Source organism: Momordica charantia (genome assembly GCF_013281855.1).
Source record: "Momordica charantia cultivar OHB3-1 chromosome 1 unlocalized genomic scaffold, Mcharantia_2.0 BLBB01000001.1, whole genome shotgun sequence".
Taxonomy (NCBI): Eukaryota; Viridiplantae; Streptophyta; class Magnoliopsida; order Cucurbitales; family Cucurbitaceae; genus Momordica; species Momordica charantia.
This window is the reverse complement of record NW_028275157.1, coordinates 3379504-3517133: the sequence shown is the minus strand read 5'-3', so window position 1 is coordinate 3517133 and position 137630 is coordinate 3379504. Positions and strand designations below refer to the sequence as shown.

Genomic DNA, 137630 nt, shown 5'->3' with positions numbered 1-137630 from the left:
ATAATCACGCCACAGACAGTTGCGCATCTCGGCCCATACCGAGCTCCCCGGTGGGTCGGACCCGAGCCGAGCTCACCTCGACCCTCACACTTGGCATTTGTCGGCGTTGGTGGCGGCCATCTCGGCCTTCCGAGCTGGGCATGATTCATGAGTCATCTTGGAGCACCAATGGGGGTCCTCCACGTGTCTAGGGTATTCCCTTCCCCAAACATTGGCCCCCTCTCTGTCTGGTCCGATCTCGACCTGGCAGAGAAGTTCATTCGACTTGCTTTGGACACGTGGCGGCTTCCTATTCGTGAGAAAATGCAACCGTCGCGGAAGATTTATCGTCGGAATATTCAAATATTCCGACGCTTCAGATCTCAGAGAGGATCCTAGCCGCTCGTTGATTACACGTGTACGGTGGGGAAGTTCCTCCGACGGGCTATAAATGCCTCCAACCCTTCAGATCATACCTTAAGTTCCTTGAATTCTTGGAGTTCGATCTGAAGGCAGCTCGAACCCTTGGTAGGTCGGTCTCTTCCTTCTCTCTTTCGAACATAATTTTCATGTCGTCCTCTATTAGCAGCAACCTAGGGTCCGATCTAGCTCGTAGGTTAGAGTCCGAGCTCGAGGAGATAGAACACTTTAGAATCTCCGATGACGGGGAGGATAGCGATGCCTCCACTTCAGGTCAGTGTTTGGAGTACCCTTCTAGGATACCTGAGCACTACCTCGGATCCCTCCGTAAGGGGTTCGCCATCCCCGAGAACATCCTCCTCAGGCTTCCGGAGGAGGGGGAGAGAGCTGACCATCCTCCAGAGGGATGGGTCACTCTCTATTTCAAAATGTTTGAGTACGGCCTCAGACTTCCCCTTCACCCTTTTGTCCAAGAATTCCTCTTCCGGACTGGGTTAGCTCCGGCTCAAGTGGCCCCCAATGGGTGGGGTGTCATTTTCGCTTTGGCCATCCTCTTTTGGCTTCGGGCTCAGGATAGTGAGGAGGCCGAGCTGTTGGACGTAGACCAGCTCCTCGCGTGCTTCGAGGCGAAAAGGATAGCTAAGAAGCCTGGTCGGTTCTATATGTGCGCAAGGAAAGGCGCAGGCGGTATAGTTAAGGGGCCGACCTCCATCAAGGGATGGGTGAGGAAGTGGTTCTACGCTTCCGGGGAATGGCTCGCAAAGGACGAGTCAGGTCGTTCCTTCTTCGACGTCCCCACTAGGTTTGGGAACCTAGGTACGGAGTAGTTCTTTCTTTTCGTAATTTTCTTCCGTCATTCATGTCTAACTCGGATTTTGTCTTCGCGCAGTTTCAATCAGACCAGTCCCCGAGCTTACGCAGGCCTCCTTCGATACTCTGAAATACTACAAGGAGCGCTTCCCGAGGGGTAGGAAGGTCGGAACCCTAGTGACTGACGAACTGCTGCTTGAGTCCGGGCTACTAGATTACAACCCGACAGTTCGTCCCATCGAATCCTCAAGGCCGAACTCTGAATTTGGTATGCCGAACTTGCCTTCCCCCTTTTTCCTCTAACCTTGTGTTGACCCTTGTTTTTATCGTGTAGCCATGGTTTGCGGATTTGCAAGCGGCGTGAAGCGCAAGTCTAAGGGCCGAGCCCATACTCTTGAGGCTGCCCAGAGTTCGAAACCGCCCACCCCTGCCGAGGTTGGGCCTGCCTCGGAAGATCCAACCCCGGTGATCGAGCTGGAGTCTTCTGGGGGTCCCTCGAGGGAGAAGCGCCCCAGGGATCAGACCGAGGCGGTGGACGCCCAGGCCGAGGCGGCGGACGCCCAGACCGAGGCGGCAGATGCCTCGCCTTTGGGCGAGGAGGCGAGGGGGGAAGCCCCTCTAAAGCGAAGAAGGAAGAAAAAGAAGGCGATCTCTCCCTCGGAGGTCGGAGCTTGCAGGGTCCTGCCTGCAAGTTGGGCTGATCGGGTGGACGATCCTGTGGCCAGGATGGGCGGGACATCCGATGTGACGGCGCGATTCAGAATCGAGCCGTCGAGTGTCGGGGTGAGGGAGCAGGTGACCCGCATCTCAGCTGCGAGTTTGGACCGCTGCCTAAGGAGGGCGTCCAAATTTGTGAGCGCCCCTGGGTCCGTTCTGCAGAGGACCATTGATTACGCCGCCGAGGTAAGACCAGTGCCCCATTTTTTGCTTTATTTCCGCCCAACAGGTTGTTCGATCTAACTTTTTCCTTGTACCATTTCTCAGGCGTTTGTTGCTTCCATTCAATCGGCTCTGGTTATAAAGGCCGAGCTGGATGGGAGGGAGGCTTTGGCAGCGAGGGAGAAAGAGGAGTTCTCCGCTGCCTTGGAGGCTTCTTCCTCCACCTTGAAGGATGAGCTGCTGAAGGCTCACTCTGAGGTGGAGACTTTGAAGGCCGAGCTACTGAAGAAGGAGGAGGACAGGCGCAAGGCCCAACTCCGAGCTGCCCACGCCATCACCAGGGGCTTGGAGAGGGAGAAGTTCCAGCTCCTGAAGGAGAAGGACGACATGCTCCAGGCGCTTGAAGCGAAGGATAAGGAGCTGGAGCATGCGACTGCCGAGTTGGAGACGGCGAAGGAGCGCCTCAGCAATGGAGTCCTGCTGGAGGAAGCGTTTAGGCAACATCCTGACTTCGATGGATTTGCCAAAGACTTTTCTGACGCGGGCTTCAAGTTCCTCATGAAGGGCATTGCTTCCGACATGCCCGACCTTCAGATCGATCTCAGCGGTCTGAAAAGGAGGTATGCCGAGAAGTGGGCGTCTGGGCCTGGCGGCACCCCTGGCCCCCAAGCGTTGGTGGATCAGTATGTCAGGGATCTGGACTCTGATTACTCCGATCCCGAAGAGGACCAGGTCGGCTCCACTCAAGAGGGAGCTCCCCCAGCAGGCTCTTAGGCGACCGCCCTTCACGAGGCTTTTCGCTGTTCTTCCTCCCTTTTCTTTTGTTTTGTAAGTGTCAGGGCAGAGCTGCAAGGTCTATAAGCCTTGGCTCTGCTCTTCATTCAATAAAGAGACTCTCATTCGCTTCTACTTTGTTGTTAGTGACCTCTTTTCTTTGCTTTTCCTTTGAAATGCAACTAGTGTCACCTCGCACCTCTTTACTTTTGAGGTCGCGCCTTTAGTTAAAATAATTTGAAAGTTTGAATTTGAATCTCTTAATGTTCAACACATTGCACCAACTCTGGATTTTTAACATTTCACCCTTAACTTAAAAAGGTAAAAAGGCTAAAATCCGTAGCTATTCTTCATATCGTTCCTCGTATCCTTAGGCTTCGAAGGATTGAATTTGAACCAACTGCTGGAATGCGATCGCGTGGGAGTCCGTGGCCCCCATTTAATTTCTGGTCGAACTCGGAAGCACGAAATTAAATCACCACATTTATTCCGATCATAATGCTTTTGGAACAGTCGTTACAAATTCATTGAAAACTCTTTTGGCATTTCAAGGATAATGACGCTTCAGGTGTTCCGCGTTCCACGGGTGCGCGAGGACATCTCCTTTCAGATCGGCCAACACGTACGTCCCAGGTCGGACTATGCCCTTGATCTCAAATGGGCCCTCCCAGGCCGGATCAAGGGCACCCACATGCGTTTGGACCCTCCTCAAGACCAGATGTCCGACCTGAAAGGCCCGAGGTCGAACGCGGGCATTGTAATGTCTGGCCATCCTGCCCTGATATTCCGCCAGGCGTAGCTGGGCCATTGCTCTTCTTTCTTCCAACAAGTCGAGGTTGAGGAGCAGCTCTTCCTCATTCGTCGAAGGCTCGTAATGCTCTACTCTATCGGATGGCATGCCGATCTCAACCGGGACTACAGCTTCTGAGCCGAAGGCCAAGGAGAACGGGGTCTCACCCGTCGACCTCCGTCGGGTGGTCCGGTACGACCATAGAACTTCTGGTAGCTCCTCGGCCCACCTGCCTTTCTTGGAGTCCAGTCTGAGTTTGATGCCTCGCTTGATGATCTTGTTGACCGCCTCCACCTGCCCATTTGCTTGCGGATGTGCGGGGGATGAGCTGAGATGACTTATGCCAAGTTCGCTGCAAAAGGCTTTGAACTTGGCGTTGTCAAACTGCTTCCCATTGTCTGTCACTATGGCCTGTGGTATACCAAAGCGACATATGATATTCGTCCATACGAAGGACGTGATCCTGGATTCCGTTATGTGGGAGAGCGCTTCGGCCTCGGCCCACTTGGTGAAGTAATCCACAGCAACCACAGCGAACTTGGTCTGGCCCTTGCCCAAAGGGAAAGGACCAATGATATCTACCCCCCACTGCGCGAATGGCCACGGGGCCGAGATGGGGGTGAGCAGCTCGGGAGGTTGGTGGATTATGGTTCCGTAGCGTTGGCAATTGTCGCAAGTTCTAACGAACTTCTTGGCGTCCTGGCTGAGGGTCGGCCAATAGTATCCTTGTCGGATCACTTTGGCTGACAGCGACCGGGCGCCTGAGTGATTGCCGTACACTCCCTTCGTGGATCTCTCTGAGGACGTACTGGCCCTCTTCAGGGGTTAGGCATCTCAACAGAGGCAAGGAAAAGCCACGTCGGTACAATGCCCCATCTCGGACCACGAACCGAGCTGCCCGCCTTGCCATCTTTCTGCGCTCCTTGGGGTCTTGTGGTGAGTTGCCCCAAATGAAGTCCGCGATCGGGTCCATCCATGAGGGTTCTGGAGCGCCGATCTCCATCAGATCTGGCTCTAAGATCGAGGGATTATCTAGGATCTCGACGGGGACCGACCTAGCCAGGTCGGTCTCGTACGCCGATGCTAACTTGGCCATGGCGTCAGCATTAGAATTTTCTGCCCGCGGAATCCGACTTACTTCGTAAGTTCGAAACTGGGTGAGGTACGATCTGATCTTGCCCAAATATTTCTCCATTCGGGTGTCTTTGGCTCGGTATTCATCCTTGATCTGGCTCACAACCAGCTGGGAGTAACTGAAGACCTTAACACAAGAGGCCCCCAATGCTTGAGCGATTCGCAGGCCGGCGATAAATGCGTCATACTCAACCTCGTTGTTAGAAGTCCGGAAGCCGAACCGCAAGGCATACTCAAATCGTTCACCCCCTGGTCCGAGCAAGAGGACCCCGGCTCCGCTCCCGTTCTCATTGAAGGATCCGTCGACATAGACTGTCCAAGGCAGGTCGGACCCGCTCAGCTCGGAAGGTGGTGTGAGCTCGGCTATGAAATCTGCCGCTGCTTGCCCTTTCAACGTAGTTCTGGGTTCGAACTGGATGTCGTACTCACTTAGCTCTATTGCCCACTTCATTAGTCGTCCGGAAGCTTCCGGCTTGTGGAAGATACTTTTAAGGGGCGAGTTAGTGAGCACCACCACCGTATGGGCTTGGAAGTATGGTCTAAGTCGTCGGGCCGAGGTGACCAAAGCGAGAGCCAACTTTTCCATCTGAGGGTATCTAGTCTCGGCTTCGGTCATAGCCTTGCTTGTGTAGTAGACCGGGTTTTGCCGCGCTTCCTCTCGCCTGATTAGGGCCGAGCTGACGGCACTGTCAGACACTGCTAGGTACAATTGGAGCTTGTCCCCCGGCATAGGCTTGGCAAGCAAGGGTGCCGAACAGAGGTAGTTCTTCAATTGCTGAAACGCTTGCTCGCACTCCGCCGTCCATTCAAACGGCCCTTTCTTTCGTAAGACCTTGAAGAAAGGGAGGCACTTGTCCGTGGACCTTGACACAAACCGGTTCAGGGCCGCAATCCTGCCATTGAGGCACTGAAGCTGTTTCAGCGTTTTAGGTGCCTCCATCTCGATCACGGCTTTAATCTTTTCGGGGTTGGCCTCGATTCCCCGGTTGTTTACCATGAAGCCAAGGAATTTTCCCGAGGAGACTCCAAAGGCACACTTAGCAGGGTTGAGCTTCATTTGATATGCTCTCAGAACCTCGAAGGCTTCGGCCAGGTCGGAGAGATGCGACTTAGACTGCTTGCTCTTGACAAGCATGTCGTCCACATACACTTCCATATTCCGGCCGATCTGCTTGGCGAGCATTTTGTTCACCATTCTCTGGTAGGTCGTTCCTGCGTTCTTTAACCCGAAGGGCATGACCTTGTAGCAGTACAGACCTTGGTCCGTTATGAAAGCGGTATGACCTTCATCCGGGACATGCATCTTGATTTGGTTGTACCCAGAGTAGGCGTCCATGAAAGTGAGCAGTTCGTGCCCGGCTGTAGCGTCCACGAGCTGATCGATCCTCGGCAGTGGGAAGCAATCTTTCGGGCATACCTTATTTAAGTTCGTAAAATCTACGCACATTCTCCACTTGCCGTTAGATTTTTTAACTAATACAACATTGGAGAGCCACTCGGGATACGAAATTTCTCTTATGTATTCAGCTTTCAAGAGTTTGTTAACTTCCTCAACAATTACATCACTCCTTTCCTTGTTTACAGGTCTTCTCTTTTGTTTCACAGGTCGGAATAATGGATCTATGTTGAGGCGATGCGTCATAATTCGCGGGTCAATGCCAGGCATGTCCTCATGGGACCACGCAAAGACGTCCGAGTTGGATCTGAGGAAGTGGATTAACTCTTCTCTGTCGGTGGCCCCCAGCTTGGTACCTATGCTTACCTGCGTCTCGGGACTAAGCAGAGGAACAAGCTCGAGCTCCTCAGTGGGCGCGGCAAACTCCTTCCTCGGCAGGTCGGCCTCGAACTGGAGCGCCCCATCCCTGAGAGTTTCGAGGGCGCAGACCGATGTGCCTTTGAGTGCGGCGGCATAACACTCCCTCGAAGCGGTTTGTTCTCCTCGGACCGTGCCCACGCCATTGGGGGTGGGATACTTCAAAACTTGATGAAATGTTGAAGGAATGGCCCGAAATGAGTGGATGATGGGTCTCCCGAAGACGGCGTTATAGGCCGACCTACCGTCGACTACCACGAACTCGGCCATTTGAGTGATCCGGGTTTGGTCCTGCCCCAGCGTGACCGGCAAGTCGATGCAACCCTCTGGGATAACCGATTCTCCAGAGAACCCCACCAGTGGCGTCGGGCTTCTCTTCAATTGCGACCTCGTCCAGCCCAAGGCGAGGTAGGTCGGTAAGGACAGGATGTTAGCAGACGCGCCCCCGTCTACCAGCACTCTCCTAACCACCACATGATCAATCAAGGGAGCAATCACAAGGGCATCATTGTGGTTATCCCTGCGGGGTTGTGAGAGGATTCAGCCTGCTAGTTGGAGCTCCTGTGGGAGCGGGATGGCGACTGCCCTTTTCGGAGAGACGAGCCTTTCTTTCTGTTGAGATGCTCGCGGAGGTCTCCCCTCTGGCGAGTGTACCCCTCACTCTCGTTGTCTTCGGGACGTTCCTCCTCGGCCGGGCCGAGGTGGGAACCCCTTTGCTCGCGTACGTCCATGCGCGTCGCCCGATTTTCAGATCGGGACCCTGCGCCTGCAGCTAGCACCATTTCGTTATACATTGCCTCCATGGAGCGCATTTGTGTGCGCATTGCCTCCATCTCTCTCTGGAGCGCATCAAAATTCTCGCTTGTTGGAGTCGGGGCTGGACCCCGGGCGCCCTTCTTAGAGGTCTCACCTCGGCCACGGGTGGCCTTGGACGTCCTCGGGTGTGCAGGCGGTAGGGGAGGCGCGGTGATTCGTGCCGACCTGCGGAGGGGTTCCGTTGCTGGGCCGTCGTGACCTTGCCCCTCTACCGCCGCTGCTCCGACCTCCCTCTGGTGGGCATCGCTGGCAGCTAGAGTCCTTTGATCCGTCGTATTGGTCGAATGCGCTGGTTGAACCATGTTTGCTCGCGTGTTGGTTTAAAGGAATTGTTGAGTTTTCTGTTCTATGCGTGACTAAGCTTTGAGCTATTTCCTTTGTTTATGTGATAAACTCATTTTCTTTTATGTCTTTTTGATCTTTACAAACTGAAGCTTTTTCTTTGCCCCTATATAGGAAGTCCTTGTCCTTTTTACTGTTAAGCTTTTTTTCATCCGATGCAAAAGTCTTTTCCCAGTGAGGACACTGTCTCTCTTAAGTTTGGGGGGGACAGTCGTTGTTTCAGAAAGATAAGGTGTTATTTATTTAAAAAATCATGCTATTTTCTTTTGAAAAAGAGTCAGTTGGAAAGAAAGAAAATGTTGAAAAAGCACTTAGCTAAAAAAAAAAAGTATTGTTGAGAGAAAATATGAGTGGGGAAAAGACTTGTGTTAGAAAGAAAAGAGTGGTAAAAACAATGAGAGTTAAAGAAAATGTATTTATGATTTCCGAGTCCTACTGTAGACACCCAGTTAGTTTTAGGTGGGGTGTTGACTCTGAAAATAGCAGTAAAGATGGTGATAAGTGACTTCGTGTTTCTCATTGTCGTCGTTTTATGACCTAGCTGTTAGTTTCAAAGTCTTTCTACGAGTAGCTGTGGTTGAAACCGATGTTAGTGTGTGGAAACCTCAGGGGCTAGTAGCCGGTCTTTCAGATGTAAAAGTCTTAGTGTAAGGAGGGAGTGTGCAGATTCCTTAGGGGTATTTGAAAACGTTTTCTGTTTTTGAAAGAGAAAAAAGATTTTGAAAGAAAAAGTTTTTATCATTTCAAACTTGGTTTATAGTGACTAAGTTTACAAAGGCAATAGAATGGTAGGCTTTGACATCTTTTCTCTGAGACAATTTATGATTGAACATCTCGGTTGCTTGTGCTTTTCCTTGTCCATGTGTTAGAAAGCTGATTAAAGTTGCTAAGTTTTGCTTGAGGACAAGCAAAAAGTTAAGTTTGGGGGTGTGATTACGCTTGTTTACATGCGTAAAAAGAAGGTTTTAGATGCTGTTTTTACAATGTTTCAGCTTTGTTTCGGATTTTTCTCGGTCGTTTGAGTTCCAATTCATGCAAAATTCATATATTATGGTTTGTGGTTGGCTTATATTGTATTTATGACATTTTAGGATCATTTGGGAGTGCAAATTAATCAAAAGAAGCAAAAAGACGAAAAAAACTTCATGGGAGGCGCCAGGCGCCTGCGTGCCTGCAGAAAAACAGTTTTTCTTCCAACTTTGCCCTTAATGAAACGCGTCTTCCAATGCGTTTTGGTGGTTCCAACCGATGCATACGTGTAGAAGAAGTGTTCCACTATCAGTTTGAGCACGATTTGGTCAGTCAAAAGAGTTGGAAATGGGTGATTCACCATCGTTTTAGGACCTACCTAACCAATTCTGCACAGCTATAAATTCCAGCAACTTCTTCACCAAATTCATCAAGCCTTGCTTCCTTCTCTTGATCATTTTTAGTGTTTCTTTGTTGCTTTCTAAGTACTTTTGAGTTGCTTTCATTAGTTACTTTTGGTTTTTAAATCCCGAGTACTTTACATTCTTTTATTGAGCTTTGTTTTGTTTCCATTTGTACTTAGTTATTTTCTACTTATTCAAATATATAAAAATCTAGCACTTTGCTTATCTTCCCTTTGCCTTTACTTTATTTTTAGTTAAGAGAGTTATGTTTTTGGAGGAAATAGCACGTGACACTCCCCCTTGCTTGAAAGAGAAGGGCGAAGCTCTCAACCCCGATAAAAACTCTCCGTTAATTAACTTTTGTTTTTCACACATGTATTTCAATTTCAACCACTCTACTTGCTGTATTTTCTTCAATATGTCTTTCTAAATTCCCGTCTCTAGCCCGGTTATGGATAGTTAGCCTTTTATTTCTAATAAGGGTTGCTAAGAAGTAGTGTTTTTGCTTTCCATTCATTGCTCAACATGTTTTCCCAAAAAGTTAGGATTTAGAGAAGGCCACTGTAAGTCTTAACAAGTCAATACTGAAAAGGTTGCTTATTTGCATTGTTGAGTGGTTAAACTGAGGAGAGGAGCGCCTTAGACATAAGGGTTCCGCTTAAGTAGCCTAGACATAGGACCTTAACCCGAGGTTGCGACTATTTCCATCCTAAAACTAAGATATATCTCATAATAGACATATTAGGGAATGTCTTAGGACTTTGAACTTGCTTAGACATAAGTCAAGTGAGAAGCGTAGTCGTTGGTTTCTAAAGTAAAATGCATATTGTCCTTAGCATGTCCTTGATTCTTTGTTGGCTAATTTGAAGTAATTCGGGCTAGGTTTTATTATTATAAGTCCAAATCCCAAATCCAAAACCATTATTTGTGACCACTTCCCATTTTACAAGAATCACTCATTTCAACATTCACTATTCTTTAAAACTTCAGAGTTTGGAAATTATTTAGAAGTCCTTGAGGATCGATACTTGGATACTCCATCCATTTTATATTACTCTGACAGGTTTGCGCTTGCATCTATATAATTGTTACCACGCTTAGTGCGTGCGTTCAGCAAAAATCCCAGTCAAGCACTCCGACGATCAAGTCAGTATAGGTCGGATTCCAAGTCTAGTTCGAGGCCAGAAATCATCGTACCTGATCGGGGAGTGAGGTCCTCCACTTATAGGTGGTGGTCCCGCTAATCTCGTGACTGTTACATTCGGTAATCTCGGGACCGTCGGTTACATCCGGTAATCTCGAGACCGACGGTTACGCCCGATAATCACGCCGCAGACAGTTGCGCATCTCGGCCCATACCGAGCTCCCCGGTGGGTCGGACCCGAGCCGAGCTCACCTCGACCCTCACACTTGGCATTTGTCGGCGTTGGTGGCGGCCATCTCGGCCTTCCGAGCTGGGCATGATTCATGAGTCATCTTGGAGCACCAATGGGGGTCCTCCACGTGTCCAGGGTATTCCCTTCCCCAAACAATCAACATAACCTAATCCTCTTTTATCATTCCAAGATTTACCCCAATGTCAATAATTTTATCTAAAATTTGTGCACCTATTGTCAATTTCTTAATACTTTCTTTAGCACATTCAAGCTCATTTACAAGAGCTTTAACAAGTTCATCTCTATAAAAAATATCATGCTCTAGAAATTTAATTTTATCTAATAAAGCAAGCTTCTCATCACATGAAATTTCAATTACATCATGCTTCATAACATCATTGACTTTATTTTTCATGCATGCATTTTCTTCAACCAAAGAATTATTTTCAATATTTAAAGCATCTATTTCAACTTTTAAAGATTTAATCTCATTAGACATGCTAGAATATTTCTTTTTGAGAGCTATGTATTTTTAGCATACTTTTTCAAATTCAACTCTAATTTCCTCATATGCATCCATAAGCTCATCATACGAGGGGTTTTCAATACTTACCTCATTGTTGTCATCTTCTTCGTTTCCAAATGCCATAAAGCACATATTTGCAATTTCTTCATCTTCTTCGTTACTACTCTCGTCGAAGTCATCCAAATAGCTTTAAATGACTTCCTTTTGGATTTCTTTGAAGAATACTTTAGTTGAGGACAATCATACTTTACGTGTCCCGCTTTCTTACACTCATAGCAAATAATATCTTCATGTTTGTTGCTCTTTTCTCCTCTTGATTCTTGGTGGGAATTTCTTCTTGAGAAATGCTTCTTCTTAAAGTGATTTTTGAATTTCCTCGTGAGATAAGCAAGTTCTTCTTCGTTGAGCTCAAACTTGTCATTGAACTCCTCTCATCCAAGTGCTCCTTCATAGTAATCTCATGAGTCATGAGTGAGCCAATAAGTTCCTCCAAAGAAAGTTTGGTGAGATCATTGACTTCTTGGACTGCCGTCACCTTTGCTTCCCAAGTCTTAGGAAGGGACCTAAGAATTTTCCTAACATTTTCCGATGTTGTATACTCTTTACCAAGACCCTTCAAGGCATCTATAATGTTAATAAATCGAATAAACATATCAGTAATTGACTCACTAGCATTCATCTTAAATAATTCATAATTATGAACAAGCATGCTAATTTTAGACTTTTTAACTTGTTTTGTTCCCTCATGAGTAACTTCAAGAATATTCCAAATTTCTTTAGCCGAAGTACACATAGATATTCTAAAAGCACAATATAAACAATTCATAGCTTTAGCATTAAAAGAACACTTTTTCATTTCATTTTCATCATACTCATCTTCTAATTTAGGAACATCTTTACCATCTATTTTCTTCATGGGAATAAAAGGACCTTTAGAAACATTTAACCATAAATTAAAGTCAATAGATTGTAAATAGATTTTCATTATAGCTTTCCACTATACATAATTTGAGCCATTAAAAAAAGGAGGTCTAGAGGGAGATTGACCTTCAACAATTCCATTTACCAAAAAGTTTGCCATAATGCTCTAACAATTAAGTTTTTCAAACTTTTCAAAAAAAAAATTCAAAGATAATTTCAAAAATTTTACAAATAATTTTATAATTATTTTATGAAATAAAACTTTCAAAGAAGAGTGATCTTGCTACAATATCACTTTTGTTGGAGAGAAAATCAAACAAAAAAAATTTTTAAATATATTTTAGATTGAAAAAAAAAAGAGCAACCCGCTCTGATACCAATTGTTGGATCGGTATGACAACACTAGAGGGGGTTGAATAGTGTTAAAGATAAATTTACTAAACTTTTTCAATTTTAAGCATAAATCAAATAACCAAGTAAACCTTTTTTAAACAAAAACAATTTATGCACAATTTATACTAACTCAAAATATCATGAAATAAATATTCAAGATAAGCACAATATATATTTGCAATAAAAGAAAATATACTTGGTGAGATTAAACAGAGACTTTTATTGAGTATTGAAAAAGATACCCCAAATGAATAGGATAATTCCTATTTATACACTAAACAGCTAGAACAGAAAACTAGCCGTTAGGCTATTTAATAAAAGTAAAGCATACGGCTTTTAACAATCAACAATACAACCTAACTAACAATTAAACAGCAATACAACTTATAAAACTACATCAAAATTCTCCCCCCAAAGAATGAAACTCGTCCCTGAGTTATGTAGCTAAGGAAACCCTTCCGGAGCTTCATAGTGTGTGAGATCAGCCACATTGAAAATAGGGCTGATGTTATACTCTAGAGGTAGCTCAAGCTTAAAGGCATTTGGTCCACACTTTTGTAAGATAGAAAAGGGACTGATCTTCTTTTTATTGAGCTTGTTAAATTTCCCTGGTGGAAATCTTCCTTTTTGTAGAAAAACCATTATGAGATCGCCCTCTTTGAAGTCTTGTTGCCTTCTTTTAGTATCAGCTTTTATAACTTTGATATAGTAGCTTCCATATGTTCTCGAACTTCCTGATGTAGTTGCAAAATTCGTTCAGCCATTTGTTCTACTTCTACATTAACATCAACATATGAAGGAATATTAGTGAGGTCTACTGTTAAACATGCTAACTTAGTATAAACTACCTCAAATGGGGACTTCCCTGTAGTTCTATTCTTCATATGATTGAAGGCGAATTCCACTTGGGCAAGAACAAGGTCCTATTATTACTAGAAAGACACCGAATTAAGTTGCCTAACGTTCGATTTGTCACCTTCGTTTGTCCGTCAGTTTGGGGGTGGCTTGTGGTGCTGTATTTGAGGGAAGTATTAAACTTGCACCATATAGTCCGCCAAAAATAACTAAGGAATTTGACATCCCGATCAGAAACTACTGTTTTAGGAATCCCATGAAGGCGAACAATCTCCATAAAAAATAGGTTAGCAATATAAACAACATCCGAACTTTTTTTACAGGCCAAAAAATGGGGCATTTTACTAAATCTGTCCACCACCACAAAAACTTAATCGAATTCTCGTTGTGTTTTGGGAAGGCCAAGAACAAAGTCCATGGAAAGGTCTTCCCATATAGACTCTGGGATGGATAGAGGGGAATAGAGGCCGGTATTATTTGAGTTTCCTTTATTTGTTTGGAAGAAAAAACATCTTGAGACAAAGTTGAACACATCTCGGCGAAGTTGAGGCCAAAAATACCGAGAGGCGACTAGATTGTATGTTTTGTCTCGGCCAAAATGGCCAGCCAAGCCACCTACATGTAAGTCATTAATGAGTGCTTCCCGGAGGGATGTGTGTAGAATGCACAATTGATCTCCCTTAAAGAGATACCCATCTAATAAATGGAAGTCTTTTGTGTTTCCATGGTTCGTACAATCAAGCCAAATATCTTTAAAATTAGTATCCAACTCATATGTAGTAGATAAGCTGTCAAAAGCCACAATTTCTCCTTGTATGATAGTTAGTAATGTCCCTTTCCTACTTAGGGCATCCGCAGCCTTATTTGTGATTCCTGATTTGTGCTTTATGACAAAATCAAATCTTTGAAGAAAAGAAAGTCAGCTAGCATGCATGCAATTTATATTTTTCTGTGTGTGAAAACTTTAGAGAAAAGTGGTCAGTAAACAATATGAATTCTTTATTTAGAAGATAGTGCTCCCATTGTTTAAGGGTCCTAACTAAGTCATACAATTCTTGTTTGTACGTACTCCAGTTTTGTCGAGATGGGCTTAATTTTTCACTAAAATATTCGATGGGGTGGTTATTTTGGGATAGGACAGCCCTAATGTCTATGCTCGAAGCATCTACACTAACTTCAAATGGTTGTGAAAAATCTGGTAGAGCAAGGACAGGGTGTTCGATTAGCTTATTTTGGAACGTGCCCCAAGCAAATTTTCCTTTCTTTAGGCAATCAGTTAAAGGAGTCACGAAGGTACTGAAATTGCGTATGAACTTTCTATAGAAGGAAGCTAAGCTGAGAAAACATTGTATGTCTTTTACACTAGTTGGGAGAGGCCAATTGGAAATAGCTTGTATTTTCCTAGGGTCCATTTGTACTGTATTATTCCCTATGATAAATCCTAAGAATGAAATTTCATGGGTTAAAAATAGACACTTCTTAAGGTTAATAACTAGGGCATTGTCATGTAATGTGGAAAAAACTAACCAAAGGTGATGCATGTGGTCGTGTTTAGATCTACTATAAATTAAAATGTCATCGAAATAAACAACGATTAATTTATTAAGAAAGGGAAGCAAAACCTGATTCATGAGGCGCATGAAGCTACTTAGTGCGTTAGATAAGCCAAAGGGCATGACGAGCCATTCGAACAACCCTTCATTTGTTTTGAACGTCGTCTTCCACTCGTCATCGGGTTGTATCCTTATTTGATGGTATCCACTCCTTAGGTCAATTTTGGAGCAAATTGATGCTCCTCCCAGTTGATCAAATATATCATTAATGTGTGGGATAGGGAACCAATACTTTATTGTGATCTTGTTAATAGCACGACTATCCACGCACATTCTCCAAGTACCATCTTTTTTAGGTGTAAGTAACGCTAGAACCGCGTAAGGACTTAGACTTGGTTGAATGTGTCCTTTTTCTAATAGTTCTTGGACTTTGTCATGTAGGATTTTATATTCTCCGGGGCTCATTCTATAGTGAGGTAAATTGGGAAGAGTTGCTCCAGGTAAGAGATCAATTCGGTGTTGTACATCCTGAATAGGTGGAAGGTTGGTTGGAAGAGTGGTAAGGGACAGGTATAGGTCTAGGAGGTCTTTGATTTCGGCTAGTATATCCGAAGTAGTATGTTCGTTGCTAGGGTCAAATTGTTTGATTACCAACTCGAGGACTGGACCATCCTTGTTGGACAGAAGATGTTCCCCTTTGTCAAAGTAAAATAATTGACCCTTTTCCTTGGGTTTGGAACCATGGGGATCCATCAAAGGGACTAAAACTACGGGTTTTCCCATCCAACCGAATTCATATGTATTTTCTCGCCCCTTATGGGTAGCCTGGGTGTCAAATTGCCATGGCCGGCCAAGGAGGATGTGACATACATCCATATCGATCACATCACAAATGATTTGATCTTTATAGTTGTTGCCTATGATAGTGGCACTGTGCAGATGTTGGTAATAGGCGCCTCCCCCCCTTTTTTGATCCAACTGATCTTATATGGGGTTGGGTGAGGAGAGGTTATGAGATTTAACGCTGTCACCAATTTGCTAGAGACCACATTTTCTGTGCTACCACTATTAATGATCACATTACATACCTTTCCATTAATCGTGCAATGGGTCCGAAAAAGTGAGTGTCGTTGAGGAAAGGATTTTGTCTTTGGTGTGAGCAAGATTCTTTTGAGATTCTTTTGAGAATGCAAGACAGTTGATCCCCTTCATCAGGTTGTACAAATAGCCTTTCATCACTTTCTTCTTGTTCGAAGTTCTATTCAGTATCCTCGGTTTCATCCATAATATGGATTGCCCTTCGTTGTGGGCAATCATTAGATAGATGTCCCGTTTGCCCACATCGGAAACATTTCCCCAATGTAGGTCGAGTATAAGCATTTCCAGCTTTTTTGTTGGCATAGGCCTCACTGGTTTTTGTATCCTCCATTGGCTTTCACTTAGAGGTAGAAGCAGTGCCTTGATGTAAAAATTTATCAGTGGCGGGAGGTACTTTTTTAGTTATGCCATTGAAGGAGCGCCTTTGGTACTCGTTCTTGAATTTGTTGGCAACGTGTTCCTTGATAGTCACAACCGTAGCAACGACTTCATTGAGGTAGCCACTAGGTTGTATTTGCAGTCGTTCTTTGATATCAGCACGGAGGCCACCAATAAAGCGTGCCACCTGATATTGATCATTTTCACCTAGATTGGTTCGCGCGCCCATACCTATGGAATTCTTCTGTGTATTCAACAATGGATCATGTTCCTTGGTGGCAGTTTTGATATTGATTGTAGAGGACCTACTCATAGTTGATAGGTAAAAACCGAGCCCGCATAAGTTTTTTCATCTTTTCCCAAATCCGAATGGGGTGTTTTCCAAAACGTTAGTAGTTGGTTTCTAGTTGCTCCCACCACGCCGAAGCACCACCTTTCAATTTAAGAGCTACCAGTTTGACTTTCTTATGATCGGGGATGTTCATATACTCAAAGAAGCTCTCTACATTCTTGATCCATTCAAGAAAACCTTCAATATCAAGCTTCCCATCAAAAGTGGGTAGATCAACCTTCATCTTGTAGTCCATGAAGTCCCGTTGGTGTTGGTTATCATATCGATTGCCCCTCCGGCCTAACTCCCAATGAGGAACATCATCGTCACGCTTGACGAATCTACCACCAAGACTCTGTTTCTATTTCGACCATGCTGTCGATTGGTAGGATTATAAAATTTGTGGGATTCTTGGTGACAACCATCGTGAGCGAATGAATCTTGAGGAATATCATACGGATCTTGCGGAAAGGCGTGGGTAGGGTGGCCATAAAAAGCTCTGTGTGGTCGGGGATAAGGAAGCTATTCTTGGATTGGGAAGGGGTCTTGAAATGGGAGGGATTCTTGGCACATTCTTGGCTCTGTTTGCTTAACCTCATCATCAATCTTGATTCCCTTAACACATGCCTCCTTCCTTTTGTTGCTTCTTGGTTGTTCTTGATGAAGGTAAATATTGTCCAGCTTGTCTACAATTGAGAATAAAATCTGACGGATCTCCCCCACATTCATATGGAGTGTTTCAACAGCTCCTTCAACCACCATCAATCAATTGGTTGTGGTTCGTGGCGAGAGGGCGGAAGTTTCTTCCGCTTCTTTTCCGGTCTCCTACATTTGGAGCAGATTTCTTTCCCTCCATCGCAAAGCAGCCCAAAATTCTTGGAGCTCTGATACTAACTTGGTGAGATTAAAGAGAGAAGTTTATTGAGTATTGAAGAAGATACCCCAAATGAATAGGATAACTCCTATTTATACACTAAACGGCTAGAATAGAAAACTAACCATTAGGCTGCATTACAACTTATAAAACTACATCAATACTTAAAAGATAAATTGCAATAAATAAAAAAGTAAGGGATAGAGAAAACGTCACGCAAGAGATTTATAGTGGTTCGACAAACCCTTGACCTACTCCATTCCTTGAGTACCTCTTGAGATTTTCCATTAAGCACGACCTTTTACGGATTCAAGATCGGAAACCCTATTCTTTTGCGGGATCAAGACCAAACCTTACAAACCGTTCTTTTAACAGGATCTAGAACTAAACCCAACCTTTTCGCTGGACAAAGATCGAAACCCACACTCCGTTCCTTTTACCGGACTCAAGAACGAAACCCAAATAAGTGTGGAAATAAGGTTTTTCAACACACTAAAACTCTCAAATAGAGTAGATTTATAAGTTTAAGCTCACAAATACATCAATCCTTACAACAAGAAAATTCCTCACAATAATAAAACTCAAAGTAGAATTGAGAGCTTGGAGAGAGCAACAATGGATTATAGAAGATTTGAAAATAAGAAAATTGATGCATAAAAATGGGAGAGGATATGAGTTTAAATAGGGGAGGAAAGTTGGTAAAAATTGATTTGAATCTAAAATCAATTTGGGTCATTGGATCTTAACGCATTGAAGATGAAGGATGTAAATTGAATTCTAAAAAGTAATGATTACATTATATTATAATTGATGGAACTCTTAGACATGCACAGCGGAAGCTAAGGATCATAATACACTTAATGAAGCAATTTAACCAAAATAAGCATTCTTGGAAAAATGATGGAAAAAGTAAAGAGAAAAAAGATTAACTTAACCTTTGAAGATCTCCATTATAACTTCTTCTCCTAACTCAATGGGACCACCAACGACAAATCCGTGCTATCCTCGAGTTGATGAACACGGTTGTGGGACCAAATTTTGAGTGAAAACAAAGGGAAAACACTAACGCTTAGGAGAAGACGATAGAAATTTAAGTGGAAAAATTCTGCACTTATGCAAGTAAGCATTAGCCTTATCCAAGTGATCTTCATCACCTATATAAAGACCAAATGCATGCAAAGACATGCCTTGCATGCCTTCCACTTCAAACTCCACTAGCATGTAAAAGATAGGTGTCATTGCCTTGAAGAAACACTTCAAAAACCACTAGTTAATAAAGTTGGATTTTTCCACTAACTTGATTTTTTAAATAAAACTTTGATAAAACTAATTTTTATATAAACAAAAACTGAAATATCAATTTTCTATTAAAACAAAAACCAAGCCAAATCAATATCTCATATTAATTGGTCTTTGACACCTAAGCTTGATTAATCACATTAATCAAATTACAACTCTTTTTCATGTTTTGAACTTATTTAAAACTAATTTAAATAAGTCATACTCTCCATAATAATTAAATGTCAATACAATAGTCCCTTAAAAACCGAATTTGAACACTTTAAATTCTTGCTTCACCTAGTTCATCAATTTTATCCTTTATGAGCTAGCATCGAGACCCATTAGACCTACAGATCATGGGCTCCAACGATTCGAAACTAACTGGTCAAACTCTTTAACTTAGTTAATCAATATTCGTTAACTAACAGGATTGTCCACTATAGCCTGTAGATGCACTCCCCTACTGTAGATATATTTGTGTCCATTCGATATAACCGTCATTGGTAAGTTGATCCTTCACAGGCCGTTCGTAACCTCAGCTAGGTCAAAAAAAACGTTTTACCCCTGAGTTACATCTTTTCTCCTTAAGTACCGTTATCCATCTAATGAACAATTGATTTTGGATCAAATCACTAAATCCAATTCCTTTCGGGCCAGTGAGAGGATGGGGCCCTTTGTTCAAGACCCGGGATCAGCCCTTAAGGGAAAAACCTCTCTACTATCCCTAAATCGGGTAGGAGTGAATTCCGTCTTGCTAATTCTATGTCCCCAGCTATCTACCCAGTCTTATCCCTGAAATGGGAGGCATTTTGAGCAGCGCTGATGAGCTTACTCTCACCTATGCAGATCAAGGGAGAATCCTGAATAAATAGGAGTTCATAGATGGCTCAGGATTTAGAACAAGTTATTTAGGTCATCGATAAACGAAATTAATCAGTGTTATCCGTAAACGGTGTTAATAAGTAACAGTGATTATTTCGGGGTCAGTCTTACACAATCTCATTGTGTAGAACACCCCCGCTCACTTGTTTCTACACGAACGAATCAGGATCACTTCGTTTATGACACATTACAACATTTGTAACAATCATAAAGCGGGTCGTATTCAATAGTGTCTCCAGGCAAAAGTACCCAACTTGATCCATGTACTATAGACTGTTTAGGCTATTTACTTGAACTTGATCAAGTTTATGTCTCCACATAAAGTCCAAGTACTCATTATAATAGCCAAGGGTTCATAGTTTATTGGATTTATTAAAAGACAAATTCACTTTCATTTAACAACATTTGTCTGAATAACCTCACATTAATGTTCACTGCTTACAAACTACAAGTTTTAGGACATAGTACCCAACAAACTCCCACTTGGATTAAAACTCCTAGTGGGTTTACAACGTGGTTGAGTTAAGTGCGAGAAATGTAAATACAATAAACTAGGGCATCTCATACCCAATTTCTCCCACTTGCCCTATTTATTCTAATCGTAGTCCTAAACTTTTTAGATGACTCTCAAAAACATTAGCCGGGAGGGCCTACGTAAACGGATCAGCAATGTTGTGCTCAGACGCTATTTGTCTTACACTAACGTCTCCTCTCTGCACAATTTCTTTGATGAGATGGTATTTGCGCTCAATATGCTTTCCACGCTTATGGCTTCTTGGTTCTTTGTAGTTCGCCACTGCCCCACTTTATCACAATACAAAGTGATGGGCAGATGAAAGTCTGGAACAACTTCTAGATCATTTAGGAACTTCCTAAGCCATACTACTTCCTTGGCTGCTTCACATGCAGCAACATATTCTGCTTCCATTGTGGAGTCAGCAATGCAGCTCTACTTTATACTTCTCCACACTACTGCTCCTCCATTAAGAATGAACACCGATCCCGAAGTAGATCTCCTTGAGTCTATATAAGTCTCAAAATCGGAGTCAGTGTATCCAGTAAGGATCAGATCCTTATTTCCATACACGAGCACATAGTTCCTTGTTCTCCTAAGATACTTGAGGATATTCTTAACAGTAGTCCAATGTGCATAACCAGGATTGGACTGATACCTACTGACTATCCCTACTGCAAAGCATATGTCTGGTCGGGTACATAGCATTGCATACATCAAACTCCCGACTGCTGATGCATAGGGAACACGTCTCATATCCTCAATTTCTTGAGGTGTCTTAGGACATTGTTCATTCGACAGATGTATTCCATATCTGAAAGGTAGAAGACCTCTCTTGGAATCATGCATCTTATATTTAGACAACATTTTGTCTATATAAGATGTTTGAGACATAGCTAGCGCTCTGTCTTTCGGTTTCGAACTATTTGGATACCTAGAACATATCGTGCCTCTCCAAGATCTTTCATTTGAAATTGGGTTGCTAGCCAATTTTTTATGTCAGTTAAATATCCTACATTATTCCCAATAAGTAGGATGTCATCTACATACAAAACAAGAAATGCTACCATGGAGTTGATGATCCTTTTGTAAATACAAGCTTCATCAATATTTTGTTCAAAACCGTAAGATTTGACCGCATCGTCGAATCTCATGTTCCAGGATCTGGATGCTTGTTTTAATCCATAAATGGATTTTTTAAGTTTGCAAACTTTTTGCTCCTGACCCTGTTCTACGAACCCTTCTGGTTGGACCATATAGATACTTTCGTCAAGATTACCATTCAGAAAGGCAGTTTTGACATCCATTTGTCAAATTTCATAATCATAAAAGGTGGCAATGGATAAAAGTATCCTAATAGATTTAATCATAGCAACAGGTGAAAAGGTTTCTTCATAGTCTATCCCCTCCACCTGGGTGTAACCTTTTGCTACTAATCGGGCTTTATAGGTTTGTACCTTTTCCCGAATGGTCTCTTTTATGCTTATAGATCCATTTGCAACCGATAGGTCTTACCTCATCTGGTTTGTCTACAAGCTCCCAGACCGAATTGAAGTACATAGATTCCATTTCGAAGTCCATGACTTTGATCCACTGATCTCGATCAACATCATACATTGCCGTTTTATAGGTCAATGGATCCTCTAAGCCATCATCAGGCATGGTGACTTCGGTTTCATGTAAACCCATATAGTGGTCAAGCTGTCTTACAACTCTGCCACTACGTCGAGGCTCTCTCATCTCTTGAGAAGGATGTGACGGACCAGATGTGCTTGGTCTATTATCAACTCTTGTTGATGGACCGGCCTGATCAAAAACTCTTGTTGATTTATCTGTAGCATCTTTTGAAATCTCTTCTAATACTAGTTTGCTGCGGGGTTTATGATCTCGTATGTGGTCTTCCTCTAGAAATGTGACATTTGTCGATTCAACTACCTTTTCATCTTGAGGATCATAAAACAGACCACCTCTCGTTCCTTTAGGGTATCCCACAAAAGACACAATTTTGAACGACGTTCCAATTTCTTAGGATTTTGTACCAACACGTGTGCCGGATGTTACAATCCCAACTGTTATCCTTGGATTGTACCCCACGAGTATGTCATCGAGGACGATGACAGTTTAACTGGGGGAGAATGTCACAACCATACTAGTAGAGAGTAGGTCGTGACGCCCACATAGTGGACAAGTGGTGGCGACATGCATATGTCGCCCGTCGGGCCATGTTGAGGGCCGAGAGAGAAGTGTCGTGATGCGACCAAGGAGGATGGTGCATCACCTATCACATCTCATGGATGTGCTCAAGAATGCCTAGAGAAGGCATATGCAGAATGCAAGGCGAAGGCGATGTCAGTGGTGTCGGTGACAAGCTCAACGGGGGCCAGTTGGGGCCCCGGGCCACGACCCTAGAAGTCGGGGTTCCGTCGAGAGTTTGGACGAGCGGCTTTAGAGTTAGATGCATATTAGTGAGATATGTAAGCACACCAAGTTTCGTGTCAATCGGAGTTCAGACGTGTGCTCTACGTTGGTGAGTGACTCCTCGCCACTTTGAACGTACACGCCTGCCAGACCAAGAATGCCTTAGAATGTACCTTAGGGGGAGGCATGGTGTCAGCTCTCCACCACCCCTGGCCCTGTGGCCTAAGTGAGCTACCCCATGGCACATGCGTGTGTCATGGCGTGGGCGAGCGTTGCAAGACCAAGGTCTTGGGCGTCTTCCTTCGAGAATGGGAATCTCAAGGACAGTGTCGGACGGCACGGGTGTGCCGGCATTGCGCCTCGTCCCATGGGCTGGAGGTTGCACATAGGGGCCGTTATGCGGTACGGTATGCTCGAACGACAAGGCACGGTCGCGGGAGTCGACGTGCCATGATTATGTCCGGATGGATGGATGTCTGAAAGGTCCCGATCATAAATACAAGTCCATGGGTCGGTTCTCGGTATGCGTGCCCAAGAGTTCAGTGAAGTCCGATGACATCCCGATGCTCGGGGTGGCATCCTACAGTACCGGTGGGCACCCAGTAAGTGAGAAAAAGCTAGTCTTGGCCCGGTAAGCGACAAGACTCATCCCGGTGTCCAAGGTTAGTCATTCCTTGTCCGGATCTCAGCAGGATCATCCCGGCAGTACCCGGTAAGGCCGTTTAGCCCGTTATTGACTAGTTTCTCGGCAGGAATGGTCCTAGAGACGTCCGATGGGTCCGATAAGCTAGTTTTGACATAGTTAAGCGGCAGGAATGTCCCGGTTGTACCCGGTTGGCGTTTTAAGCTCGTTCTGACCTCGTTATATGTCAGAACTCATCCCGGTAAGGTCCTGGCTCATCGTAGGAGCGGGACGGTCGAATGGTCGAGCTTAGATCATGGCGCTGCACGGTTGAAAAATGTACGACCGTGACATTTGGTATCAGAGCCATTCTTTGTGCGTAGTCGGACAGTTTGTCAAGCCGAGTGTAGATTGAAGACTCCGAAATTGTGTCAAGAGTGCCAGTTTGGCAGGACAGTTGTGTCGGTCAGTATCAGAGGCAGTAGAGAAGGGTCGAAGCCGGACTTCTTGTGACTCAAAGGTGTCAAGAGTAGATATCTGATTGAGGGAAGTCCATCCCGTCAGGAAGCGAGAACCAAGCTTATTGGCCAAAGGGCTTGGGTGTTCTGTTGAACAAGAGAGGGAACCGAAGGCGAACCAGGTAGGGTGTCTTCGAAAGAGCCATTACCATCAGAGGGATAGTGTCAATGGCTGCAAGCAGACGAACCGGGGGTCAATACGACACACGCCAGTCAAGTGCAAGAAATGCATCAAGTAAGTTCACAGATTGTGGACAGTGTGGCGAATCAGAGAGCCAGTTCGAGAAAGGGAAGTGATCCGAGATAATGGGTTACTTGCCCCAAGTTGTGCTCCAGACGTGAGCTCGTGTGTCCCTTAAGTTGAAACACTCTAGAGTAATACGGGCTTGCAGGTGCGCTCCAAGAGAATGGACCAGGTTTCATGACGGGTTTAGAGTGGACGACTTCACAGAGAAGTTCAGAGGCCAGTGTTTGCTCAAGAAGGAGCGTCAGCTTGGCGCGATTGCGTTCGCAGGAAGCTGCAGGCCAGAGAAGAGTCATGCAGCGTATTTGCCACATGAAGGTGGCGTGTAGACAAGCCATGTGGGGCTGTCTGTTTGCCGCAAGAGGCGGTATGAGAGCTGTTACCATGAAGGGTAACGCGAGAGAAGCCGAGTTGCGGCTAGTTTGCCACGGCGGAGTGGCGTATGTGATCGCCACACGAGGGTGGCGTTGTTGAAGCCTTGTGCAGTTCGTTTACTTGCCACAACAGGTGGCTTGAGAAAAGGCTTGTTGCAGTTCTTTTGCGTGCCACGACAGGTGGCTTGTTGAAGAACTTGGCCGAAGGGGAGGGCCAACAGTTGTGTAGGCTGTGTGAGAAGCTGCTGTACCTTGCTCCGGATGGGTTAATGCCACGATGAGTCAATTTCGTGGTAGGCTTACGAGCCTCACCCCGAGGGGTGAACTGTTATGTGCCGCTCAGAGAGTACGTGTTTGTTGGGGTGGAAGTTCCCCTGAGTTGTTGGGCAGAGTTGTCCGGGGCAGAGAATTGTCCATAGCTGACGCGTGAGGAACGCTCGGCTGTTGGCCGTGACAATGTTGCGAGTCTCGGGGCCAAGTCCTAAAGTTGGGCGCGCGAAGGTCCGTGGGTGGGATAGCTCATTGTTAGTGTGCAAGTTCCGTATTCAATCTGATGCACAATTATTTACAAGCGGGTCAGTAGGCAGCCAGTCCGAAGTTGGAGTTCCGAGTCGTCATCGGGACGATGCCGAGTTTAAGTGGGGGAGAGTGTTACAATCCCAACTGTTATCCTTGGATTGTACCCCACGAGTATGTCATCGAGGACGATGACAGATTAAGTGGGGGAGAATGTCACAACCATACTAGTAGAGAGTGGGTTGTGATGCCCACATAGTGGACAAGTGGTGGCGACATGCATATGTCGCCCGTCGGGCTATGTTGAGGGCCGAGAGAGAAGTGTCGTGATGCGACCAAGGAGGATGGTGCATCACCTATCACACCCCATGGATGTGCTCAAGAATGCCTAAAGAAGGCATATGCAGAATGCAAGGCGAAGGCGATGTCAGTGGTGTCGGTGACAAGCTCAACGGGGGCCAGTTGGGGCCCCGGGCCACGACCCTAGAAGTCGAGGTTCCGTCGAGAGTTTGGACGAGCGGCTTTAGAGTTAGATGCATATTAGTGAGATATGTAAGCACGCCAAGTTTCGTGTCAATCGGAGTTCAAACGTGCGCTCTACATTGGCGAGTGACTCCTCGCCACTTTGCACGTACATGCCTGCCAGACCAAGAATGCCTTAGAATGTACCTTAGGGGGAGGCATGGTGTCAGCTCTTCACCACCCCTGGGCCCTGTGGCCTAAGTGAGCTACACCATGGCACATGCATGTGTCATGGCGTGGGCGAGCGTTGCAAGACCAAGGTCTTGGGCGTCTTCCTTCGAGAATGGGAATCTCAAGGACAGTGTCGGACGGCACGGGTGTGCCGGCATTGCGCCTCGTCCCATGGGCTGGAGGTTGCACATAGGGGCCGTTATGCGGTACGGTATGCTCGAACAACAAGGCACGGTCGCGGGAGTCGACGTGCCATGATTATGTCCGGATGGATGGATGTCTGAAAGGTCCCGATCATAAATACAAGTCCATGGGTCGGTTCTCGGTATGCGTGCCCAAGAGTTCAGCGAAGCCCGATGGCATCCCGATGCTCGGGGTGGCATCCTATAGTACCGGTGGGCACCCGGTAAGTGAGAAAAAGCTAGTCTTGGCCCGGTAAGCGGTAAGACTCATCCCGGTTGCCAAGTTTAGTCATTCTTTGTCCGGATATCGGCAGGAATCATCCCGGCAGTACCCGGTAAGGCCGTTTAGCCCGTTATTGACTAGTTTCTCGGCAGGAATGGTGCTAGAGACGTCTGATGGGTCCGATAAGCTAGTTTTGACATAGTTAAGCGGCAGGAATGTCCCGGTTGTACTCGGTTGGCGTTTTTAGCTCGTTCTGACCTCGTTATATGTCAGAACTCATCCCGGTAAGGTCCTGGCTCATCGTAGGAGCGAGACGGTCGAGTGATCGAGAGCCAAGATGGTTGGAAAAGCGAAATGAAGCTGAGTCAAGGAAGAAAGAACCTCGTCTAAGGTCCGACGAAGCCACAAAGGGCGCGAAAAGTAGATTGGGGCTAGAGTTCCTCATAAGGCTGGCCATGGTCGAGGTTAGATCATGGCACCGCGCGGTTGAAAAATGTACGACCGTGACACTGGACAACCCCAGATTCGAAAATGACGTAAACTAGCTTTGCGCCCGGTCCATAACTCATAAGGTGTTTTTGAAACACTTTTAGAGGGAACGTTATTCAAAATGTAAGCTGCAGTCTCTACTGCAAACCCCCAGAATGAGTTAGACAACTGAGCAAAACTTATCATGGATCGAGCCATGTCTAACAATGTTCTGTTTCTTCGTTCAAATACACCGTTCTACTGAGGCATTCCTGGTGCAGAGAGTTGTGACTGAATTCCATATTCTATCATATAGTCTTGAAATCTCAAGTCCATATACTCCCTACCTCGATCTGATCGAAGTGTCTTAATTGTTTTACCTAATTGGTTCTCAACCTCGGTCTTAAACTCCTTGAACTTTTCAAGGGCTTCAGACTTGTGATGTATCAGGTAAATGTAACCGTACCTAGAATAATCATCAATAAAACTGATGAAATATTCATACCCTCCTCGAGCTCTAACATTCATTGGTCCACAAAGGTCTGAATGTATGAGTTCTAAAAGTTCTTTGGCATGATGACCTTTTCCAGTAAAAGATCTCTTTGTCATTTTCCCTCAAGACATGACTCACATGGCGGTAAAGAATCACCTTCTAACTTGCTTAGAAGTCCGCTCTTAACCAATCTCTCAATCCTATTGAGATTAATGTGTCCAAGTCTTAAGTGCCAAAGATAGGTACTTTGAGAAACACGTTGCCTTTTAATTTGAGTTTCAACTGTTTTAAACATTTCAGTATTATAGACAGCTTCAACTTTGGTTGGTTTTAACTTATATAAGTTGTTTTCTAGGTATGCATAACATATTTGTACGCCTCTTTTCAAAATGAACGCTTCATTAAGATTGAAATTTACGATGTACAAATTTTCTAGCAAACATGAAATAGATATCAAGTTCCTTTTACAGGAAGGTACATAAAGAACATTTTCCAAAAACAGATATCTATTTCCAAAAATTAACTTAATTCCTCCCACTGCTTTTGCTGAGATGAGCTCCCCTGATCCAACCCGAAGAGTGACCTCATCTTCTCCAAACTGTCTCCAGGAACTAGTTTCCTGAAAAGAAGAACAAACATGATTAGTGGCTCCTGAATCTAGTATCCAGGTAGAATCATCAATCTCCACTATACATGTTTCAATGACTAGTAAATCGAATTTACCTTGCTTTTCCTTCTCAGCTCTTTTCTCGACGAGGTATTTGGGGCAATTTCTTTTCCAGTGCCCATTTTCATTGCAATGGAAACATTTTCTTTTTGCAATTTTTTCCTTGCCTTTTACCGCAACCAGAGCCTTCCCCTTCCCTTTGTCCTTCTTTTTCTTTTGAATTCCTTTCTTCTGATAAAAAGGTCCAGATTTACTCCAAGAGGAAGATCCCTTGTGGAATTTCCTCTTTGAGGTAGTAGCAACATTTGCCTCAACCTCAAAACCTTTGTTTTTCAACAAAGATTCATAAAGTTGGAGTTCATTCAGAAGGGTTGTCAGGTTGTATTCAATCTTATTCATCATAGCATTCGTTTTGAATTGAAAATAACTCTTCGGAAGAGATTGCATGATGAATCCAACCTGACTTGTTTCGTTCATGACTGCGTCGTTCACTTCCGCAACATTGAAGTGAACCATCATGTTCAAAACATGCTCCCTTACGGAAGATCCTTCCTTCATTCTACAGTTGTAAACATACTTAATCGCATCATGCATGATAGTTGTTGATGGTTGTCCAAACAAGGCTTGTAGAGAATCCATGATCTCTCTTGCAGTAGCTAATCTCTCGTGCTTTTTAGACAATACATCTGATATACTGGCTAAAATGTAGACACGAGCTTTTTCATTAGCTTTAACCCATCTATCATAGGCATCCCGAATTGTTCGGTTTGCAATAGGGACAGGGGCTGGAGGACACTCCTCCGCTAAAACGAACCTTAGATCGTCAATAACTAGTATTGTGTTTAAATTCGATTTCCATATTCCGTAATTGTCTCCGTTAAGTTTATCGGAAGCTAGCAGTTGTATAGTTGAAGTAGACATTGCTGAAAAGTGAACAAAACTATTAGTGAATTGTATAACTCTTAATTATTTCATCCAATTTTATTATAATGTACCCATTCATTATTACTTTTGCAACGATACTTCAGTGAGTCAGAGTAGCCCCCACCGAAGGGAAGTCGACTACTCCTTCACTGAATCAAGACATTCTTGACTAAATACTAACTCTGGAATAACTCTTATTTCTATGGTACTTACTTATCGTTAATTTGGTCAAGAACTTACTAACACGTAGCAAGTCTTGTAAGTGTAGACCCGCCATTTTCGAATTACAGAGATCATAATCAAACAAGCCCTCGAAGGAGAGACAATTGCTGAAAACGGACCTAAGTAACCCTATCTATTTATGGAGTTCACGATGTTCCGAATCCTATGTTACAACCCTCCGAAGGGATAGGCGCTTATAAACACCAAGCAGGTACAACATAAGAATCTCACGGTGTGACCTAATGGAAGAGACCGTAGGACGTGTTCACACACACCCTTCACCCACTTACTATGAACTACTTCCCTTATTCACCTTGTTATTGACCCATGCAAATACTTTCCGAAGGGAGGTTGCCCAAATAGCAACTCGAAGCCGAGCATGAATCTCACGGTGTGAACTCTTAGGAACGTGAGAGCTATAAATAATGTATCTCATACACTTATTAATCTCCCACTAAAGTGTTCTATTATATAAAAAAAAATGGGTAATTATTAAGCTATATACCGGCTAATTATATACAACCTAAGTCTAAGTGATTTTCCCAGTATAACTCTTATACTGGGATTAACCTACGATGTCTAGGTGATAAACCAATTTTATTACCTCACATCTCTCACGCATGTTCATAAAACTAGGGTTATTGACTCAGACGCCAGTTTGATCTCTAGGTAGGAGGTGTTCCGTAAACCGTCAACTTAAGTACCCCCAACCTTGGACAAGATCTCACCGGGTGAGTAAACAACTTTTGTTTTATAAGTTATCGCGCTATTTTAACTATTAAACGGAACGGATTGCTTTGCACCGTTTAACCCTAGGTGAGCATGCAAGTTTATCTTTGTTATAGATTATAAAAGTCTAAGTGATTTTATAACACTTATAAAATATAGACATAACAATTATATGATTGACATAAATCTAAAACAAGCATCCACTTAGTAAAGTCATAAACTAATAACATTTATATCTAGTTTATGATATTAATTTCATGCATTCACTCATTAAAGTCATAAACTAATATAACATTTATATCTAATTTATGAAATTAATTCCATGCATTCACAGACATTATACTCTTATAACATAAATGCAACCATGCTTATCCTATGGTGGGGTTTTAAATCTATATGACATACTTTATGCATAAAGGATTTAATCTTCAATTAAAACATACATCAAACATGCACAAATAATTGAACAACTACTAAAAATGGTTGATTTTGGCATCCCAAGCACACACAAACTAAGCTATTACATTAATAAGCTTGAAGTAGCCTTGAACCGCACCCAAACCGCCTTCCAAGGTCCTCGAATCGGCCTCCAAAAGGTGAAATTAAGTGCTGGAAATTCAAAAAACAGCAGCAGTAACGGAAAAGACAGCATGCTTTTGAGCTTGAACCGGCTTCGTTTACAACCACTGATTAACTCTAAATGACTCAAGTAAATTACAGACTCGATCAAGCACAACAAGGCCCAAAACGAGGGCTTAATTACAATAATTAAATGACCAAAAGCAAGCTAAAAGAATGGATGCCAAAACAGAAACTGTTTTAGTACATGCAACAATTCATCTTATGAATTAAACCCCACCAAGCTAAATAAGTGTAAAAAGCATGCTCTGATACCACTTGATGGAACTCTTAGACATGCACAGCGGAAGCTAAGGATCATAATACACTTAATGAAGCAATTTAACCAAAATAAGCATGCTTGGAAAAATGATGGAAAAGGTAAAGAGAAAAACGATTAACTTTATACCTTTGAAGACCTCCATTATAACTTCTTCTCCTAACTCAATGGGACCACCAACGACAAATCCGTGCTATCCTCAGGTTGATGAACACGGTTGTGGGACCGAATTTTGAGTGAAAACACTAATGGTTAGGAGAAGACAATAGAAATTTAAGTGGAAAAATTCTGCACTTATGCAAGTAAGCATTAGCCTTATCCAAATGATATTCATCACCTATATAAAGACTAAATGCATGCAAAGACAAGCCTTGCATGCCTTCCACTTCAAACTCCACTAGCATGTAAAAGATAGGTGTCATTGCCTTGAAGAAACACTTCAAAAACCACTAGTTAGTAAAGTTGGATTTTTCCACTAACTTGATTTTTTAAATAAAACTTTGATAAAACTAATTTTTATAAAAACAAAAATTGAAATATCAATTTTCTATTAAAACAAAAACCAAGCCAAATCAATATCTCATATTAATTGGTCTTTGACACCTAAGCTTGATTAATCACATTAATCAAATTACAACTCTTTTTCATGTTCTGAACTTATTTAAAACTAATTTAAATAAGTCATACTCCCCATAATAATTAAATGTCAATACAATATTCCCTTAAAAACCGAATTTGAACACTTCAAATTCTTGCTTCACCTAGTTCATCAATTTTATCCTTTATGAGCTAGCATGGAGACCTATTGGACCTACAGATCATGGGCTCCAACGATTCGAAACTAACTGGTCAAACTCTTTAACTTAGTTAATCAACATTCGTTAACTAACAGGACTGTCCACTATAGCCTGTAGATGCACTCCCCTTACTGTAGATATATTTGTGTCCATTCGATATAACCGTCATCGGTAAGTTGATCCTTCACAGGCCGTTCGTAACCTCAGCTAGGTAAAAAAAAAAACGTTTTACCCTTGAGTTACATATTTTCTCCTTAAGTACCACTATCCCTCTAATGAACAATTGATTTTGGATCAAATCACTAAATCCAATTCCTCTCGAGCCAGTGAGAGGATAGGGCCCATTGTTTAAGACCCGGGATCAGCCCTTAAGGGAACAACCTCTCTACTATCCCTAAATCGGGTAGGAGTGAATTTTGTCTTGCGAATTCTATGTCCCCAGCTATCTACCCAGTCTTATCCCTGAAATGGGAGGCATATTGAGCAGCGCTGATGAGCTTACTCTCACCTATGCAGATCAAGAGAGAATCCTGAATAAATAGGAGTTCATAGATGGCTCAGGATTTCAAAAGTTATTTAGGTCATCGATAAACGAAATTAATCAGTGTTATCCGTAAACGGTGTTAATAAGTAACAGTGATTATTTCAGGGTCAGTCTTACACAATCTCATTGTGTAGAACACCCTCGCTCACTTGTTTCTACACGAACGAATCAGGATCACTTCGTTTATGACACATTATAACATTTGTAACAATCATAAAGCGGGCCATATTCAATAGTGTCTTCAGGAAAAAGTACCCAACTTGATTCATGTACTATAGACTGTTTAGGCTATTTACTTGAACTTGATCCAGTTTATGTCTCCACATAAAGTCCAAGTACTCATTATAATAGCCAAGGGTTCATAGTTTATTGGATGTATTAAAAAACAAATTCACTTTCATTTAACAACATTTGTCTGAATAACCTCATATTAATGTTCACTGTTTACAAACTACGAGTTTTAGGACATAGTACCAAACAATAATATAATATATAATAATAATATAATATAATATAATATATATGTGTGTGTATGGGTGATCATCGGTCGGTCGGGGTCGATTTTTGATTTTTAGTTTATGAAAATAATGTATATAAATAGAGAACGGATACGCCCATTACATTAGAAACTCATTGCTCAAAAGACCTTTTCGACATAAAAAAAATGACTGTAATGTAATGAGAGTGTGGATTCCAAATTGTAACCAAGGTTATTTGGTAATCAATTCAATTTTCTGTTTTTTGTTTTGCAAAAATCATTTTGAAATTCTATGTAAATTTCACAAACAAAAAAAGTAGTTTTCAAAAACAGGTTTTTGTTTTTCAAAATTTCATTTTTTCTTCCACTACTCAACTTTTATTTTTCTTTCTCATATTTATCTCTAAAAATTTATTTTTCACTCTAATTTTTTTATTTTTAAATTTCTCTCTACAAACTTTATTTTTCTCTCTTTAAAATTTTTATATTTTGAATATTTATTGTTATTTGTCTCTCCCCAAAATTTTCTCTATTTTTGTTTTTTTTAACAAACCAGTTTCATTTCTCTCTTTGAAAATTTAATATTTTTCGTAACTTTTTTCTCTCTAAAATTTAATATTTTATAACTTTTCTTTTTTCTTCGTAATGTATTTTTTCCTCTAAAAATTATATTTTATTTTGTCCTTCAATTTTCTTTTATTGTAACTTTTATTTATCTTTGTTTTTATTTATTTTCTATAAAAATTATATTTTGCATCTTGTTTTTATCTCTAAATTTGTTTCTACTATAATTTTCTCTTTTTTTATAATTTCTTTTTCTTTTTTTCTTTTAACATTTATTTTCCCATCAACTTTATTTTTTTCTTCAAAATTTTTCTCTTTCTGTCCTTAACTTTTCTTTTAGTATTTTTTTTTCTAAATATTTTTATTTATCTTTCTAAATTTACCTTCCAAAAGTTTATTTACATCTCTATTTTTATGTCTAGACAAAATTTTCTACAGGATCGGGTCCCAAAAATAGAAAATGCATGTCCCGACTCCGACCCCGTCTCCGTCCCCGATTCCATTTTTTTAAATAATTAATATATATTTATTACACTTTTTTATACTTGAATTTTAAGAATATTTAAAAACAATTAAAAAACCGAAATTTTTCTCGAGAACATCTGTCGGATCCAAGAACGAGGTGGGGACGGAGACTAAAAATTTTCAGAAGCGGGGAGAGCATCCTCACTCACACTGACATCTCTACTCTACATAAAAATTTCTCTCAATTTTCTAATTTTTTAAAATAAAAAAATAAAAATAGTTACCAAACATGTTGTGGTTTTTTATTTTTTAAAAACAAAAAATGGTTATCAAATATACATAGTTTTTGTTTCTTAAAATCAAAAAACAAAAAACAAAAACCAAAAAACTAAAAATCAAAAACTAAAATGGTAGAAGTGTTTATTTGTTAATTTAAATATTTTTTACCATTTTTAATTCCGGTAACTTTTACGAAAATATCGAACTGATATTTGCATCGACGTCAGCATTAACCTTGGAGTTAACTGAACTTTTTCCAAGAGAAGAAAGTAGAAAAATTTTTCTTCAAAACCGTTTTGAAAGTTTTGATTATACAGACAACTGCGGAAGGAAATCAGCGGGAGCGTATTCGGCGGAAAGATTCGAAGCAGAACGGTAAGGTGTAAAGCTTTGGAAAGATCATAAGAAAGGAGAAATCCTTGTTTTTTTGTCGAATTCATTTCCCTGTTCAATTTGATTGGCCTTTTCAACAAGCAATCTCATCGTATAAGCACTTCACGATTTGGGAATTGGAGATCCCTTTTCCGCCGAACGAAGATGGATGATGAGGTGGTTCAGCGTGTTCTTCAAGAAGGCAGAGACTATTTTCAAAAACAGCCCTCCACTTCCACCTCTTCCTCCTCTATTCTTCAATCACTCCCCCTACATGTGGTATGTTTAATTACTCGCCCGACTTATCGTTTCCGTTTATTTTCTATGCTTTTTTTTTTTGGTTACTTTATCCGAGCGGATTGGGTAGATTTTTGAATTGATTGTATTTTTGTGTTGGGTATTCTTGGCGATCGAGAATTTCGATATTCAATCCACTATTTTTTTTTTGTGGGTTTGTGTTTGCTGGTTTAGTGCTACATTGGATTCTTGAATCGATGCTGGTAATTCTTCTAAATTTTCATCATGTACAGCACATTGTATTTGGTTTCTAGCAGATTGGTAGCTTCCATTTTCCCATTCACTAATCTGCTAATTCTTAGGAGCTCAGCTCACTATTATGGTTCTAGTGATGCACTCTGAGATCTTGTGAATAAGGCTAATCATTTCGGAATTGACATTTGCAGTCTTTTGATCATGGATATTATCTATTAGTAAAATCCATTCAAGAACTTCGAGAGAAAAAAGATGGACTCGTTACAGTTGGTATTGGTGGTCCAAGCGGTTCTGGTAAAACAAGGTATAGTACTTTTTTTGTTTTTCTCCCCCTGATAAGGAAGCATTGCTTAGAGTTTACGTGCATTCTTTGAATTGCTCTGATATGTTATGCATTGTGGTTTTGTTGAAGCTTAGCAGAGAAAGTGGCATCTGTAATTGGCTGTAATGTTATATCGATGGAAAACTACCGTGATGGAGTTGATGAGGGGAATGATTTGGATTCGATTGACGTTGATCTTCTAGCTCAGAATCTTGAGGTTTTTATGTCTGCTTCACTTGGCTCTTTAGAGGACTTTACTTTTTCTAAAATTTAAATTCTGGTCAAGCACCAGGATTTGGGACTGACTGGGGCTCAAATTTGTAAAAGCTTGCGAAAAAGCACATGCATTGATATGGTTGAGTTAATTTTTAATAGTAGTTCCCAATGCAAGTTAATGTTTTCAATTGTCCACTTCTCCATTCATTATTTACAAATGGGCTGTAATTTGTTCACAGGATTTGACAAATGGAATAGACACCATGATCCCAGTTTTTGACTTTCACCTAAAGAAACGAGTTAGTTCAAAAGTGATAAAGAGCGCTTCATCTGGGGTGGTAAGTAGTTGTAACTACAGGTTCCATCCATGATGAACTGTGGATTTTTGGAATGATTTCTTTGCATTCTTCTTGTAGGTAATCATCGATGGAACCTACGCATTACATGCAAAATTACGTTCTTTGCTAGATATTCGGGTTGCAGTGGTAACTTGTTATTCTATTATTCATTCTTAAGTATGAAGTGAATATGAATCTTTGTATATATTTTTATGTATTTTTAAAAATTAAGTTATGATATCTTATAAAACGAAAGATAAACTTATGATATAAAATTTACAAATTGTATTCTAGGGATAAATGTAGCCTTTTTGATGTTTCTTTTGTTAGTAAAATGCTAAAACAATGATTTAATTATTTATTTTTGGCTAATTAGGTTGGTGGGGTTCATTTTAGCCTTCTCTCTAAAGTTCGGCATGATATTGGAGATTCCTGTTCATTGGATTACCTTATTGACAGCATCTTCCCCTTGTTTAGAAAGCATATAGAGCCATACCTTCATCATGCCCAGGTTGGTTTACTGCCTTATCTCTATTTTCGTACCTGAAATTTAGCTTTACCTTTATATATGTGTGTGGTTTGATGTTGCAGATAAGAATTAACAACAGCTTTGTCTCATCATTTAGGGAGGCAATATACAAGGTGAAATGTAGAAGTGAGGTCTGTACAACTCCTTTTAGTTATGCGAATTACGTTCTGTATAGCAGAAATGAGGTCGGTCACTTTGTACTTCTATGAATGGATGTTCATCGTACCTACTAATCTTATGATAAGGATTTTGTTTTATGTTTAGTTTTTCCCTGTAGTATAAATGTTTGCCGAAAAATGAATGTTCTGATTTTGTTGCTATGCAAGATCAGCTTGATGTTTTGTGAAACCTTGTTTTTCAAATACATGTTTTTGCCCTTGTTTTTATCTTGATGAATAAAGTAGTGATGTTTCACCGATTGAAAATGGGCGCTACTTTGGTAGAGTTATTGCTAGATTTGTCAACTGGTTATCTGACCCTATTTTCTAAAATTTTGTGTAGGAACCATATCCTTTAGTTGAGTGAATAGTTTAGGGGAACTTTGAGGCCAAGTCTATGTTGTTAAACCTGGATAGTTGTAAATGACCTTCGGAAGTTTCCAACCTATTTGTTCACATGGATCAATTGAATTTTGGACACTGGAGGGAGCCACATGGCAGTATTTACCGTCATCTCTTCACACACATTTGGTTAGCAAAGGAATAACAGAATGCTTTTGACTATACAACATCGTTTGGAGGAACAAGTACCCAAGAAAATAAAGTTTTTACTTTGGAAGATTAGTTACAAAAGCACAAGTACCCACTATAGGATCCAAAAACCTTACGATGTTCTTTCTCCAGGCTGGTGTTCTCTTTTTGAGATAATAGCAACAATTCAAGGATCAAGATCATCTTTTTTGCAATTGTTACTTTGCTGGTGATTATTGGAACCTCATTCTCTACAATTTTATTGGTATGTACCCTACCCATGGATGGAATTCCATTCTTTCTTCGATATTTGTGTGGCATCCTTTAAGAAAAGATAAGAAGTTCCTCTGGCTTCACTTTGCCAGGGTTTTCTTTTGGATGCTTTCGGCTTAAGTGGAACAATAGAGTATACGACAATGACGAGAAAACCCTTGACCAGTTCTTAGACACGCTATATTTTGTAGCTCTCTCTTGATGAAAACTTTCAGTTCTTTTTAACTGTTATTATTATTATAGTATAAATACTATTTTTACAAATTGAACGAGTCTTTGAAAATCTTTTCAGGGCTTGACTTTCCTCCAAAAGTGTTATCATTTTCTCTCTCCATACTTGTATTCCCTTTGTGAGGAAGGCAACAACTCAAGATCACCTCTTTTTGCTGGTGTTATCTTTTGATTGGAGCTTCATCAGCATGTGACCCTCCTCATGGATATGAATTCCCCTTTTCTTCAATACTTGTGGGGCACCCTATTAGAAAAGATAAGAAGGTCCTCCAGCTTCATTTTGCTTGGGCTTTCTTTTGGACACTTTGACGGGAGAGGAATGATAGATAAGGAGAAACCCCTCAATCAGTTCAGTTCTGAATATATCTTTTGTGGCTCTTTCTTGGTGCAAATGTTTTTGACAATTGTAGAATAATTACTCTTTTGACAAATTTCAAGAGTTCTTTTGGTTCAATCAACCATAATTTTACTCCATTGAAATGGATAGCAAGCTCTCTGCATCTTGAACGTCTTCTAACACGGATGAAAACGATCAAAATTATCTCCCATCGATCGTCAATTTGAACCTGATGAAATCAGGTGAGACGAAAAAGGTGCGAACCTCTCAACTAAACGAAATAAGGCCATGGATTCGGCGATAATCCATTGCTGAAAATTGCGAAGGTAAATTCGAAAGAAGCTGCTGGTATAGGGCATGAGTCCGTAGGAGGTTGCCGACGAGAATAAACTTGAGTAATGGTGGGAAGAGAAGGATCAGACACATAGGAAGATGTATTGCTAGGAAGCTCTTCAGTAGAAGGAGAGACAATGTAATAGACAAGAAAATTATCATCTTCTTGTGAACTCTCCCCCTGACTGGTACTCAAAGATGATGAAAAAGGAGTATCTTCAAAGAATGCAACGTCAGGAGAGACAAGATATCTATTGAGATCAAGACAATAACATCGATACCTTTTTTGAACACGAGAATAACCAAGGAAAATGCATTTCAAGGACTTGGGGTCCAATTTGGTGAGTTGAGGGCGAACATCACAAACAAAACAGGTGCAACCAAATATTTTAGGTTTAACAGGAAATAAAGTTTGCATAGGACATAGAGTATCATAAGATATCTCACCCTTAAGAACTGATGAAGGCATGCGATTAATCAGGAAGCAAGCCGTCGAAATAGCATCGGCCCAAAAGCATTTTGAAACATGCATTTGAAACATTAAGGCCCTTGCTGTTTCGAGAAGATGTCTATTTTTTCTTTCTGCAACTCCATTTTGAGACGTAGTATCGATACAAGAGGATTGATAAAGAATACCATATTCACTCAAATAAGAGCCAAGAGCTCCGGAAAAATATTCTTTAGCATTATCAATTTGTAGAATTTTAAGCGAGCCACCAAATTGAGTTCGAATTTCAGCATGAAAGTTACGAAAATGAGAAAGTAACTCAGAACGATGTTTCATTAAATATAACGAAGTTACACCGGAAAAATCATCGACAAAGATAACAAAGTACCGGAACTCGCTTTTGGACTCAATAGGACAAGGACCGCAAACATCAGAATGAACTAATTAAAAAATGGTAGTAGCTCGTTTATTGACTATAGGATACAAACTAAGATGATGAAACTTAGCAAATTGACATGACTCAATCTAAAGAATCAAACTATGAAATTGAGGACGAAGACTCTTTAACACGGAGAGAGATAGATGACCCAAACGACAATGTTCTTCGAAAGGAGAGGGTACTCGAGTGCAAATGGTAGCTGTAGGTATTTGTGTATCAAACATGTAGAGGTCATTGGATTCACGCCCTTTACCAATAGTCTTCTTCGTCGTAAGATCCTGAAATAGGCAATAACCAGGGAAGAATAAGACACAACAATTGAGATCACGAGTGAGTTTACTAACAAAAATCAAATTAAAAGAAAATTGTGGTAAATTTAAGATAGATGTTAGTGAATGATGAACTGTGCTAGAGCCAAGAATAGGAGAAGTGGTGTCATTTGCTATGGTAACATCAAGCAAAGATGCAGATGAGGAGAAATTAGCAAATAAGTTAGGGTTACCTGACATATGATTTGTCGCACCATGCGGAGGAAATAAGACATTTACTGGTGTTACCTGACTCAGCGATGACAGTAATTGGATTAGAGGACGATGCCGTCAATGACTCTTGATATTGTTGGAACTTAGCAAATTCTTCCGCAGGAATTGTAACTAACTTGCCAGCATTATCAGGAGTAGATGCAACATGGGCAGACTGTGTTTTCTGACCTTTATTCAATAGCTTTCTACATTCTCGTTTTGTATGACCAAGCTTATGGCAATAATTGCAAAAAATAATATCTCCTGAATTTGATTTTGGAGCACTAGAATTCCAACGTTGAGCATTTTCGAAGTCGTGGAATTCCCTTGGTAGGTATCACCTCTGTTTGCATTTGTACTATGTCCAACCAAAGCACTATTAGACTGAGATGACAAGACGGGTTGTGACTTCTCAACTCGAAATACTCGAGTGTATGCCTCCTCTAAAGCTGGAATTTCCGAACTAGAGAATAATTGGTATTTGGCCACATCAAATCTAGGTGGAAGACCAAGAAGAAAACTAATAACTGCTAGTTGTTCGCGTTGAGCAAGCCGAACTTTTGCATGATTACTACCTGGGAGTAATGCATTAAACTCTGCATAAATTCGTTTGTGTTCCATAAAGTAATTTGTAAGAGATTGGTCACCAAACTCAGGTTGGTAGAAGTGCTTGCAGATTTCAAATATTCGATTAACATTTCCTTTTCCAGAATAAAGGAATTCTAAATATTTAAGCAACTCTTTAACATACTCACATTCATTGACCAAGCCAGTAATGTCACTCTTGATTGAATTCTTGATCTGCAGAACCAGTCGAGTATCATCTCGCAACCAAGCTTTCTTGCTCTCATCCTTAGGCGGATCCTCAATTATGTGATCGTCCATATCAATACTTCACAAAAAAAGACGAACATTGATTTTCCATGAAGAATAGTTTAATCCATTCAACTTGTGTTCTGTGATTTTTGATATCATTGGGATCACCTCAGAAGTTACGATTGATTTCTTCTCAACCATAACAAACAGACGAACTTATTTGAACAAAACGACAGAACCAGACCAAACCACCCGAACCAAACAAAACAGATGAATCAAACTGCTGGAACCAAACCGGATTAGGTGTTTTCTGAAACCAGAAACCCTAAGTGCTACCTCACGACAACGTTGAGCGGGCGGCGGCAGCAGCGGCAATGGTCGGCGGCAGCGGCAGTAGTAGTGAGTTGAGTTGGATAGCAATGAATAAAACCCTAAGAGACAAAACCCTAATGGGAACAAAACCCTAATGGGCATCAAAACCCTAACGGGCACAAAAATTTTAGAAGAAACCTAGAACTTTGATACCATGTAGAGACTAAGGTTGGAGAGAATCCAATGCTATTTATTCTCATTATTAAAGTCTATATATATAGACAAATATACAAGGTTGACCTAATCCTATAAGGAGAAGGTAAATGACAAATTAATATTAATACAAGAATACAAAATATACTAATATCTATACTCTAACAAATCCTAACCCCTTAGCTTAAGCTTTGGGATTTTTTGGTAATTTAACATGTTTAAGAATTATGTTAGATATCTTATAAATGATTAAATTTACCCTAACCCATAAGCTTAAGCTTTTGGGTTTATTGATAATTTAACATGTTTAAAATGGTACCAGAATAGAAGGTCATGTGCTCGAACTCCTGTGTTGTCATTTCCTCCTTATTTAATATTGATTTCCACTTGTCGGATCTTCAGTAAATTTTCAAGCCCACAAGTGAAGGGAGTGTAGATATTTTATAAATGATTGAATTTACCCTAACCTAGGCCATAACCCATAAGCTTCAGCTTTTGAGTTTATTGGTGATTTAAAATGTTTTAGAGTTTAAAATCAAAACTTTCATCAAATTTGGAAAGTAATAAAGTACTGAAAATATGTCAAGAATACTTTGACGATGGCCATTTGAATTCTTGCATCAAAAAAATTGTATTTGTTTGATTCTGAGGAAAAAAAAAAGGGTTAGAGCGGTTGAAGATATCTTAGAAATTGTATTTGTTCGATTCTCAAAGAGGTGCTTCCTTATGCTCATGCTCTTTAAATCTGAATGCTTTGATTAGAAGTAGACGGATCATTGATCTAGTATTGATATCCAATGCAATGGAAGAATATAGAGTAAGAAGAACACACAGTGGATATTTAAATTAGATATTGAGAAGGGGAGTTTTTAATTGAAATTTTGAAGAAAAAAAGGCTTTGAGGAAAGGTGGATAATGGATGATTCCTTAAATCAAAGAATGATCTATAACAAGGGTGATCCTTGGTACTAAATTTTCATTTTCCTTAATGGACAGGTGCGTAGTAAGTATTATCGTTTCAAGGAGTCTGTGACTGTGAGACAAGATGATTCATTGTCTCCTTTTCTATTCTTAATTGTGGTGATATGCTAAGCAGATTTTTTGAAAGGAACTTTCAAATGGTGATTTTGAAGGATTTTATGTTGGAAACGATGCTGCTCCAGTTTATCACTTACAATTTGTTGATGATATAGTTATTTTCTGCAAGGATATTGATGTGATAATTGAAAATCTGCAGCATTTACTCAGATTTTTTGCATTTTCTTCAGGTTTAAAGGGTTAATCTTCCAAATTTCAGGTTAGAAGTGGGTCAAAGACTGGAATGTAGGGCTGAAAGTTTACATTATTTGGTATCTTGTCCTGCCATTAGGTGGAAATCTGAAGAATTTACAGTTTTGGGGAACCTATAAGGGAGAAAATATTGAGCAAAATTATTATATGGAAGACCCTTTTGTAACCAAGAGGTGGCAAACATACTTTCCATTGTGTGGTCTTGAACAATTTTCCTACTTACTATATGTCCTTGTTTTCAATGCCATCAAAGAGAACAGTAGATATTGAAAGATGTGTAAGGAATTTCTTTTGGGAAGGAAGGAATAAGAAGAAAATCTCTTATTTGGTGGGTTGGAATAAGGAAGAGGATGAGTCTCCATAAATTCTAAAATTGAAAGAGAAATTATGGATTTTACCACCCTTTTTCAAAGCCTCCATCCATATAGTCTTTCTTCCCGCACGGACGATGGATTGTTAATTGTTGGTTGTACTGGTTTTGATTGCCAGATTACACCAAGCCATTTGAAGTACACACGGATGCGTCAGACTATGCCATAGGCGGTGTGCTAGTACAAAAGGTAACCCAGTAGCATATGAGAGCCGAAAGCTCAATGAGATCGAAAGGCGTGGTCGAAGAGAAGGAGATGATCCTCGTAGTAGGCTGGACCAACATCCAGCCGAGAGAGGGCAGCCTTTAGAAGCAAGAGGTTGGGAAACCAAGAGAATGCTTCGCGTTTTCTTTACGAGCACCTCTCATTCACAAGAAAAGAATGCTCATGCTTCCTTGTAAGTAATCTCCATTGGAGGCCCATCTTTGGTTAACAAAGTCTTTTGTTGGAATCTGTGTTCGGTGACAAAGGTACTGAGTGTTTGTGTTTCCTAGGTTGGTGTATCCTGTGCAAGAAGAGGAAGAATCCCAAGGTCACATTTTTCTCATATGCTCTTTTGCAAGTAGGTTCTAGTCCTTTCTCTCCTTCAACTAGCATCTCTTCCATAGTCAAAGTGAGCATAACTCAGTCGTAATTGACATATATCTGATATCTCTAACCTAGAGATTGTGAGTTTGAACCCCCACCCCCATATGTACTAAAAAAAACTATCATCTCTTCCATATAGGTTAGGGGCTTCCTCATTATGTCGTGGCAGCCACCCATTTGTCTGGAAAGATCCTTTGGCTTCAATTCCTTGGAGTATTGTTTTTTGGGACCCATGTCTCAAGACGATCATTAGAATTTTAATATCATGAATTTTTTTGTTTCCTAAAGAAAGATATATAAATTCTTTGAATTCTTTTCCTCATCTCCCCTGTTGCAATCATTTGATGGTACTCTAAAATCTGCACTTCCGCAGTTGTGAGATAGCCTAGCCTACAATCTGAGCATAATATTTCTTTCTATAACCCTGTAGAAAAGAATATTTATGAGTTTTTTCTTATTACTGACTAGAACACAAGTCTGCATTGATGATGAACAAACCGTCATGAGTCATATCAAACTCTCTTCTCATGATTTTGAGTTTATCAATGTTGGTAACATCTGTCGCATGCATGCTTCCACTAAAAATTTCATGTTTTCTGACAGTTCCCAGATGTGCATTCTGCCCCTTCTTTTCAAGGAAATAAAACACATACAGACAAGTAGGTCTATTAGTATAGAGTTATTTCAAGCCACTACTTGTGTGGTTTTAAGTTTGGGTTGGTCTCAACGCTTAATTTTGTTCAAATTTCAGTTTTATTGAGATGTATCTCAGGCCTCCATCTGCAAATGAAGAAGCACGTATAAATGACTGGATTAAAGTGCGACAATCTGGCATTAAATATTACCTATCACTTGGCGACCAGAGGATAGTTGACAAAAATTTTATTATCAGACCTAAAGCTGAATTTGAGGTAATATATCTAATTTCTATTTTGATGAAGCACTAGATTTTTTTTCCTTTCTTTTTTGTAATTTTTTTCCCTTATATTCGTGAGTGTTCAAGCCAACTTGTGCTTTTGTAGTAATCTATTATTTGTCATTGAAATATATAAAATATCAATATTGGCTTACTATCTGGGATAGTTTTAACAATCATCTATTTGCTTACTCACTGGGGATCATATATTATCTTTCCCTCAAAGACAAGCAATAGAGTTTGCTGTAACATGCCAATGCCACTACATTTTTTGTGTGTGCTTGTAATTATCTCAAAATACCTCTCATTAATAAGTAGCTTAGCCAGTCTTGACAATCTCCTAGAACATTGCTTAGTCCCTACTCCCTACAAAATGGCTCAAAGAATTGATAGAAGATGGCAAATTACTGGTAGTTTCTGCACAAATTTGTGAGGTATCTCCTCACTTTACTTGATTAAATGCAAAAGCAGAGCCCATAGGCAATACAAAAGAAGCCCTAAGGCAATACAAAAGCTACCCACCAATTCGAGAGGGTGGGGAATCTCTCCCAAAATGCTAACACAGTAGCCAAAACACAGAAATCTAGAATGATCCCCTAACGACATTTCTTCCCCCTTAAAAGGACTACACGCTCCCTCTGCACCTAGCTACACTTTCTCTCTCTTGGCCGTTTTGGCCTACATCTGCTCAATTACCTCCTTGCCCTTCCTACTATATGTTTTTACAATGGGGGGTCTAACAAAATTATTAATACTGTTGAGAATTGTTAAAGCTCTGCCATTGTTGTTTTAGCTACTATGTAATTCCACTGTATCAACTATTTACGTAATTTTGGTAAAATAAAAGGAATAATTTTAAGGTTTATGTCGCTCTCCCTGTATTGCTTCAGTGTCCTGCTTCTTCCTTCTCGAGCACTTGGCTATCGTTCTTTCTATACCACTGATATTTTGAAGTTTTGTTTCTTTGGTCTCTTAAATGGTTAAAAGTTGGGTTTTTTGTTGGTTTCTTCGAAGGCTGTTCTCTGCTTGATTCTTTTTGGAGTATCTGTTTTAAGGATTTTATTCCTCAAGCTTCCTTCAGTCAAGCCTTTAACATGTGTTTGTGGAATCTTCTTTTGATCTTCTTTCAGTTCTCCATGCTTATTCGCATGCCATTTGCAGAATTCCTTCAGCATTGTCCCTTGGTTTTAAATGTTATTTATCTTTGTTGTGATTGTATTGCTCATGTTGAGCTTGATTTCTGTTATTTCTTTTCTTCTTTCACCCCTTTGGAGTCTGTATCTTGAACATTTTTTCTTTTCATATATCAATGAAAAGTTGTTTCTTGTTAAAAAAAAAGGAATAATTTTAAGGTGACCTCCCGGTGGGGTTCAAAATACTTGAGACACTCTATTCAAGGAGTTGGAGGTTTAACCTGAAGGAGAGTATGGTTTTTAAGATACTCGTGGTGTTGATGAAAAATATTGAACCTTGGAGCCTCAAAAATGCAAATCATTCTTATATGTTATTGTCATATAGTGTTTCCTGTTTAGCATTTATTTATTTGAAAGTTATGTTAGTAGAATTTTTTTTAGTAGTTAGCTTCTTTGAATGTATTATTTTTCTGTTGTCTCAATGCCTTCGAAATTCAGTTGATTTTTCTTTGTTTTCTATCTTAACTTGGAGCAGGTTGGACGGATGACTTTAGGTGGTTTGCTGGACTTGGGGTATACAGTAGTGGTTGGTTATAAAAGGGCATCTATATCGGTCAATAATGGAAATGTTTGTGTGTCACTTGAAACAATTGATTCTCTTGGTGAGACATTCATGGTGCTCAGAAGCTCTAATAGAAAAGTAGGCACTAATCTATCTTTACAAGTTCTATCTATTTTTACTTGAAGGCTATTAGTTTTTGGTTCTGCTTGATGAAATCATTTTTCACTCTAGTCTTCATGTGTTTGCTGGGGGTTGCATTATTTATTTATTTATTTATTTTTTTGAAAGGGAATGAGAATTTTCATTGATGTAATGAAATTAGAAAAGAATAAAAGTACAAGAAACTTAGAGGATATAAAAGAAAGAAAACAAAAACTTAGGTTAAGCTATTTAGGGAGTGTTAGAATATTTCTCCATCAGAATTTAGAATATGAATAATTAAATTGATTGCAACTCATTAGCTTAAGTTTTGGAGTTTCATGACACGGTGAGGTCCAAACCTCTATAATATCATTTTCTTCTCATTTAATATTGATAACTACTTGTTGAGCCTTGTGCAAGAGAGAGTATTAGAATATGAATTAATAATAAATTTAACGTAATCTATAAGGTTAAGCTTTTGGGTTTAGTTATGATTTAACATCTATTGTAGAATGTTAAACATATTTCTTGCTATATTCATTGACTTGTTTTGGGTGGACTGGTCTACGGAGGATTTAGAAGTTGCAAGTTTTTCTTGTTTAATGATGGTCAACATGTTTGTCATTTCATGGCTGCTCGGTTTTCTTTTCCTTTCCTTTTTAGACAGTTGGAGAAGAAGTGTTAAGGATGGGTATTAACGCACCTTGGATTACAAAGTCTTATCTGGAGATGATTCTTGAAAGAAAAGGTTTGACGACAACCTTGCCACTTTGGACCTTAGTATTCCTTACTTTGACCCTTATTTTTTCTTTCCATTTTCTTGTCTTTATTTTCAGATTTATCTTCTTTCTCTGAATTGTTTTTGGGCTGGGGGGTTATTTTCTATAGGGTCTATACTTCTGCATCTCTATAACAACTATTGTTCGTAGTTCTCTTCAATTTTCTTCATATTTAGTTAATTTGTACTTATTTAGCAATCACACCTATAGGTGTTCCACGTTTAAATACACCTCCACTTTTACCAAATACATCTCTGCCTAGTAACCAAGAAAGGGTTGTCATTGCTCCGAGGCCTATCCGAATTAATTCAAATCCTGTTTCTCGACTTGAGGATCTTTCTCAGCCATGGACTCGATCGCCAACAAAATCTAAAATGGAACCAGTAGTTGCAACATGGAAGTTTATTAATCCTCCTCAATCTGATAGCTCAGTGACTGGTATATTTCCTAAGTTTTAGGATTTTATCATCAATTTTATATGTGTGCTCTATTAGAACGTTATATGTTTAGACTACTCTCATGAAGCAACCACAGATCCTGCCTGTTTCAGGGACTCTTTAAGGCTTGCTCCGATGCCTGATTCATGTGACCTGGATAGAGGTTTGCTTTTAGCCGTTCAAGCTATTCAGGTAGTAATGCTATGCTATGTGAGTTGATAGAGAGCAGTGAAGGACTCTTTATAACAGTTCTCCATAATAACCTCAACTTTGCTATTGTTTCAGGCACTATTGGAGAATAAAGGTCTTCCTGTTATTGTTGGAATTGGTATGGCATGTTTACCATCTTAGTAGTTCTTTCCTCATCCCTTTAAATTTTTTGGGGTTTGCAAAGGCAATTCTGTCTCTTTCGTGGTTGTGTTTATGCTTTTATGCAGTAAGGAGTTAACATGCTATAAAATCTAATGGATTTTTGACACTAACGTGGAACTCCCTTAAAAGACTCGAACTCAATTAACACCTCGTTTGACCAAAACTGAAGAGTATAAAGGAGTGACTGCCTCGCCATAGAAACTTGATGTTTTTTAATCTAAAAAAATATACGGGGTTGATAGCTTTTTGAGGACTTTCGTCCTCTCATATTCTAAAGCTAGATATTCCCTCTTTACTGTCGGCTTTATTTATAATTTCTGTCCACTAATTCCCTCCATTTTTAGTAAATACTATCCCATGTAACTAACTAATTCCCTCTAACAAATTTTAGTAAATACGATCCCACATAACTATCTAATCAATCCTTATATTATATACTAACTAAATTTCTTTGCCCGACACTATTTGCCGCCCAAAAATGATATCTTGTCCTCAAGGTGATGGTCATAAGGTGACATCTTTATTGGAACCTTCACAACTTTGTTGACCCTAATACTAAAAGCTAACTGGCCTTCGTCAAATTATTTCTCTCACTTGCCTCACTTTCACGAGCATTGCTCTTGGACTTGCATTTATAGAAGTATCCAAGAGTATAAGAAGTTCTCTACTTTTATCTTGGGAACTATCATGAGCCTAATTAACAACACACCACAACCTAAGTGATAAGAGAGTTTTGCATATTGACAAGACAGAGTTTGGAAAATTGATATGATTAAGAGTTCGAAAAAGTTATAGTAGTTACTTTTCAGTTAAGTCTCTCTTATCTAATCTCAAGGGAGGGTAATACGTTATTTTGCATTAATTTTCATGGTTCTCTAGAAGTTGGAAATTTTCCAAAAATTACAAGGTGTTACTTTGGTCTTTAGCCCTTGGTATCCTCAATACAAACGATCAGATGCAGAGATGAAATCCTTCTGTTGCGCTCAATCCTAATTGGCTTTCGCTATGTATAAGAAATCTAGTGGATTCCACTTATCTTTTATGTTTTTTCCTAAAAATGGTTTCTCATCGGTCTAAGCTTTTGAAAGCCTACCATCTATCTTTGGTACATGAGAAGTTTGTTTCTTGTTCAAAAAAATTAAGCCAAAAAGATAATTCAGTCGGTCTTTTGTTGGAGCGTACTTCTGGAGTTCCTTTCCTTCCATATGATCCAAATGAAAGGCCTGTTTATGTTCCTCCAGAGAGTAGCCTTTTCTTTCTTGAAAGGGTGCAACAAAAAAATTGTTTCAAGCCAAACTGGAATGTTGTTAGATAGGCACAAACTCAAGTCAGAAACTGAGAGGAATAGGTCCAAATGGGAGCTGAGAGCGAACAGCTTAGTAAAATGTTATCTTGAGATTCGAAGTTGTCTTACAAAAACAGCCCCATGATGGAGAAAGGGACCAACTTTTGAGGCTCTAGAGAGTTATTACAAATGTTTTTTCTTTTTAATTCATCTTAATGTTTTATTTTTTTCATATCCGTGTGTCCGGGCCAGCTAAGGAAACTCGTAGGATTATAAATCCTATGTAGGTGGTGACCACCATGGTTTGAACCCATTCCCTCGAAGCCTTTTGCTATTTACATTGGCGCTTATTGACCACTAGGCCATCCCATGATGGTTAATTCATCTTAATGTTTTAGACGGCTAAAAATACGGTATTGAGGCATCTTCTCTTGAAGAGACCAGCCAAATAGAGACATAAGCCTTAATTTAAATAAAAACGAATGGATTACATTTATAAAATTATAAATAAGTATTCTTAATCATAATTATTTATCAAAGTACCAAAAAGAAAAAAGAAAGGTTATGTTTTTCAATCGTCACTTTTTGTAGATATTTAAGAAATCATTGCCATTATTACTGACAAGATGACTTTTTTTTTATTTTTATTTTTTTATTTATTGTATTTTAAGCTTTGGTGGTAAAATTAGTAATTACTAATGGGCTAAGTTACCAACTGGGGGAGGCAATGAGCATTATCTATAGAGCAGGATTCATAGTTCAATAATGAAGGAATTAGAACTAATGACATTAAATTCATAAGCGAACGTTTATATTGTTAATAATAAGAAAAGAAAATAATTCTTCCTTAATTACTCCAAATGATTGATACAAGGCTATATAAATAGCAGTCACAAAGAAGAAACTAAAAAGAAATTCTTGCCTATTAGGATAAGGAAATACTTACCTATTACAACAATAAAACCCTAACCTAAATAAAATAGGAAACCTTTAAAATAAAATAAACTATAATTTAACACTCCCCCTCAAGCTGGTGAATGAATATTTTCCATTCCCAGCTTGTTAACCAAATGCTCAAAGTTGTTGTTGTTCAATCATTTTGTAAGAATATCTGCTATTTGATTGTTTGTTGGTACAAATGGATTACATATGAGGCCGCTATCTAACTTCTATTTTATTAAGTGTCTATCAACTTCAACATGCTTGGTTCTGTCATGTTGAACTGGATTATGTGCAATACTGATGGCAGACTTGTTATCACAATAAAGTTTTATAGGCCCTTCCCATTGAATCTTCAAATCTTCTAAAATAATTTTTATCCACAGTAATTCGCAGATGCCCAATGCCATTGCTCTAAATTCCGCTTCTGAACTTGATCTTGCAACTACATTTTGTTTTTTACTTCTCCATGTCAATAAGTTCCCACCAAAGAAAGTACAATAGCCAGAAGTGGATTTTCTATCGTCTATCGATCCTGCATAATCTGCATCTGTACAAACTTCTAGATTGAGTTTCTCGCCTTTCTTAAACAGCAATCCTCTCCCAATGGAGTTCTTTAAATAGTGGAGTATTCGGTACACAGCTTGAAGATGAATTTCTTTTAGACTATGCATAAATTGGCTTACCACTCCTACAGCATACGCAATATCTGGTATCGTATGAGAAAGATATATTAATTTTCCAACTAACCTCTGGTAAGTTTCCTTATTTACTGGAGGACTCTCTTCAGATGCACATAATCTATGGTTTTGATCAATCGGCGTTCCTATTGGTCTGCTGCCAAGCTTTCCTGTTTCAGAAAGTAAGTCAATCACATATTTCTGTTGTGATAAGAATATGCCTTGTTTAGAATAGGCTACTTCTATCCCAAGAAAATATTTCAGTCTTCCCAATTCTTTAACTTCAAACTCTTGGATTAAACAATTTCTCAGTTTCTCTTGCTCATTATTATCATTGCCAGTGACGATGATATCGTCCACATAAACAATCAATGTTGTTACTCCCCCTGTAGCAGAATGTTTTATAAACAATGTATGATCTCCTTGACTTTGTTTATAGTCCATCTTCCTCATGACTTGAGAAAATCTACCAAACCATGCCCTAGGAGATTGCTTTAATCCATATAACGCCTTTTTTAATTTACAAACTTTATTTCCTACTTGCTGATATCCAGGTGGAATGTCCATATAAATTTCTTCTTCAAGATCACCATCTAAAAGAATTTTTTACATCATATTGTAACACGTCCATCCATGATTTACAGCAAGAGATAGAAGTATTCGTACTGTGTTCATCTTGGCAATAGGTGCAAAGGTTTCAAGGTAATCAACTCCATATGTTTGAGTATATCACTTAGCAACCAACCGTGCTTTGTACCTCTCGAGTGTTCCATCTACTTTATACTTTACAGTATATATCCATCGACATCCTACAGCTTTCTTATCTTTAGGCATAGTAACCAACTCCCATGTTTTATTTTTTTCTAAAGCTTGCATTTCAAGATTCATTGCTTGCCTCCATTCTTCATGTTGTATTGCCTCCATATATGTTTTTGGAATATTTATCTGAGTAAGGTTAACCATAAAACTTCTGTACTGACTTGAGAGTTTGTCATATGATACAAAGTGAGACAATGGATATTGAGTACAAGTCCGTTTTCCCTTTCTTAAAGCAATCGGCAAATCCAGGTCTGACTCATCATTAGCAGATATTGTAATGTCTAGACTCATCCTTAGTAGATACTATAATGTCTGATTCATCATTGATTATTTTCTCGTCAATTTCAGTTACAGGGATATGTTCAGACTCTTGGACGTGCTTATCTTTTTCAGTGTTCCTTCTTGAATAAACCTGTAATGGTGTAGTAGTTGAAGGGTTAGATGGTCCTGGTAAGGTGTCTAAGGGTGGTGGTAAAGGATTTGATAGAGGAAATGTGAGGTTGGGAATGGGCAAATCCTTATCTTCCAATAATAGTTCCTCCCCCTGAAGATAAGGTGAGGTAAAGAAGCTGGTGTCTTCATAAAAGGTAACATCAGCAGAGATGAAGAACCTTTTTGAAGGAGGATGATAGTATTTATATCCCTTTTGAGTGTTCGAGTATCCGACAAAAATACACTTGAGTGCTCGTGGATCAAGTTTACCTCGCTGATGACTATGAACATGAACAAAGGCTACACAACCAAATACTCGAGGAGTCAAGTTATTTGTTGTTCGAAAATCAGGATAATATTTTGATAGGACATTCATAGGAGTTCTATGGTCTAGAGTAGCAAATAGTAACCGATTGATTAAATAAGTGGATGTTAACACAGCTTCCCCCCAGAAGGATTTAGGAACATTTCTTTGAAAAAGAATGGCACGTGTCACAGAAACGATGTGACCAATTTTTCTTTCGGCCACTCCATTCTGTTGAGGAGTGTCCACACAAGACGACTCATGGATGACTCCATGTTTTTGAAAGAAGGATGTTAAGTTTTGTTTGAAGTAATCTCGAGCATTGTCAGAACGGAATCGTTTGGGTTTGATTCCGAATTGGTTTTCTATCATATGAAAGAATGTTTGAATGGTAGAACCAACATCAGATTTTTGTTTTAAAAGATAAACCCATGAGACTCGAGTACAGTCATCAATGAATACAATAAACCAACGAAATTTGGAAACATTTGGAACATTGGAGGGACCCCACACATCAGTATGAATAAGAGAGAAGGGAACTGATATTCGTTTATTATTACTACGGAAGGGTACACACTTGTGTTTAGCGAATTCACAAACTTCACAGTGAATTGACTAAGGATTAAGATTTTGGAATAAATCGGGAAACAATATTTTAAGAGTTCGAAATGAAGGATGTCCTAGTCTATAATGATTCAACAAAAGCTTACTTGAAAGATGATGAGTTTGTGAGGTGAAGGAGACTGGAACACTAGTCTGACCGACAAGTTCATTAAGATAATAAAGTCCATCTTTTTCATTAGCAAGTCCAATAATCTTCCTATTGCCCTGGTCTTGTAAAATACAAGAAGAATCAGAAAAACTGTAAAATACAAGAAGAATCAGAAAAAGTTAATCTGCAACCTAAATCTTTGATCAAATTCTTTACTGATATCAAATTAACAGTTAAACGTGGTATATGAAGCACATTCTTTAAAGTAATGTTTGAATTTATCTTGATGTCTCCTTGACCAGCTACTGTTACCAAGGTACCATATGCTGTAGAAATTTTCTTATTGCTCGGACAAATACTGTAAGGGATAAAATGACAGCTACTATTCGTCATATGGTTTGTTGCACCAGAATCAATAATCCAGGTACAAAGTTTAGGCTTGGAAGTTGTACTCGTCAAAGTTACCGAACCTGTACCTTGACTAGGAGCATTATCCAAAGTTTTTAAGAAGCTCCTTAATTGTTTGATGTCATTTATGTCCAAGTTTTTTTGTAATTTTGGACGACTGTGACATTGATACCAAGAATAAACTGCAACTAAAAAATGGAGATCCAAAACTGAAAAATCAGTACTGTACGGAACCGAAAGAGGGCTGAACCGAATCAAAAATAGTTGAATTGAACCAAATATGACTGAAACGAACTGAAACCTGTCGAAACGATCCGACAATGAACTGAACCGAACTGAAAAACGCTGAACCAGTCCAACAATGATTTGAACCGAGCCTAAAGGAGCCGAACTGGCTGGACTGAACCAAGTGAACCGAACCAGTTGAACCAGATTATCTGAACCGAACTAGACGAACCGGGTTGACTGGACCGGATGTAACAGCAAAGGACGACAGCGGCAACGGTGGCGGTGATGAATAACAGCGGTGACGGTGACGAAGGACGGCGAGATGAAACCCATGAACAGCACTCGAAAAACAGCAGCGTTGGCGAATCAGCAAACGGCGCCGGCGGTGGTGGTCGGCGACGGTGGGCGGTGGCCAGCGGTGGCCGGCGGCGGTCGACGGTGGCCGTGAGTTGAGCGGTGGCAGTCATAAACAAAATCTTAATGGACAAAAACCCTAATGGGCATCAAAACCCTAACGGGCACAAAACCCTAACGGGCACAAAAACTAAGTTAAAATTTTTTTTTGAAGAAACCTAGAGCTCTGATACCATGTTAATAATAAGAAAAAAAAATAATTCTTCCTTAATTACTCCAAATGATTGATACAAGGCTATATAAATAGTAGTCACAAAGAAGAAACTAAAAAGAAATTCTTGCCTATTAGGATAAGAAAATACTTACCTATTAGAACAATAAAACTCTAACCTAAATAAAATAGGAAACCTTTAAAATAAAATAAACTATATTTTAACATATATTTTTGAAGAATATGGAAAGGTGATATAATTCTTTAAGTCATTTCACACGGACTTTTAAACTCTCAACGCGATCTGACATAACCCTCATATGGTCCAAAGGGCATAAGACTTGAGGCTAAAAATGTGAACTCTCCTCGAGACTTGAGACTTTTGTCAAAATTCTTATGAGATGCGCATCTGTTTGCCTTGAATGGATGGGATGATATTCTACCATACGAAAGATCAATTTAATAATGAGTTAGGTATGACTAGAGATTTTCTGGTGTTCGGTAGTTATTGATTCATTAAAAACGATGAGACCGCTTTCTTCATTAAGAAGGGAAATAGAAAAGTTTGCCGTTGGAATAAGCTTTAATGACCCCTTCGTCTCCTCGTTCCTTAATAGTACATGCAGAAAGAATGATTAATGGCTAGATCATGTGGACCAATTTCCAACCCTCCAATGAAGGACTCATCAATTTCTCGCCAAGACTTGAAAACTGAATTTAAGAAGCCCACAAAGAAATCTTCAAAACCGAAACATAATCTATCATTTAATGATTAACAATTATGAATAGCCCAAATTAAAAGAGCACTCCTCCATAATTGCAACACAATCCATCAACTAAGAAGATGGAAAGCCACTTTACAACATTGGTTACCAAGGGGAATTAAAAGACCCCTGCTTTCTTTTCCTACTCTACTTGATGTCTTTTCACTATCCCCAATAATTTCCAGCCGAATAACCAATTAAATGCTCATGCAAGAGAACATTTGATAAAACCTTATCCTCCTTTTGACAATAAATGCATCAGAAACCAGAGCTTCTAAGCCACCCTTATTCAAAGCTTCATTTATAGACACAAAACCATTCCCAACCAATGGCAACTCATTAAAAACTTACTCATCCCCTGACAAAGATCCTTCAATATGAAATGAGATCTCTAATTCCTCCCTTAATTAACTGTCACTTCTGATTTAATCTCATATTCTTGAAAACTACGTTTATGAATGAATTCTAAAAATTTCCCCTTTGAAGTAATCTCTTTGAAAGAGATATATTTATTTAAACCTTTTTTTTCTTCTGAGAAGTAATCCAGGTTTTAAGTTGCATTCTTTTCGTAGAACATGAGTTATACTTTAATTTTGTACTTCCATAAATTATACAACCACTCTTAATTCTTGATGCTGCTGCTGCAGGTGGTCCGAGTGGGTCGGGGAAGACTAGTTTGGCTCACAAAATGGCTAATATTGTTGGGTGTGACGTAATTTCCCTTGAGAGTTATTACAAATCTGAACAAGTGAAGGATTTCAAGTATGATGATTTCAGCACACTTGATCTGTCACTGCTATCCAAGGTTGAATATGCATCCATTTTGAGCTTTTGTCCAAAATGCTCATTTTATTGCTATTTACACCCTGTAAAGAGTTACAGGTTTCTGGCTTCTTTGAGAAGCTCACCTTTATCTTTTCTCTAATGCATCTTTCCAAGGAGGGAATGAATAACAAGTGGCTTGAAAAGGAAAACCTCACTGAGATTTCTCAAGGAGGAGCAATATATGAGTTAGGCAAAACTAGATTTACATATGAAAGAGAATAGGGCCACAAATCATTTTTGTAGTTGCCTTACACTTGTTATTTCTATTATGCATTTACAGAATATTGATGACATGAGAAATGGTCGAAGAACAAAAGTACCAGTATTTGACTTGGAGACAGGTGCTCGTAGTGGATTTAAGGAGCTTGAGGTTTCTGAAGATTGTGGAGTGGTCGGTTACTGTTATCATTTGTTTGTTTTACCTTTCTCTGACTTCGAACTAATTTGAAGGTCTAGAAAAAGTGACGTCATGCGTATAGGGTGGGTGCCCGAGTAAGGCTTCTATTAATCATGTATATAGTGATGTGAAAGAAGAAAAATAATAGAAAACTACAAGCAACGGGCAAATGATTTTCTCAAAATTTTTTTCTTAAACTTAGCTTACATTAATTATTTGTCCGTTTTTCTACCAATTTAAGGCAACTAAGCACATTTATGATTTTCTATGTAGAAATGAGGAGTCGCAATGAGAAGAAAATATAGGACTACTCCTTGATCCAATTTGTATGAAGTTGAAATGTTTATAATTTAAATTCTAATTAATAACTGAAATTTCCTATTGAGCCTTCCCTGTAAAACATGGTTTACAATGAACTTTACTGACCTGTATTGATCTTATAGCCTATGTATAATTCTTACCCTTGGTTTCTGATAAAGGAAAAATAATTTGGACACCTTTTACATTATAAAACATCAAAAATTAGGAAAAGGAATGAACGTGGTTGTATATCAGTTGCATCAATTATCAATGATGTAAGATGGAAATGATAGAATTGACAACCATCAACTCCTGGTTCTTTATGGTTGATAGGATTTATTTTTATTTTTGACCAGATCATTTTTGAAGGAGTATATGCTTTACATCCGGACATCAGGAAATCACTTGACCTATGGATTGCTGTGGTAAGAATGGAGAACTACTTTTTTATGGTTTAGTACCAGTTGATTGTTTAATTTATTTTCCAATGTGCATCTCTGCATTCTTGAAAATACTTCTTTGGGTACACATTCATGAATTTCTATCATGTTTATTTGTGCGGAACAGGTTGGAGGTGTTCATTCACATCTGATTTCTCGAGTCCAAAGGGATAAATGTAAAGCAGGGAGTTTCATGTCACAAAATGACATAATGATGACAGTTTTCCCTATGTTCCAGCAGCACATTGAACCACATCTTGTTCATGCACATGTTAGTAGACATGAAATCACCTAATTTCTTATGTTGAGGATTATTTTGATGCCTCTTGCCTATTATGCTTTCAGGTTTCTCCAACTTTAACCAAATTGCTTGTTTTTGAGAACTGAGTTGTCCTAGAACAATTTCCATTGTAACTTGTATCCTTTCATGAAACTCAAAGAATAGTTTTTGGATAATGAAAAGCAACAAATAGCTATAAGAACTTGTAATTAGTTGTCTCGAAGATACTTTTCGGATAATAACAAACACGAAATAGGCAATTTGACTTGTAACTAATTATGGGCTCTACTATGTTCCTGATATTACCATATTGGGAGCCATTGGCTTCTTTTCCTAGGATTGGACCTCTTATGTCCTATCAAAATTTTGTACCAGTTACTTTTTATGTAAAATTTTCCATTGGTATTGAATATTGTGTTGATCATGCAACTATTGTTTCCCTTTTTGAATATACATCTCGTGGAATAATCATATCATTATGTGACATTTAAAAGAATATTTTTGGCTTGGTAGTGGTACGTTATACTATTATATATAATGATGCCACGCTGTTTCCTTGAGATACAGCTCAAAATACGGAATGACTTTGATCCTGTGCTTTCACCTGAGAGCTCATTATTTGTGCTGAAGAGTAACAAGCAGGTGCTAGCTTTTCCAAACATGAATTTTGAATTTGCAAAAAATTTGAGCTTGATAAATCCTTTTCCTATTTGAATACAGGTGGCTTATCAAGATATACTAAAAATTCTTGAACCATCAAAGGTTTGCAGTTCTATACAAAATTTCATTGATATATATTTGAGGCTCCCAGGAATTCCTACAAATGGGCAGTTGACAGAGAGTGATTGTATACGAGTTAGAATATGTGAAGGTCGATTTGCATTGTTAATACGAGAGGTTCGTTTGAGTTTATCTAATTTTCTTCAACTTTGCCATACTGTGCTCATTTATGAATTTGATGTGATCTATGCTTATTTTTTTCCCGTTTCCTGAATCTTAATGTAGCCTATAAGAGAAGGGAATTTCATCATTCAACCTAAGGTGGACTTTGACATTAGCATCAGTACAGTAGCTGGCCTTCTTAATCTTGGGTAAGCCAGACAACCAAGAGTCTTACATTCTCTTATATTCTTGCATCAAATTTTTGCATTGGGATGTAACTGTACTAATCATGTCTTCAACATATGCGTATGTTATTATGAGTATTTGGTTTCTCAGTATTTGCTTTTAACTGACTTATTTAACAAATTGGTTAATCTTTTATATAAAGGGCTAGAATAGGGTTCAGTTACTGTTCTTATTTCATTATGTTCCTGTTATTTTCACCTATAATAATTCATAGGTTTGTAAGTATATTTTATATCTTTGAACCAATTATGGGGAAATATCAAATAATGGTCCTGCACTTTAGTAGATGTGCTAAATCCTAATTATTAATTTTGTTCTTGGTATTTTTATTATTTAACTTTTAATTTGAATTATGGAAGTTACTTTTGTATGTGCCAATCTCTCCCATTTGCTTGGGTATGACAACTTATGGTTAGACCAACACCTCAGAATCTCAGCTTAAACTATGTGACAAATTCGTTTAGCACGACTTAGATGCCTTTGCTCAATATAATTCTTTAATTAATTAATTGCAAATTCCATATTTACATATTTGATTCTTTAGCTGTTTTTACATAAAAGTGGTTTTTAGTAAACTTCCCTCGGGGAGTTTGTATCTTTGAACAACTTTTTCCTTTTCATACATGAAAATTTCGTATCTTATTATAAAAATAAAAAAAAAAATAAAAAAAACCTTTAATCCAAGTGGCGAAATCCTCTTGTTTCCTGTATTTTATCCAAGAACTGATAATCCACTCTATTGTTGGCTTTTTACATATCTAAAAAGTAAACTTCCCTCTTCATCTCCATGACTATGAGATTAAGGAGAATAACAATGTGAAAGCAACAAGTCCTTTAATTAAGATCTAACTTTTAGCCAAGATTCATGTCTTGGGGTTTGCAATACTATTTAACTTGGTTAGTCTAATATCGATTTTAATATTTCCAGTTTTTCTTCTTTGATAGTTGTCATGCTAATAGTTCTACTACTGTTCATTCTAAATAAATTTTTTATCTATAGAATATAGAATATGATGTGTGTGTGTTTTACTTTTTCTTTGTGCGGTCAGGTATCAAGCTATGGCTTATATTGAAGCATCTGCATACATATATCAAGATGGAATGGTAATAATATATTGGTTTGAATCCTATTTTAGTCCCTAAATTTTCATATAAGTTTCATTTTTGTTTTTGATCAACTTTTAAATGTTCTATTTTAGTCCCTATACATTGCATATGAAACAATTTTGGCCCTTAATCACTAATTTGGAACTTGATCGCTTATCTATCGACATGCAGCTTCAAACACACGTCTATTGTAGATATCTACTGATCAAATAAATGAATAAAAGATGTGTTTGCATTAGAATTATATTTAAATAATTTATATGAAGTGAGAGATAACTAAAATGGATTTGATGCAAAGCCCGAATATAAACAAAATATTTGATACCTTAGGGATCAAAATGGAATTATCATGAAAGTTCATGGACCATGGTGTGATAGAGTTATTTGCAAAAGATGCATTTGCTTATTACTTTTGCCGTTTTAGATATTATGTTTGCAAACTGTGTCCAAATCTATTGAAAATTTGACCTTTATGTACCTTTTTAGATTCTAATTGAGGTTGACCATTTACAAGATGCTCCTTGTCCTTACCTACAAATAAAAGGGATTGATAAAGAAGCTGTTGCAGCTGCCGGTTCCATGCTTGAACTGAATGACTCCTATACTACAAAGGTTATGATTTACTACTTGAACTTATTGTACATTGTTATTGTTCTTGGATTCACAGGACTTCTTGATTTTCCTTTAGAAAAATCATAGAAAAATAACCAACATTTGATTTTAGTTTGCATGAATGTATTCTTTTTATGAATAGTTACATTTATAACAAATATTTGGAATTTAACATTGTGGTTTCAAGAATTATAGGTGGTGAGAACTTTCCAGTGCTATGTCAAATAATAAAATGTAACAATATACTCTAATATTGATGTATTTGTGGTGGGAAAATGAAGTAGGTAAATGTGAGGATTAGCCTCACTTTTGGTATTAAAATGATGAAACAGCCCGCAGGCAATACAGTGTCAACCCACCTATTCGAGAGGGTGGGCGTTCTCTCCCTGTCTACCTTTCTACACTCAAAACAAGACTCACTCTCTCTAATCCCAAGATATCCTACTAATACTCGTTGCCCTATTACAAGACGGGGCCCCACCCAAACCGTTATTCCCTCACGCACGTCATTCCCTTGTCCCTAAGACAATTCCCTTCCTGCCCCTCCTATGATAAGTATTAACAAGGGGGGTCTAACAACTTCCCCGTCTGTTAGCTCCACCTTGTCCTCAAGGGGGAAAACTGGAAATTGGTGCTGCGTATCAAAAGTATGTTTCCCAAGTGGCCTATTCTTTCGGTAAGCCTTTCCAACTAACCAAGGCTTCCTTCAACCCGGTACCCTCATTGACTCTTGTTGCAAAAATTTCCTCAGGTTCGGCCCGCCATTCCACAGTCTTCAGTCAATTGTTGCGGAAAGGATTGCACGAGGATGTTAGCACCCACAGCCTTTTTAATTTGGGAGACATGGAACATGGGGTGGACAGCCGCCTGTTCTGGTAGTTCCAATTTGTAGGCTACTGAGCCAATTTCATGCAGATAGGGACCAAAATATTTGGCCGCAAGTTTTTCATTGCGCCTTTTGGCTAATTATTTCTGACGGTATGGCCGTATTTTAAGGAAGACCTCATCACCCACTTGAAACTCCACCTCGCGGCGGTGAGTATCTGCGTGTTTTTTCATGCGGTTTTGTGCCTTCAACAAATTCTCCTTCAGGGCAGCTATGGCGGTGTCACGGTCAGCAAACTGCTGATCTAGAGTGGCGTTGGCTGTCTTTTGGCTGCCATAGGATAACAGTGGGAGTGGCGTGTGGCCATAGACAGCGGGAAAGGTGTGGTACCCAACGAGCTATGGAAGGTAGTGTTGTACCAGTACTCTATCCAAGAAAGCCACAGCCCCCACGTCTTCGGTGATTCGCTGTAGAAACAACGTAGGAGTCAATTTTAGAAGAAGAAAAAATATTATTGTTTTTCTTACTTGAAGAAAATAAAACCCTAGCCACCTTTTAAATAAAGGTGAGAAACTTTCCTTAACAAGGAAACTAAAACATAAACTCCTAATTACATAAAATATAGGAAACTATGAATTCCTATATAAAAAAAGAAAGACTAAATATTACAATAATTATCTAAAATATATAAAACCAACACTCCACCTCTAGTTGGTTTGAAGATGTCTTCCAATGCCAGCTTGTCAATTAACTTGTCGAATTGCATTTTCGAAAGACCTTTAGTTAATACATCAGCGATTTGTTCTGTAGTTGGCAAGTAGGTGGTACATATTACTCCTGCATTGATCTTCTCTTCTATAAAGTGTTTGTCGACTTCAATATGTTTTGTCCTGTCATGTAAAACTGGATTCTGAGCTATGGAGATGGCAGCCTTGTTGTCACAATAAATACGAATAGGTTCTTTCTGAGTAAACTTCAATTCCTCTAGTAGCTTTTTGATCCATATACCCTCACAAATACCATGAGCTAAAGCTCTAAACTCTGCTTCAGCGCTACTTCTTGCTACTACATTTTGTTTTTTGCTTCGCCAGGTAACTAAGTTACCTCCAACAAATGAACAGTAACCCAATGTAGAGCATCTGTCTGTATCACTACCAGCCCAGTCGGCGTCGGTATAAACTTCAACTTGCAAATGGTCATGTTTTCTGAATAATATACCTTTGCCCAGAGTTCCTTTTAGATATCTTAGGATCCTGTAAACTGCTTGAAAATGAACTGAACCAGGAGAGTGCATAAATTGGCTCACTACACTTACAGCAAAGGCAATATCAGGACGTGTGTGAGACAAATAAATAAGTCTACCCACAAGTCTTTGATATTTCTCCTTATCTTTAACTTCATCTTCTTTTGCAATTTGTAACTTTAAATTAGGTTCAATAGGAGTTTCAGCAATCCTGCAGCCAAGTAAACCTGTTTCTCTAAGTAAGTCAATGATGTATTTTCTTTGATTAACAAAGATCCCTTGTTTTGATCTAGCGAATTACATCCCTAGGAAATATTTTAAAGTACCCAAATCTTTAATTTAGAATTCACTAGCAAGCTTTTTCTTAAGAGAGTTCAATCCATCTTCATCATTGCCTGTGAGGATAATGTCATCAACATATACAATCAAAACAACCATTTTGCCGTTTCGTTGTGTTTATAAAAATAGTGTGATCCACTTGGCTTTGAAGCAAACCATAGCTAGTGACTGCTTTCTCAAAACGTTCAAACCATGCTCTAGGAGATTGTTTAAGGCCGTAGAGAGATTTCTTCAATTGGCATACTTTGTTATCTCCAATATCCATTTCAAAACCTGGAGGTAAATCCATAAATACTTCTTCTTCTAGATCTCCATTGAGAAAGACATTTTTGACATCTAATTGGTGAAGAGGCCAATCTAAATTAACAGCAATAGATAAAAGAACTCTAATAGAGTTAATCTTAGCAACATGGGAAAATGTTTCTCGATAATCTATCCCATAAGTTTGAGTGAAGCCTTTGGCTACCAACCGAGCTTTGTATCTTTCAATACTACCATCGGCATTGCATTTTATAGTGAAAATCCATTTGCATCCCACTGTTTTCTTTTCTTTAGGTAGATCCACAATGTCCCATGTGCAGTTCTATTTTAAAGCATTTATCTCTTCCATAACTGCTAATTTCCAATTTGAATACATTTAGGGCCTCCTGTATGTTTTTTGGAATAATCAAGTTATTTATTTTAGAAGTGAAGGCTTTATGAATATATGACAGTTTTTGATATGAAAGGTAATTTGCAATAGGATATTTAGTAAAAGTACGGACACCTTTCCTAAGGGCAATAGGAACATCAAGATCAGATATATCAAGTGAGATGGATAATTGATTGGGAATAGGAGACTGATTACCTGGATTTTCAATATCATTCCTCGGGGTAGTAGACTGGGGTGACAAGTCAACTCCTTGATCTTTATTTCTTTGATTGAAACGTCTCCTAGTATAAACTTGAAGCTCGTGATTTTTATCAGTAGGGTCATTTTGTGGTGGTTTTTCTCTCCCTGGATGAAAATCTTCCACACGTGGTACTAAAGAATCAGGAATATCAGGACAAATGATATTCGGGAGAGAAGTAGAGATGTCCCAAAAATTATCTTCAGAACTCGATTCCTCCCCCTGAACGGAATTTTTGGAAAAAAAAGGTTGATTTTCCCAAAAAGTTACATCCATGCTGACATAAATTTTCTTTGTTGTAGGATCAAAACATTTATAACCTTTTTGTGTCGAGGCATAGCCTACAAAAATGCATTTGATAGCCCGGTGATCAAGTTTAGATCGAAAAGGTTTAGGGGTGTGAACATAAATAGTACATCCAAAAGCGTTTTTTGGTAGGTCAGAGAAAAGACGAAGAGTAGGAAAGAATTCTTTTAGATAATCAAGGGGAGTTTTGAAATTTAAAACTTTAAAGGGCATACGATTTATTAAATTAGCAGCTGTAAGAACAGCTTCTCCCCATAAATACTTTGGAACATGCATAGAAAATATAATGGCACGAGAAACTTCTAGTAAATGTCTATTTTTTCTTTCCGCAATGTCATTCTGTTGAGGGGTGTCACGACATGTAGATTGATGAAAAATGATGTTCCTTTTAAAGCATTCCCCAAACTAATCATTGAAATATTCAGTCCCATTATTTTGGTTTGAAATTGAGTTTCAATCATTTTATAAAAATGCATAAAAAGGTCTTTTACTTCAGATTTTTTTGTCATTAAATAAACCCAAGTTAAACGAGTGTGATCATCTATGAAAGTTACAAACCATCGTTTCCCACTATAAGTTGAAATTTTGGAAGGCCCCATGCATCACTATGAATTAAATAAAAAGGTTTTGAAGCCTTATAAGGTTGAGAGGGGTACGTAGAACGATGATTTTTAGCAAAAATGCAACTCTTACATTGAAAAATTGAACAATCAATGTCTTTAAATAAGGTTGGAAACAAAAATTTTAAGTAGAAAAAACTAGGATGTCCTGGCCTAAGATGCCAAAGCATTATTTTTTCATTAACGACAGGAGAAACGACACTATTTAGAGCTTGTTTATTACTAGTTGGAAGTTCTTCAAAGAAATAGAGACCATCGAGCATCCTAGCACGTCCAATCGTCTTCCCCGAGTCTTGATCCTGAAAGAGACAATGAGTTTCAAAGAAAGTGGCACGACAGTTAGAATCTTTAGAGATTTTACTGACAGATAAAAGGTTGCATGCTAGTTTTGGAACATGAAGGAGAGTTTTTAAGGTTATATTTTCGGTTAATGGAATAGTTCATTTTCCTGCAATGGAAGAGAAACTGCCATCTGTTATTCGAATTTTTTCATTGCAATATGTAGGAGAGTAAGACTGAAAAAGTTTAGAAGAGCGAGTCATATGATCAGAGGCTCCAGAGTCTATAATCCATGAAGATGAATTTAGACAAGATAAGGCATGAGGATAAATACCTGATTATGCCAAAGAACCACCAGGATTACCAGATGATGAATTAGTCTTTAGCAGCTTTAGAAGTTGATCAATTTGCTCTTTATTGAACTGGTAAGAATCAACAGTATTTACATTGGAAGAACTAGATGCCTGGTTGCCACTGCTCTTCTCACTTGGTTTATTACTCTTCCAATTTGCCGGTTTTCCATGAAGTTTCCAGCAAGTTTCACGGGTATGTCGAGGTTTATTACAATAGTCACACCAAACACGAGATTTCTCATTCCCTTTATTATGATGATTTGAAGCTTTATTAGCAACTGCCTCATTCACCAATGCAGAACCTTCGATAGTGTTGTTTGTAGTTTTCTTGCCGAGCATAACATTCCTACGACTTTCTTCACGTCGTACTTCAGAAAAAACTTCATTAATGTTTGGAAGTGGTTTTCTACCAATTATTCTGCCTCTGACTTCATCAAATTCTACATTTAGACCAGCAAGGAAGGTGTAAATTCGATGATTTTTTATAGTTTTTTGATGATGTTTATAGTCCTCCGAAGATTTCCACTCATGAGTATCAAAAAGGTCTAGGTCTTGCCAAATTCTCTTTAAAGAATTAAAATTTTTTGTCACTGTATCGATTCCTTGTCGTATTTCTTTGAGTTTTAGTGTCAATTCAAATGCATGTGATTGATTTTCTATGTCGGAATACATCTCATTTACGTTTTTCCATAATTCACTTGCCGTAGAATAACACATATAGTTAGCACTGATCTCCTCGTCCATAGAGTTAACTAACCATGTCATTACCATAGAATTTTCAATATCCCAGGTATGAAATAAAAGATCTTTTGCCGTCGGTGCTTTTTTATCTCCAGTAAGGTAGCCAATTTTACCTTGTCCACGAATATACATCTGAACACTTTGAGACCAACGAAGAAAATTATCTCCATTAAGTCTAATACTAGTAATTTGGATAAGGTGATTGGAGGAATTGAACCGGGTTTCAGAAATCTTAGACTGTTTTCTTTAAAGATTCTCCCGTCATGGCTACTGATTTGAACCACAAAAAGAAGGGGAAAAAAAAAATACAGAAACGTAACCTGCAATAGGAAAGTTAAATCTGGCCCGAACCGAACCAGAAAAGTTGAACCAAATCGAATCGAAAAAAAACTGGATCGGACCGAAATTGTAGACTGAACCAGAAATTTGGACCAACAGATGTGCCAAACCCTAGCAAACCTTAGCAGCAAAACGATTCCTCCAGAAGCGAAGACGAAAAATTGGCGATCGCTGAGGATGGAAATCGGCAATTGGGCTAGAAAAATCCGGCGATGAACTTCAACTCTTGACCCACAAAGATCCGCAAACCCTTGATAGTTTCCCACATACGATACCGGCTAACTAATCTGCGAAATCCTGGCTACGAATAAATTTGTAGACGGCGACGGCACTCCGATCCTTAAGACGGCACGGTGAGCGACCCGATCCTTCAGACGGCGGCGACGACGACGACGACGACGATCCCTTGGACGACGACGGTAAGATGGCAGCAGGCGGCGACAATTATGGCAGCGGCAGCGGTGGCCCGTGGGTGGTAACAGTAGGGTGGCTAGAAATAGGGTTAGGTTTAAAGTTAGGGTTAGGGTTTATCTTAGCTCTGATACCAAGTCAATTTTAGAAGAAGAAAAAATATTATTGTTTTTCTTACTTGAAGAAAATAAAACCTTAGCCACCTTTTAAATAAAGGTGAGAAACTTTCATTAACAACGAAACTAAAACATAAACTCCTAATTACATAAAATATAGGAAACTATGAATTCCTACATAAAAAAGGAATGACTAAATATTACAATAATTATCTAAAATATATAAAACCAACAGTAGGTAAGTCTCAAGACATTTATTCACTATTTCGGTTGTCCATCCGTTTGTGGATGGTAATCCGTACTTCTCTACAGCTTGGTGCCTTGGATCCAGAAGAGTTCAGTCCAAAAGTGACTGAGGAAGACTTTGTCACGATCCGAGATAATGGATTGGGGAAATCCATGAAGTCGCACCACCTCTCGAACAAAAGCTGCAGCTACGGACTTGGCAGTGAAAGGATGGTTGACGGGAAAACCGGTCAACCATGACAAAGATGGTATCATGCCCCTGAGATTTTGGCAATCCTTCTACGAAGTCCATAGTAATGTCTTCCCAAATCTGCTCAAGGATGGCCAACGGTTGGAGTAATCTGGCTGGGGCAACGGTAAGGGACTTGTTTCTCTGGCAAACATAGCATTCTTCCACAAAGCGTTTCACATCCGCTTTCATACCGTGCCAATATAACTCCCCTGTAATTCTCTTGTAAGTCCTCAAGAATCCTGAGTGGCCTCCCAAAATAGAATTGTGGTATAAGTGCAAGATAGCAGCCTTCAACGTTGAGTGGCTTGAGATCACCATTCGGTTCTTGTAGTAAAGTACCCCATGTTGCAGGCTATAGTGAGGCTTTGATTCTGACCTTTCTCTCAACTCAGCGATGATCTTAGATAGCTCAGGATCTGTTTACACCTCTGCTTTCAGTAACTCAACATCTAATAACTCAACATCTAATAGAGAGGGCACGGTCATGACAACTAAGTGAGGACCAATGGGCATGCAGGACAAGGCGTCAGCTGCCTTACTTTCAAGGCCCGGTTTGTACTGTATTTTGAAGTCGTACCCAAGAAGTTTGGAAACCCACTTCTGGTGCTCAGGTTGCACAATCCGTTGCTCCAATAGATACTTCAAGCCTTGTTGATCTGTTCGTACCACAAACCTTTGCCCCAACAGGTAAGGTCTCCACTTTTGGGTAGCGAGAGTAATGGCCATCAATTCTCGTTCGTAAACTGATTTGGCTTGTCCCTGTCTCGAGAATGTGTGGCTGAAGAAAGCAATGGGACGTTGCTCAACCCCTAAACCCGTTCCCAACGCATCCGTCTCAACAACAAAAGGCAAGTTGAAATCCGGGAGGGCCAACACAGGTAAAGTCACCATTGCGGTTTTCGGCTTCTGAAAAGCTTCAATTGCCTGATCATTCCACTCAAAGGCATCTTTCTTGAGGAGTTGAGTGAGTGGCGTTACCAAACTCCCATAATTCAGCACGAACTTGCGGTAATACCCGATTAGACCAAGGAACCCTCGCAATTCTCGCAAGTTGGTAGGTAGAGGCCACTGTAGCATAGCTCTTATTTTCTCAGGGTCTGCCTCCACACCTTCTGTAGAAACCCAATGGCCCTGATACTCGACCTTTTTTGTGCGAAGTAACACTTTTTGAAGTTGGCATATAACGAATGGTTTGCAAAAGGTTGAAAACCACAGTCAAGTGAGTAACATGGGATGACAAATCCGGACTGTAAATCAAGATATCATCAAAGAAGACTAAGACAAACTTACGTAGAAAAGGCTGGAATACTTGATTCATTAGAGCTTGGAATGTGGCAGGCGCATTGGTCAGCCCAAATGGCATGACTAGAAACTCATAGTGGCCTTCATGTGTTTTGAATGTTGTTTTTTGAACATCCCCAGGTGCCATTTGAATCTGGTGGTAACCAGATTTCAAGTCGATCTTGCAATAAATGCACGTCGATCACTGGAATTGGGAATTTATCCGACACAGTAACATTGTTCAAGGCCCTATAGTCGACACAAAACTTCCAACTTTCGTCTTTTTTTTTTCACCAATATGACCGGGCTAGAATAAGGGCTCATGCTTGGTTGTATCAGCCCTTTTTGGATCATTTCCCCTGTCATTTTCTCAATCTCCCCCTTTTGCACATGTGCATAACAGAATGGCCTAACATTAACTGGGGCCACCCCTTCCTGAATCTGAATTCTATGGTCAATGGCGCGCTGAGGGGGCATCTGTTCTGTACTTTGGAAGATGTCTCGATATTCATCCAACAGCTGATGAACTTCTGTCGGTAAATGGACATCCCTGACTTCCATTTCTTCCAACTGGCCTGCTCCTTGAGCCGTCAAAGCCCTCAACTCCACAACATACCCTTCATCAGTATCTTGCCATGATCTAGATAGACGTTTTAAGGACACCTCCAATCTTGCTATAGTTGGATCCCCTCGTAAGGTGATCTTTTTATCTCCCCAAATAAATGACATTGTCAATGCCGGCCAATCCGTTTTCATCTTTCCCATAGATTGGAGCCATTTCATTCCTAGAATCACATCTAGGTCATTCAATTCAATCGGAAGAAAGTCCTCGACCACAGTCATTTTCGGTAGCTCGAACACTACGCCGCAACACACTCGCTGCCCCTTGATAGCCATCCCTGTTCTAGTGATTATGCCATAGTTGAAAGTGTCTGATCGATTAATCTCCAACTCCTTTACTAACTTGAGGGAGATGAAGTTATGGGTGGCGCCACAATCTAGGAGAATCACCAGCTCGCGTCCCTGGACGGTTCCCTTAAGCTTAATCATTCCAGGGGATGTCAAACCCACGATGGTATTCAGGCAGCACATCACGACTTTTGCTTTCTCTTCCGTGCGATCTAGCTCAACCACTTCTGGTTCCACTTCTTCCATCTCCGTCTAATCCTCATCATGTACTACAATTATGCGCAATTGATGGTTTTTACAATGATGGCCCACGGTGTATTTCTCTTCACATTTGAAGCAGAGTCCCTCTCCCTTCTTTTTCGATATTCCTCCTCTGTAAGGCGTTTGTAGGTGGGTTCCCTCCTCTCCATGGTTGGCGTACTCGACGTTGCCACCGTTCCCGACTTGCCAAGGTGACCGTACGAGTAGCTTGGATCTCTGTTGGTTTCGATATTGCCTTCCCTCCTACGGCGTTGATCCTTGCTTTCCGATCGACTGTTCCCTCCCCTGCTTCTTGGACTGCCGTGGCAATGTCCTCAACAAGTTGGGCCCGACTCATCATCTGATCTATCCCTGTGGGCTCCGTAGTTAAAACTTCGGCCCTAATTACTGGGTCCAGCCCATTAAGGAAGGCGGATCCAGAACCTCATCAGATAGTGGAGGCAAGTGTGCTGAGAGCGCTTCAAATGCTTCCTGGTACTCAGTCTCGCTTCCTTCTTGTTTGATCGCTAACAGGTTCGCCAGTTGCCGGCCTTCTTTGGACCTCCGAAAAAGATTCAGCTAACGAGTTTTCAGATTTTCCCATCCCATGAAGCGATCCCTGTTCTCATGCCATCTATACGAAGCCAACGCGACTCCATCGAAACTTATCACAGAAACGATTAATTTCTCCTCATCCGACAATTTATGAATCTCAAAATATCTTTCAGCACGAAACAACCTTAGAGTCGGTATCCTTACCTATGAAAATCGTTATCTCAACCTTCTTGAATTTGTTGCGATCGACCCCTTGGTCATTGATCTGAATCACTCGTGAAGGATCGACCGTTTGTTTGTTCTTCAGCGCCGATAAGTCTCCAAGCTGTGAAAGCGACGGGGAGTTTCCGCCAATGATCTACGACATAAAGCCCTCCAGCATAATCTGAATCTGTTCACTCATAGCTCGTTGTTCTTCCACCTTCCCGCAAAGTGTGGTGATCGCTCCTTTGATATCGGAAATCTCCTTCTCTGTCGCCTCACATCGCGATTCCAATTCCTTTACCGTCATTGTCGATCGCTATTCCCAGTATCGAGCTTGCTTTGATACCGATATGTGAGGATTAGCCTCACTTTTGGTATTAAAATGATGAAACAGCCTGTAGGCAATACAGTGCCGACCCACCTATTCGAGAGGGTGGGCGTTCTGTCCCTGTCTACCTTTCTACACTCAAAACAAGACTGACACTCTAATCCCAAGACATCCTACTAATACTCGTGCCCTATTACAGGACTGGGCCCCACCCAAACCATTATTCCCTCACGCACGTCATTCCCTTGTCTCTAGGACAATTCCCTTCCTGCCCCTCCTATGATAAGTATTAACAATGGGGGTCTTAACACTTGTTGGTTGTCAAGTGATAGAAGAAACTCTAGTATTTAAAAGAGAAAAGTAGTTATTATTGAAAAATCAAGTTATATATTGGTTAATCGTGTAAGAAACTACATTTTTCTTTTCTTTTCTTTCTTTTGTTTTCTAAAAATGCAATTCATTTCTTACAAAATATGTTCTTTGAGTGTTAATGAGTACAAGTATGAAAGCAGAACATTCTTCTTTATACTTCAAATTGACGGTTCCGTTTCTATTTATAGAGCTATCTTCAAATAATTTTGGAAAGTTTGCCAGCGAATAGGAGTTCTGGCCTAATCCATAATCATCAAGCTGCAAGACTGCAGGAACTTGTGGAATTCATTCAATCTCAGGTATACTGAATCTATTGGATAAAATAAATTCAGGTATACTGAATCTATTGGATAAAATAAATTCTTAATACGTTCTGAGGACTGACTCTATGCCAATGGTTTAGTTAAATTTTAGTATAAAAATGGTTTTTATCATCCAAAACTAGTTATTGCAACTCAGATTTTGGAGCAGTCGTCCATGATCGTTCTTATTTTAACCTTGAAGTAAATTTCTGATAAGTGGATGTTAATCAACATAGTTGGAACATGCATTTTTTTGTTCAGTGCATTGAATAGGTGTTAGCTAGAGGTGTAAGTGGGGTAAGTTGAATTCGGATAAACCCAACACTGTCCCCAAATTCGAACTCATGGAAACCGACAAAATCTAACCAAATTAAACTGACCAATCTTGAGGATTGAATAATGGCATGAATACCTCTTCGAGAAGCAAACCTTATAAAAACTACTAAAACTGTTTGAAAATGTTGATTCAGATCATAATTTGTGAAAACATTATTGATTGGAATAGGGAAGTAGTACAGCTTCAGAATCCTCCCCTAGTAGAGAGGCATCATCTCCATTGGAAGGGATAGTAGAAGATATGCAGTCTAGAATCAGAAGGCTTGAAAGATGGCTTGCCATTAATACAGTAAGGAAAATGTCATTTCTGCCAATGCTTCGTTTAGACCAACACTACTCTTTTTAAGCCTTAATATGTGATTTTGGCAGGTTTTGTGGACCTTTTTTGTTTCTGCCCTTGTTGGTTATTCGCTCTATCGGAGGAAGCGTCACTGATCGTGTTTTTTTTTCCTGAGCGACTTGACGAGCATACTTCCCTCTTTTTATGCATGGTTTTGGTGAAGCTTTCGGACTCGAGTATACTGAATTAACCACAGAAATAGATAATAGAAGCAGGCAAGCTAACCACAAAAGCAACTTGTACAAACTCATTCTGATCATCATATGCATGGTTTTCGTGTCTTGACGCTTAATGCTTCACAATGTACTAAAGGATCTTTTATCGATTTAGGCATCAAGTATTCTATTCATTGAAGATAGTGTATAATATTTTCATTTGTGATATATATATATGACACCATTGAATCCGAACAGTAACACATTTAAACCACATTTTTTCTTCTGTAGATAGAGATTCAAACTTCAAAATTTCAAGGGAAGACGAATCAAACTTTGTTCAAGTTGGTTACCAGTTAAGCTCACTAGGTCATCTTTGTACCCCAGTCCCCACAAGGTGGGGATGAGGCCATTTTGTCCCTATCCCTACCCTAATTCAACATTCTTGATAAAATATGCGATCAGCTAAATGAATATGATGATCTATAAGCTCATTCCTTCAGGTAAATCAATTGTGGTTTAGTGATGCCCTCAAGTATCTAATGCATGCATAATCTCCATTAACATAGTTTATTTATTATACAACATGAAATAAATATCGATTTTAGGTTAAAAAACATGAATAAGGAAAGGATGCACCCAAATCAAAAGCAATTGGATAAACACTCTCAAATATGAAATAAATGAGAGGCATTAACACACTCTCTTAATTACTTTTATCTTTTACTTTCTTAGCTAAAATCCAAAAACTGCAAGATTCATTCTACAAAATTTACACTTTTATACGTCTCTTTAAATGAAATTCATCTACATTTTACCAATATACATTTTTTAATATACATTTTTTTATATACATGTAATTATTATTAAGACATGAAAATTTAAAATAGAAAAATGGTTGATTTTGGCGATTTATATTTTAAATACCTAAATTTATGCACCTTTTCACTTTTCTAAATAAACTTCCCAAATTTTTTAGTTATCTCTTCCTCTTCTTCATTTGTCTTCTTTTCCATCGCTCTTTACCATTGTTTGCGGCAGACCTTCTCCTTGTTTTCTTAGTGTTCGTTTTTTGTTGTTACCGTCTCTGGCAGCCCGTTTCTGATTCGCTCGTTTTCATCATTGTTTCCTGTAGCCTATTTTCTGCTGTTTACGTTTTAAAACTTTAGGTATGTTTTTTATTTCCAATTTTGGGTGTTCGATTTTGGTGTATTTAAAAAGTATTTGATGGTAACGCCGTATATATGTGGGTTATTTGCTTTATTTGTTAATTATAGAGGTATATAGTCGTATATATTTTATAGTTATATATAAGTTATAGTTTATATCTCCATATAATTATATGTTATAATAGCTATAGTTTATAGCTAGATATAGTTAATATCTCAACATAAACGAAAAGGATGAAGTCGCAATACTCCATTGTCATCTTACCTCATTATGTCATCAAGTTGTAATAAATTTCATTCTTTAGTAGAATATATTAAGGAGTAAATTAGGGGCTTATGTAAATAATTGATTTGGGTGCCACAATCATTTAATATTTACAAAATCAAATTAGGAACATTAAATCTTTTACATTTAAAGAAAAAAATTAACTATAGTAAATATAAATGTCATAAATAAAGGTAAATTTGATATTTGGAAAAAGTTTTAAATCTAGAAATCTAACCAGGTAAAATTTGTAAACAGACCTTTTTTAAAATAAATTTCCAAAACCGCGTGTTCAAGACATTATCTCTAAATTTGTATGTGGTGGACAAAAGGTGAGAAATAAGATTACGTTTATTGTTCCTCTTTTAGTCGACAACTTTTCGACAAATTATAGAAAATGTTGTTAGGAAATAAAAAACTATTCAAATAGAGAAACTAACTAATGTGACCAACTGTACTTGCAATTTTTTACCATGGAATCGTTATCTTTTCTCCCTCTACAATCCTATATAACACCTTGTCCACCTACCTCTCATACATCAACAACCCAAAATTTGGACTTCACAATTCGTACTATTTTCTTCAATTTCGGATCCTTGCAAATGGCATTACGATGCGGTCATTTCCTTTTCATCTTCTTCTTCCTCGTTGTCATGTCTTCTCCTTCAATGCTCTCGGCAACTTCTAGGACCATGCTCGTTTTGGCACCTATCAATGAGGCATCTTTCGCTGAAAAGCTTTCTCCAGGACCTAGACTGCCAATTGCAACGCCTACAAAATCCAACGACTTGGTCAAATTTTACCCAAACAATATAATGGATGCACCAAAGCGTGATTTTCCAACGCTAGGCTTTAAGCGCACAAGACCGAGGTGGTCTGCCCCCAGTCAATTCCGCAATGATATCACTCACAATTCCTAAAACATCCCAACTCCAAAATAAAACCTTACCTTACCCATTATTATTAATTTTATTCATTCAATATATGTACTTTTATACAATTACACACCATTATACAACGTGAGACAGTTCAACTAAGGTTCACTAGAGCCACGTAGCCATTTTTATTCTCCCAATCTCTTATCTTCTTTCTTTTTCATTTTGTCCTTGTCCATGAGTGATCATTTGTGAGATATGGGCGATAGGCGAGCTTTTTTGTGATTCGAAAGTCAAAAAGAAGAAAAATGAAAGAAGAGTGAAGAAGAAGAGAAAGAGAAGGCGGAACGACGAAGAACGAAGAAGAAGAGGAAGAAGATTAGTGATGAGAGCACTGAGAGAAGTAAAAAAAAAGAGAGAGAGAACAAGGATTGAAGCTGAACGAGTGGAGAGTAAAATAGAATAAATAAAAAAAATTAATTTTTTTAATGGAACATGGAAACCAACGACCAGCTGCAGCATGCATGGCAGACTGCATTTAATGCAATCTACCCTTTTTTTTTTTTTAATAAATGGTCGGTTCGGTTAGAAATCACTCTTGCGACCAAACTGACCGACTTACAAGTCGGTTTTTTGAAAAACCAACTCCGACCGAATTCTTCACCAAATCGATCGATCGACGTTAGTTCGATCGATTTTTATTGGTCGGATCGATTTTTCAGGATGCTTTGCTCACCTGTAGTTTAACGTATTCGTTTGTTTTGTTCCCATTAGTTGTAATTAACATTCCTAAATGTTATAGTTTGGAATGATTGGTGTTCTTGAGTATTAATATTCAAAGTATTAGTTCAATCCTTGTGGATTACTACCTTGTTTCATTACTATAACCATTTTTTGTATACACTTAAATTTTATTTTTACCAAGGTGTGTGAAGGGATAAGTTGCTATATTTTCTCAAATGCAACACTATTACAAAACTGGCCTTCCATGGCAGTTATGAACATTAACAAATTTTGGGAAAAAAAAAACTATCACAAATTGTGAGGGCGCATTTTTGTGTGGGAAAAATGCTACTTTTGGATTTTTAAAATTTTATGACAGTTTTTAATTGTCACGTGTTTGGGTGTAAAAATACCTTGGACACGTGGAGGACAGCCATTGGTGCTTTAAAGATGATTGGAGAGCCAGGTCGAGATCGACCCAATGAGAGGACCGGTCACCGCCATTAAGGCTAAGTATAAAAGACCAAGGTGCGACCTAGTCGCGATCCGACCTACCGTATGTCCCGACATGTCCGATGTGAGGGAAGATAAGTAACTGTCGGCTGCGTGATTGTCGGGTGTAACCGTCAGTTGCGAGATTGTCGGGTGTAACCGTTGCAAGATTGTCGGGTATGCCACCCATAAATAGAGGGCTTCACTTCACACTCAGGTATGGGAATCCACCTCGAACTAAACCGAGAACCCGACTTATACTGACTTGAGCGTTGAAGTGTTTACCTTCTTGTGCAGGTCCGCTCAGGTGTACAGGTCGGGCCGGAGACCGGGTTCGAGCTGGGTTCAGGAAAAGACAGTTGTGCATATCCTTGCATAAACATTTGGCGCCGTCTGTGGGGAGGACAATCTAAGTCATCCCAATTCTTTTAAACAAAAACGCGAACGAAAATGGTTCAACCAGCAAACTCAACCAATACGGCTGATCGAAGAACTCTAGCTGCCAGTGATGTCCACCAAAGGGAGGTCGGAGCAGAGGTGGTAGAAGGGCAAGGTCACGAGGGCCTGGGAACAGAACCTCTCCGCAGGTCGGCACGTATCACCACGCCCGTTCTACCACCAGCACATCCAAAGCCATCCAAGGCCAATCGTGGCCGAGGTGGGACTTCCAAGAGAACCACCCGAGGCCCAGCCCCAGCTCCAACAAGGGAGAATTTTGACGCACTCCAGAAAGAAATGGAGACAATGCGTACTCAGATGCGGACTATGGAAGAGATGTATAGCGAAATGGTGCAGGCTGCAGGCGCAGGATCTCGATCTGAAAACCAGGTGACGCGAGTTGACATGCGCGAGCAGAGGGGTCCCCACCTCGGCCCAGTCGAGGGGCAGCATCCCGAAGAAGGTGAGGGCGAAGAATACACCCACCAGAGGGGTGACCTCCGTGAGCACCTTAACAGAAAGAGGGGCTCGTCCATCCGAAAAGGACAGTCACCAACCCGCTCGCACAGGAGCTCCAACCAGCAGGCTGAATCCTTCTACCACCCGGTAACTCCTGAAGGGATGATCACGAGGGAGGAGTTCGACTAGCTGAAGAGCAAGTTCGATGCTCAAGTTGAGGCTTTGAAGGCCAAGTGCGAACAGAAATAAATTCCATTGGATGATGGCGACTTGGGAGAATCGCCATTCACCTCGGACGTTTTGGAGGCACCAATCCCTCCGAAGTTTAAAGCTCCCACTGTGAAACCGTATGATGGGTCGAAGGACCCCAAGGACTATGTCGAGGTCTTTGAAGGCCTCATGGATTTTCAAGCGGCATTAGACGCAATTAAATGCCGCGCCTTCCAGATCGCTCTTACTGGCAGCGCGCGTTTATGGTATTGGAGGCTGCTAGCCCGGTCGATCTCGACCTACTCTCAGCTGAGGAGAGAGTTCATCGCCCAATTCTCTTCTCGACACTATGACAAAAAGACAGCGACTCATCTCGCCACCATCAAACAGAAGGAAGGAGAGACGCTAAGGGAGTATGTCACAAGGTTCCAGGAGGAACAGTTGAAGGTCGCGCACTGCTCCGACGACTCGGCCATGTGCTACTTTCTCACCGGCCTGGCCGACGAGGCCCTCACTGTGAAGCTTGGAGAGGAGGCTTCGGCTACCTTCGCCGAAGTATTACAGAAGGCGAAGAAAGTCATTGACGGGCAAGAGCTCATCCGAACCAAAACTGGTCGACCAGAGAGAATGATCAACCAGGGCAAAAGTGGAAAAGATAAAGGGAAGGTAGATTCCAAGTCCAAGGACAGGGGATCTTCCTTCAACAGCCGAGCAGAGTATCGAAGGGCGGAAAATGGTCCCAGCCGAAACTGACCTTACGAGCGTTACACTCCAACCACCATTCCGATCTCTGAGATCCTTACGAACATCGAGGAGTCTGGAATGGAAAAACTCCTTAAGCGACCTGAGAAGCTTAGAGGAGACCCGGAGAGGCGCAACAAGGACAAATATTGCCGTTTCCATCGGGAACACGGTCATAATACGTCAAACTGCTAGGAATTGAAGCGCCAAATTGAAGACCTCATTCAAGACGACTATTTCAAGAAATTTGTGGGGAAGCCAAGGTCCAGCTCGGCAGAGAAGAAGGAAGAGAGGAAGCGTTCAAGGACGCTGCCTCGGCGCGTTGATCGACCCGCGGTCATCAACACCATTTTCGGAGGACCAAGTGGGGGCCAATCCGGACATAAAAGAAAGGAGCTAGCTCGTGCAGCCAGGCGCGAGGTGTGCATCATCAGGGAGCAGAGGCCGACCTGCCCTATTACCTTCAACGATACAGACCTGGAGGAGGTACATTTGCCCCACAATGACGCACTATAATCACTCCTTTGATTGACCATGTTGTGGTCAGAAGGGTGCTAATAGATGGGGGCGCATCTGCCAACATCTTGTCCCTTCCAACATATCTCACCCTAGGATGGACCAGGACGCAATTAAAGAAGAGCCCGACACCGCTAGTTGGGTTCTCTGGAGAGTCGGTCTCCCCAGAGGGTTGTATTGACTTGCCGGTCACATTTGGGCAAGACAATACGCAGGTCACTCAGATGGCCGAGTTCGTAGTGATTGACGGTAGATCGGCCTATAATGCCATCTTTGGGAGACCCATCATCCACTCATTTCGGGCCGTTCCCTCAACACTTCATCAAGTTCTGAGGTATTCAACCCCTAATGGAGTGGGCACAATCCGAGGAGAACAGACCGCTTCAAGGGAGTGCTATGCCTCCGCACTCAAAGGGTCATCAGTATGCGCCCTAGAAGACCAAGCCAGCAAGAGCAGATCACTGGGGTTTGAGGCCGACCTACCGAGAAGGGAGTTCTCCGCGCCAACTGAGGAGCTCGAGCTTGTTCCTCTCCTTAGTCCCGAGTCCAGGTAAGCATAGTGACTGAGCATTTGCTGAACGCACGCACTAAGCGTGGTAACAATTATATAGATGCAAGCGCACACCTGTCAGAGTAATATAAAATGGATGGAGTATCCAAGTATCGATCCTCAAGGACTTCTAAATAATTTCCAAACTCTAAAGTTTTAAAGAATAGTGAATGTTGGAATGAGTGATTCTTGTAAAATGGGAAGTGGTCACAAATAATGGTTTTGGATTTGGGATTTGGACTTATAATAATAAAACCTAGCCCGAATTACTTCAAGTTAGCCAACAAAGAATCAAGGACATGCTAAGGACAATATGCATTTTACTTTAGAAACCAACGACTACGCTTTTCACTTGACTTATGTCTAAGCAAGTTCAAAGTCCTAAGATATTCCCTAATATGTCTATTACGAGAGATATCTTAGTTTTAGGATGGAAATAGTCGCAACCTCGGGTTAAGGTCATATGTCTAGGCTACTTAAGCGGAACCCTTATGTCTAAGGCGTTCCTCTCCTCGGTTTAACCACTCAACAATGCAAATAAGCAACCTTTTCAGTATTGACTTGTTAAGACTTACAGTGGCCTTCTCTAAATCCTAACTTTTTGGGAAAACATGTTGAGCAATGAATGGAAAGCAAAAACACTACTTCTTAGCAACCCTTATTAGAAATAAAAGGCTAACTATCCATAACCGGGCTAGAGACGGGAATTTAGAAAGACATATTGAAGAAAATACAGCAAGTAGAGTGGTTGAAATTGAAATGCATGTGTGAAAAACAAAAGTTAATTAACGGAGAGTTTTTATCGGGGTTGAGAGCTTCGCCCTTCTCTTTCAAGCAAGGGGGAGTGTCACGTGCTCTTTCCTCCAAAAACACAACTCTCTTAACTAAAAATAAAGTAAAGGCAAAGGGAAGATAAGCAAAGTGCTAGATTTTTATATATTTGAATAAGTAGAAAATAACTAAGTACAAATGGAAACAAAACAAAGCTCAATAAAAGAATGTAAAGTACTCGGGATTTAAAAACCAAAAGTAACTAATGAAAACAACTCAAAAGTACTTAGAAAGCAACAAAGAAACACTAAAAATGATCAAGAGAAGGAAGCAAGGCTTGATGAATTTGGTGGAGAAGTTGCTGGAATTTATAGCTGTGCAGAATTGGTTAGGTAGGTCCTAAAACGATGGTGAATCACCCATTTCCAACTCTTTTGACTGACCAAATCGTGCTCAAACTGATAGTGGAACACTTCTTCAACACGTATGCATCGGTTGGAACCACCAAAACGCATTGGAAGACGCGTTTCATTAAGGGCAAAGTTGGAAGAAAACCAGTTTTTCTGCAGGCTTCCCAGGCGCCTGGCGCCTCCCATGATGGTTTTTTCGTCTTTTTGCTTCTTTTGATTAATTTCCACTCCCAAATGGTCCTAAAATGTCATAAATACAATATAAGCCAACCACAAACCATAATATATGAATTTTGCATGAATTGGAACTCAAACGACCGAGAAAAATCCGAAACAAAGTTGAAACATTGTAAAAACAGCATCTAAAACCTTCTTTTTACGCATGTAAACAAGCGTAATCACACCCCCAAACTTAACTTTTTTGCTTGTCCTCAAGCAAAACTTAGCAACTTTAATCAGCTTTCTAACACATGGACAAGGAAAAGCAAAAGCAACCGAGATGTTCAATCATAAATTGTCTCAAGGAAAAGATGTCAAAGCCTACCATTCTATTGCCTTTGTAAACTTAGTCACTATAAACCAAGTTTGAAATGATAAAAACTTTTTCTTTCAAAATCTTTTTTTCTCTTTCAAAAACAGAAACCGTTTTCAAATACCCCTAAGGAATCTGCACACTCCCTCCTTACACTAAGACTTTTACATCTGAAAGACCGGCTACTAGCCCTTGAGGTTTGCACACACTAACATCGGTTTCAACCACAGCTACTCGTAGAAAGACTCTGAAACTAACAGCTAGGTCATAAAACGACGACAATGAGAAACACGAAGTCACTTATCACCATCCTTACTGCTATTTTCAAAGTCAACACCCAACCTAAAACTAAATGGGTGTCTACAGTAGGACTCAGAAATCATAAATACATTTTCTTTAACTCTCATTGTTTTTACCACTCTTTTCTTTCTAACACAAGTCTTTTCCCACTCTTATTTTCTTTGACAAAGACTCTTTTTTACTCTTTTGCAATTTTTTTTTCTTTTTCTTTCTCGGTTTTTAAGCTAAGTGCTTTTCAACACTTTCTTTCTTTCCAACTGACTCTTTTTCAAAAGAAAATAGCATGAGTTTTCAAATATAAATAACACTTTATCTTTCTGAAACAACAACTGACACAACGACTGTCCCCCCCAAACTTAAGAGAGATAGTGTCCTCACTGGGAAAAGACTTTTGCATCGGATGAAAAAGGCTTAACAATAAAAAGGACAAGGACTTCCTATATAGGGGCAAAGAAAAAGCTTAAAGTTTGTAAAGATCAAAAAGACATAAAAGAAAACGAGTTTATCACATAAACAAAGGAAATAGCTCAAAGCTTAGTCAGGCATAGAACAGAAAACTCAACAATCTCTTATAATCATCATCGACATGAAATCACATGCACAGCACAGATGCTTCAAAATAGGCATGTGAAAAGCTAAACTAAGGTTAAGTGAAGGCATACTTTAAGTGATCAGAAGATAAACGATACTAATTTATTCATGCTTCAACTGAGCTCGAAACATAATCAATACAAAAAAAACATGCGTAGTAATGCTAGAATATGCAAACTACGTCATTAACCAAAAGAAGAAAACACAAAAAATTGCAAAGAAGGAACCTTCCCATCATGAAGTCGGAGGTTGTGGACTAGGATCAGTGTCAGCACTGGGAGATGGATGACCAAGGATAGCAGCTAGCGCTGGAGGCCACGAAGGTAAAACCGCAAAATCCAATGAAGCCCTTAAGTTGTAGATATGTTGCACGACTTCTCGAACCTGATTTCGCAGCTGTTGGTTCTCCTCTCGAAGACGACGGATCTCCGATGTAGGAGACATCCCAGTACCTTCCCTTCTTTGTAACGCATGGGCGATAATACGCCGAATATTCTTCTCCTCCACAATTGGGGCATCTCTATTAATTTGATCCTCAGGGAGCTGTACACCTTGTCGCAAGCATAAAGAAGTGACCAAACGTGGGTGATAAAGCTTACCACGTGTCCGGTGGGCACACTCATGGATACTGGTATTGATCAATTCTCCATAATTCACATCTATGCCCTTTAGCATGGCATAAACCAGCAGTGCCCTATCCTGAGTGACATGGTCATCATGCTCCGTTGGCAGAATTCTGTTTTTGACTATGTATAACCATCCTGCAGCAGCTAGGGAAACATCCTCGGGTTTTAGTCGTACCTTGCCATGAGTAGTCAAATCCCAAGTGGCAGAGGGCTTCCCAACACATTCTAGAGCCTCATCAAGCTGTTCCAGAGTCGGAGTCACTAACATCTTATTGCCCACAGCATCTTTGATATTCTCAATGTTGAAGGTGTAGTTTATCTGAGTGGCATCAAACCGTATTTCCTTCCCGCGCACTATGGCTATATGTGACTGGGGTTTGAGGCCGACCTACCGAGAAGGGAGTTCTCCTCGCCAACTGAGGAGCTCGAGCTTGTTCCTCTGCTTAGTCCCGAGAACAGGTAAGCATAGGAACTAAGCTGGGGGCCACCGACAGGGAGGAGCTGGTCAACTTCCTCAGGTCCAACTCGGACGTCTTCGCATGGTCTCATGAGGACATGCCTGGCATTGACCCGAAGATCATGGCGCATCGCCTCAACATAGACCCGTCATTCCGACCTATAAAACAGAAAAGAAGACTTGTAAATAAGGAGAGGAGTGATGTAATCGTTGAGGAAGTAAACAAACTATTGAAAGCTGAATACATAAGAGAAACTCTGTATCCCGAGTGGCTCTCTAATGTTGTATTAGTTAAAAATTCCAACGGGAAATGGAGAATGTGCGTAGGCTTTACAAATTTAAACAAGGCATGCCCAAAAGATTGCTTCCCACTGCCAAGGATTGACCAGCTGGTGGACGCAACGACCGGGCACGAGCTGCTGACTTTCATGGATGCCTACTCCGGATACAATCAGATCAAGATGCACGTCCCAGATCAAGATCATACTGCATTCATAACAGACCAAGGGTTGTACTGTTACGAGGTCATGCCCTTCGGCCTAAAGAACGCAGGAGCAACTTACCAAAGAATGGTGAATAAAATGTTCGCCAAGCAGATCGGCCGGAACATGGAAGTGTATGTGGACGACATGCTTGTCAAGAGCAAGTAGTCAAAGTCGCATCTTTCCAACCTGGCCGAAGCCTTCGAAGTTCTACGGAAATATCAGATGAAGCTCAATCCCGCCAAGTGTGCTTTTGGAGTCTCTTCGGAAAAGTTCCTTGGCTTCGTGGTGAACAACCGGGGGATCGAGGCCAACCCCGAGAAAATAAAGGTCGTGCTCGAGATGGAGGCACCCAAGACTCTGAAGCAACTTCAGTGCCTCAATGGCAGGATTGCAGCCCTGAACCGGTTTGTTTCAAGGTCAACCGATAAGTGCCTTCCTTTCTTCAAAATCCTAAGAAAGAAGGGGCCGTTCGAATGGACAGAAAAGCGCGAGCAAGCATTTCAGCAGTTGAAGAGTTATCTCTGCTCGGCACCTTTGCTCGCCAAGCCATTGCCAGGAGACAAGCTTCACTTGTACCTGGCAGTGTCTGACAGCGCCGTCAGCTCGGCCCTAGTCAAACAAGAGGAAGCGCAGCAAAGTCCGGTCTATTACACAAGCAAGGCCATGACCGAAGCCGAGACCAGATACCCTCAAATGGAAAAATTGGCTCTCGCTTTGGTCACCTTGGCCCGGCGGCTTAGACCATACTTCCAAGCCCACACTGTGGTGGTGCTCACTAACTTGCCCTTGAAAAACGTCTTCCATAAGCCAGAAACTTCTGGACGCTTGATGAAGTGGGCAATGGAGCTGAGTGAGTACGACGTTCAGTTCGAACCCAGAAGTACGTTGAAAGGACAAGCAGTGGCAGATTTCATAGCCGAGCTCACGCCACCTCCCGAGCCAAGCGAGTCCGACCCCTCGTGGACGATCTATGTCGACGGATCCTCCAGCGAGAAGGGGTGCGGGGCCAGAGTCCTCTTGCTCGCACTAGGAGGCGAGTGGTTTGAGTATGCCCTGCGATTCAGCTTCTGGACTTCCAATAACGAGGCCGAGTATGAAGCACTTATTGCCGGTCTGCGAATTGCTAGGGCGTTGGGGGCCTCTTGTATTAAGGTCTTCAGCGACTCCCAGCTGGTTGTGAGCCAGATTAAGGAGGAGTACGAAGCCAAAGACTCCCGAATGGAGAAATATCTGAGCAAGGTCAGATCGTACCTCACCCAGTTTAGAACCTCCGAAGTAAGCCGGGTTCCTCGAGCAGAAAATTCTAATGCTGACGCCTTGGCTAAGTTAGCATCAGCGTATGAGACCGATCTAGCCAGGTCGGTCCCCGTCGAGATCTTGGATAATCCCTCGATCTTGGAGCCAGATCAGATAGAGATTGACACTCCGGAGCCCTCGTGGATGGATCCAATCGCGGACTTCATTAGAGGAAATTCACCACAAGACCCGAAGAACACAAAAAGATGGCGAGAAAAGCAGCTCGGTTCATAATCCGAGATGGAGCGTTGTACCGACGCAGTTTCTCTCTGCCTCTGCTGAAATGCCTAACCCCAGAGGAAGGCCTGTATGTCCTCAGGGAAATCCACGAAGGAGTGTGCGACAATCATTCAGGCGTCAGGTCGCTGTCGGCCAAGGTGGTTCGACAAGGATATTACTGGCCTACTCTCGATCAGGATGCCAAGGAGTTTGTAAGAACTTATGACAACTGCCAACGCTTCGGAAACATAATCCACCAGCCGTCCGAGCTGCTCACCCCCATTTCGGCCCCATGGCCATTCGCGCTGTGGGGGATAGACATCATCGGTCCCTTCCCTTTGGGCAAAAGACATTCCAAGTTTGTCGTTGTTGCTGTGGACTACTTCACAAAGTGGGCCGAGGCTGAGGCGCTTTCCCATATTACAGAGTCCAGAGTCACGTCCTTCGTATGGGTAAATATTGTATGCCGTTTTGGTATACCACATGTCATCGTGACAGACAACGGAAAGCAATTCGACAACGCAAAGTTCAAGGACTTTTGCAGAAAGCTGGGCATAAGTCACCTCAGCTCGTCCCCTGCACATCCGCAAACGAATGGGCAGGTGGAGGCAGTAAATAAGATCATCAAACGAGGCATCAAACTGAGACTGGACTCCAGGAAAGGCAGGTGGGCCGAGGAGCTACCAGAGGTTCTGTGGTCTTACCGGACCACCCAAAGAGAGTCAACGGTGAGACCCCGTTCTCACTGGCTTTTGGCTCCGAAGCTGTTGTTCCAGTTGAGATCGGCATGCCATCTGATAGAGTGGAGCATTACGAGCCCACAGTAAATGAGGAAGAGCTACTTCTCAACCTCGACTTATTGGAAGAAAGAAGAGAAATGGCCCAGCTACGCCTGGTGGAATGTCAAAGTAGAATGACCAGATATTACAACGCCCGCGTTCGACCTCGAACCTTCCAAGTTGGACATCTGGTCTTAAGGAGGATCTAAAATCATGTGGGCACCCTCGACCCAAACTGGGAGGGGTCGTTCGAAGTCAAGAGAGTAGTCCGACCTAGGGCGTACATACTGGCCGATCTGAAAGGAGACGTTCTCGCGCATCCATGGAACGCGGAGCATCTGAAGCACTATTACCCTTGAAATGTCAAAATGGTCCTAAATGGACTTGTAAAAATTTTCAAAGGGATTGCGGTCCGAATAGATGAGGTGATTTAATTTCATGACTCCGAGTTCGACCAGAAATTAAATGGGGGCCACGGACTCCCACAAGTTTAAATTGCGGTAGTTGGTTAAAATTCAATCCTTAATGCCTATAGGTACGAGGTGCGATGTCAAAATCAGCAATGAACCAACATTCAATCCTTTGTACGTTGAGTTAAAGGTGCGATGTGAAAGGTTCAAAGTTAATTGTAAAAGAGTTGGTTGAAATTCAATCCTTAATGCCTATAGGTACGAGGTGCGATGTAAAAACCATTATTGAACTTAAAATTCAAACCTTTAAGTTAAAGGGGCGATGTAGAGAGTTCAAAATGTTCAAAGTTTAAATTGCGGTAGTTGGTTAAAATTCAATCCTTAATGCCTATAGGTACGAGGTGCGATGTCAAAACCAGCAATGAACCAACATTCAATCCTTTGTACGTTGAGTTAAAGGTGCGATATGAAAGGTTCAAAGTTAATTGTAAAAGAGTTGGTTGAAATTCAATCCTTAATGCCTATAGGTACGAGATGCAATGTAAAAACCATTATTGAACTTAAAATTCAAACCTTTAAGTTGAAGGGGCGATGTAGAGAGTTCAAAATGTTCAAACCTCTGGGTAGGAGGTGCGATGTAAAGAATAACTGTGGATTTAAAGTTAGGCGCGATGTTAAGAGTTAAAGGTGCGAGGTGAAATTGGCTACAAGATTTAAAGAAAAGGCAAGGAAAGAAACAGAGCTGGCTACACCAAAGTAAAGATGAATAAGAGATTTTTTCATTAATCGGAGAACAGGGCCAAGGCTTATAGACCTTGTAGCTCTGCCCTGAGACTTACAAAAAAGAGAAAAAAAAAACAACAACAGAAAGGAAAGAGGCCTCAGCTGCTTCCGAGGTGGGAGGATAGCTCGCCCTACGACCCCAAGAGGTTGATCTCCTAAGAGCCTGCTTGAGGAGCGCCCTCCTGAGTAGCGCCGACCTGGTCCTCTTCAAGATCGGAGTAGTCAGAGTCCAGATCTCCGACGTAATTCTCCACCAGCGCCTGGGGGCCAGGAGTACAGTTAGGCCCTGAAACCCACTTCTCAGCATATTGCCTCTTCAGACCGCTGAGATCGATCTGAATGTCGGGCATGTTGGAAGCGATGCCCTTCATGAGGAACTTGAAGCCTGCGTCAGAGAAGTCCTTGGCAAACCCGTCGAAGTCAGGGTGTTGCCTAAAAGACTCCTCCAGCAGAGCTCCGTTGCTGAGATGCTCCTTCGCTGTCTCCAGCTCGGCAGTCACGCACTTGAGCTCCTTGTCCTTCGCCTCAAGAGCCTGGAGCATGTCATCATTCTCCTTAAGGAGCTGGAACTTTTCCTTCTCCAGGCCCTTGGTAATGGCATGGGCAGCTCGGAACTGGGCCTTGCGCCTCTCCTCTTCCTTCTTCAGCAGCTCGCCCTTGGCCTCCATCTCGGCCTTCAAAATATCCACCTCAGAGCGAACCCTCAGCAGCTCACCCTTCATGGTGGAGGAAGCAGCTTCCAAAGCAGTAGAGAAGTCCTCCCTCTCCCTCGCTGCCGAGCTTCCCTTCCATCAAACTCGGCCTTTATTGCTATAGCCGATTGAATGGAAGCAACGAACGCCTGCGAACATCGAGAACATAAAAGTTAGACCGAGCTACCCGTTAAGCAAATCACACAAAGATGGAGAAGCCGATCTCACCTCAGCGGCGTGGTCGATGGTTCTCTGCAGAACGGACCCTGGGTCACTTACGAATTCGGACGCCCTTCTGAGGTAGCGGTCCAAACTCGCAGCCGAGATGCGGGACACCTGGTCCTTCACCCCGGAGCTTGACGGTTCAATTCTGAACTGTGTTTACACATCAGACGTCCCGCCCATCCTGGCCTCAAGATCGTCCACCAAATCTGCGAAGCTCGCAAGCAAGGCCCCACGAGCTCCGACCTCCAAGGGGGAGGTGGTCTTCTTCTTCTTCTTCCTCCTCCTCAGAGGAACCTCCTCCCTCACCTCATCCAGGGGGGAGATGCCCAACGTCTCGGTCTCCAAGGTTCCGACCTTCTTGCCCTTCGGAAAGTGCTCCTTGAAGTATTTCAGCGTGTCAAAGGAGGCTTGAGTGAGCTCGGAATTGCCTTATTGACACTGCGCAAAACAAAACCGGAGTTAGATCTAAACAACAAGAAAGAAAGCTTAGAAATTATAAAGAGGAGCAAGAATTACTTCGTACCTAGGTTCCCAAACCTAGTGGGAACATCAAAGAAGGAACGACCAAACTCGTCATTTGCCAGCCATTCCCCAGAGGCATAAAACCACTTCTTCACCCATCCTTTGATGGAGGTCGGCCCCTTAACTATACCTCCTGCGCCCTTCCTTGCGCACATATAGTACCGACCAGGCTTCTTGGCTATTCTCTTCGCTTCGAAGCACGCGAGGAGCTGATCAACATCCAACAGCTCGGCCTCTTCGTTGTCCCTAGCTCGTAACCAAAAAAGGATGGCCAAAGCAAAAATGACACCCCACCCATTGGGGGCCACTTGAGCTGGAGCCAACCCGGTTCGGAAAAGAAACTCTTGGACGAAAGGGTGAAGGGGAAGCCTGAGGCCGTACTCAAACATCTTGAAGTAAAGAGTGACCCATCCCTCTAGAGCATTGTCAGCTCTTTCCCCCTCCTCCGGAATCCTGGGGAGGATGTTCTCTGGGATAGCGAACCCCCTACGAAGGGGTCCGAGGTAGTGCTCGGGTATCCTAGAAGGGTATTCCAAACCCTGACCCGAGGTGGAAGCATCACTATCCTCCTCATCGTCGGAGAACCTAAAGTTTTCTATCTCCTCGAGCTCGGACTCTAACCTACGAGCTAAACTTTCATCGGATCTTAAGCTACTGCTAAAGGAAGAAGACATGGGGACTACGCTTGAAAAAGAAAGTGAAAAAGGGAAAGAGATCGACCTACCAAGGGTTCGAGCTGCCTTCAGATCGAACTCCAAGAATTCAGGAAGCGTAAGGTATGACCTGAAGGATTGGGGATATTTATAGCTCATCGGAAAAATTTCTCCACCCTACACATGTAATCAACGAGCGGCTAGGATCATCTCGAAATCCGAAGCGTCGGAATATTTGAATGCTCCGACGACATATCTGCAGCAACGGTCATATTCTCTCCACAAATTGGAAGTCGCCACGTGTCCAAAATGAAGTCGAATGAACTTCTCTGCCAGGTCGAGATCAAACCAGACAGAGAGGGGGCCAATGTTTGGGTGTAAAGTACCTTAGACACGTGGAGGACAGCCATTGGTGCTTTAAAGATGATTGGAGAGCCAGGTCGAGATCGACCCAATGAGAGGACCGGTCACCGCCATTAAGGCTAAGTATAAAAGACCAAGGTGCGACCTGGTCGCGGTCCGACCTACCGTATGTCCCGACACGTCCGATGTGAGGGAAGATAAGTAACCGTCGGCTGCGTGATTGTCGGGTGTAACCGTAAGTCCCGAGATTGTCGGGTGTAACCGTTGCAAGATTGTCGGGTATGCCACCCATAAATAGAGGGCTTCACTTCACATTGAGGTATGGGAATCCACCTCGAACTAAACCGAGAACCCGACTTATACTGACTTGAGCGTCAGAGTGTGTTACCTTCTTGTGCAGGTCCGCTCAGGTGTACAGGTCGGGCCGGAGACCGGGTTCGAGCTGGGTTCACGAAAAGACAGTTGTGCATATCCTTGCATAAACATCACGAAAATTGTTTTTTTTATTCAATGACAGTTAAAAATTATCGCGAAATAGTAGAAGCGTTATTTTGGCGGGAAAAAAATGCTAATTTTTGGATTTTGTATGATTTTGTGATAGCTAAAAACTGTTACGAAAACTAGATTTCTTTTATTCAATGACAATTAAAAATTGTCAAATGGTAGACGTATTTTTTGCGGAAAAAAAATGCTAATTTTAGGATTTTTTAGAATTTTGTGACAATAAAAAACTATCACGAAAACTGAAAAATTTTCTTATTAATTCAATGACAGCTAAATTTTTTTTATTATTTCATTACAATTATAAAAAAACATGATATATAGTTCTGCCCAGGATTTTCATAAATTAAGTAAATTTTTTTACCATCACAAATTTGGTTAACCATTTTGGATTATATGTAAAAAAATTGTCAAAAATAGTCTCGGGTGCGTTTTGTTTTTTTTTTTCATGAATTTAATACTTTCTTTTATCCTATGTTTGGCGTCAAGAATGTTTAAGAAATTAATTTAAATTCCGTGATTTAAAGTCGGAGAAATGATACTTTTTGTCTTATAAGAAACGAGAATTATTTGAAATGAATATAATTAAATTTAGTTGTTTAATGTTTGCTGGAAATAAAAAGAAAATAAAAATCTTTTGATTTAGGCTTTTAATCTGAAGTTATAATTTAAAATTTAAAATATCACAATATTATAAGTAATTTATTTGGAAATTCAATCAAATTATTCTTACCATTTTGAACAGTAAAATTTATTATTGGGTGAATTCGAATTTTGACTTTTCTTGTTTATGAGATTTGAATTAAGTTATTTAGTTTAAATTTTGTTTTTTTCAATATTTAAATTAAATTTCTTGATTTTGGAAAAAAGTTATTATTTAATTATTAACCTCAAAATATTTGAAATTTTTTAATTTGATTTTTTTTTCAATTGTATCTATATATTTAAAAATCAAAATTTTTAAAAAATAATTGGATTGAGTTAGGTTAGCGATTGGTTTAAGTTCCGACAAGTACATGAACAGACGAGCTCATATATATATGGTTTTTTTTTTTTGAACTTTGATTGATTATCGAACATAAAATGATTGATTTTTCATAAATAACTTATTTGAAATGAACCATGAATAAATTTATTTGTTTGGAGGTTCACGGAAAAGAAAACTTTATATATTTAGATTTTTACTCTAAATTTATTAATTATAAAAAAATTATGACAAGGTAATAAGTAATTTACTTTCTAATTGACATATATCCCTTCCCTCAAGATCGAAAGTTCGATCACATATCTATACTATATTAAAAAGAGAGCATCTTGTGTTTGGGGGAAAGAATACCCTGGACACGTGGAGGACAGCCATTGATGCCCCAAGGTGACCCATGAGTCATGCCCCAGCTCGGCCCGCCGAGATCACCACCACTAGCGTTGACAGATACCAAGTATGAGGGCCGAGGTGAACCTGGCCGAGGTCCGATCTACCAGGAAGCTCGGTAGGGGCCGATGTGAGCTGCTGTCAGCGGCGTGATTATCGGGCGTAACCGTCGGTCCCGAGATTACCGGGTGTAACCGTTGCGAGATTAACGGGACTACCACCCATAAGTAGAGGACCTCACTCCACGATCAGGTACGATGATTCTTTGACCTCGAACTGAAACTGGGAATCCGACCTATACTGACTTGATCGTCGGAGTGCTCACCTTTTTGTGCAGGTCCGCCCAAGTGTTCAGATCGGTTCGGAGACCGAGTTCGAGCTGCGATCAGAGATACACTGTTGTGCATATCCTTGCATAAACATCTTGGAAAAACATTTTTTTGACTATTATACTCACTTATCAATTTTTTAATTACTAAGTATGCCATTCTTAATTTTAATAACTTTAATTAATAAAAAAAATAAAAATATGAAAAGTTATGCTTATTTATTTCTATGATTTTACTTTAATTAAAATTAATGGAATTGAAAAGGTATTAGAACCTCAAAAAATTTTCAACTTATATTCATCCTCTACATGTATATATATATGAGTTCCTCCCTTCTTCCTCCTACCATAATTTAGGTCTCTTCCTTTGGTTTGCTTCTTTTCATTTATTGATCAATTCTTTTAAATTTTATACATATTGATTTAGTAGTGTCATATTGTACAACGACGTAGCACATTGAGAGTCTCTATTTATAAAAGTTGCAAGATAATGTGTTGTTTATAAGTAGAAGTTATTGAATCTTAAAATTTGATCTCAAACATCAATCAAAGGTGGCAATCTCTGAGAACTTAACCATTCCTATAAATGTTATAAATTATTTTACAAATAGTATTGAAATTTAATTATTACCCAGTTTTTAAATTTATCTATGTAATATAGATTATTCAATCAATTATCTCCTACTTATTAAAAAAAAGTTATTTCCTACTAACATTAAGCAATAATGTTATTATTTTTATTTTTTTGAGTTTTATTTAAAGAAAATAGCATATTCTTAGTAATTGTTAAATTACAAGTAGCTAAAAAAATGATATTTTAATATGCATAGGAATATTTTGTTTAGAAATATTATGTGCATTGATTTAGAAATTTGTTAAACTACAACTCTTTCAAGTATATTTCTATTGATAACTATAAATTTATTATCACTCATTACAAAGTAAAATATTAGAACAAATTAATATGAATTATTGATCAATCTTCTCTGTTATTTGTCACCAAAAAAAAAAATTTCTCTCCTATCAACATTAAGCAATAATGTTATTCTTTTTATTTTTTGAGTTTTATTTAAAGAAAATAGCATATTTTTAGTAATTGTTAAATTAAAGGTGACTAAAAAATGAAATATTTTGTTTAGAAATATTATGTGTATTGATTTATAAATATGTTAAATTAAAACTCTAAATATATTTCTGTGGATAATTGTAAATTTATTATAACTCATTAAAATTAATACAACAAATTAAAAGTTGATTAAAAATAAATATTATAAGAATATTATAATATAATAAATTTTTATTATAGTAATTTTCATATTTATTAATTAAATACACAAATATAATAAGTAAAATAAACTCATAAATATAAGATTATGAGTATCTATTGTTTTAAAGACAAATGGATAATTTCCTAATGCTAAAATTGGGAAAAAACTCAATCATATTTTTATTAAGTAAAATATAATGGTTAGGAAATCAATTTTGAATAAATGAAAATTTAAATGCACCTAATAAATGTATAGTTTAAATTTAATTATAACTAACTATAGAACTTTGATTTAGTTAAAATTTCAAAAGTTGTATACTTTTCGTAACAACCTGTATTTTCTAATACGACCATTTTGACAAAATGCGAAAGCGTAAACAAATAAACACGATATTAAAGGAAAAACTTCTTTGTTTAATTTGATACTATGACAAAAGAAAGGACAAGTCCAACATTGAAACAAAAATCTACAAAAATGTATACTATAATAAAGTCAAAGAATAACTAGCATCACTAAGTTCTCATAAGCTTAAAAAAACAATGGAAAATACTAAAGATTCCAAATCCTCGTGCCAGAACGCTATTTCTCAATCCCTATCAGAGCAGTTACCCGAACCTTCATCTGAAAGCATTTAGAAAACGAAAAAAAAATGAGTAAAAAAATACTCAATAAGCAATTTCCATATCAAACATTGAAATTCATTTTTTTTCCTTTCAAAACATTTGTAACAAAAATAGAAACATGTCAAACTTTTAAAATTCGTTATAAAACATTTAGTACAACTTTCAAACTTTTGAATAAACTAAATCATTCAAACATTCAAAACAATCTTACATTGATTCATACTTTCAAAATCATAGTGGAAAGTTGCATTATTGGGTAGCCTACAGAACATATGTGGTTAGCCGTTGGTAACACCAATCAATCAGAAGCTTCCATTAGAGTTGTCAAATTAAATAATATCAACTAGAACAAACAGAGTGATTACTTAAATGTGAGGTCATGTGAGTGAATAACACACACATGAATCTTAATTCCCAAGGAATGCAAAATCACAAAAGTGTATTCCCACAAATAAGCCACAACAGAAATCCATCAATTCCAAATTAGGCTACTACCTTAAATAAGTAAAACGTTTCTCGAAATAAAAATATGACATATCTGAATAGCCCTATAAAATCAATCAAAATATCTTTCAAATAGATATGCAAAACAAATACATACTTTCAATATGAAATCAATTCAAAACATTTTAATAATTTCAAACAAACTTTAGTAAATATTACAAAACATAATTTCAAATATTCAAAAATAAACCAAAGATCAATTTCAAACATTTAAATAAATCTAAACAAAACTTTATCAAATCATATAAGAATACTTCAAATACTTTGCAAATAAACATAATATGAATTGCCAAATTATTTTTCAGATCCATAATAAAACTTCAATTTCATATGCAAGATATCAATTTCAAATCTTCATATCAAATCTAAAATAAATTTTAGTTTTGGAAGGGATATGACAAATTACTTATAACACTTTTTGAATGGATACGGTAAATCACTTACAATATGGTAAATCACTTACCTCTTTCGAAAATCCTACAAATCTAACTTAAGTTCTTCCATGATGTCAACTTAGAAGCCTAAAACAATTAGGAAAGTATGGATTTGGGGCTACAAAACCAGATGTGAAAACTGGGTTAAAAAGCCTCTAAAATCAACAATAACAAGCTTTAAAATTATAAAAATCGGTATAAATTAATACGGACTAAATTTACAAAAAGTTTCTTAACAAAACAAGTTTAAAAACCTTCTAATCAATTGAAAATTTGAGGATTTTAAACCTGGAAAATTTTCTATTTTATAAAATAAAACTTCCAAGAATTTTCCATAAAACAATTAACAATTTACTGATTTTTGTAGAAAAATCAGATCTAAAAACTGTATAGAAAACCTTTAAAACTTGGTAAAAACATATAATTTTTCATGTAAAAATCATAACAATAAACTATAGTTTATGGGATACAAATAGGTAAACTTTTTATGCAAAAAGAGTCTGAAACTAGCTCAAAAACAGTCTCATAAACAACAAGATTCAAACCAAAAATTGTGAAAAATTTTTAGGGCAAAAAGTCCTTAAAATCTTTTATTCTAAAAACAAAGACCTCCAAATTTTTTCCAATAAACTGAATTAAAGAACTACAGATCAAGAAAAATAAAACTAAAACAATGAGGAAGAAAAACATACCGATCTTTGAGAAAATGATATACAATATAAGCCCCGAACAACCATTAAAAGATAGGGAATCACCGACTTTATCGCTAACTTAACTCCTGGCTTGGCACCTTAAACTGAAGACTTCCTCCCCGACACCCTTAGCACCCACTCAACTGATCCATAACTTTGGACAATCCATGTAGACGGATCTTCAAATGGCCAAGGCTGTGGAGCGGTAGCAATATTGCTATCACTTGTCAAGAGCCGCATGGAAGTTGCTTTGCGATTCAGATTTAAAACTTCCAACAATGAAGTTGATTACAAAGCCCTAATTGTCGGACTCCAAGCGGCACGGGGGCAAGGCGCCAAACATTTGCTTGTCCATAGCGATTCCATGTTGGTTGTTAACCAGGTTAGAAGAGAATATCAAGTAAACGGGAAAAGGCTAAACACCTACAAGAAGTAGGTATAGCAAAAGGCTAAACGCCTATAAGAACTAGGTACAACAGTTGTTAGCCGAATTCCCAAAATAGGAGATTCGATAGGTTCCTCGATCATAGAATAGGAGTGCAGATGCTTTATCACAATTAATAACCGCCTATCAGACCAACGTCGGTCGGACCATCCCGGCCACATTTATACCGTAGTCTAGAATGGAAAAGGCCCTCGACGTCCCCACTACAAATACCCTGGGCCATGACTCATGATGAGTCTGATCATTAAGTACCTAAATATAGGTGAGTTACGTACCAATGCGATCGGAGCTCGACGATTACGGTGTCAAGCAACCCATTACACCATGATCCATGATATATTGTACGAATGAGGGTATTCTCAACCATTACTAAAGTGCCTAGATCAGGAAGAATTCGAATATATGATGCGGGGTATTCATGAAGGAATTCAACGGTAATCATTCTGGGATGCCGTCTTTAAACCATAAGATGCTCCAACAAGGATATTACTAGCTAATGCTACGACGATATACCCAAGTTTACACTCGGACGTGTGACCGATGCCAGCGCTGAGCAACAATCCCAAGGATGCCAGTAAAGCCCCTGTCTGCGATGGTCAGCCCGTGGCCTTTTGCACAATGGGGAATAGATCTGATAGGACCATTGCCAACCGAGAAAGGTCAGACTAAATACGTTGTGGTAACCGTAGATTACTTCACTAAATGGGTTGAAGCTGAGGCGTTGTCTACGATTTCAGAAAAAAAAAAGATCACCAAATTCGTGTAGCAAAATCTCGTGTGTCGATTCGATGTTCCTTACGCTATCATCTCTGATAATGGAAAGTAGTTTGACAACGCCAACTTTAAGGAATTCTATGAGCAATTCAACATTCGTCATTTTTTATCCTCCCCAGCACACCGATAATCGAATGGACAAGTGGAGGAAGTGAACAAAGTTATCAAGCTTTACCTGAAAACCAAACTAGAATCCTTAAAAGGAGGATGGGCCGAAGAATTACCTAGCATATTATGAGCCTACCGGACCATTGCCAAAACAGCTATTGGAGAAGCTTCTTTCTCTTTGGCCTTTGGTATCGAAGCAACCATCCCTGTGGAAATAAACCTTCCTTCTTTAAGAATAAAGGAATATGATCCCATCACCAACGATGAAAGGCCCAGAATTCATCTAGATCTCCTGGATGAAATCCGAGAGGCCTCTCATTAATGCGTGATCGCCTAAAAATACCGTATCTCACAATACTACAACGCCAATGTTCGACCGTAAACATTCTAGGAAGGTGGTCTAATGCTACGTAAAGTGGTACAAGGAACTAAAGACACCGCCAATGGAGTACTCGACCCTACATGGGAAGGCCCTTATCGCATCACCCAAATTGCGCGACCTGGTACATATTACTTGGAAAATCTTGAAGGAAAACAGTTGAAACATCCATGGAATGTAGAACATCTTAATAAGTATTATCCATAGCTCGAAATGTATGATCGTAAATAAATAAAAATACTCAGTTAAACCAACAAAGGTTTCGAGAAACATGTCTCTATAAAAATACATACAAAAGTCAAATAAATAGACAAGGAAAAGCCTGCTAAACTACCCCTACACCATCTCTCTCTCTAGAGCATCATCTCGGGTCTCACCCTATGTACTCGTAGGGTGATCCAACTGAACAACAAGCTCACTCAAATGGGCGACCTCTGAAGAACTAGCAGCACTTGTGGCAGGTACCGCCATGTCACCAACCTCGACCACCGCAATATCAGGGGCATCCTCAGAAACTATACCAGAATGGCAAGACTCTCCTGGTGGAGCCCACTCCACCTCCAAAGCCGAAGGGAGAAATCCAAGGTTTACTTAAGGATACCTTTCATCTACCTTACTAGTTACCCATCATATCCCCAGTTCCATAGCCTCTTTTTGTAAAGCCTCAAAGGCACCTACCTCCCGCATTGCGACCTCTAACCTGCTAGGATCTTTCCAATCAGTAGTTGAATGAGTGCTTAAGGCCTCGAGCTCGGCCTTACATCTCATAAACTCAGCCTTATCCTGATCTAACTCTGCCTGATGCCGGACTAGATCCGCCTTCATAGCCTCATTTTCTGCCACCGCACGGTCACGTTCAGGTTGTATTTGGCTAATCATTGCCTCGAGCTCAGCCTTCTGCTGGCCAAGCTAGCTTGTAAACTCTCGAGACTCCTTTAGAGACGTATCTGCCATGACCTTCTTTTGTTGCAAGTAAGAAAGCTCAGCTCCCATACGGTAGACCGTCAATCTAACCAGCATGCCAGACTGAAAGACAAGTTGTTGGTAATAAGATAGAAAGAATAATAAAAGAAAAAAGGAAGAAGAAAATGGGAAGCAAACTCACTTTGCGTATTTAATACAGAGCCTAGCAAATGTCCCGTTCAGGGTCATCAGCAAAGAATGAGCTAGGAAGAGTCATCTCCTGTATCCCTTCCTGAATATGTCTCCCAACTCTGTCGGTTTCCTCCGACAACAATAGAGCTTGGTAAGGCCCTGAAAAACCAAAGATAGGACCTTACAGAGGAGATGAAGATCCCTCAAGATGAGGAGACTCAGGAATCAAAGGGAAAGACGACCCACGAGTCATGGATGTAGAACCAGAAAGCAAAGGTCGAGCAGAAAGAGGAGGAGGACGGACAGTGGCAGTAGGAGCAACACCGGCAGGTCGAGGCAGAGTAGACGGCTCTCTCATTGGCATCGTTAAGCTGGTAGACCTCTTATTAGCACGAAGTTGATCGAAAAGATTCATTTCAACCTGATCGTCAGGGGACTCAGAAGAATCTAACAACCGGGAAGATAAACGATAAGAACGATTCATAAAACGAGAAGCAAATAAAAGTCGATGTAAGAATGTACCTGAAGTGGAATCACCAAAGTAGACGAGGAGTGGAGGCTTGTTAATAAATTGACTCTGCACCCATGAAAGTGGACGAGTTAGATCTGATAGACTGTAATGACGCATGCTACCCTTCGTGAGTAAGTTCTTATTTTTTCCCACATCAGTTATGCCTCTCTCTAAGTGTGTGGCTGCATAAGTACGCTTACCACATATACGAGCTGAAACTAGACAACCACAAAAAAAGTGACAAGTTAGCAATAAAAAGACACCAGCCAGGCTAAAAGAAACAAGGCGATAACACATTAAATACCTACCCGGAGCCCTGAATTCAGTCGGGATATTAAAAGTGTCTTCCCTAGCGGAAAGTCAATCCTCACTAATGAAAAACCACTCACATTTCCAGTTTTTATTAGAACTAGACATACTAACTATCTATTTGTTGCGGCAACGGGAAGCTTTATTGGGAGTCTTCTGCTTCCTACAAACTGCGCCACTACTCTCAGCACCCTCTTCTTTTTCCTCTTCGCCAAATAAAAGTACAAGTTTCTCTAAGGGGAACAACCTTCATAGCAAAGGTGTGAAGAATAGCAAAAGTCTCCAAGGTCAGGCCTCCCTGTTAGGGTTGACTTTTTACTGCAAAAACATCTGTCGGTAGCCCTGTTTGACCACGTTTTTGACCCATTTCCCATTATTATTTGCCAAAAAGGATCATATATTCTTAAAGTAGAACATACATAGATTATTTATGCATAAAAGTCAAACTATGGTACTTTAGGAAAAATATGAGATAAATGCGGTCAAAGTTGGAAGAAAATACCAGAATTCTGTCTTTTGTAGAATTGCGCCTGGCGCATTTTTGGAGGGCAATTTGTCAAAACGCACGTTTTGATTAATGAAGGGCAAGGAGGACATTTCCCACATGTTCAAAACCGTGAGTCCAAGTCCAAGAGAGGTGGTTAGGTGAATCTCAACCCTTTTCCACCTAAAATGGAGGGGAGTTTCAACCAACCTATGGTGCTATAAAAGGAGGTCATCTATCCCTCAGCAAATCATCCCTTCCAAGCTTCATTTCATCTTCTTCTAGATGCTCTCTAGTTGTAGAACACGTTTTTAGGGTTTGTGTTCATGTTCTAGTTGTTCATTTCTTTGTTTTTCACGTTTTTACCTTTCGTAGTGCTTTTAGTTCAGTTTCTTACTTCCGTTCTTTGTTCATTCTGTTATTTTAAAGTTCTTTAGCGAGTTTCAACTCCCCTTACGCTCGAGAGAGAAGAGGGTTAAGCTAGAACTCCTTGTACGGCTCGTTTATTCATTTAAATTCAATGAAAAATACTTCCTTTATGTTTTCGTGCATTTACTTTCATTTAATTATGTTCTAAATTAGTTATCAACCTCCTTGTGGAATGCCTTAGTCAAAAGATTTGATTTTCAACACGCTCGGGATTTTTGCCAGATTGCGCCTGGTACTTTTTTGGGTTGGTTTCTAAAAACTTCTCTTTACATCTTTTTTCCATTTGGCCAGTGGGTACTTGATTTATACACCAAAGCCCGACCTTGGGAAAGGTGAGTTAGGTAAAATAATAGGAAACCAATATGAGATGTGACTTAGGAATAAGCGCATAAAATATGATCCTAGGAATAGGCCCTCTGACCCATAATGCAAATAAGTTGGTAGATATTCTCTAGGATTGTAATCACACATAGGAATATCATTGTAGGTTACCCTAGTCTCTGCAGCAACCAAAAGCGGTAGTGAAAAAGTAGAACTCAAATCCCAAGAAAAGTCAGGAATTGCGCCTGGTGCATTTTCCCAACATAGTGTGTTTTCCATGTTTTGCATCAAAACTAAGGTAGGAGACAAGGAGGTTGGGTTTCATTAAATTGCCTTATAGTTAAAACCCCAAACAGCAACATTTCACCATTATTTTCTTCCTAAATCACAATTGCATATTTGAACTATTTCACTGCATTACTTGATTTTGAAAAGCAACAAGTCCTTGAGGATTCGACCTTGGATTACTTCCGAGTATTACTTGTGATCGTGTGCGCTTGCACGAGTCTCTAATCTTTTTTAAAGGTAAAGAAAATCCCAACAAGTTTTTGGCGCCGTTGGCGGGGACTTGAGTTTCAAATCATATTCTTTTCAAGTGAATTATTTCATTGTGTGATTGTTGCATACCTCTGTCCTTGGAATTAACTGTTATATCTAACCATTAAGGGAGTTGTGTATGAGCACAGGGTCTGGTTTGTTGACCTTTGATCCAGAGATTGAAAGAACCCTTAAGAGGAGAAGGCGTGAGCAGAGGTTGAGAAAAGAGAAAGAAAGTAAAAAAAAGAAAGAAGTTGAAGAAGAAGAGACCATCGAGATGAATAGAAATGCACAAGATCCTCCACCGCCACGAAATCCACCTGTGAATGGAGATATGGCAGATGAAGGAGCAGCAAACCGAGCAAGAGAAATTCCTAATCCGATCCTTCTAGCAGATAATCGAGATGTAGCCATGCGGAATTATGTCACTCATGCGTTCCACAACCTAAATTCAGGGATAAATAATCCTTTACCCCAAGCCGCACAGTTCGAGCTCAAGCCAGTCATGTTCCAAATGTTACAGACGATGGGCCAGTTCGGAGGATTGACTAATGAAGATCCTTACTCCCATCTCAAATCCTTTATTGAAATAGCTAATGCATTTCAACTTCCTGGTGTTTCTGAGGATGCACTAAGATTAAAAATGTTTCCTTTTTTTCTTAGAGATGGTGCAAGGACTTGGCTAAACGCGTTAGAACCAAATTCTATCAACACATGGGCAGAACTGACAGAGAAATTTTTGGCAAAGTACCACACTTTGACCAGGAACGCAGACCTCCGAGAGGACATTGTGTCTTTTAGACAGAAGGAGAACGAAGCAGTTCAAGAAGCTTGGGAGCGTTTTAAAGAGTTACTTAGAAGATGCCCGAGCCATGGATTTCCCGCATGTGTGCAGATTGAACAATTCTATAGAGGATTGGATCGTTCATCAAGGATGATGTTGAACACCGCAGCCAATGGCTCGTTGTTAGAGAAGTCGGTAAATGAGATCGTTGATATCTTGAATAAGATGACAGACATTAATGACGAAGGCGAGATAGGAAGGTCATTACCAAAGAAGCAAGTATCAGCTAGAATCTTTGAGTTAGACACAGTAGCTTCAATGCAAGCCCAAATGGCGGCTATGAACCAAATGTTAAAGCAGTTGACAATGGAGAAGGAAACCAAAAACGTCACTTCGGCGATACCTGAACCCTCTCCTATTTTGCAAATTTCAGATATATCTTGTGTCTATTGTGGTGATAACCACTTGTATGAGAACTGTCCAGCTAATCCAGCGTCTATTTTTTATGTAGGTCAAGGTTCCCAGCGGAATTTCAACCCGTATTCAAACACTTACAACCCTGGATGGAGGCACCATCCAAACTTTTCCTGGAGTAACCAAGGAGTAGCTAGTAGCAGTGCACAAGCACCCGCTCAACAATACAAGCAAAACTATACTCCTCCTGGTTTTCCAACTCAACCGGCGTCACAGCCTCAACAATAAAATCAGCAAAGAGGTCAAAATACTACTCAGCAAAGTGGTAACAACGCAAGTTTGGAGGCCATGATGAAAAAGTTCATGACAAGAACTGATGCTGCGATAAGAAGCTTGGAGATGCAAGTGGGGCAGATTACAAATGACCAGAAATCTAGACCCCAAGGTACATTGCCTGGACATACAGAAAACCCGAAGCAAGATCGTGAGGGAAAGGAGCATTGTAAGGCGGTTATCACAAGAAGCGGAATAAGTTATGAAGGACCCTCACTTCCAGACGGAGGAACTCATGTAGTTACACCTGTTCCTGCATCCACCTCCAATCCACAACAAGAAGAGAAAGCAGAACCTGTAAGTTCAGAAGAAAAAGATAAGAAGGCGGATAAAGGTAAGCAAGTAGTGCCCAGCACTACTCCACAGGTAGGTAATATTAAGATTCCTCCACCCTTCCCCCAAATGCTAGTTAAAAAGAATCAGGATGGTCATTTTAAGAAGTTCTTTGAGATTCTAAAACAGTTGCATATCAATATACCTCTCATAGATGCTTTAGAACAAATGCCTAACTACACTAAGTTTTTAAAGGACATCATATCTAGGCGTAAGAAGTTAGGTGAGCATGAGACGGTAGCCTTGACAAAGTGTAGTAGTGATGCTCTAGGGAATCCATTGCCTGTTAAATGTAAGGACCCAGGAAGTTTTACCACCCCCTGCTCAATAGGAGGTAAGAACCTAGGAAGAGCATTGTGTGACGTAGGAGCAAGCATTAATCTTATGCCTCTTTCTGTCTTTAAAGAGTTAAATATAGGAGAAGCTCGTCCCACTACTGTCACTTTACAACTAGCTGATAGATCCATAAAGAAACCGAAAGGAAAAATAGAAGATGTGCTTGTTAAAGTTGATTAGTTTATTTTTCCCGCCGATTTCATAATTTTGGACTGTGAAGCAGATCTTGAGGTGCCGATCATTCTTGGGAGGCCATTCTTAGCAACTGGAGATACGGTTTTCAATGTTAGGAAAAGAGAGATCACGATGAAGGTCAATGATGAACAGGTAACCTTCAATGTCCTCGATGCGATGCATCTCCCGGATGAAGTCGAGGAGTGCTCTACAATAGGAGCAATCATGGAGGAACTCCAGCAAATGATGGTGGAAGACTTGGAAGCAAATCTGGAGGCCGCAGAAAAAGAATCAAAAATTGCGCCTGGCGCAATTTTGCCCCAACTTGAGCATTTTGAGTTTTTGCAGCCGACAATAGCGGATTTGAAGGCCTTGCAACCTTCCATCATTGAACCTCCAGAATTGGAAAGAAATCCCTACCTTCTCATTTAAAATATGCTTATTTGGGTTTAAACGATACTTTGCCCGTTATCATTTCTTCATATTTGTCTAATGAACATGAATCTTTGCTTTTGCAGGTTTTATCAAAGTACAAGAGGGCTATTGGATGGACCATAGCGGACATAAGAGGAATTAGCCCTACATTTTGCATGCACAAAATCATCCTGGAGGAAGGAGCCACCAATTCTATCGAGTGCCAAAGGAGGCTTAACCGGAAAATGAAAAAGGTGGTCAAAAAGGAAATCATAAAATGGTCAGATGCTGGAGTGATCTACCCCATTTCAGATAGGAGTTGGGTTAGCCCGGTTCAATGCGTTCCCAAGAAGGGTGGTATGACGGTGATTACAAACGACGACAACGAGTTGATCCCAACTAGAACGGTGACTGGTTGGAGAGTGTGTATGGACTACCGTCGGTTAAACAAGGTAACTCGAAAAGACCATTTTCCATTACCCTTTATTGACCAAATGCTTGATCGTCTTGCAGGGAAGGAATGTTATTGTTTCCTCGATGGGTATTCGGGTTACAACCAGATTACTATAGTTCCGGAGGACCAAGAAAAGACCATGTTCACGTGTCCCTATGGGACATTTGCATTCCGAAGAATGTTGTTCGGTCTTTGTAATGCTCCCGCTACCTTTCAAAGATGCATGACCGCTATTTTTTCAGACATGATAGAAAGCACGGTAGAGATTTTTATGGATGATTTTTCTGTGTTTGGTGAGTCGTTTGATGTTTGTTTAGAGAACTTAGAGAATGTTTTAAAAAGGTGTGAAGAGACTAACCTTGTGCTTAATTGGGAGAAGTGTCATTTTATGGTACGTGAAGGTATAGTCTTAGGTCAAAGAATTTCAGAAAAAGGAATTGAGGTCGATAGGGCTAAAATATATGTGATTGCTAAACTACCCCCTCCTACAACTGTAAAAGGTGTTAGAAGTTTCTTAGGACACGCGGGTTTCTACCATCGTTTTATAAAAGATTTTGCGAAAATTTCTAAGTCCTTGTGTCAGTTGTTGGAAGTGGATCGACCCTTTGTTTTTGATGAACATTGTTTGAAAGCTTTTGAGACACTTAAGAAAGCACTTAGCTCAGCACCTATCATAATTGAACCAAATTGGAACTTGCCGTTTGAACTAATGTGTGATGCAAGTGATTTTGCTGTAGGTGTGATGTTGGGTCAACGGAAAGGTAAAATTCTTCATCATGTTTATTATGCAAGTAAAACTTTGAATAGTAGTCAGTTGAACTATACAGTGACTGAGAAAGAACTTTTGGTTGTTGTTTTCGCATTTGATAAGTTTCGTTCATATTTGATTGGGACAAAAGTGATAGTGTTTACCGGTCATTCTGCACTTAAATATTTGTTTGATAAAAAAGAAGCTAAGCCTAGGTTGATTAGATGGATCTTGTTGTTACAAGAGTTTGACTTAGAGATAAAAGATAGAAAAGGAACAGAAAACCAAGTAGCGGATCATCTATCTAGGCTAGAGTCTTCTTTGCAGCATGATAGTTGTGAGATTAATGAGCATTTTGTGGATGAGTATCTTTTAGCTATTTCTGAAGTCCCTTGGTACGCTGACTATGCGAACTATCTGGTGAGCAAAATAATTCCTAATGATTTGTGTAAGCACCAAATAAAGAAGTTCTTTCATGATGTCAGGTTTTATAGATGGGATGAACCTTTCCTGTTTAAACTAGGACCTGATAATATTCTTCGTAGGTGTGTTGCTGGGTGTCACGGTCGTACATTTTTCAACCGTGCGGCGCCATGGTCTAAGCTCGACCATGGCCAGCCTTACGAGGAACTCTAGCTCCAATCAACTTTTCGCGCCCCTTTGTGGCTTCGTCGAACCTTAGGCGAGGTTCTTTCTTCCTCGACCGAGCTTCACTTGCAGCGGAATTCTCACGTGACTCGGCAATGCACGTCGCTCGTACGTGCATTTAAACTCTAACGCGACTCTAGCTAGCTTGCCTCTACGCTAGGCCAAGCCCCACGGCTCTACCTTGCCTCTACTCTAGGCCAAGGTCTTCTGAACGCGACGTCGCAACTTGTTTTCAACCATCTTGGTACTCGGTCACTCGACCGTCCCGCTCCTACGATGACCCAGGACCTTACCGGGATGAATTCTAACCCATAACAGGACCAGAACGAGCTTAAAACGCCAACCGGGTACAATCGGGAGATTCCTGCCGCTTAACTATGTCAGAACTAGCTTATCGGGCCCATCGGACGCCTCTAAGACCATTCCTGCCGAGAAACTAGTCAATAACGGGCTAAACGGCCTTACCCGATACTGCCGGGATGATTCCTGCCGACTTCCGGACAAGGAAGGACTAAACTTGGCAACCGGGATGAGTCTTGCCGCTTACCGGCCAAGACTAGCTTTTTCTCACTTACCGGGTGCCCACCGGTACTTTAGGATGTCACCCCGAACATCGGGATGTCATCGGGCTTCGCTGCTCACTTGGGCACGCATATCGAGAACCGACTCATGTGCTTGTCTTAATGATCGGGACCTTCCGAACATCCAGCCATCCGGACACTATCGTGGCACGACGACTCTTGCGCTCGTGCCGTGTCGTTCGAGTATACCGTACCGCATAGAGACCCCTGTGGTGCAACCTCCGACACATGGACCGAGGCGCAATGCCGGCACACCCGTGTCGCCCGACACTGTCCCCGAGTTTTCTATCCTTGACGGAAGTCGCCCAAGACACTTGTCTTGTAGACGCTCACCCTCGCTATGACATACGCATGTGGCATGGGGTGGCTCACTTAGGCCCTGACATGGCCCAGGGGTGGTGGAGAGCCAACATCATGCCTCCCCCTAAGGTACATTCTAAGGCATTCTTGGTCTGGCAGGCGTGTACGTGCAAAGTGGCGAGGAGTCACTCGCCAACGTAGAGCGCACGTCTGAACTCGGATTGACACGAAACTTAGCGTGCTTGCATATCTCACTTATATGCATCTAACTCTAAAGCCGCTCGTCCAAACTCTCGACGGAACCCCGACTTCTAGGGTCATGGCCCGGGGCCCCAACTGGCCCCCGCTGAGCTTGTCAACGACACCACTGACATCGCCTTCGCCTTGCATTCTGCATATGCCTTCTCTAGGCATTCTTGAGTACATCTATGGGGTGTGATAGGTGATGCACCATCCTCCTTGGTCGCATCACGGCACTTCTCTCTCGGCCCTCAACATGGCACGACGGGCGACATATGCATGTCGCCACCACTTGTCCACTTTGTGGGCGTCACAACCTACTCTCTACTAGTATGGTTGTGACACTGGGCATGAACAGAAGGAGATTCTAGAGGCATGCCACAAATCACCATATGGTGGGCATTTTGCTGGACGTAAGACTGCAGCAAAGGTCCTCCAAAGTGGTTTCTTTTGGCCGTATCTATTTCGAGATGCTCATATATTCACTCAAGGATGTGACCGCTGTCAAAGATCAGGTAACTTGACAAGGAAGCATGAGATGCCCTTAAACCCAATATTGGAAGTTGAACTTTTCGATGTTTGGGGCATTGACTTCATGGGTCCGTTCCCACCTTCATTCGGTAAGAATTACATTCTCTTGGCTGTTGATTATGTCTCGAAATGGGTTGAGGCTTTGGCCACCCCTACTAACGATGCCAAGGTAGTTTCTCTCTTCTTACAAAAGTTTATTTTTACTAGATATGGTACACCTAGATGCTTGATTAGTGATGAGGGTACGCACTTTTTGAATAGAGCAGTAAGTAATTTGCTTAAAAAGTATAACATTCACCATAAGATTGCTACTGCATATCACCCACAAACTAATGGACTAGCAGAGGTATCAAATAGGGCAATAAAATCAATTTTAGAGAAGTCTGTGAATGTAAATAGGAAGGACTGGGCTATTAAACTTGATGATGCTTTGTGGGCGTATAGAACTGCTTATAAAACTCCATTAGGCATGTCCCCATATCGCATTGTTTTTGGTAAAGCATGTCATCTTCCATTAGAATTAGAACATAGAGCATATTGGGCTACGCGGAAACTAAATTTTGATTATGTTGCTGCAGGTGAAGCGAGATTGCTCCAGTTACATGAGTTGGATGAATTTCGTCAGTTTTCTTATGAGAATGCCAAGATGTACAAAGAACAAACTAAGAAGTGGCATGATAAAAAGATAATGGACAAGAATTTAGAACCTGGAAACTTAGTTTTGCTTTTTAACTCTAGATTAAAGTTGTTTCCAGGTAAGCTTAAGTCTAGATGGTCAAGGCCATTCGTAGTTGAACATGTTTATCCACATGGAGCGGTGGATTTAAAGGGTTCTAAAGGTAATATCTTTAAGGTAAATGGGCATCGGGTCAAGAAATATTATGGCGAGTATATTGACAGAGGTAAAACCTCTGTAATACTGAAAGACCTATGAGAAAACAGTGGAAACAATCCCTCGGACAGATTGGGGGCGTTTTTATGTAAAATATTTTTTTGTTTTCTTTTTACAAAATTTTTACACTTTCTTTAAGGCTTTTTGGTGTAGATTCCAAATCTAATTTTTGTTTTTGCATTTGAATTTTGCAGGATCAAGATCCGACCCACGTCAAAATTGCGCCAGGCGCAATTTAAGAGACAATTTCGATTTTTTTGAGTTATGGATTAGGGCTTTCGTGGGCTTTATGTGGGTTATGTTTAAATGGGCTTCGGGTTGTTTTTAAATCAAAAAGAGGCCCAATTTTAAACCCAATTATGTCTTTAATAGCTTTTAAAACATAAAACAAAAAGTCCTAGAATTTGAAAACACCTCATTCAGGATTTTTACCATAATTTTCTCACTTGTTTTCAAATCTTCTCTCAAGAAATCTCAAAGATTCTCAAAGTCTCTTTCATCTCTCTCTTGTTCGGCACTTTTAGGGTTTATTGGAGGGATTTTCGTTGTCGATCATGAAGCAAACTCAAGAACCATGGAAGGTTCATCTTCCTCCAAGCCACACGAGAAAGAGAAGGAAAAGAAGAGAGTGTTGTTGCCTCCACCAACCAAACCGGGTATGATTCCTCTTGAACCTCCTAGGATTTCTCATGAAAAGTTAGTTTTTGATCCTAGGGAACAAAGAAGAAAATATGAAGAAGCTATAAGAATGAACCCTAGGAGAAATCAATCCTTAAGTGGTACAAATTCTGAACAAATTAATATGGAATCTAAGGATGCTAGGGTTAATAAAGAGGGTCATAGTGAGAAGAAATTAGGAGGAGTTAATAAAGTCTATCTTCAAAAAAATCAATCTTTAGAGGAAAAATGTGCTGTTTTAGATGAAGAAATAGCTAGACTTCAAGAGAGGGCGGAGATGTTCAGTAAAAATAACGAAATTAGGGACAAAGAGAATGAAAGGGTTTATGCGAAAATTGAGGAACTAAACATAAGATGGCAAGAATTCATGGAAAACTCAAAGAAAGTGAGTGAGGAGATTCAACTTGAGTTAAATAGCATGAATATACGTCGTAGGATGAATCTTTCTCAAGATAACCCCGTTTCCGAGTCTTTACAAATGTGTATCCCTCCCCCTCTTTCCACTACTGTTGCTGTGCATGTTGAAGGTCAAGAACAGGGTAGAGGGGATTCAGAACACGACACGGAGCCCTTGGAGCATTCAGATTCAGCCACGGTCAAAATTTAATGCCAAATTGCGCCTGGCGCAATTATGGATGAGACTCCACTGGCCACTCTACAAGGTATTTTGTCTCCATCTTTTTCAGATCCTATCTTGACTAAAAAGCCCCTAGTTTTTGATGATTTAGAACAGGAAAGGACAACGTCGAAAATTGCCGAAATTTTGGTGGCGTTGAATGAAGCAAGGGGAGAGGATCCATTGGAGGATGATGGAAACAGTGGGGCAGCACAAGAACAATTGAATGCTGATAGAGAAGATGAAGATTTTGGAGAATTACCCCAAGAAGTGCATGGAGACGAGTTTGAGGACGAGGAAGACAATGACGATATCTTCCAATATGAAGTGAGAGTACGAACTCCGGTGCACGAATCTCAGCAAGTTGATGAGAAGCCCCCTACAAAAGAGCCAGAAGGAACATCCGGTCTTGTGGATGTCCCTAGTGAGGCCATGGCGGAATCATCTTCCTCTTCTTCACAAGATACTTCAGATGAGGAGGTGAGCTTGACCGAAGTGGTGAAGAAAACACAAAAGAAGAAAAAAGTGGCGGAAATTGCGCCAGGCGCAATTTCTAGGCCTAGGACCCGCGCCGCTGTAGCACATTTGGCTGCTCAAAAAGAAGCCGAGGCCGGTCCATCTAAAAAAGCCAAGAGGGCTAGGGTGCAAAGAGGGACAAAAGAGCCACTTGAGGAGGCCAATGAAGAGGATACCGATTCTACCGAGCAGACACCATCAAGAGTAAAAAGGGTGAGACTGGAGGTGAGAAGACCCACCTTCACAACACGTGATATCCTCCTTGAGAGAGGTTTTGATGAAGCACCTTCTTTCCCCGATGAGCTGGCGGCCGATTTACCATCTTCTTTCCGTCTTCCTACCGATTCCAACGACGATGAGTCTTCCGATGATGAATAGGGGAGTATCTCCCTCTTTTTGTTTTAATGTTTTGACCTTGATTTTGTATGTTAGATTGTTTAGTTTAGTTTGCATGATAGGTTGTTTAGTTTAGTTTTTGTTTTAGGTTAGTGTTGGGATGTTGTGCTGTTAGGAATGTTTATAAAGTGTGTTTTTGAATATGTTTAAAGTTCAAGCTTGCATGCTTCCTTGTTCTAGCTACTAGCTTGTCCTTAGCTTCTTTAATGCATTTTTTCTAAGCTATCAACATGTTCATCTTTTTAATGAAATGCTTTCCTTTGTTCTTTGTTTTTGTATCTTGTCGATGAGGATTTTTAAAGGCATGAATAGGTTAGATTTCCTAGTTTTATGATCAAGCCATGAGTCATTTTCCATTCTTTTTGTTTTGATTATAAAACTGTGTTCTGCTTCTTTTTGTTTTGAAACCTTAACTTTTTCATTGCTTTGGAAGTCCTTATCCTTTTTGTGCCAAAATTTTGCATCTCTAAAAATTTCTTTCCCCAGTGAGGACACTGTTTCCCTTAAGTTTGAGGGAACGGTGTGTGTCTTTTTGTTTCAAGAAAGAAAATGCATTTGATGTTTTGGAAAAAGAGTCAAGAAAGAAAATGCAAGCAATAAAAGAGTCATATGCAAGAAAAAAAATTTCGAAAGAAAGAGTATGAAAAAGAGTCCAAAGAAGAAAAGCAAGTCAAAAAGTGTCATGAGTGAAAATAAGAGTGGGGGAAAGAAAAATAAAAGTGAAAGTAAGAAAAGAATGGTAAGAAACATGAGAGGAAAGAAAACGCACTTACTTTTTCACGAGTCTCACTATAGACATTCATTTTGTTTAAATGGGTGGCGTTAGCATCTTGGAGGGTGGTAGCCTACATATTAAGGTAACTTCGTGAAAACCATTGTCGACATCATTTTATGTCGGGTTGCTACCTAACAGGTTTCTATGAGTGGCTGTGGTTTGAAACCGATGTTAGTGTGTTGAAAACCTCAGGGGCTAGTAGCCGGTCCGCTTGATGTTAAAATTTTTGAATTAAAACGGAAGTGTGCATATTCCATGGTTTTGTAAAAGAGTTTTGTGTTTTAGAAAAAAAGAAGATTTAGAATCGTTTTTATTTTCAAAACAAAGGATGGTTTATGGTTGTTGGCTTGAGAGTCAAGTTATGACGTTTAGCTTGTGGAGCCTTTCCTGAGACTTATATGATTCATTTACTTAGAACATTTGGATTGTTGATCATTCATATTTCTAGCATGTTGATTGTTTTAGACTTGTTGTTGTTGTTTTTGCTTGAGGACAAGCAAATGGCTAAGTTTTGGGGTGTGTTAGGGTTGACTTTTTACTGCAAAAACATGTGTCGGTAGCCCTGATTGACCACGTTTTTGACCCATTTCCCATTATTATTTGCCAAAAAGGATCATATATTCTTAAAGTAGAACATACATAGATTATTTATGCATAAAAGTCAAACTATGGTACTTTAAGAAAAATATGAGATAAATGCGGTCAAAGTTGGAAGAAAATAACATAATTTTGTCTTTTGCAGAATTGCGTCTGGTGCATTTTTGGAGGGCAATTTGTCAAAATGCACGTTTTGATTAATGAAGGGCAAGGAGGACATTTCCCACATGTTCAAAACCGTGAGTCCAAGTCCAAGAGAGGTGGTTAGGTGAATCTCAACCCTTTTCCACCTAAAATGGAGGGGAGTTTCAACCAACCTATGGTGCTATAAAAGGAGGCCATCCATCCCTCAGCAAATCATCCCTTCCAAGCTTCATTTCATCTTCTTCTAGATGCTCTCTAGTTGTAGAACACGCTTTTAGGGTTTATGTTCATGTTCTAGTTGTTCATTTCTTTGTTTTTCACGCTTTTACCTTTCGTAGTGTTTTTAGTTCAGTTTCTTACTTCCGTTCTTTGTTAATTCTGTTATTTTAAAGTTCTTTAGCGAGTTTCAACTCCCCTCACGCTCGAGAGAGAAGATGGTTAAGCTAGAACTCCTTGTACGACTCGTTTAATCATTTAAATTCAATGAAAAATACTTCCTTTATGTTTTCGTGCATTTACTTTCATTTAATTATGTTCTAAATTAGTTATCAACCTCCTTGTGGAATGCCTTAGTCAAAAGATTTGATTTTCAACACGCTCGGGATTTTTGCCAGGTTGCGCCTGACACTTTTTTCGGTTGGTTTCTAAAAACTTCTCTTTACATCTTTTTTCGATTTGGCCAGTGGGAACTTGATTTATACATCAAAGCCCGACCTTGGGAAAGGTGAGTTAGGTAAAATAATAGGAAACCAATATGGGATGTGACTTAGGAATAAGCGCATAAAATATGGTCCTAGGAATAGGCCCTCTGACCCATAATGCAAATGAGTTGGTAGATATTCTCTAGGATTGTAATCACACATAGGAATATGATTGTAGGTTACCCTAGTCTCTGCAGCAACCAAAAGCATTAGTGAAAGAGTAGAACTCAAATCCCAAGAAAAGTCAGGAATTGCGCCTGGTGCATTTTCCCAACATAGTGTGTTTTCCATGTTTTGCATCAAAACTAAGGTAGGAGACAAGGAGGTTGGGTTTCATTAAATTGCCTTATAGTTAAAACCCCAAACAACAACATTTCACCATTATTTTCTTCCTAAATCACAATTGCATATTTGAACTATTTCACTGCATTACTTGATTTTGAAAAGCAACAAGTCCCTAAGGATTCGACCTTGGATTACTTCCGAGTATTACTTGTGACCGTGTGCGCTTGCACGAGTCTCTAATTTTTTTTAAAGGTAGAGAAAATCCCAACACTCCCCCACCACTATATTGCCAAGCTATAAAACAGGCAAACAATAGGTCCCACCCGTTCGGAGCAGAAGCTAGGTAGACATCGCTCAAAAATTGTTGCGCACATGGATGAAGAGGATGACGCAGATCGTGAGAAAACATGGTGGTATACAAAGTTGTCTCACTTGGTGGCGGGCTGCACATCGTTGGGACTTGGCACCCACATAATAATGCTCTCTGGAATCTCATAAGTAAAACGATAAAAATCCAGGATGCTCTGCATGACAGTAGAACGTATACTGGCAGGCCCAACAAATAAGTGTTGATCCAGTGACGGCATCAGAGGTTGTGATACATCAAGAACTACAACAGTGACATCTATGCTCGACTAATGTACATTAACCCCGTCTAGGCTCACTTCGGCTATACTCACTCGCTCCAATATTGCAGTAATACCAGTACAACTCAAAAATATACTATCAGATTATACAGGGGTCCTACCCGAAAACTCACCATTCACTACCCCAGTAGCTACTCTTTCAGCAACCGCATTAGCAAATGAACATTCCTCGGTGTCGCCCTCCACCCCCGAGGTCCCTAAGTCTAAAGGAGGCATGGGAGAAGGAAGCCTAGCTGGGCAAAACATTCTAAAGAGTCAAATGCGTAAATTTTTCATAGAAAGATTCTAAGGGGCTAACGACTACGAAATTCCCTAAGCCAAAATCCCTCATATTGCGAAAGAAAAGAGTAAAAAGATCAAAGAATTACCTCAAAAGTACCTTGCCAAAATCGCCTCCAAACAAGCTTCTCAAAGGAAAAGAAACTAGACAAAACCTCAAGGACGCCCAAGCGAGTGACTTCAGGAATGCCTAACTAGATGCAAAACAAAAGGTGGATGTCCTCTCCGGTTGCACAACAAACCTCACTATGCTCCTAAAATGGCCCAAAACCACCAAACTAGGTGCCTTGACTGCAGCAAATCCTAATAGTCCACCCAAGAATCCTTCCAAAAACGTCAAAACCGCACAATAAGCTCCATAAAGCCTCAAAGACGCTCAATAAACCACACTATCATTGAAAGGAAAAGGTAAAATTTCAAATGGGAATGTGTGCGATAAAATAAAGTGATACGTTTTTATATATGCGTTATGGACCACGCACCTAAAAAGCAAATGCAAAGCGCGACACAAAGGAATGGGATTGAGCAGCAAATTGGGCGGCCTTTAGCAAGCAATTGCCTTTAGCAAGCAATGTGGCAAGAGCCTCACTACGCACACAATTTTAATCAAGGACTTTTTTAGTGTGGCTATGCATAAAAGAGAAATATATATATATATGTATATGTATATATATATACACACATACATAAATATGTTTACTATGTTAGAGAAGTATATTGCACTACCAACAAAAGAAAAAAATAAAAATAAAAATAAGTGCCTCACCGAAGGCAAACGACGATAGAGAAGAGGCAATATTGGGCGACACTTTGCCCGGTAATCTTGGCAGTTTGTAAGTACCTTGCCGACGAACAACGGCTGAAGAGGAGGACTGCTTGGCGACGCTTTGGGCCGTTGGTTTTGCAGCCTTTAAATAAAAAAAAAACAATTGGCAAAGGCTCCATGAAGAAATAAAATAAAAAAAACTTGTTACTCACCAAAAAATGGAGAAGTATTCGACAACGAATAGAGCGGCAAACTCGGCCGATGGATGAGCTAAAGTCAACAAATGGGAGTTCAAATAAAACGCGAAAAGAAGGAAAGCATGGAGGTGAACGGCGGCTTCAAGGAAAAGAAGACAAAGGCGCACAATCTACTTCAAAGCTAGGAAACCCTAACTTTGAAGTGGAGGCTCAATGTTGGAGGAATTGAAGAATGGGCCCCTGAAGCCCGTTTAATGATCACAATCTACTTCAAAGCTAGGAAGCCAACCAGGTGCGCTGGTTGCACAATTGCACAGCTCTACGACATTTAACCCCCCTCGCACAATAAAATGCTGGGCGGTGTTGACTTGGGCGGCCCACCACCTTGTGGTAGTGGGCCATGATTTTGTGCAGCCCCTTGAGTTGCACACGCTTTCCGAACACCTTCTTTGACCGCCGCCCATACAACACTGATTGAGCCTTCGTTATAGTGCGGATTCCGGACGAAAGGGAACCAGTTACCTTTTTATGCATCCCTTGGTCCCATTATGGAGCAAAATGTAGAGCGAGAGTTGACTTTGACGGCCTCCCTTGACTTTTCAAGGACCCGTGCATACTACCACCAAAAGCTATAAATAGAAAGGAGGTATATATGTCATTCTCTCTCAAGCAATTCAACCTGAGATTTGCTTATTTCCCATATTATCCTCTTAAGCTCATTAACTGACTCAAGCATTGGAGTGTGGTTGGATGACATCACACTGATGTTTATTCTCTCATTTTCTCTCTTTGCTGTAGATCTAGCCCCAACCGACGGTCGATTTCCCAGATATATCAAAGTAGGTATACCTAAATTAACCAAGATGTACAGGGACTGAAAGGATATATGGCATTACAAATTGATATCTAGGTGACTTTGAAATCGTTGTAGACATTGTTTTAGTCCCAATTACCATTGTCTCAAAATTTGATTTGTACAGAATCTATTGGAGGATAGAGTTTGGAAGTACGAGAGATGGTCATTTTAGCAATAATCTAGTAAACCAAAGTAAATTGGTTGAAATCTTTTTAAGACGGGGTGTCTAAATTTTCGTTTGTGTAATTAAGTGTCTAAAAAGAGTATAGCTGTATTTCCAAAACTCACGTGTGAGAATGCAGTGGCGGAATGCTGTTCAGATGCAGTGGCCCAGGCCCAGTACAGAAGTTCCCCAAATCCAGACGTACATAAAATTTGGCGCAATTTGCGCAGAAACCGTTTTCTCCCTTCAAAACCAAATTCATTACATTACTCGAATCCCAATTTCAAATTTGGGAATTTCCCATTACAAAAATCCTCTCTGTTGCAGTTGCTGTTGAATTCCAAATTTGGGGATTAGGGTTTTTGTTTGTTGAGATAAAGGATCATGAAAGCATCTCTCAAGTTCCGTGAAGACCAGAAGCCTCTGTTCAGAGCCAAGGTTCCTCTCACCATTCTTGGCCTCCCCTTCCAATCCGCCCTAGCCGCCGGCGACTCCAAGGAGCTCACTCTCTCTCTCTCCACTCTCTTCCCCTCCGGCCCCTCCCTCGCCGTCGCCTACCGCCCCAACGACTCATGGAATCCCTTCTCCCTACTCCTCAAGATCGGTGCCGGCCCCTTCGCCTCCCCGATCGCCTCCTCCGTCCTCTTCACCGCCCAGCTCAACCTCATCGCCAGCGGAAATCCCTCCTTCATGCTCCACTTCCACCCCCGCCTCGGCGATTTCTCCCTCAAGAAGTCCCACTCCTCCTCCATTTTCCTCAAATCGGCCGCCGCCGCCGTCGCTCCTGACGACGGATCGCCGGATCTGGGGGATGTTCCGGCCATCAACGGAGCTTTCCCCGGCTTCTCTATGGATTCTCCTGCCGCGAGTGCGGTTTCGGGGTTTCTCTCCGGCATGGAGGTGGCGGCGAGTACGGCGGTGCCGGTGAGGAGCCACGCCGCGGTGAGGTTTCGGTGGGGGCTTAGGGTTCCAGCGGAGGCGAAGGATGGGGTTTCGTTTCGGAAGGCTCCGTTTCTGGTGCTGAATAAGATCGGGATCGAACACGTGGACGGTGGAGATTCCAAGGAGGTGAAAGCTGACATTGACAAATCGTCGGGTTTGGGGGATAATGGGGAGGCTTGTTTTTGTGTGAAGCGTCAGTTTGAGGTTCTGGAAATGGAAAATGGGATGCTCAAGAAGGCCATTGACGACCTCCGCAAGCAAATGAAATCGTTCTCGAATTCCGGCGACCGGCGGTTCAAGGACAAGAAGACGGCGGAATTCGGCGGTTTAGATGGGCCGGCGGCGGAGGAGGCGGCGGGTGAGGAGCTGAGGAAGGCGCTGTCCGGCGCCTGAATTCGTCGATACGACAACGGATTTAACGTGCCACTTGAAAATGTATAAACCCAGTTGTTTTTTTTTCTTCTTTCCTTCTCTGTTCTGTTCTGCCATCTATACCAGTTTTACTGGTTTTTCTGTTTCCTCTCTGAAATTTAGTGAAATTATTTATTTATAAGTTATTTTGTAGAAATGGTTTTGTTTGATAGTGTGGTAGTAAATTTTGGAAAATTTTCCTGTACTGAATCAAGTGGAGGATTGTGGGCTGTGGAGCCTAGCTCGATTGATAAAATACCCATTATTGTCTTGATTTTACATCCGTTCAATTGTTCAACTAAAAAGAAAAAAAAAGGAAAAACAACTGCAATTGTTCAATTGAAAAAAAATAAAAAAGTTTCAATTTAATGATCATTTAAAGTAGATTAATGATATATATATATATATATATATTTTTTTTTGAAAAAGAGGTTAATGATATTTAAAGTAGGTTAATGATATATATATATATTTTTTTTTTTTGAAAAAGAGGTTAATGATATTTAAAGTAGGCTAATGATTTTGTATAACAAATGTAACTTTTTTAACCTTTACAATTATTTTGCAAATGGTTTCATGGTCTGAATCTGGGTAACGCAAAGTTAAACTTATTTCACAATTTATTTTAAACTGGTTACATGGTCTAGTGGTCAGGTCATGGTACTCTGAATCCAGTAACCTGAGTTCATTTATTTTTATTTTAATAACATTTACAGATATGGTACAATTTTTTACACCTTCCCATTTTTATGGTATTTTTAAGCCAGTATGAAGTATATCTTCTGAGACTTCTACAACTTTGGGGTACTGAGGTTTACTTTTAGATTAACTCTTTCTAGATGATTTAGTTTTTTCAAACACAAACTCTCCCCGTATTCCCGTATTGTAGATCACCATCTTGTACTTCTTTTAATGGTGGATACGTCTTCGATTGAAATATCACAAATAAAAATAATTCCCACTTATCCAATTACATAAAAATATATGCCTCAAAATATTACATCATGAAGAATGCTTTGAATATAATTGGAGAGAATAAACAAAATTTGCTCCATGTGTCTTATTTTCTATGATCCAAAGGCCAACAAATAAATAGAAAAAATTAATGACATAAGAAAGGTAAAAATTAATTACACTATAATTCCCTCGAATCTAAAATTCCTACACATTCCATTTATAGGCAATGAACCTGTCTATGTAAGGAAATGCACAAGGTCAAACCTTGGTCCAAACTCCGACTTCAAGCATGATGGAAAGACCTGCATAAGAGGGCAAAATCTCCGATGCTCAAGTCAATAAGTAGCTCAGACTCAATAATAGGTTGGAGGAGAAATTCGATACCTGAGGTTGAAATGAGGATCTCTATATATAGGTGTAAGCTCCGACAGGCCTTGCAACAGGCAGTTACCTTGTCGGAGTTGAGGTCGAACCTATCAGGTCTTCCAGATCAAACCCGAACGGTTTAACTAAAGTGTTGCCAGTTTAATGAATAATGGCCAAGTCTCCCACCTTGAAAGGTTCAAGGTGGAGCTACCTAGAAGTTTATGTATAATATACCTTGGTGAATCACCATCCTCCACATGGCCACTCCAATTTCCTTCCCCAAACATTGGGCCCCTCTCTATTAGGTTCGACATCAATCTGGCATAGAATATTTTGTACAGGAAATTGGCTGTCGTGGTGATTTTCGAGTTTGTGGTGCGTAATATAGCCGTTGGAGAATCTCGAAAACAGAGTTGACAGCTGTGAAGTACTTGAGTGCTTCCGACGTTCGATCTCCCATTTGATCAGAATCGTCACTTTCCGGACGTGTACAGCAGATATCGATTTCCAAAATACTATAAATAGCCCTAGGATTCAGAGTCGCTTTTTATGTTTTCTGAAAACTTGAAGTCCGACTTGAGCAGCTCGAAACTTACTCTAGATCAGTCTCATTCTTCTGGTTTTACTTGCGTTTTCCTTTTTAGATAATGTCTAGTTCTTCTAGTTCATCTAGTGGTAGTTCCTTTGATAGGGTAGGTCGGAGTCGGAGCCCTTCCCCAAAGAGGACTGACTCTGTACAGGAGTTTGCAAGTAGGTTAGACTCCGAGCTAGAGGAAGAAATAGACAACTTTAGATTTTCTAAGGATGACAGAGATGACAGTGACACATCCACCTCAGGCCAGGGGTTGGAATTCCCTTCCCTGATGTCGGAGAACTACCTCGGCTCCCTTCGTAAGAGATATGGCATTCCAGATAATATTCTTCTTAGGCTTCCCAAGGAAGGGGAACGTGCTGTGATCCTCTAGAGGGTTGCGTCACACTTTACTTGAAGATGTTCGAGTATAGCTTCCGCTTGCACGTTCACCCTTTGGTGCAAGAGTTTTTTGTTTGAACTGGGCTTGCTCCCGCCCAGGTTGCCCTCAATGGGTGGGTTGCCTTTGGTCTGACGGTGTTCTTTTGATTGAGATGTCGAGAGGTAGAAGGGTTAGACCTCCTTAGGGCCGACCAGCTTCTGGCTTGTTTCAAGGTGAAGCACATCTCCAAGAAGCCTGGTCGTTTCTAATTGTGCACGAGGAAAGGTACAGGGGGCATAAAGGTCCAACCTCTATAAAGAAGTGGGTAGGGAAATGGTTCTACACCTCCGAAGAGTGGTTGGCGAAGGACGAGACCGACCAACCCTTCTATAATGTCTCTTGTAGATTTAGGAACATAGATAAGAGGTCGTGTCTCCTGCTTATTTAAGTTTCGATTCTCCTCGTACTCTAACTTGTCACTTTTATTTTGCAGTTGCCATTAGACCTGTCCCTCAATTGTCTAAATAAACATTCGACATCTTGAAATTTTATAAGGACAAATTCAAGGGTGGCAAAAACGTCGGCAGTCTGCTAACCAACAAGTTGCTTCTTGTGTTTGGATTGTTGGATTAAATCCCCTGCTCGTTCCTCTAGAAGCTCAGAGACTGAACTCAAAGCTAGGTAATACGGTGTCGAACCTTTCTCAGCTTCATTCTGTTAATTATCTATTTATACATTTTTATTGTTTGGATTTGTAGCCATGGTTTGCAGATTTGCTCAAGACGTGAAGCGCAAGCATCCTCGCCAAGGACAATCATCTAAGGCTAGGCCGAAGCCGAGCCCCATTATAGTCGATCCACCTGCCGAGGTCGAGGTGGTGGAGGGGCGCGCTGAGGGTAGCCCTCTAAAAGACACAAGGGAACATGAGATTTCACAATCTCAGGAGATCCTTAATGTTTCTCCTCTTTGGGAGGCCAAGAGAATATCTCCTCCTAAGAAGTCGAAGAAGAGGAAGAAGAGGACCCTTTCTTCAGAAGAGGTCGTGACCGAGGTGAGTAGCAATTTGCTTCACCGAGCTCACGGATGATCCAGAGGCCAAAATGGGGGCTACCTCCAATATCGAGATGAGGTTCAAGGTTGAGCCTTCAAGTGTGGGAGTGAAGGAAAAGGTTATGCAGATGTCGAAATCTTGCTTTGACCGCTGTTGGAGAAGAGCATCAAAGTTTGTCAGTGCTCTGGGTCGACCATTCAGAAGATGTTAGACTATTCTGCCTAGGTAAGACTTCTTGTAAGTTTTAATCTTTTCGTACTTGGATATTTCTTGCTAATCGATTTGTCTGACTTCTTCTTCATTTGTCTACGTCTACGCACACCGCTGTCTGTCACGTGGCAGTGATGATGAAGGCCGAGCTGGATGGTCGTGACCTCCTTACTGTGAAGTTGTGGGAGGCCTCTTCAGTTGCACTTGAAACTACGGCAGCCTTGAAGAGATAGCTGAAAGAGGCCAGAGCCGAGATTGAGGCCTGGAAGTCGACCTTGGAGGCTAACGAGGCCGAACTGAAGTGTGCTCAGAAGGAGATTGAGGGCTATAGCGGGCTTTAAGGGGCGCTCACACCATTGCGAAGGGTTTGGAGAAGGAGAAGTTCGAGCTCATGAAGCGCAACGACAAGCTCATTCGTGGTGCTGAGACCCACCAGGCCGAGGTGGAGTAGCTGAGGGCAGAGTTGGAGCAAGAGAAGTTGAAACTCCGCAAACGGCGTATTCTTGGAACAGGTTTTTCAACTCCACCCAGACTTTGACGGCTTGGCCAAAGACTTCAGCAATGTTGGCTTCAAATTCCTGATGAATGGGATTAAGGAGGTGGCCCCTGAATTAGACCTCAAGCCCATCAAGCGCTGGTACGCGGAGAAGTGGGCATCAGGTCCCAATAAAACTCTTGGCCCCCAAAGCTTGGTGGACCAATACATGAGGGACCTGGACTCCGAGGCCGAGGAGAAGAGAGAGGACGACGAGGATGGCCTGTCCCAAAAGGGTGATGTTGTTGGCACCACTCAAGAAGGCGATAGGATGAAGCATCCTGCTTCTGGTGTTAGTTTTTCCCAAGAGGTCGGGGAAGTGGACTATCAAGAACTTGATCTGCTTGCCTCGTAGGGTGAGCTCAGGTCACACCTCGGGAGCAGCTATTCAGCCTCCAGCCCTTTGTTTTGATATGCTTTCTCATTTTTTTGAATATCTTTGTAGCTTCTGTGGGTTTTGAGGCATGTATACCTCAGCCCTATCTTCGAGACTTAATGAAATTGATGTTTTTTGTATGTTTTTTTCTGCGTATCGCACCTCGCACCTATGCCTCGAATGGTTTCAATTTTTACTACTTGAGTTGCATTATTTTGCTCTTGCTCTTAGGCATGTCTGTTTAGTAATAAACAATAATATACATGTTGCCCCAATTCGATTTCAGGTCTAACCAGTTAAACATGTGAGACATTAGATTGAATCAACTTGAGCAGTTTTATTGCTTTCTAATCGATTAATATTTATACACGTCCACACATTGCGAACTATTTCACAATTCAAGGATAATAACGCTTTAAGTGCTCTACATTCCATGGATGTGGGAGTAGGTTCCCGTCCATGTCGGCCAACATGTATGTGCTTGCGTGCACAATGCCCATGACTTCGAATGACCCCTCCCAGGTTGGCTCTAGTGTATCAACATGCTTTTGAACCTTCCGTTAGATCAGGTGTCCGACCTAAAAACTTCTAGGTCAGACTTGGGCATTGTAGTGTCTTGCCATTCCATTTGGATATTCTGCCAGTCGTAATTGTGATTTTTTTTGCTTCTCATCCAGGAGGTCCAGGTTGAGGAGCAAGTCTTCCTCATTCTTGGCTGGTTCGTAATAATCAACCATCTCTGACAACATTCCGGTCTCGACAAGCACCACGGCCTCGAATCAAAAGGCCAAGGAGAATGGGGTTTCACTGGTTGATTCGCGCGGGATAGCCCGATATGACCAGAGGACTTCAGGGTACTCCTCAGCCCATCGGCCTTTCCTGGCGTCCAACCTCAGCTTGAAGCCGCACTTAATAATTTTATTAATATCTTTGACTTGTCCGTTTGCCTTTGGATAGGCCAGGGACGAGCTGAGGTGACAGATTCCAAGTTTGGAGCAGAACTCTTTAAACATGGCATTATCGAACTGCTTGCTGTTGTCCGTCATAATGGCTTTGGGAATGTGAAAGCGACATACAATGTTGGTCCAAATGAAGGCAGTGACTCTGGCTTCGGTGATCGTGGCCAGTGCCTCGACCTCAGCCCATTTGGTAAAGTAATCTACTGGGACTACAACATACTTTGTCTATCCCTTGCCTAAAGGGAAGGTGCGATCAAGTTGACTCCCCATTGGGCGAAGGGCTAGGGGTTCGTGATGGGAGTGAGCCGTTCCAGTGGCTGATGGATGATGTTTGCAAAGCGTTGACAATTGTCACACACTTTCATAAATTCTTGGATATCTCGACCTAGAGTGGGCCAGTAGTAACTCTGTCGAATGACTTTAGCCGACAACGATCTGGCCCCCGAGTTATTTCCACAAACTCCTTCGTGGATCTGCTTTAGAACATAGTTTCCTTCTTCAAGAGTCAAGCATTTTATAAGGGGTAGAGAATACCATCGTTTGTAGAGGGTTCGGTCTGAGTTGTCCTCTTCCTCAGTTTCTTAGCTTCAAGTGGATCTTCTGGGAGATGGCCCGTCAAATATTCTCTGATCGGATCCATTCAGGAAAGCGGTTGGGAGTCAATCTCTATCATGTCGGGCTCCAAAATTGAGGGTGAATCCAAAATCTCCACTGGGACTGATCTGACGAGGTTAGTCTCGTACGCGGACGCCAATTTGGCCAACGCGTCTACATTTGAGTTTTTCATCTTAGAATCTAGGAGATTTCATAAGTTTTGAACTGGGCGAGATGCAACCTGACCTTGCGCAGATATTTCTCCATTCGTGGATCCTTTGCTTCGTACTTCTCTTTTATTTGACTTACTATAAGCTGGGAGTCGCTATAAATATGGATGTTTGTTCCAAGCCCTTTGGCCACGTGGAGTACTGCCAGTAATGCCTAGTACTCGGCGTCGCTGTTCGAGATACGAAAGTTGAAGCGAAGGGCGTATTCAAGCGCATGCCATCTGGGGCGAGTAGGAGCACACCGGCACCACACCTTTATTGTTGGAGGATCCATCAACAAACATAGTCTAGGGGAGGTCTGGCTCGGAGGTCGGTGCCAAGGGCGGCGTGAGTTCTGCTATGAAGTCTGCCACGACTTGTCCTTTCATAACAGTGCGGTGTTCGAACTGAACATCGTATTCGCTTAGCTCCACTGCCCACTTCATCAATTTGCCAGATGTCTCTAGCTTGTGAAAGACTTGCTTCAAAGGCAAGTTAGTGAGTACCATTATGGTGTGCGCCTGGAAATATGGTCTGAGCCGACGTGCAGCTGTGACCGAGACGAGTGCCGGTTTCTCCATTTGAGGGTATCTGGTCTCGGCCTCGGTCATAGCCTTGCTGGTGTAGTAGATCGGACTCTGGCGGTGTAACGCGCCGCGTTACTCAGGTTAGCTTGCCTCGAGTTCCGGGAAATTTTTATAACAAAATAGATTTTTTTTTATTTCATTTTATTTTATTTGATTCATCAGTTATCTTTATTTAATTTAAGTGTGGCATCTCAGTTATTGTGTATTGCTACAGAATTAGTGGTGAGTTAGTCGCGTGTAGTTATTTATTAAATTATGGTTTAATACGGATTCCGTTATGTGACACTTGTTTTGGGCCATTGGGCCAATTACGAAATTATATTATTGTTTTGTTTTAACAAGGAGGGGTTGGGTAAGTGGGCCTTAAACAAAAGGAAAAGAACCCAAGCCTAAAGGAGTTAAAAGTTTAAAACAAATAACCCTAGCCCTTGTTCTTTTTCCTTTTCTTCTTCCTCCCTTTCCCTCTCTTGTTGAAGCCGCCAGCCACCCCCACTCGAACTCTTCTTCTCCGGCGAACAACAATGTTCATGCGACGCGACGAACAACGGTGGCATCGGAACAGCAGGTGCGGCGTCGGAACAGCAGCACGGCAGCAGCAGCGTCGGGATCGGGCAGCAGCAGGCGGCGTCAGGCAGCAGCAGGTGCGGCGTCGGCAGTAGCTGGCGGGGGCGTCGGGCAGCAGCAGTGGCAGAGTTGGGCAGCAACAGGCGGCGACGGCGCGTGGCGGCTGTTCGCGGTGTTTTCCTTCGATCCGACAAACTCCAACGACTCGAATAGCTTAGGTCCGGAAAGCCCGGTAATTTTCTTTGACCCACCTTTGTTCGAGGTTAGATTTGGATTACCCACACCTAAACGAAATCGATTTGGAATACCCACACCTAAGCGAAATTGTTTTGTAGTAACGGAAATCAAATCGGAGCTGTTGGAGGTCGTTTTAGGCGTTTTTCGCTGCTGTAAAAACGTGGACAGCAGTGTTTTGGGTGGTGACCGGCGTTTATCTTCATCCGCTCGAAGCCCGATTTACGCTACCCACCCTTTTTCAAGCTAGATCTAATTTACCCACACCTACACGTGGTCTTTTTGCGGTAATGAGACCCTTTGAACCCTCTTAGAGTTGTTTTCGAAGGCTGAACAGTATATTTATATTGCTGTATTTTTTCTGTTTTTGTGCTTAGGTGTGAGATCGATGCAAACTTAAAGACGTGGTTGTGTAAGTAGCACAAGGGGGCGAGTGCGTGCGTTATTTAGCGTTAACGGAATGGTTTTGGATGCTGATTTTTAGTTAAAATAATTTAATTGTGCATGTAGGGATTGTTAGTTTCGATTTGTGAACTTCTAGTGATTTTGTTGTCGTCCTTCTATTATTGAACACTTATGAGGAAACATGCTTTCTATTCTTAGTGTTGGATGTGACTAGTAGATTCTGAATTGTTGTGCTTAAAAGTAACTGACTCATGACGTTTCGCAAACATCTTGTAAATGAAATGCTCGCGTTGTTAAACTGATAATTAGTTTATATTGTTTTAGTTGTGAGCTGTCGGGTAGTGACTTGTTTATTACAAAGAAAAGCATGCTTGTGAACTGTGCAGTGAATTGAAATGCGGGAAATATACTGGTTGGTGGTCTTGGGAGTACTAGTGGGAGTGGTGAAGGGTGAAAGGTGAAGGGCCGGGTTGGCAGTCCGTTAATCTATGGGTGGTCTGAACTGAAAAATGCATATAAAACGCTTAGAGGTTCAAAGTCTTGAGTAGTTGCCTTGGGAATAAATGACAAGGCCGGATGTCAAATTTCGGTAAATGAGTATTGGGGTCTTGGGGATAAATGTTAAGGACCAATACGCTGAGAAGTCATCGGTACCTTGGGGATAAACGGCAAGGACCGGTGCACAGTTCAGGCCTTGGGAATAAATGGCAAGGTCGAACATCAAGTTTCTATAGAGGAGTATTGAGGCCTTGGGGATAAATGTCAAGGGCCAATGCGACTCGAGGAGTTAGGCTTGAAGGACTAAAGAAGAGTGGGGCTTGCGAGGAGGAGTGCTAGGCCTGGGGAATAAATGGCAAGGTCGGACATCAAGTACTGTAAAAGGAAGGGGGGGGCGGTATCTTGGGTATAAATGTCAAAAGCGGTCATGCCCCGAGAAGTTAAACGGGGAGTCTCGCAGGGGGGTGTAGGGGGAGGTTTAGTACTATGGGACAAGGGCTAGTGAATCTTATGGTTGTAGTCTTGGTAGTTCGGACGCATGGTTGTTGTATGTAAATGTCAAGTTATTGTTTTTATTTTTTGCTGTCTATCTAATTGTCTTGTCCTCGTTTTGTTTTATATGTCGTGACTGTGAGCATGAGTTTTGTGTTAGTTAGGAAGGGCTACTTACGGAGTACCTTATGTACTCACCCCCCTTTTACCCTTATTTGTTTTCAGGTGTGAACAGGGCCGACCATGGTGATGACGTGGCGAGGGCTTGACCGAGGAGGGATCACTAGTCGAGTTAGTGAGGATAGAGGGAAGGGTCGTTTGGTACGAGTAGCGTTGGGATGTATTTTATTGCTAGTTGTGGACCCGAGGAGCAATTTTGTTTTCTTTAGAACTATTGTTTCTTTCTATGGATGTTATTGTTAGACGCGTCACTGTTGTCGTTGGAGTTTATGTGTACGATCATTTTATTCATTTAAGAATTTTAGCCACTGAGGCGGACATGAGATGTCTTATTTTGAAATTGCCCACGGAGGGTGAAGTTTTGACAGTTTATAAAATTGATATTTTTGGTGGAATTATGGGAGTTGAAGCTTTATTTTATTTAAATTATTTCACAGGGAGTGGTTATCTCGTGTTTAGAGTTAAGGTTAGACAGGTGGATTATTTAGCATTACTTAGGATGGTATATAACGTCTTGGGGCGTTACAGTTGGTATCAGAGCCAAACGTTCCTGTAGACTGACTTAGTAGCTAATATACTTAGGAGTAGTGATCTCGGTCGGCCTCCTTGTCATCACCAGGTACGCTTCATGCTTATCCTTGAGAACTTATACATTCCCCATGAATTACTTGTGCGCTGAATTTTTTTTTTCTCTTTCATCAGTTTTTGTTGCCGCTCTGTTTCGCTAGGCATAGAGTGTTCACTAAGCGTACCAACTAGAATGTAGTGGACCTTTTTACTATTATGGGAGTTCGACTGCCACATTCCTGTTAGTCTATGCGTGGAGTATCATGCTAACGTCTTGCTTAAATTTTGTGCCGTTCATCTAGACAATGCCTCCCCGTCGTAGTATGAGATTGCGAGCTGACGCCGACCCCGCTCCCGGAGGTGAAGCGGAGCGAATCCACCGCCCCCTCCTGCTGGGAATCAAGCATGAGTAGTCCCTTCATTTCCTCCAGCAGCAGCTCAAGAGCGGGCAGATCCTCCAGTTCCCCCAACAGTTCCTCAGGTGAACCCCCAATTGGTGTTGCTTGTGGAGGCATTGCAGGTAGTGATCAATAACGCAGCAGGGGTGGGGGGAGTCCAAGCTCAGCCACCCCGACATCTTCATACTCCCCAGAGCAAGGCTCACTTCATCAAGGATTTCAAGCATTACGGACCCCCAACCTTTGACGGTGAGAGTGAAAGAGCGACCGCAGCGGAAGAGTGGATTAGAGAGTTGGAAGCCCTTTACGCGTATCTGGGTTGCGAGGACCAATTCAAGGTGAAGGGTGCGGTTTTTATGTTGAGGGGGGAGGCCCTGAACTGGTGGGACTCAATAGCAGCGGCAGAGGATCATGCAAATGTACCAATTTCGTGGGCGAGGTTTAAGGACTTGTTGTACGACTACTACTATCCGGAGACTGTGAAAGACATGAAGGAGGCGGAATTCCTTCATCTAGTCCAAGGAACCTTATCGGTGGCACAGTATGAAAGGAAGTTCGCGGAACTCTCCCGTTTCGCTCTAGAGTTGATTCCCACTGAGGCATTAAAGATTAAGAGGTTTGTTAAAGGCTTGCGCAAGGGAATCAGAGGCCCGGTGGATCTTCAGCGACCCACCACCTATGCTGAAGCGGTTAGGGGCGCCTTGATTATGGATAAGGATGTCTCCAACAAGGCCTCACCCCTGCCAGAGGTCGGATCATCATCAGGTGTGAAAAGGAAGTTCCCTCCGACTTATGCCGACCCGGCATTGAGAGCACCCCAGCGCCAGGCTCAGCACTAGGGCATGCCGCCAGTATGCCCCACCTGCCAGAAAAGACATACGGGGCAGTGCTGGACAGGAAGTAAGGGTTGTTTCAAGTGTGGAAGAGAGGGGCATTTTGCAAAGGAATGTCCCATGTCGGCCGCAAATACACAGAGGTTAGGCCAGAGGATCTCCCCATCAGTTTCGACGCAGGGAAATAACCAAAGGGCTCGTGTCTTCGCACTTACTCGCAAGGAAGCGGCGGATGCCGAAACCGTGGTCACAGGTATTTCTTCTTACTTTTTTGGGTGTTGTGTGTGAGTGTATGTCCTTATCTTTGCGTTGTGATCCAGGTACCGTCTTAGTCCATGATTTGCCTGCGTATGTATTGTTTGATTCGGGGTCGAGCCACACTTTCATCTCTTCTACATTTGTTCATCAGGCGACCCTCGAACTAGAGCCGTTAGGGTTTTTGTTGTCAGTTTCTACACCAACGGGGTCAGTTTTGATTGCTAGTCAAATGGTGATGGCAGGTGAGTTATCTTTTGATAATCAGACCCTAAGGGCAAGATTGATCCAGCTGGACATGCAGGATTTTGACGTTATTTTGGGCATGGATTGGCTAGCTACCAACCAAGCCAACATTAATTGCTCGAGAAGAGAGGTCTCCTTCCAACTACCTTCGGGTCGGAACTTTACATTTAAAGGAGTTACGGGTAGAGTCCCAAGGACAGTATCGGCGTTGAAGGCAAAGCGCCTGCTTCAGGATGGAACTTGGGGATATTTGGCCAACATCGTCGACATTAGTAAGACTCCACCTAGTATCGACTCCGTTCACGTGGATAGAGAGTTCCCAGACGTGTTCCCCGATGACTTTCCGGGGCTACCCCCTGTTCGTGAACTGGATTTTTGCATCGACTTACCACCTGAGACAGCCCCCATTTCGAAGGCACCGTACCGCATGGTTCCAACGGAACTTAAGGAGCTTAAGGCTCAGCTGGAAGAGCTCTTAGACAAAGGCTTCATTCACCCGAGCGTGTCTCCTTGGGGTGCTCCCGTGCTATTTGTGAAAAAGAAAGATGGATCTAAGCGACTTTGTGTTGATTACCGGGAACTGAACAAGGTGACAATAAAAAATAGGTACCCCCTTCCTCGCATCGATGACCTCTTTGATCAACTAAAAGGAGCAAGGGTGTTCTCAAAGATAGACCTACGATCGGGGTACCACCAGTTGAGAATTAAAGACGCCGACATACCTAAGACAGCCTTCAGGACCAGGTATGGGCATTTTGAGTTTACCGTTATGTCTTTCGGACTCACTAATGCCCCTGCGGCATTTATGGACCTCATGAATCAAGTTTTTAAGGAATTTTGGGACCTGTTTGTGATCGTGTTTATCGACAATATTTTAATCTACTCCAAGATGGAAGAGCAGCACGAAGGACATTTGCGGCAGGTTCTTACCGCTTTGAGGAGGAACAGCCTGTACGCGAATTTCTCGAAATGCGAGTTTTGGCTGGTTAAGGTGGCTTTCCTTGGCCACATAGTCACTGGGGAAGGTATTGCCGTGGACCCGGCCAAAGTGGAGGCGGTCAGTGGTTGGCCAAGGCCTCGCGCAGTGACCGAAATCCGCAGTTTTCTCGGCCTAGCCGGCTATTATAGAAGGTTCGTCCAGGATTTCTCTCGGGTGGCGGCGCCGTTGACTCAGTTAACCCGCAAGAATGCCATGTTCACTTGGAGCGATGAATGTGAGAAAAGCTTCCAAGAACTGAAGGAGCGTTTGGTCACGGCCCTAGTGTTAACGGTACCGGATGGGGCAGGAAGTTTAGTGGTGTACAGTGACGCTTCACGAAGGGGTTTAGGTTGCGTTCTGATGCAGCATGGAAAAGTCATTGCCTATGCCTCACGTCAGTTAAAGGTACACGAGATTAACTATCCCACCCATGATTTGGAACTTGCGGCGGTAGTGTTCGCTTTGAAGATATGGAGACACTACCTATATGGGGAAAGGATTCAAATCTTCACTGATCACCAAAGTTTGAAATATTTCTTCACTCAGAAAGAACTTAACCTAAGGCAGCGGAAGTGGTTAGAACTGGTAAAAGACTACGACTGTGAGATTAATTACCATCCGGGTAAGGCAAACGTGGTGGCCGATGCACTCAGTAGAAGAGCAGCAAGCGTAGCTCCTCTGGTAGTACCTCCTGGACCAGTTTTAGATGAGTTGGACCGTTCTGAGGTGGAGTTAGCGGTAGAAGATGTCTCAGCAGTGTTAGCTCAACTCTCGGTCGAACCCACCCTAAGACAGCGAATCATCGCTGCACAAAGGGGAGATTCCAGCCTGAGCAAGGGTTTCGTTATGTTGGGTCAAGGAGATTTTTCCCTTTCGGAAGATACGGCCCTACTCTTTCAGGGGAGACTGTACGTACCAAGAGATTTTCCTTTAAGGAGGGATTTACTAACCAAGGCTCATAATACCCCATTCTCGGTGCATCCTGGGAGTACCAAGATGTATAGAGATCTTAAGAAACACTATTGGTGGCACCATATGAAGCGTGAGATTGCTCAGTTTGTTAGTAGCTGCTTGACGTGCCAACAGGTGAAAGCCTCCAGACAGAGGCCCGCCGGGTTGTTGCAACCTTTAAGTATACCGGTGTGGAAGTGGGATGACGTAGCCATGGACTTCATTACAGGGTTGCCGAGGACGGCTAAAGGTTTCACAGTGATTTGGGTGATTGTCGATCGCTTAACAAAGTCTGCGCATTTCATACCAGGCAAAGCCACGTATTCAGTAGAAAGGTGGGCGGAACTTTATCTGCTGGAAATAGTTAGACTCCATGGCATACCAGTGACCATAGTGTCAGATCGGGACTCCCGTTTCACGTCAACTTTTTAGCGGATTTTGCATAAAGCACTGGGGACGCGGCTCGATTTCAGTACGGCGTTCCACCCCCAGACCGATGGCCAGACCGAGCGTCTGAACCAGGTTCTGGAAGATATGTTGAGGGCTTGCACATTGGATTTCGGTGGTTCTTGGGATAAACACCTCTACTTAGCAGAGTTTGCATACAACAACAGTTATTAGGCGACCATTGACATGGCCCCATATGAAGCGTTTTATGGGAGAAAATGTAGGTCGCCGGTGCACTCGGATGAGGTCGGTGAGAGAGTCCTGTTGGGACCAGAATTGGTACAAGAAACTAATGGCGCCATCCAAAAGATTAGAGCAAGAATGCAGATGGCCCAAAGCAGACAGAAGAGTTACGCTGATGTTAGGCGAAGAACATTGGAGTTTGATGTCGTTGACCACGTTTTTCTTCGTGTGACACCGGTGAAGGGAGTCCTACGTTTTGGTAAGAAGGGAAAACTCAGTCCAAGATTTATTGGTCCTTTTGAGATCTTGGAGCGCATCGGCCCGGTCTCTTACCGGTTGGCTTTGCCACCGTCGTTGAGTGCAGTGCATAACGTGTTCCACGTGTCCATGTTGAGGAAATACGTCCATGACCCTTCCCACGTCTTGGATTACGAACCATTGCAGGTAGATGAAACATTGTGTTATATGGAAGTACCCATTGGGATCATAGCGAGAGAGACCAAAGTGCTGTGGAACCGGGCGATTGACTTGGTGAAGGTCTTGTGGAGGAACCACCAAATAGAAGAGGCTACTTCGGAGAGAGAAGACGAAATCAGGGCCCAATATCCTGAATTGTTCGAGCAACGAACTTTCGAGGACGAAAGTTATTGAAGGGGGGAAGTCTGTAACGCCCCGCGTTACTCAGGTTAGCTTGCCTCGAGTTTCGGGAAATTTTTATAACAAAATAGATTTTTTTTTATTTGATTCACCAGTTATCTTTATTTAATTTAAGTGTGGCATCTCGGTTATTGTGTATTGCTACAGAATTAGTGGTGAGTTAGTTGCGTGTAGTTATTTATTAAATTATGGTTTAGTACGGATTCCGTTATGTGACACTTGTTTTGCGCCATTCGGCCAATTACGAAATTATATTATTGTTTTGTTTTAACAAGGAGGGGTTAGGTAAGTGGGCCTTAAACAAAAGGAAAAGAACCCAAGCCCAAAGAAGTTAAAAGTTTAAAACAAATAACCTTAGCCCTTGTTCTTTTTCCTCTTGTTCTTCCTCCCTTTCCCTCTCTTGTTGAAGCCGCCAGCCACCCCCCACTCAGACTCTTCTTCTCCGGCGAACAGCTCCGTTCAGGCGACGCGACGAACAGCGACGGCATCGGAGCAGCAGGTGCGGCGTCGGAACAGCAGCATGGCAGCAGCAGCGTCGGGATTGGGCAGCAGCAGGCGGCGGCGCGTGGTCTCGGGCAGTAGCAGGTGCAGCGTCGGCAGCAGTTGGCAGGGGCGTCGGGCAGCAGCAGTCGCAGAGTTGGGCAGCAGCAGGCGGCGACGGCGCGTGGTGGCTGTTCGCGGTGTTTTCCTTCGATCCGACAAACTCCAACGACTCGAATAGCTTAGGTCCGGAAAGCCGGATAATTTTCTTTGACCCACCTTTGTTCGAGGTTAGATTTGGATTACCCACACCTAAACGAAATCGATTTGGAATACCCACACCTAAGCGAAATTGTTTTGTAGTAACAGACATCAAATCGGAGCCGTTGGAGGTCGTTTTAGGCATTTTTCGCTGTTGTAAAAACGTGGACAGCAGTGTTTTGGGTGGTGACCGGCGTTTATCTTCATCCGCTCATAGCCCGATTTACGCTACCCACCCTTTTGCAAGCTAGATCTAATTTACCCACACCTACACGTGGTCGTTTTGCGGTAATGAGACCCTTTGAACCCTCTTAGAGTTGTTTTCGAAGGCTGAACAGTATATTTATATTTCTGTATTTTTTCTGTTTTTGTGCTTAGGTGTGAGATCGACACAAACTTAAAGACGTGGTTGTGTAAGTAGCACCAAGGGGCGAGTGCGTGCATTATTTAGCGTTAACGGAATGGTTTTGGATGCTGATTTTTAGTTAAAATAATTTAATTGTGCATGTAGGGATTGTTAGTTTTGATTTGTGAACTTCTAGTGATTTTGTTACTGTCCTTCTATTATTGAACACTTATGAGGAAACATGCTTTTTATTCTTAGTGTTGGATGTGACTAGTAGATTTTGAATTGTTGTGGTTAAAAGTAACTGACTCATGACGTTTCGCAAACATCTTGTAAATGAAATGCTCGCGTTGTTAAACTGATAATTAGTTTATATTGTTTTAGTTGTGAGCTATCGGGTAGTGACTTGTTTATTACAAAGAAAAGCATGCTTGTGAACTGTGCAGTGAATTGAAATGCGGGAAATATACTTGTAGGTGGTCTTGAGAGTACTAGTGGGAGTGGTGAAGGGTGAAAGGTGAAGGACCGGGTTGGCAGTCCGTTAAACTATGGGTGGTCTGAACTGAAAAATGCATATAAATCGCTTAGAGGTTCAAAGTCTTGAGTAGTTGCCTTGGGAATAAATGACAAGGCCGGACGTCAAATTTCGGTAAATGAGTATTGGGGTCTTGGGGATAAATGTCAAGGACCAATACGCTGAGAAGTCATCGGTACCTTGGGGATAAACGGCAAGGACCGGTGCACAGTTCAGGCCTTAGGAATAAATGGCAAGGTCGAACATCAAGTTTCTGTAGAGGAGTATTGAGGCCTTGGGGATAAATGTCAAGGGCCAATGCGACTCGAGGAGTTAGACTTGAAGGACTAAAGAAGAGTGCGACTTGCAAGGAGGGGTGCTAGGCCTTGGGAATAAATGGCAAGGTCGGACATCAAGTACTGTAAAAGGAAGGGGGGGGGGGGCGGTATCTTGGGAATAAATGTCAAGAGCCGTCATGCCCCGAGAAGTTAAACGGGGAGTATCGCAAGGGGGTGTAGGGGGAGGTTTAGTACTGTGGGACAAGGGCTAGTAAATCATATGGTTGTAGTCTTGGTAGTTCCGACGCATGGTTGTTGTATGTAAATGTCAAGTTATTGTTTTTATTTTTTGCTTTTTATTTAATTGTCTTGTCATCGTTTTGTTTTATATGCCGTGATTGTGAGCATGAGTTTTTTGTTAGTTAGGAAAGGCTACTTACGGAGTACCTTATGTACTCACCCCCCTTTTACCCTTATTTGTTTTCAGGTGTGACACGGCCGACCATGGTGATGACGTGGCGGGGGCTTGACTGAGGAGGGATCACTAGTCGAGTTAGTGAGGACAGAGGGAAGGGTCGTTTGGTACAAGTAGCGTTGGGATGTATTTTATTGCTAGTTGTGGACCCGAGGAGCGATTTTGTTTTCTTTAGAACTATTGTTTCTTTCTATGGATGTTATTGTTAGACGCATCACTGTTGTCGTTGGAGTTTATGTGTACGATCGTTTTATTCATTTAAGAATTTTAGCCACTGAGGCGGACATGAGATGTCTTATTTTGAAATTGTCCACGGAGGGTGAAGTTTTGACCGTTTATAAAATTGATATTTTTGGTGGAATTATGGGAGTCGAAGCTTTATTTTATTTAAATTATTTCACAGGGAGTGATTATCTCGTGTTTAGAGTTAAGGTTAGACAGGTGGATTATTTAGCATTACTTAGGATGGTATATAACGTCTTGGGCCGTTATAGGAGCACACCTTCCTATTTAATCAGGGTTGAACTCACTGCACTATCTGATACGGCGAAGTATAAGTGAAGCTTGTCTCCTGAAAAGGGTGTAACGCCCCGCGTTCTCGGGTATGTTAATTTTAAGATATTGTTTGTGCCTTTGGATTTTCCCAAAGTTGATAATTTTAATTCTTGGATTTTATAATTGTGGAGTTCTAATTTTCCCTTTTTGGACTTTATTCTTGTGTTTTAAAGTTATTTTAATTATCGTATTTTGGGTTATGGTGGGTTTTAATTTAAGGGATAAATTGTAGTTTTGGGCTTCTTGTATTGTATTTGGGTCGGTGTGTTTGTTTTAGTTGGGCCTCTTTTAGAATTTGAGAATTTATGTTATTGATTTTTTTTAAAAAAAAAAACAAAAAAAAAGAAAATTTAAAATAAAACAAAACAAAAAGGAACCGTGACATTTCTTCTTCTTGTTCTTCTTTTCTTCCTTTTCTTCTTCCCCATTCCTAGCCCTAGCCGCCGCCCACCCTTCTCCTTCTTGTTCTCCGGCGAAGCAGCACGGCAGCAGCGAGTTCTTCTCCGACGAACGACGGCGTTCAACCCACGGCAGCGCACGTGGTAGCAGCAACATCCCTCTCTACGGCGGTGCGACGAGACCCACGCGATTTCAGCCCCCTTTCCCTTCACTTTTCCGGCGACGCTTCCTCAAATCCTCGGCGACGGCACCGGCAACACACTCACGAACCCGACCACGCCTCCACGAGTAGTGACGCTCCTCGGACCCAGCCGGCGGCGGCGCTCGACGAACCAACGGTGACAGCGCACAGCGGCTCCGGCGGCGCGAGCTTCATCCTCGGGTGTTCCACAGCAGCGTCAGCCCAGATCCGACGATTTCGTGGCGGCGTGGTATCTCGAGAAGCAGCAACAGCGTCAGGCGTCGATTTGTGGTGAGATTTCCGGCTGCCTTGTCGGTAGCAGCGGTGCAGTCGAGCAGATTTGACGTGTTCTGCAGCACCCACACTGCCAGATCTACGATATATTCCTCCCCGACTCTTGAAGTAGCAGCAGCTCGAGCGGACCCGACGTCCTCTAGCGACAGCGACGTGTTTTTCCCCTCCGGCGACCTCGAACCTCACGGTCAGCACCCGAGCAGTAGTAGTTCGCGACGATTTCTTCGTTCTATTATGTTCTGGCATTGACCCACACCCGTTCGAAGCCGATTTGCAAGACCCACCTCCCTCGGCATCGATTCGACGTTGACCCACTCCGAGTTCAAGTGGTTTTAGTGTGAGTTAGTAGGTAACGACTCACCTAAACTCAACTTCAATTATATCTAAGTGCTTCTAATTGGTTACTAACCTCGAGATCGTGCTCTTTTTGTAGTAGGAAGTGTTCAACGAGCTTAGCAGCTTTAGGACAAGTGTTTGTAAGTAGACAAGGGGCGTGTGCGTGCGTTATTGTATATTAGCTGGTTTCCTTGGTGCTGTTTATGATGTTTAATATTGAAATCTGATACGCTATTGTACTAGATAACTCTCGCTTGTGTTAACCTGTATGCTTGGCGTAGTGTTGAATATTCGGCGGTGATAATGACGGAGTTTTGTTTTGTTTACCTACTGAGAATGGTTGTGGAAATGATGTGTGTTTACTAAGGATGCTCGTTAAAATGGAATTATTGCGATTATGCTTTCTTTATAATGTGAGCGTGCTGGTTGAATATATATATATAAACGTTTCTTTATGATGTGAGCGTGTTTGTTGAATATATATATATATATAAACGTTTCTTTATGATGTGAGCGTGCTGGTTGAATATATATATATAAACGTTTCTTTATGATGTGAGCGTGTTGGTTCGAGTCATATTATTTTCTTATGAGATGTGGGTGTCATAGGAACCTGTTTTCGGACCCGGTACGCAGGATAGGGGTGTTGTGGAGTTGGTTATGATAAGGAATGTTGGATTCTTGTGGTAAGTGAATGGGTGAGTGTCAGGGCCTCGGGTATAAATGGTCGGGGGCTAATACGTCACTAATTGGGTATCGAGGCCTCGGGTATAAATGGTCGAGGGTCGATGCGAGGAGTCTTTTGAAAGGAAACTATTGGGGCCTTGGGTAAAAATGGTAAACGGTTAATAGATTGTAAAGACATCGAGGCTTGGGGATAAGTGGCCGAGGTTGATGTAGTAGTGTCGGGGCTCTGGGTAAAAATGGCCAGGGGCCGACACTACCAACAAAGTAGCCTTGGAAAGCTTGAATAGCTGAGATGAACATAGAGGTTCTTGAGGTGTAGGGAGCCACGAAGACTGTAGTTGCATTGTATATGGTTGTGGTTAGTATCGGGTCTTATAGAGCATGTCTATGGTTGATTGTATAATGTAATGATAGAGCATTACTATGTATGTTTTCTTTTATGACTTTTGAGCATGATGTTTGTGTGTGATTGGTGAGGGCTACTTACGGAGTATATTTTATATGCTCACCCCCCTCTGCAATTGTTGTTTTCAGGCGGAGATTTTATTGGCGACCATGGCGATGACGTGGAGGAGACATGACGAGAGAGGACCATAGGCTGCGTAGTTACTTTCGCTTAGCTTAGGTTTAGACGGTTTATGCATTATTGTTTTGGCAATAAACTACTTGTTCTATTTGATTGTTGGGAGTTTCCCACCTATTTTCTTTACCTTGACTCGGGATAGGTGTTTCATTTATTTTCTTCCATTCGTGGAGTTTGTTTAGTTGGAATAATGGATTTGCCTTGTGGTGTTGTCCACGGAGGACGCTTGAATGATAATTTTATAGGATTGATATTTTCTTTTATTTTTCGGTGAATTGATCAGAGTTGGAGCTATAGTTTATTTTAAGTAATTCACAGGGAATTGTTTATCTCGGGTTTAGAGATAAGTTTTGACAGGGATTTAATTAGTGTTACCTAGAAGATTGTAATATGTTTTGGGGCATTACAAAGGGTTTGGCCAATAATGAGGCTGAACAGAGGTAGGACTTGAGCTGATCGAAGGCCCCATCGCATTCAGGCATCCACTCAAATGGTCCCTTTTTTGCAATGTCTTGAAAAAAAGGAGACATTTGTCCATGGATATGGGGACAAATATGTTTAGAGCTGCGATTCTGCCATTCAGACACTGTAATTGTTTGAGAGTTTTAGGTGCTTGCATCTCGAGCATGGCCTTGATCCTCTCTGGATTGGCTTCTATTCCTCGGCTGTTCACCATAAAACCAAGGAACTTATCAGAGGAAATTTCGAAAGCACACTTGGCTGGATTTAGTTTCGTCTAGTAATTGCGGAGCACCTCAAAGGTTTCGGTCAGGTCGACAAGGTGCAACCTGGACTATTTGATTTTGACCAACATGTCATCGACATATACCTCCATATTGCATCTGATCTGACTGGTGAACATTTTGTTCACCATTCTCTGGTATGTTACACCACCGTTTTTTAAGTCAAATGGCATGATAGCAGTACAGACCCTGATCTGTTATGAAGGAGGTGTGAAGCTGATCGTGCTCGTGCATCTTTACCTGATTGTACCTGGAGTAGGCATCCATAAATGTAAGGAGCTCGTGCTTGGCCGTGGCGTCTACGAGTTGGTCAATCATTGGAAGTGGGAAACAATCTTTGGGGCATGCCTTGTTAAGATTGGTGAAATCTGCAAACATTCAATTCTCCACTTTCCATTAGATTTTTTTAACTAAAACTACGTTAGAGAGCCATTCGGTATACAAAACTTCTTTTATATATTCAGCTTTGAGTAATTTTTTAACTTCCTCAACAACTACATCACTCATCTCTTTATTTACAAGTCTTATCTTCTGTTTAACAAGTCGGGATGGGTCGATGTGGAGGCGGTGCACCATTATATTTGGATCAATGTCGGGCACATCTTCATGAGACCACGCAAATATGTTTGAGTTGGACCTTAGGAAGGAGATGAGTTCCTCCCTATCAGCGGTCCCCAGCTTGGTGCCTATACTCACTTGCTTCTTTGGACTGAGCAAGGGAACAAGCTCAAGCTCAAGCTCAGGCTTAGTAACGGTCCCTGTTTGGAAATGGTGAAATTCCTGGGGCGTTACAGTCGGTGCAACATTTTTGCGATGGTGCCCCTTGGGTTGTTCGTCCTCAAAAGGCAGAACAACCTGGTTGGGCAGAGTTGCCTCTTCATCTAAGGCACAGACTACCGATCCTTTGAGTGCTGCAACATAGCACTCCCTTGATGTTTTCTGTTCACCTCGGACTCAGTCGACCCCATTTGGAGTTGGATATTTCATGACTTGGTGAATGGTTGACGGGATGGCTTGAAGTGCATGGATAATGGGTCGCCCAAAAATGGTGTTGTAAGCAGACTTCCAATCAATCACCACGAACTCGACCATCCGGTAACTTGGGTGTCTCCTTGGCCGATGGTGATGGGTAAGTCTATGCATCTCTCAGGGGTAATGGTTTCCGTTGCGAATCCAACTAAGGGTGTTAGACTTTTCTTTAATTGAGCTCTAGTCCATCCCACGACCACATATGCTGTCAGGGACAGAATGTTTGTAGATGCACCTCCGTCAACAAGCACCCTTCTGACTTGGACGCAGTCAATCAAGGGGAGATCACCAGTGCATCATTATGAGGCGAGTGGGCTCCTTCCAAATTAGAGTCGGAGAAATAGATGGGGCAGGTCAACTTTTGAACTTGAGCAGTATAGACTTCATGTCTGGCCTCCTTGGCCAACTCTTTCCTCTTGTTTTCGGATTGGCCCCTACTAGGACCTTCGAAAATGGTGTTGATGACCACAGGTCGGTCATCCCTCTGTGGTGGCATCTTTGAACGCCTTATTTCTTCTTTCTTCTCTGCTGAGCTCAATCTCGGCTTTCCCACAAACTTTTTGAAGTAGCTATCTTGAATAAAGTCTTCAATCTGGCCCTTGAATTCGAAGCAACTTGAGGTATCATGGCCGTGATCTCTATGGAAACGGCAATACCTATCTTTGTTGCGTTTTTTGGGGTCTCCTTAGAGCTTTCCACAACATTTGAGGAGTTTTTGAATCCCTATCTCTTTGATATTAGTGAGCATCTCCAAGATTGGGATTGTTGTTGGGGTGTAATGCTCGTAAAGTCGGCTTTGGTTGAAACCTTGAGTCCGAACCCCTATAATCGGACCGCCCCTAAGAGGACTGGGAAATTGATCCTTTGTCCTTAAACTT

The 137630-nt window shown here is 41.0% G+C and overlaps 4 protein-coding genes, 1 long non-coding RNA gene, 1 other non-coding gene and 2 pseudogenes across 12 annotated transcripts; 5 read left to right on the top strand and 3 right to left on the bottom strand.

The window, feature by feature from the left end:
- Nucleotides 1-20547: 20547 nt before the first annotated feature.
- Nucleotides 20548-21801, bottom strand: LOC148213101 (secreted RxLR effector protein 161 pseudogene; annotated as a pseudogene).
- Nucleotides 21802-33710: 11909 nt separating this feature from the next.
- Nucleotides 33711-71343, top strand: LOC111024113 (P-loop containing nucleoside triphosphate hydrolases superfamily protein). Of its 7 annotated transcripts, none has more exons than XM_022301719.2 (26): nucleotides 33714-34081; nucleotides 34486-34598; nucleotides 34715-34833; nucleotides 35072-35170; nucleotides 35249-35317; nucleotides 35547-35681; nucleotides 35762-35884; nucleotides 43164-43219; nucleotides 43312-43471; nucleotides 45145-45309; nucleotides 45976-46060; nucleotides 46302-46529; nucleotides 46626-46720; nucleotides 46814-46856; nucleotides 54684-54841; nucleotides 55142-55252; nucleotides 55915-55983; nucleotides 56126-56269; nucleotides 56846-56920; nucleotides 56999-57175; nucleotides 57284-57369; nucleotides 58456-58510; nucleotides 59000-59125; nucleotides 70144-70254; nucleotides 70763-70882; nucleotides 70963-71343. In XM_022301719.2, the coding sequence occupies exons 2-26, from the start codon at nucleotides 34547-34549 to the stop codon at nucleotides 71026-71028; spliced, it is 2727 nt and encodes a 908-aa protein (XP_022157411.1). In that variant the 5' UTR covers nucleotides 33714-34081; nucleotides 34486-34546; the 3' UTR covers nucleotides 71029-71343. The 7 variants fall into 7 exon arrangements, with proteins under 7 accessions (XP_087981626.1, XP_022157408.1, XP_022157411.1 ...); XM_022301718.2 differs by having other exon boundaries at nucleotides 34712-34833; XM_022301715.2 differs by having other exon boundaries at nucleotides 34707-34833; nucleotides 35762-35830.
- On the bottom strand, nucleotides 63967-66384 carry LOC148213100 (uncharacterized). The gene is made up of 2 exons (XM_088119738.1): nucleotides 66062-66384; nucleotides 63967-64966 (listed from the first exon to the last, which is right to left on the bottom strand). Exons 1-2 carry the CDS (start codon nucleotides 66382-66384, stop codon nucleotides 63967-63969), a joined length of 1323 nt encoding a protein of 440 aa, XP_087975864.1.
- An 11857-nt stretch (nucleotides 71344-83200) lies between the features above and the next one.
- Nucleotides 83201-84040, top strand: LOC148213099 (uncharacterized). Its single transcript, XM_088123214.1, has 2 exons — nucleotides 83201-83425; nucleotides 83606-84040. Exons 1-2 carry the CDS (start codon nucleotides 83201-83203, stop codon nucleotides 84038-84040), a joined length of 660 nt encoding a protein of 219 aa, XP_087979340.1.
- Nucleotides 84041-99526: 15486 nt separating this feature from the next.
- On the bottom strand, nucleotides 99527-99633 carry LOC148213098 (small nucleolar RNA R71). Its single transcript, XR_015793004.1, has one exon. It is a non-coding gene; the product is annotated as a small nucleolar RNA R71 (small nucleolar RNA).
- A 667-nt stretch (nucleotides 99634-100300) lies between these two features.
- Nucleotides 100301-103380, top strand: LOC148213097 (uncharacterized; annotated as a pseudogene).
- A 10382-nt stretch (nucleotides 103381-113762) lies between these two features.
- On the top strand, nucleotides 113763-115062 carry LOC111024470 (uncharacterized). The gene has a single exon (XM_022302161.2). The coding sequence runs from the start codon at nucleotides 113937-113939 to the stop codon at nucleotides 114885-114887; it is 951 nt and encodes a 316-aa protein (XP_022157853.1). The 5' UTR covers nucleotides 113763-113936; the 3' UTR covers nucleotides 114888-115062.
- A 17820-nt stretch (nucleotides 115063-132882) lies between these two features.
- LOC148213096 (uncharacterized) lies at nucleotides 132883-135243 on the top strand. The gene is made up of 3 exons (XR_015787549.1): nucleotides 132883-133723; nucleotides 133808-133850; nucleotides 134932-135243. It is a non-coding gene; the product is annotated as an uncharacterized LOC148213096 (long non-coding RNA).
- The last annotated feature ends 2387 nt before the right edge of the window (nucleotides 135244-137630 follow it).

Excerpts from the sequence above, each read along its gene's own strand:
- LOC111024113 (XM_088125495.1), top strand. The coding sequence starts at position 33,968 with ATGGATGATGAGGTGGTTCAGCGTGTTCTTCAAGAAGGCAGAGACTAT. Across the intron at positions 55,984-56,125 it reads TTGACCTATGGATTGCTGTG|GTTGGAGGTGTTCATTCACA; the intron begins GTAAGAATGGAG and ends TGTGCGGAACAG. Across the intron at positions 70,883-70,962 it reads GATGGCTTGCCATTAATACA|GTTTTGTGGACCTTTTTTGT; the intron begins GTAAGGAAAATG and ends TGATTTTGGCAG.
- LOC148213100 (XM_088119738.1), bottom strand. The coding sequence starts at position 66,384 with ATGGTGATCTCAAGCCACTCAACGTTGAAGGCTGCTATCTTGCACTTA. Across the intron at positions 64,967-66,061 it reads ATCTTTGTCATGGTTGACCG|AAAACAGTCTAAGATTTCTG; the intron begins GTTTTCCCGTCA and ends GAATCTTTAAAG.
- LOC148213099 (XM_088123214.1), top strand. The coding sequence starts at position 83,201 with ATGGCGAGAAAAGCAGCTCGGTTCATAATCCGAGATGGAGCGTTGTAC. Across the intron at positions 83,426-83,605 it reads ATCAGGATGCCAAGGAGTTT|TGGGCCGAGGCTGAGGCGCT; the intron begins GTAAGAACTTAT and ends TACTTCACAAAG.
- LOC111024470 (XM_022302161.2), top strand. The coding sequence starts at position 113,937 with ATGAAAGCATCTCTCAAGTTCCGTGAAGACCAGAAGCCTCTGTTCAGA.